This window comes from Podarcis melisellensis (assembly GCF_964234715.1).
Source record: "Podarcis melisellensis genome assembly, chromosome: 4".
NCBI lineage: Eukaryota > Metazoa > Chordata > Lepidosauria > Squamata > Lacertidae > Podarcis > Podarcis melisellensis.
Window position 1 is genome coordinate 58575658 of NC_138531.1, and position 123718 is coordinate 58699375.

The 123718-nt window shown below is 39.5% G+C and overlaps 1 protein-coding gene and 4 long non-coding RNA genes across 6 annotated transcripts; 2 read left to right on the forward strand and 3 right to left on the reverse strand.

The window, feature by feature from the left end:
* Nucleotides 1-6365: 6365 nt before the first annotated feature.
* Nucleotides 6366-9139, reverse strand: LOC309368662. The gene is made up of 2 exons (XR_014167846.1): nt 8997-9139; nt 6366-7799 (listed from the first exon to the last, which is right to left on the reverse strand). It is a non-coding gene; the product is annotated as an uncharacterized lncRNA (long non-coding RNA).
* A 1477-nt stretch (nt 9140-10616) lies between these two features.
* On the forward strand, nt 10617-82675 carry NRIP1 (nuclear receptor interacting protein 1). The gene is made up of 3 exons (XM_081908903.1): nt 10617-10800; nt 68528-68712; nt 77703-82675. Exon 3 carries the CDS (start codon nt 78055-78057, stop codon nt 81562-81564), a length of 3510 nt encoding a protein of 1169 aa, XP_081765029.1. The 5' UTR covers nt 10617-10800; nt 68528-68712; nt 77703-78054; the 3' UTR covers nt 81565-82675.
* LOC309368661 lies at nt 18718-21464 on the reverse strand. The gene is made up of 2 exons (XR_014167845.1): nt 20495-21464; nt 18718-19442 (listed from the first exon to the last, which is right to left on the reverse strand). It is a non-coding gene; the product is annotated as an uncharacterized lncRNA (long non-coding RNA).
* Nucleotides 82676-82678: 3 nt separating the features above from the next.
* LOC309368660 lies at nt 82679-86507 on the forward strand. The gene is made up of 2 exons (XR_014167844.1): nt 82679-83857; nt 83919-86507. It is a non-coding gene; the product is annotated as an uncharacterized lncRNA (long non-coding RNA).
* A 16782-nt stretch (nt 86508-103289) lies between these two features.
* LOC309367707 lies at nt 103290-119532 on the reverse strand. 2 transcript variants are annotated; one of them, XR_014167299.1, is made up of 3 exons: nt 119490-119532; nt 116008-116174; nt 103290-103735 (listed from the first exon to the last, which is right to left on the reverse strand). It is a non-coding gene; the product is annotated as an uncharacterized lncRNA (long non-coding RNA). The 2 variants fall into 2 exon arrangements; XR_014167300.1 differs by lacking the exon at nt 103290-103735 and adding an exon at nt 104405-104513.
* Between the last annotated feature and the right edge of the window lie 4186 nt (nt 119533-123718).

Below are 123718 nucleotides of genomic sequence, written 5' to 3' on the forward strand. Positions count from 1 at the left end.
ACGTGACCCGGAAGTGTCTCCGGACAGCGCTGGCCCCTGGCCTCTTAAGTGAGATGGGCGCACAACCCCAGAGTCTGTCAAGACTGGCCCGTACGGGCAGGGGTACCTTTACCTTTACCTTTAGAAATAACACCAACTATCTTCCCCATGTAGCCAGCCTATTGATGGCTCATTGCGGAGTTGGTCGTTGAATACACAAAAGTCCACTTGAACACAATGAACTTTACTTGATGCATAGGATTGCACTGCAATCCTATTACGATTAGGACTTTGCATGTCAACCTTTGGGGGCCAGCAGGAGCCTATAGATAGAATATGAGTCAGTGTCATGGATGCCAGTCACAAAATGGCTGCCATGCTGTGTGGCAATACACAAAATGGATGCTGTGAAAGTATTGGATTATGTAAAAGAGCAGAAAAAGGTACAGGATGACCACATCATGGTGGCATGCCTCCCACAAGGCACCCCATCAATAGGGGGAAAGACACCTATATCAGCCACGGCCACATTCATTCACAGAGAGAAACTCTTTGCACCTCTCCTCTGTTCAAAACAGATTAGAGGGTGGGTGCCCAATCCCAGCATCCAATAAAATGTGGACTTGTTTAAGGGTGTGTGTGTTCAATGTAGGAGAACTGCAAACAGGAACTAAGCAGGTAGAACAAATGATTTCTTGTGCATTGTGGGCTTTTTGAAGAGATATTTACTGATACCTTTCACTGGTGCCATAGAAGGTACTGGTGGGCACACTAGAGCCTTCAGGCACCCTTATTGCGGCCCCTGGGTGACACTAAGTGTTACAACAACAAAAAATTCCTTCCAGTAGCACCTTAAAGACCAACTAAGTTAGTTCTTGGTATGAGCTTTCGTGTGCATGCACACTTCTTCAGATACCAATGCACACGAAAGCTCATACCAAGAACTAACTTAGTTGGTCTTTAAGGTGCTACTGGAAGGAATTTTTTTTTGTTTTGACTATGGCAGACCAACACGGCTACCTATCTGTAACTGGAACTAAGTGTTACAGCATGTCTGTTAATAATACCCTCCCAGAAGGTAGAAGAGTTGAACTCTTGTTGCAAGATTATTAATACAGTAGCAAAGCTGGAAACAGCTTACGTTTACTTTGTGCTCTAACTGATGAAGATTAGTTATTCATTTGTGATAGAAAGCCATGTAATATCCTGTAAAACAGGGACAAATTGCATTTCTATAGACTGATGATACTGTAATTCCTGTGTAAAAGCCCAGTTCTTTGACTTCTACACAAGCAAAGAACAGCTATTAGCATTGCTCTGAAATGGTGGTCTGTGGTGTCTGTTGGCGCTACAGAAAGTTTTGTACTAGCTGCATGAGTCACCCAAGCTAGGGGACCTTTTGACTGTCACCATTTACAGGCAACATTTTGTAGACAATCACTCAAATTGTTCATTGTTTATAGCTAGATAGATAGATAGATAGATAGATAGATAGATAGATAGATAGATATAGATAGATAGATAGATAGATAGATGATAGATAGATGATAGATAGATAGATGATAGATAGATAGATAGATGATAGATAGATAGATAGATAGATAGATAGATAGATAGATAGATAGATGATAGATAGATAGATAGATGATAGATAGATAGATAGATAGATAGATAGATAGATAGATAGATAGATGATAGATAGATAGATAGATAGATAGATGATAGATAGATGATAGATAGATAGATGATAGATAGATAGATCAATCCATGGCAATATAGTTTGCAGGTATGGTACAGTATGTGCCATGATATATGTGTGCCTCTAAGATCACACATGGAGAAATGCAAAAACTTCTATTCTCTGTTTACATGATGCAATAGATGCAGAGAAGGAGTAGAAAACACATTTGTTCCCTGTTTTCTTCACATCTTTATATAACATTGAAATACACTATTATTTCCTAGTAGAGAAACATCTTTGACTACAAAGAGAGATTGGTAATCCGATCAATTGGCAATTTAACAGGCTACCTGTTGCAATCATAAAATGAGAATGGGACATGAATGACAAGAGGAAAGGCAAAGATTTCAGAATCATTTCCAGTTATTTATAAGAGATTTTGATTGGTGGACAAGAACTATATAAGAAGGAAGCAAAGTAAACCCAACTACCCACAATATAGGCTTTACAATGTGAACCTAGACTGGATTTTAAGGATGAGTCAGTTAAGAGACTGAGATGGTGAAAAGAGCCAGTTATAAACAACTCTGTTTTGTCTATTTTTAACTGCAGAAAATTTACAATCATCTGTGCTTTCATACTTCCCAGTGAGTCTATGTGGTAATAGCGCTGTTGGAAATAGCTGGTTGAAATGATAGATGGGTTGGTGAGTCAACACGTAAATGAAACCAATTTCATAGCAATGCGTAATCTTGCATAAAGGTAGCTTAGGCATGCTGAATGACAAGGCAAGCAACATGAAACCCCATGGCGATACAGATGTAAGTACATTAGTGGAAGGCTACTACTGTAGGTAGTTTTTGGATAAATATTAGAGCCAATGTAGGATTATAGTCAAGAAGAACACTGAGATCTAGTGAAATGACAGTGGAAAGAGAATGAGGTATTGCTGTTAATTGAAAGCCATTTCTCATTTATATTTCATTCAATGTTATGTGCCAACTAAACTTAAGGCATCCTATGGAATAACTGGCAAAGTTCTCATTGATTTCAGTGAGGCAGTACATCGTGTTTTCCTTGTGGGATAGGCAATGCAACCTCCAAATAATCATATAATGCAGCCAGCTATTGTGACTGAATGTCAAAATGCAAATCTTGTGACTGTGCAAAACAGCTACTTAACAATAGGGGTTTTGTTCATAGGCACTACCCAGAATGACAGTCAGTGTTAGGGATGTTGGCTGTCTAGGCAAAATATTTAAAAAGCCACCAAAGGCGAAGCAGGGGGTAAACCAGCATCCACTTCTGAATTACGAGAAATACTGCGTGCCATTAAACATATTTTATTTAGGGGCTTGAAGAGAAGTTTGAGGTGTTTCATGGGACCTGTTGCCTGGTGATGTCAGACCTCAAACCCTTACCTATTTTCCTGCTGATCTGACCAGCAGCGTAGCGTCAGTTGCTGGTGCCCGGGGCATGCGTGCTAGGCAGGAGGGCATTCAAAGAACAGGACAATATACAAATGTAACAAATAAATAATTGTACAAATGCCTATATTGATAGCACACAAACTGGGCATTCAACAGGGAGCTGCAGTTGGTCATGGTTCCTTGACAACGTACCTGTATAAATAAGGATGACAGTACCCATGATGTCACATAATAAAAAATTCAAAATAATAGTGCCTTCCATCACTAAAGACATCAGTGGCACTATTTGATCACAGCATTTTCACAGGTACAAATACTATGGTTTGTGTAGCAGAGAAATAGAATTTCACCCTACAGAAATAAAATCGATGGGAAATGTTTGAGAAGGAAATGTGCATTTGTTGCAGAAAACCACAATTATTAAGAAAGGATCAGAAAAAAAAGTTTCACTATACTTATGCCTTGCTAGTGAGGTCTATAAACTTGGCATTTGGGAAGTGATGCCTTTTTTACAGGGCAAATTTGTATTCTTTGTGAAGGGACTATCTGTACTGCAAGACCCTACGCCTTGATGAATGTTTATTGGGGGCTTTTCTTCTTCCTCAAGTGCAATACGTCTGTCTTCATTACATCTCAGAGTGAAAGCTGCAATCTATACAAAATTGAATTTGGATCCTGCTTATATCCTACAGCAGCTTCTCTTCATATGCTGTAGTCTTATCAAAGAGTTTTCAAAGAGAAATCACTTGTGCAAAGACAGCTGTTTGATAACATGGAAAGGCCGACAGAAACCATTACATACCTACTGTAGTGATAACAAACACCCTGTGATGACAGTTGTTAGTTGATGTTTGGTGAGTCAGACTGCTATACTGACCCTCCAGCCTTTAATCAGATTTATAATCGTGACAAAGCTTTATTTGCAATGCAATAACATTTTGATTTAACACAAACCCTCTGGTCAAATTGACCCAGAGAGCCACCAAACATGCTAAGCATTAGGAAAGCTTCCATTAAAGTATTCCCACCATATATCAGCATGGAAATCTTCATGACAGTGACTGACCCAGGCACTTCCTAGATTATGAGACTGTGTAAAGCAATGTAGAAAAATGTTCTCTCTCTACATGGCTTAGGCTGTGCACACATCATTTTAGTTTAAAAATGTGCATCACACTTTTTATCATGTTGATCTCAAAGAGGGTTACAACAATAACATACACGCTATACAAAATTTAAAACAAATCAAAACTCCAAAATTTAAAACCTCAAGAATTTAAAATACATTTAAAGCACATTATTTCCTTCAAAGAATTCTGGGCATTATCATTTTTAAGGGTTGCTGGAAATTGTAACTGTGAGGGGGAAGGATTCTTTGACAGAAATAATGTGTATTGAATTTGCTTCCAAGGTACAACATGTACACTGTACATCTGTCTCACTGTATGTGTGCATCATTATAAAATGCTTGCAAGCTCACATTTCTTCACCAGCTGTGCAGGGGGGAAACTATAAGATGAGGTATCACTGGTGAGAATGATACTGAATATGGCTATTATTGGCACCTGAATAATAAAAAATTAAGAACATAAGGTAAGCCTGCTGGGTCAGGCAAAGGTAAAGGACCCCTTAACTGTTAAGTCCAGCCAAAGGCAACTATGGGGTGCAGCGCCCATCTCGCTTTTCAGGCTGAGGGAGCTGGCATTTGTCTGCAGACAGCTTTCCGGGTCATGTGGCCAGCATGACTAAACTGCTTCTGGCACACGGAGGACCGTGATGAGTGCCAGAGTGCACAGAAACATTGTTTACCTTCCCACCACAGTGGTACCTATTTATTTACTTGCATAGGTATGCTAGGTTGGGAGAAGCTGGGACAGAGCAATGGGAGTTCACTCTGTCGCATAGGTTCAAACTAAGCCAAGAGGCTTAGTGGTTTAGACCACAGTGCCACCCATGATGCAAGGGATTCCCATATTGTGGAGTTAAGACTGTGAGCCTTTATGTCTCATGTGCAGACATCATTGTAACATAGAGCGGGTACTTACTTTTAAACATATTAATCTAGAGGAAGATAAGGGATTGGTCCTATTTTTTTTTTATCTTGGTCCTTTTGTCTGTGTTCCTTCCTTGTCTACAGAGAGGACAACTGACCAAAGGACCAGTTCAGAAAGGTTAGGAGGAGGCACATCTAGTGGGTCACCTTTGTAACCTGAAAAATAAACACAATAAATTTGAACTTACCCACTTTAATGCCAGTCCCATTTGTGGGTCAACTGTGATCACAATGCTCATTTGCATTCTACGGTATGCATTCCACTGCATACAGTTCTTCAAACTTTGTTGTGTTGTAACAACTATTCTGGTTTGTTTGTTCTTTATAGGCAAGCATTTTTCTTGTGTTGCTTTGGCCACTTGGAAGGGGGTGCAATTAATCTCAACTATTTCTGCACTCTTATGTAGCTGACCAAACCTGAGGAAGGCACAGAGTAATATGGAAGGGAAAGGAGAACAGACAGTGTTATGTAAACTCCAAAGACATGAACCAAGTCAGCAAGATGCTGCAAGTACAGTACTGTATATGAAACCCTCTTTGTAGCATTAAAGGGTAGCTTACAGGATCGCATAATGAAAAAACTCCAGCATTCAGATCTTTTCCTTATTGCTTATACGACTTCAGATCATGGCTGTCTGATCTATGTGTTAATAATGCAGAACTCTCTGATTCTGAATAGTGAGAAGTATATTTTTAGAACAGCTATCCAGCTAAAAGAGGACAGTGTCTTTCAGAAGCATATTAGGACATGCAGACGGGGACGGAGGGAAAGCAAATATAAGAATATGCTACATATAACCATGGTAGATTGACTTCCTTAATAATACTATTACTGCAAACATGCTTCAAACTAGAAGTTAAAGAATATGCTAATTGTTCAGAAATATTGATACCGTCAACCATTATATTTAAGCACTTAAATTGTAGAATTAGCAACAATGTACTATGGATTAGTTTGCTATTCATTCTAGCGTTGCTTTTCAATTTTCATAGCTGTGGATTGCAGCCAAAATGGGGCCACTGAGAAACACAAGGTAGATATCAGCATAGCCCAGGTTTGTAGCAGTACAACAACAAAAATGTTGTGGTGGCGGGGGGAGGCATCCACCACATAATGACTTACATGGAGCAGTAATAGTCTTCTCTTCTATTATTGAGTGCATCCAACATGGGCTTAGATATATTTACCTTAGAATCCATCCAGACCACAACACAGACAGTAAAAACAAGAACATGTATTTAATTAAGGAATATAATATCCAGAACAAGTAGTCATCAAATACAAAATACGCATAGCTCCAATATCCTATCCTAAGTAACTCTTTTCCTTAACTATGTTCACTCTTTTACAAACACTTCCATTAGCTGTCTCATCTCATTGTCCCTGTGGTAAGCAGCCCAACTGCCTTTTCCCAACCAACAGCCTCTACCTGTCACTCACTCTAACTCCACCCAGCATTCAATCTCCCTCTCCCACTGTCAATCATTTCCCCACTTACCCTTCTGTCACTTGCTTCCTCCGCCCCCCCCCCTGCGAGTTGTCAAAATGTGGTATCCCATGACAGCAAAGGACTGTGAATTGCAATTATGACATGCATTAACCCATCATAGGAAAACGATGCCCTCAATTGTGGTTGGAACAACGGCAAGAAGGTCTACTGGGTCATATTCCATTTGCAGGGATCCTTTGAACACCCCACCACCTGGGTCAAACAGAATCTTCAGACTCCATTGTCACGAGCCTAGTTGGGTTCTTCTGGGACAATCTTCTTCTTTTCCTCTTTCCAATCAGTTTGCACGAACACAGTTAGCAATTTCTCCTTGTGACTCCCAATCCTCATTCTCAGTGACTGTCTCTTTGGAAACAAGAATGAGCTCTCAACCATGTTAGATGCAGATCTCTTGGTGGCAAAGGCCTTTCTCTGCTGCACAACAGCAAGGTTTCTAAATCAAAGATGTCTGCAAACACCCAGAGGAATAAAATAAACATAGCCTCCTGGTCTGAAATGATAGCCATTTGCGTTGTTCAACTCTTTCTCCACTTGCTGATATTTTCGTTCATTTCTTTTTCCATTGCATCCTTTGATTGTTCCATCTGAGCCCAATGAGCCTATGCCTATTTGGGTGTGCTCACACTACCACCTTAGGTTTTCTTTGGTGTGTTTCACCACTCTCCCCCCCCCCCAGCGGTTTGCATTAGCGCGTCTTCCATTCTTTTCTATCTGTGTACATACTAGGGGACATTTATGGGTGGGATAGCTTTATCCTATGCAAAGTTGTTCACACCTTAGCTAGAGATGAATTAGGAACTAAGGATTCCAATATGTATGGCATGAAGCTAGTCTGAGAAACTACACATAAACAGCAGTGGAATGCAGCTGGTTAATATCCTAGCCTGACGTAACTTCTTAATAATTGTGTTAACTCTTTCATGTATGGTTTCATCATTCATCTCGCCTCACTCCCCTCTTCTCTGTCTCTTTGACAGCCACACCCTTCCACCACTCCACTGTCATTTTCTAACAGATAGTCTTTGCCTGTCACTCATTCTAACACAGCACAAAATTCCATTCCAATCATTCTTCCACTTGCTGTTCTGCCACAAAACAAAGCAATAAGAACTGAACATGCTTAGGGGTCACAGAATGCTGAGAGTCTGTTGAGAGGAAAAGCAAATAACTGTGGCAAGAGAGGAAACATGGTTCATGGAGCCACCACTTGCATCTGTCGTGGTCTGTTTAGGACCAGTTTTATATACAGTGGCGCACAGTTTCTATATGATTTACAAATGTTCGCATTTTATTACTTACCTCTCAGTACATTTATCTGAAACTCCAATGATTTCTATTTACTTTTTTTTTTTACTTCACATGCTATTCTTATTGTACTTAATGAAGATGACATCTACGATAAGTTACATTGTATATGAACTCAGTGTCAATGCATTAAGGTCACCACATCATGTTACAATACTTTATACAAAACACTTCATTCTGTTTGACAAATGAAACAGAGCTCCCTTAACTAAATCGCAACCTGCCCTTCTCGACCTCTTAAATACTGCAATAACAGTAAAACTGTAAATTAATTCTGCCATGGATGTAATTATTTTTTCTCCCCCCACCCCCTGACTTCTCTCTGGCTCCTTCCTTTGCTATCTTACAACACACAAATGAATTTATAACGTTCCACTCTAGCCACTGATTGAAATAGGTTCAGTTTTAATCTGTAGAACATACATAACAGTCTTTCTTGCCCTTTCATAAAATTATCTTGAACCTAATTCTAAATTCATTTAGGGACAATCCATATTCTTCCACATACTGTAACTTTATTTCCCATGGACTGATCCCCCTATACAGCAGTTGCGCTAAGTGAAATATCACATCTTCACTCTACAATGCTTCTAGTTTCAGGGCTTTAGAAGAGGGAGAGGAACCTTTATGAGTGTCTGAATTGGCCCTTTACCTCAAATGATCTCAAACATGTCTAGCCATCCTTACTAGTCAGACTGTGCCATCATTCTTGGGAGAGTTATTAAATCATTGTTTCAATGAATTTTATGTTTGAAACTATTTACTCCAGAGGAGTCCCACTGGCTGTTATTTACTAGCAAGGGATATCAGTATTACAGTACCGGTGTTACATTTGCCAAGGCATAATGAGTTGGTAGTAATAAGGACTCAGAGATCTTCAAGGCTGGATCCTTCACCCATCACCCTCTCTCACTGCCACAATTAATTAACCCAAATAATTGTTCCGTAAACAAAAAACAAGAACAAACTTGTGCAGCTATACATCACTCTATCACTGTCTGACCTAGGGATGTGATTGAATAAAGGTGTATACATACATAATAGAAGTTATCTGTTAGTTTACTTTCCAGAAGTTCTTGAGAAAGCTGGAGAGTGCTCAAATAGATGGAAACTATGAGGTGCACTCAGACCCAATACACATGGACCTCTGGATCTCATTTATTTCTTAAAATTTAAACATCACCTGATTGTAAAATAGAGAAACCATCAAAGAATAAAATAGTAAAAACAGTTGAAAACAACTACCGGTACTTGACACATTTAAAAAGGGATCTGGACCACATTTTTATTTCAATAGCTGAGAGCATATTTAGGTATGGTCTTTTCTTTTGAAAGTTCTAGGAAATAATGCAATTCAACCAAATCTATTTCTATTTGTTAGTAATCAGGTCTGGACAAACAGAGACCATAATTTCCTAGTTTGTTCAGCTGTAGTTGGAGGCGCTTCCAAGTTCAGTTCTTGTCCTTACTCCTCAACAGCCACACCTGCCAAACTTATGTGACATGAAGTCTTCTTCATATTCTGAGTCTCTCCCATTTATGTTTCCTCACCCATCCTGATGGACTTATGCATCCCACCAAGACCTTGGTCCAGGCTCTGTAATACTGGGGCACCCTTGACAGAAAACCTTGAAAGAATGTTTCAAAATAGGATATCAGACAACTCCATGTCCTTCTTGACCTCACGTTATTAGCTGGGGCGTGTGTTTCCCATTTGAAAGCTTAGAGGTGGACTTGAAAGGCTTCAAACAAGACATACACATAACAGATATTAAATAATGAAATTCAGCATAATTTAAAATGTGTTTAAATTTGTTGACTGGAGTCCTATTACCTTCCACACACTCATGGTTGGAGTCCGCAAATGAACATTGAACCCAACACATCAAAGGTGTGCATTAACTATTCCAGAGAAAAAAAAATCGCAATGCAAAACACCAGGACTTATTTTTGCTTATATGGTGCAATTATGCAAAGCTTTCCTCCTTTGGGGCTCTACAGTGCTCAGAACAGGATTTGAATATCCTTGATTTAAGATCTGCCTCACCCCACCCTCGCCCGCTCAGAACAGTGTACAATACTGTATTAAATATATATATATCGAATGCGTGCCCTGTAAAAATGCAAGCAAGCAACGCTGGCCTGTCTATCTATTGTCCTCACAGTCAAACATCAACTTTATTTTCAAGCCTCGTCTTTCTCCAGTTGCAGAGATGCTCCCAGGCAGACTCCTCGGCGAGCCTGCCTCGCACATCTGCTTGGCTGTGGCTGCCGGGAGAGAAAGAGGTTAAACCGGAGAAACTTGGCTCAAGCGATGAATGGCGAGGAGGGGAGAGGGAGGGAGGGAGGGGAGGGACGGGCTGACAGGGTGGAAAGGGAGGAGGGGAGGGGAGGGAGGATCTCGGGCTGCGGGTGAGGCTTTGAAAGTCAGCCTCACAGGCATTGCAGCAGAGCCCCGAACCAGCGAGGAAGAGCGGAGGCGCTGCTGCCAGCGCGGGCGCCGAGCTCTTGCTCCGGAGAGGACGGCGTCCCCGGGGAGCTTTGTGTATCTGCGTGCTGCGCGGGCGTCTGAGGCGGCGTCGCCTTCACGAGTTGCTTCTTCCCCTCCCCATTCAGGCGCCGCTCGCCGGAGCTCTCCGCGCTAGAACTCAGCGCCGGACTTCGCGCCCGCTTGTCAGGGGTGGCATTTGGAAGAGGCGGAGGCGGCAGCGGCGCGCGCTCGGAGCTCTCCCTCCGACCGACAGGAGGGCGAGAGGCGAGCCAAGGCAGACGGAGAGCAGGAGCAGCTTCCCGGGAGAAAGGCGGCTGGGAGCGGCGGTCGCCGCGCAAGGGGCCGGCGAGGTGAGTTGGCGAGGGCCACGGAGGCCGGCGCTTTTTCCGCCTCTGCCACTGGAGAGAGGGGAGGCGAGCAATGGGAAATGGCCGCGGTGGTGGCGGCGGCGGCTGGGGGCTCGATGGAGAGACGGAGGGGAGCGGAGGCGCTGCGTTGGCAACCTGACAGAACCAGCGAGCGCCCGGAGAGGGAGGGAGGGAGGGATGGGGCTCCGGCGACGAGGGAACAATACCCGGGCTTGACTTCGGGTCTCCCAGGAGCGAGAGATTATTTCCGGTGGCAGCCAGTCTCCCTCCTCGCTAAGCATTTTAGACAAATAAAGTTTGACCGGCAATTAAGGGTGGGTGGGAAGGCAGGGCAAGCGGAGGGGGTAGTTTCCGTCTGCTGACCCCCTTTTTTTTGGTTTGCATTCTTTCTGAGAGACGGACCTTTCTTTCTCCCCCCCCTCCTCCCTCCCTGAATTATTCAGGGAGCCACGAAGTCTTGTGCGCAGGAGCTGCAGTTCCAGCAGCAGCAGCAGCAGCAGCTCCTCTGCGGGATGTGGAAGGGAAGAGGAAAACCTGGCGTGTGGCTCGAGCGTCCGCCTTCTTTCCCTCTCCCTCCCTCGCTCCAAAGTCTCTTTCCATCCCTTGCTAAGCTTCCACCTCTTCTTAATTGCCTGCACAACCGCACTAGACAAGGCCATGCCTCCTTTCCGTCTGCGCTCACCTCCTGTTATTTATTCACTTGGTTATTTATTCACTTCCTCTCCATCGCCACGCACGCACGCACACATGCACACGCACACCGGCTGGGTAGGTTCCCCCCTCCACCCCCTCTTCTGTGTCACATACAAACTCCCACTCCATCCCTATCCTCCAGAAAAGGTGCTTTCTCATTATTTAGTTCCATCATGCTACGCTCCTCCATCCCTCCCCCCCCCCATATTGTCCTTTCCTTTTCGTCTGTATGGCAAGCACCAACACATTCGGTCGCACCCTATATCCTTCTGATTACTTTTCTCACCCTAGGAAGTATAAATATTATAAAGTGTTTTCTTCTTCGTTGTGATTTGAGAAATTGGAAAATGAACTTGGAAACAAGTTGGGCTGTCGTTGCAAATAGTTTGCGTATTTGAGCAGAAATTTTGTTCTGTGACGGTAAGGTCTCTAGGAGACTTTAGTTTTTTTAAAAAATTAAATGTATCCCTGTTTGACATGATTGTGAATCCTTGATACATGGGCTTCTTCTTTTAAAACCCCGTCATATTTTCAGGTGTACTCTAGTGTATGTTCTATTTGGCAAGATGAAGTTTCTGAAAATCTATTTTGTGTGTCTTAAGTCATAACTAACTGGTTCCGTGATAACTAATTGCTGAGATGCTTTATTCAATTGGCATCGAAACAGATTACTAAGTCATGGCTGCATGCAGAATTGTACGGATAAATCATATAATTCATTAGGAAAAGAGTACCAATTCAACATGCTGAATTTCAGAAATAAAAAGGTTACTTCCTGGAGGTCAATATTCTTCTTTAGCCTGTAAAATAAAGACTCTTCTAGTGGCAGATCTGAGTGGATCTGTATTTAAACTTATGTGTGACACATCACTAAGGTTCAAGGCAAAAAAAGTTTCTGATGTAAGTGTTAGAGCTCTGAATATAAAGATGTTTGAAGGGAGAATGCTGACGACTATTTTTAATGTCTGCAAATGCTTGTAAGTGGTTGACTGCTCACGTGGTACAAACAGCTAAATTCAAATGTAAAGTATAAGTTTAATAAGTTTGCTTGGCTGCCCCCTTTCTTCAGTAAAAGAAAGATCATAGTTTGTTGTTGTTTGAGTAAATTCCTCATTGCAAACTGATAATAGATTGAAATGGAAGGTGTGATTGTTGCGTGATATGCTACTGTTGCATGGAGATAAGTTGCAGTCTGCACTGTATCCTGTAATCTGTCTTCTCAGGTTGCATTTGATCTCCACTTCTGACCACTAAAGAGGTTCAAGATTTCTCACAATTGCTTTGGACAGAAGTCTTGTGCCCTCCATTATCTTGGTCATTATTCTGTTCCTCCTTATTCACCAGAAGACAATTTAAAGAAAACATCAGCAAAACATTAAACAGTGAAATGGTAGCATTTTACACATTCACCCATTCAGCTTGTTAAATTTCATCTGCTATAATTTACTTAACCAGAAGTTAAATTTGACTACAAGGTCCCTCCTTCACAAACCATATCCAAGTTGTTGAAATTCGAATGAATGCTGTTGTGCACACTATGATTATTATTGTTAAAGTGAATAAATCTCATTAAATAATATAAAATCTCAAGAGGCTTTAATTTTCAGGAGAATGAAGCATGATGGAGAAAGTGCAAAGTATTATAGACTAAACTTAAAAAAAATGCAGCAAGAGCGCTTGGCATATCCATAATTTATCCATTAGGATACTACAGTTTAATTCATGTATTAATTTTTACTGGGCATGTGCAAGTTTTATATGTTCTGAGGTCTTCTTTGTGTTTTGAGCTCTGAAAATCCCCTTGAAGGCCCATGGGATCTTTGAGAGAGTTATAAATTAAAAGATGCAAAAGTTTATTAATCTATGGTGCCTGTTACATAGAGGTTAGAAAACATTCACACTTTAGTGTGATGATTGGTCCTGGGTCTGGAAATACTACATGTGTTTTGAACCTGGGTATTTTGTATGTATTGCATTTATTCTGGGGGGAAAATGCTGGAGAAAAATTCTAACTCCTTTCCTGTATCTTGTTTTTCAAACTCAGTTTTAAGGTGAAGTATGAGAACTGTGACAGGTTACTGGTCTAAACTAGATGTGGCATTGTATTTTCATTTGTTTGAGCTGTTTGTTTGTTTGCTTCAATTAGACATCAGCTGGAGAAGATAATCATAAAAGCATGGAAGGGGAATATAATTCTTTATTCCCCTGCTGGATTTTCAAGGAAAATCTCTCCTCTGAAGCTATTTACATTGGCATTAATGGAGGATTTCCTCCCGATGAGGGACCTCCCCCCCCAGCAAACACCAGCTTTTAAAAAAAGGAAGGGAAGGGTTAAATTCTGCCTCCTTGTCTACTGTGCTCCTTCCCCTCCCCTCATGTGATGTAATGTACATATTTTTAATGAATCTTAAATGCAAATATGCATTTTACTTGGCTCTTTGTTGGTTCTTTGATTGGTTATCTTATTTACTGATTTTTATATCACTTATTAGCCACCGAAAATGGTATTCAGATCTGTGATAAAGGAAGTGCTAGGATGTGTTTTGTAAAAAAAAGTGCAAAAAATATGTCTTTTTTCAACAAATACAGATTGTTATGAAAATAAAAATGAAAGACTACTTGATGTTACATAAGCTCCTTTTGTATCCTGCCTGGTGGTCATGCCTTAGGCTTCCACTACTGTATGCTAGTGAAAATGTCAAGGCCTTATAGAGGTTTCCTATGGCATTGGTTCTGTATACCTTTTTAGTTGTAGAGCAGCAGTTATAAATTGTTTTGATGAATGATGAATTTCTTTGGAAGCTTATTAGGCTTTCCTTGCTGAGGCTCGTGAGACCTGTATAATACCAGACAGATCTTCCTAAAACATGCCAGTTATTGTTTTCTTGTGACATGCAGCCAATGGTACTTTTCAATGTTGTAGAAGGTGCTTTTAGTTCACGTGGAATAATAATGAGGCACCAAAGGCAAAACCAATGCCCTGGGACATTTGTCAGAATCTTTTTCAACAAGCAAAAGGTCTGTGGCAGATGTTCAGGGTTTCCTCTGCAGTATACAATAAGGATTCCCAGAACCAAGAAAGTTTATAAACCGTGCTATTTGAAAATCATTTCCAATTTCTCCTGTCATGAGAACAGAGAATGGTAGAAGGCAAAAGAAGACACTTCTCAGTCTTCTTTGATTCTTTTAGGGCATGGATAGGCAAACTAAGGCCTGGCCCAATCGCCTTCTAAATCTGGCCCGCGGATGGTCCGGGAATCATCATGTTTTTACATGAGTAGTTTTTACATGAGTCCTTTTATTTAAAATTCATCTCTGGGTTATTTGTTGGGCATAGGAATTCATATTTCCCCCAAAAAATATAGTATGCCCCCCCAAGGTCTGAGGGACAGTGGACCGCCCCCCTGCTGACCCCTGTTTTAGGGCAAACAATTGGCTTCTTAATACTGCCTTCACATACACTCAGTGGGACTTCTTTCTGAGTAGACATGCATAGGATTTTACTGTTAGCTTTTAGGCAAGCCACCATCTCCCCATTTCCTGCTCTATAGGATTGTTATTAGGATTATTGAAAGAACTTGTGTAAAGCACTTTGTAAATGAATGCTTGGTATTATTATTATTATTATTTTCTATTTTTATATAGTAAATGGAGGCAGATTGAGCTATGAAAACAGGAATGTCCTTTTAGTACAACATATATCTAGTCAACAAACCATCTTTTAAGGACCATTTAAAACTATTTACACACTATTTACTTGTTACATAATTTTTGTTTTAGAGACCGAGACTGGTGGAGTTTTGTGCTTTTTTGCTTCAAAAAAGGATTATGCTCATTAATAGAGATTACGTTTATCTATGGCTGATAGTCATGATATCTAAATGGAACATCCACATTCTGAGACTATATTTCTGAATATCACCCAGGAAGGCTTTCATGCCAAATTTGTGTACCTGCCTGAGGCATTTGTCTGTTTGTAACAGATTAGATAGACCCTTTGTCTTATCAAGAATCTTTTTGTGTTCTTTCTTCCAACTTGTTTCTTCTCCTAGTCATTTTTAAAGTATATGTATGTAATTTGCACTTTTGTTCATGTTTTTAATAAAATCAACACGTGTGCACACTTAATTGCATGCATGCTCAAAATACAACTTTCCTGGTCACATGTTAATATGTAAAATATTAACTAACAGTTGCAGATTACAACTACCAAATGATTTTTTTTCTTTTGAAGAATTTAAAGCAAGCTGTTTACGACAGCAGCAGTGTGTATAAAAAGGCACGTCGATATTGTATTTTATTTTCCTATTTATTTTATTTGAGCTATACTCCGCACTTTCCTCCAAAGAACTACATGGTAACATCGCCTAATTGGAAGAGGTAGATCAACCTAATATGCACATAGCATTTTAAATATCTGTGTATTTCCTCTTTATTTTGATTAAATGCATGCTTGCCTTAAATCAGTTCTGCAGAATGCATGTGCTTATCCCCCCCTTCAACGTCAGAATTTCAAAAGTGGAAAGATGGATCCTGTAGTTGCATTATGGTGTACTTAAGTCAGTGTCCGTCTTTTCTTAAAACCAGTAAATTTGCCCAACATTTATTAAAAATCTGGATTCTTTTTACCAATACCAAGATGAATTTATAAAGAAAAGAAAATTAGTTACAGATCATTATCCTGAGGGCAAGTATTGAATAAAAATCCTTTTATAGCGGAACTAAAGTGTGAACTATAAAAATTTCCCACAGTGTTATAGATTAAAGCCACCTGTACCAACATCGCAATTGAAACAAAATTGTTCTTCTTCATCTGGAAGATAGTCTGGTTCAGAATATGAAATCTCAAACTGGAAATAAGTTCATAATTTTGGAGCATCTATTTGGACGGTGGTGCTCTGGCCATGTGGCTAGCATGAACATAATCAAGCACTGGAGTTTTCTCTGTGGGGTTGTAATTCTGTAGCTACAGAAACATTAGATGAAAATAATATAAATGTGGTGGCTCATAAAACATCCAACAAATGGGGAAGTTTTCTTTTCTTCAGATGTTTTCTGTAATTTGAAAATTTATACAGATTTTTATATTGTGCCTTGAATAGTTCAGTTAGATCTGAAAACTTGATGACTTCCCAATTGAGCATTGGTTTGTGAATACTGAATAATGTGTATAAAGTTTATAAAACTGTGTGTGGTTATTGGGTTGGATTCAGACTTTGCTCACACTGATGGGGTCATCTATTGCCACTGGGGAGAGGAGAGGGAACCCTTCAGAACAGTGTGGGAAAGGGACCTTACTTAAACTCCCTGCCACCAGCGTACTGCCACGTTTAAAGTTAAGCACCTAAGTGCAGTGTTAGAAACTGGGATATGAAAGTTAGGAGCTAAATGGCACCTTAAACCTAGGTTATGGGCAGAACAACGGAATTTCTAGGCTTGCTTTTTTATAACGAGAATACAAAGGTGAAAATGAATGAACTGCTGCTAAAATATTATGCTCATTTTTCGCATGGTCTAGTCCTTCCTCTGCCCGCCCCCCTGATATTCTTAAGAGGGTCTCTTCTCCAGTCTTCAGAGAGTAGCTGGAAGTGGGGAGGCAGAAAAAGGTCCTATTTTCCTCCTACTCTGCAGTTTTAATCTGAAATCTTAGGCACAGTACTGTGCCCAGAGCTCAGACTGCTCGCATTAATGAAATTCCCTGTCACAAAATGCGCCTAGAACAATGGGAGTTTCAAACACTGCCTAGTTTTTCTTTTTTGTTGCATTTATATTCTACCTTTTTATCCAAGGAGATCAAGATGGCATACATGGTTCTTCCCTCTCTAATTTAATCCCCACAAAAACTCTGTGAAGTTGGTTAGAGAGAAAAATTCAGTGTCTGGCACAAGGTCACCATTGAGTTTCGTGACTGTGTCTGTGTGTGGGGGGGGTGTTGAACCCTGGTCTCCCAGGTCCTAGTCTGACACTCTAACCACTACACCACACTGCAGTGAAAATGATTTCAACACCCACAATTCTTCCACTAAAATCAAAATGCCTAGCTGTAGCCGTAGCATGACCACATTTAGTAGTCTCTTATTAGACTAGTACAGAGCTTTCCAGACTGTGTGTCATGACACGTTAGTGTATCGGCTGCAGTCAGTAGATGTGTTGCACAAATGCTGGAAAGGGATGTAGTTTAATCTCTGGTTTGCTAGTAAAACTGTACTGTATTACTGTGTCACGAAATGATGCATGTCTAAAAAGTGTGTCACCAACATGAAAAGTTTGGAAAGCTCTGGGCTAGTAAGAATGTGAATCTTACCTATGTTTATATACATTTTATATAAAATACAGTTTAAAGTCCCATTCATTTTGGTGGGGAAATTAAGTGCATGCTTCAGCTTTTTCCATTGGAACTTAAAATTCTTAGCTTTCCCTGGATTAAGCCATGCATTAAAAAAGGGGAACATATAGGCATACTTTTGTAGTCTGACTCTTATATATAATAAGTTCAGAATCCTTGAGGAATATATAGGTTGCATTTAGGATGGCATGAAAGGAAGACTGTAAAAAGAAGGCCTTCATACTTAAAGTAGTTCCAAGAAAAATATTTTAGTCAAATGACTACTCAACACTCTTGTTTTGTGTGAAGTCTGCATAGCAATAACCGGAATGGTTAATATGCATTGCATAAGATTGTATTTAGTACCATTTATTGTTTAGTGTTTAAATTACTTTATCTTGGTACCATGTGGGACAGAACATTTCCCATAAAAAACATTCTAAAAATACATAAAATTAGTAACATAATGATTAGGTCCAATAACAGCCAAATGATACATTTTCAAAATTATAAACTACTGTGTATCTATCTGGTTTCAATATCACAGACACACAGACAGTATAGTTATTTGTAAACAAAAGGAAGGTTTAAATTAAAACCAAAAATAAGTAAAACAAGCAAAAATCAAGTCATGAATTCATCCGAGCAGTCGTAAATAAAATCAAAGCCAAAAGTAATACTCTTTCATTTAATATACTGCAAGGGAAAGAAAAAACAAAACCAGGCTGATAAGTGTATTAATCGACACTGACGTGTGCTTTGTTGAATATTCAATCCTAGTCAAATAATTAGTTCACTTTTAGCTATTGGAAAATATTTTTTTTCTTTTAAAACTCCAATAAACGCTTTCATATTGTCATGTGGTTCAGACATCTAAAATAAACTTTTGAGTTATTTATACATCAAGTAAAATTAACATTGCATACTTTTTCTAAATATAAACCAAATAAACAGGCTGAATCAGGTCCTGGTAGATTTATGGCACTGTGAAGTTTTCTGACTCAAATGTTAGTGCAAAAAAATTGTTACATTTTTAACTTGTGAAGTTGGTCAGAGTTTGATAAAACTAATAATTTTCAGTTGTCAGATATAGTGACTCAGGACGACTATTTGTCTTCTATTTGAAAGCATTTTGAAGCCTTGATAGCAATCTCTCTCTCTCTCTCTCTCTCTCTCTCTCTCTCTCTCTCTCTCTCTCTCATTTGTTGTTGTTGTTAAGTCCTGTCCGACACTTCGTGACCCCATGGACCAGAGCACGCCAGACACTCCTATCTTCCACTGCCTCCCGTAGTTTGGTCAGACTCAAGTTGGTAGCTTTGAGAACACTGTCTAACCATCTCATCCTCTGTCGTCCCCTTCTCCTTGTGTCCTCAATCTTTCCCAACATCAGTCTTTTCCAGGGAGTCTTCTCTTCTCACGAGGTGGCCAAGGTATTGGAGCCTCAGCTTCACAATCTGTCCTTCTAGTGAGCACTCAGGGCTGAATTCCTTAAGAATGGATAGGTTTGATCTTCTTGCAGTCCATGGGACTCTCAAGCGTCTCTCTCGATTATACTACCTCCTAAATTTGCAAATGATCTCCCTGATATGGAATAAAATATATTGTCCTGTTAAGGAACAATGTAATTAGTATTGGTGAACCATAACAGGGAAATGAAAACTTTTATAACACAATAGTGCTGCTGTAATCATTTTCATTAACATATGCTGATATTATAAGGTTTGATAACTAGTGGAAGAAGGATATTAATTGTGAGGGTCTGCAACAAAATGTTGCAGTGTATCACTGCCTCTAACTGGAATAGTCCAATTCAGGTTTCTAGCTGTGTGTTGGAATTCACAGAGGACAATCTTTTTCTTTCCCACCCTTTTGAAACCTCATCTCCTTGTGCTATATAGCGCTAAAGAGCTCAGGATTTCTATGGCTTCAACATGTGTAGGTCCTGAAAGTTCATAGAACCAGTGTGTGTGTGTGTGTGTGTGTGTGTGTGTGTATCTATTAAAACGCCTTTTTCTTTTAATTTACAAATTTATCTGCTTCTGTGAACCCAGGAAGTCCCACAAGTATGAAGAAACCACTAACTTGTTTTTGGGTGGCCTCATTTCACTTCCAAATTGATAGGCAACTTGCCAGCTAAGTTCTGCAGGGCAGGGATATTGTTGAAAGAAGCATATTGAAATAGTTTTAACAACAGTACATTCTATTAAGTTGTGTAGTGTCTTTAGTTTAAGAATGCAACTCTTGCATCAGTGCCATTTCCCACTCTTCTACATTTTTTATTAGGGGGGGGGGTTGTGTATGGAGGAGACCTATCATACTTGGGTAGACAAACATAACACTTCTGTTTTCTGCAGCTTGGTTGGCATTTAATATTTTGCAGCAAATTTTTAGTTTAACATATTTGAACTTGTACTAGATAGGGTTAATAGGTTGGCACAAAAGGTCAAATTATAAGGCATTAGGCTTAATTAAGGGAGAGCAGGAGTGGCAGGAGTATGTGACAGTTAAATGGGTTTCCCACAGACTAATGTCGGTTACAGTGCAACCATGCCTCAACTTAAGTGAGTTATTTTGTGGAAAGGGCAATAGTGATTAACAGTTTGACATGCTAGACATTTCTAGCCAATCCCATCTGTTTTAGAGGTTAAGAAAGCACACCTTTATGAGCTGATGGATTGATTTGTGTGCCTGTCTGCTAAAGATTAGAAGTCCAAGGCCAGTGCCGTAAATGTCAGTTAAAGAATGTTGCACTTTCTTAGTAGTTCTTTAACTGTCAACTGTTTTGTGCTAAGGCTAACTGCGGATATGCAGGTAGAATAAGAACCACACTTCTCAACTGCCAAAGCAGGTGGTGTAAAGAGAACAGATCTGCTGTAGGTATGTTTGCTAAAATTCTAAGAACATAAGAGCCAGTGTCCCATCTAGTCCACAATCCTGTTCTCTCAGTGGCAAGATAGATATCAGCGGGAAGCCTTCTCATTTTGAACTTGTGCTGTTTTGTAGGAAATTTTTAAGGGCTTTTAATACGGAAATAAGTTTCTTAGCGTCTGCATGCATGCACATGAATATTGATTTTTCTGATCTATTAAAAATGCTCTGTTGTGAAGGTAGCACTCTAAGCTTTCCAAAAACATAAACAACCCATCCTCTTTGGATGTCTCCAAAGGAAAATGTCCTACGTTAGTATGCAAACGCTAGCTTTGAGCTGCCAGGATGAGAATGTTCCAGCTTGTAAGACTAGAGTGCATATGCTGCCTGCCCACCTACTTGCCTATCGCTGCATCCCCTTTTCAGTTCTTAAAGCATTGCCATTGAACTGAAATGGGAGAAAGTGCCTTCAAGATGCTTCATTCTGCTGCTGCAACAAGCGCTTTAGCAAATTGCCTACACGCCTAGTATCATGTGGGGCTGGGTGATATGTGCTTTACGACATCATAGTATGCCGCCAGCTAAACGTTGTGGTATGGTGGTATATCACTTGCCGGTGGTAGGTTGGGGGCTCTGTTAAACTGCTTGGCTGAGGAAAGGGCAGTGGTTCACTTTTCAGCCAAGCAGTTTAAAGAAGCGAGGGAGGAAAAAGCTGTATCAGTGCCTTGATGGTGCAGCTTGTTTCTCCCTCTGCTGCGGTATGAGGGGCTGACTGTGATGGTGATTTCACTCAGCGGTATATCGCTGGTGAAACTGCCCACGCTCCTGAGTCCCTCTGCCTCCAGCACCCGGCTCCAGCTTGTTTTTCCCTCAGTGCACTGGGCATTGGTAGCAGAGGGACTCAGGAGGTGGCGGTTCCACCTTGCGATATACCACTGAGTGAAGCCATCATTGTGGTCTGCCCCTCATACTGATCCTAGGTGATATATTGATATATTGCCCAGGTCTAGTAGCATCTTGAAAGCACTTCCTTCCTCTTAGGTGGTGATGGAAGAGGTTAACTGTGCAACAGAAGCATGTGTGGAGAAATATCAAAAGGAGTGGGGAGGCTGAGAAATGGGGAAACTGGTGTTAGGGCTAGAATAAATAGGAAAGGGGAATGTGAATTCAGAGACGGTCAGAGGGATTGGAAGACAGTGGTCTGGCATTAATGCTAAGCAGAGCTATGGCTTAGTGTGAATAAGCTAGCATGCAGATCTACAGTTGAAAAAATCATGGCTTCCTTGCTCCTAAGCTGCTCCTGCTGCTACCAGGACCTAAACCATGCTTTGGCTTAGGCTCATGGTTTTTCATTCCAGACAAATCATGAGGCTTGCTCTTGGCTCATGGTTTGTTTGTGATTGGCAAACTAGGAGCCAGGGTTCAAACATAATACCAAGCTACAAACCTGGTAGTGGCTTCTGGTAGTGCAGCAGGAGCAGCGGAGCAAACTATTTTCTAATAGTGCACCAGCATGCTAGCTCATTCACACTGAAATTGACTTACCATTATGTGCAAAAGGCCACAGAGAGATAGGGATCCAGAGAATGGATAAAAAAGAGCTCACCTGGGTATACAGATCAAACAAAGAATCTGTTCTATACACACTATCAGGTTTCTGTCTCTTTGTGTGTGCATACATGTGAGTGGACATGATTGGATGTGCACTGGTATGAAAGTGTGCATGGAAAGCAGTGTGCGCGCGTATGTGTACATGTTGTGTGCACACTCAAAGTTTCATCCCTTCTGCTTTCCTCTATACGTTAACACTGCTGTTTGCTAGTTCTTCTCTGTTTTATATATTTTCCAATGGGTTGATTGATCTAGGGCCACATTTTTCAGGTCCATATATAGACTAGGTGGAGATTTAAATCTTCCAACACATTACACATACTATTTTTTGTAATTTTAGCTTAGTGAATGACTCATGGTGCCATCTTTATTATTTATAAAGGGTGGGTGGATATTTGTAAAAGGTTGTATGCTGTCTGAATTTATCTTTAATTCAATCCTATTTATTATGTTACCATCTTCAGTCACATCATACTAAACTATGGGTCAGGAACCTTTTTCAGCCGTGGGCCGGTCCACCGTCCCTCAGACCATGTGGTGGGCCAGACTATGAACGAATTCCTATGCCCCACAAATAACCCAGAGATGCATTTTAAATAAAAGAGCACATTCTACTCATGTAAAAACACGCTGATTCCTGGACCTTCTGTGGGCCGGATTGAGAAGGTGATTGGGCTGCATCCGGCTCGCGGACCTTAGGTTGCCTACCCCTGTACTAAACAGTCTACTTGCCACAAGAATTGTGAAGTGACAGAAGGTAGATACTGATAGAAATGAGGGTGCAACAAAAAGCTACCAAAGAGCAAGATACTCTGTGATCTTGGTGTACCAGCTGCTTAACTACTGTGTCAGATGGATTCTTATGAGCTTAAAATAAAATAAGCAGTGCAACAAGTCACTGCATACCTTATCACTTATATGACTTGTAGACTTGAAAAAATAACATCTCTTCTACTGCAAGACTATTAATACACTACTGGGGTAATAAAAGTGATTTTTTATAATGTTCAAGGATTCTGCACAGTTAAGGGTGTTCATCCTAATTAAAATCAACCAAAGGTCAAATTATGCAATATTCTCTGGCTGCATTTGTGTGTTGTTGTTCCAGAGCTTCAAAGATAGCAACAAACAGATATTATAAACAGATATCCATTTTAAGGTAGTCCTGTAAATATTGATTCCTGATGTCAGTGTCACACTAGTTCTTTAAAATGGAAAAAGTATGTTGTAAAAATATTTATGTATTTCAGCTAGGCCTGTAACTTTTATTTGATCAGCTGGTTGATATGAGTTTTCTAAGTTTTTAAAAGTTTTGATTCCTTCCAATGAATTTGCCTTGCTAATCTGCCACCATCTTGAAGCACCAAGGATAGAATACAAAAGAGGCTTCTGGGATGGATCCATTTGCTCTCAATGCTAGGGGTAGCAGCTAAGACCTCAAACTGGCATTACGGAGCACCAGCCTATGTCATCAAAAAGAAGCAGGAGAAGGGTAGAATTGAAGAGGTGAGTTTGAGTGTGTGTAGCTACAAGAAGCTGCACTCATGAGAGCTATTAATTGGTGCTGTTCATCCTTTGACCAATTAGCAACTTAGGGCAAGCCTTACTCCAGGACAAGTTTTGGAGAAAAAAGTGCAGCTGTGGCAAGGTTGCTGAGAAGGAAGAGAACATGTGAAGCCCAGTGTTTTTCAAGTCCTCAGTGTGAACGCAACAGGTAGCTGGAGCACAGTTCCTCTAGTTGTCCACTCAGGGGAGAGAGTTATAAAGTGACTTCCTCCAGTGTTGAGTGAAACTAGATGGGAATAGTCATGCTGAATCAGACCAAAACTTCATCTAGTCCATCATTTTGCTCTTCATTCAGAGTGACCTAGGAGATACACTTCTAGGAACCATAAGCAGGACATAAAGGCAATAGCCCTCTGTCTTTCTTGTTTCGAGGCAAATGATACTCAGTGGCATATCACCTCTGAATCTGGAGCTTACATCATGACTCATAGCCATTAATAGACCTTTCCTTAATGAATCTGCAAGCCATCTCAGCCAGTGACCATCTTGTGACATCTTATGGCAGTGAATTCTATAAATGGAGTATGTATTATTTGAAAAGGCACTTCTTTGTGTGTGTACCCTAAATCTACTGCACATCAATTTTACTGCATGACCCTGAATGTTGGTGTTAGTTGTTTTTGCCCCTAAACTTAAGAGCCCTGGGCATTGTAGTGTTTCCTTGTAATCAAAGTGTCCCAGTCCTCGGATTATTCATATTTCAATTTTTTTGTGTCTTTTCTAGCTCAAACATATCTTTTTGAGATTGAAGGACCAGAACAGGACACAGTATTCCAAGTGTACATGAACCATCTATTTTTTTATAAGGGCACCATGACACTAGAAATTTTAGTTTCACTCCTTCCTTAAAGATCCCTATCACAGAATTTGCTGTTTTCACAGCTGCTGCACACTGATGACATTTTCATTGAGCTATCCTTCATGACCTCAATTTATTTCCTCTTTAGTTTCTAACAGTTCAGACCCCACCTGTGTACATATGAAGTTAGTATTGTTTTATCCCAGCATGCATCATGTTTGTTTACATTGAACCAAATTTGCCATATTTTGTTTGCACATTTATCCAGTTTAGAGTGAGATTTTTTTATCTTTTTTAGTTCCTGAAAAGAGAATTCCAGCTCTCAGGTACCATAGTGTTCACTGATGGTGATTTTTCTCTGTTCACACAGGGTTCTGCTATAGAGCCAGTACACCTGTCACTTTTTCTTTTCCTGTCCCTTAAAATATGTATATGTATTTAAGGTGCAATAGAGGATACCACAAAGTATGCAGTTGCTTTGGTGTACAATCCTAGTTTAGCATTCTTGTGGTTGCATGCACAGCTGTATCACTGTGACAGCAGGATGTCTGGCCGCCTTGAGGTAATTTTTATTTGCTAAAGGGGAGCCAGATGAGTGGCTAATTAGAAGCCTAGATTAGGAAGAGGGAGGTAAATCAGCTTTTCAAACTGCAGGAGCCCTGTCAGAGAACAGTGGGAGTTTTATCACACACACCTTTTTCAACCATTGTAACAGTGGTGGAATTAACTCCCACACACAACTTTTAAAAGTGCAACCCAAGTGATGAAACAGTGGTGACTTGGCTACCTTTCTAGATGCCTTGGTAGTGTTCAGATTTATAAATTTTTAACTGATTTGCAGGTAGCAGTAACCATACTGTGCCTTATTTGAACATTCTGGAAAACTATGGTGTACTAAAGAGAAGCCAATAAGATGAATCCCATTTTTGATTAATTGAAAATATTGGAATGGATTAATTTTGATTGCTGTTTTTATTTTCAATTATATGTTTTATAAATGGAAATTAATAAAATATAATGATATACATATATAAGGGAATTATTAACCAAAGAAGAATTAAACCCATATTGAACCGAAAGGGAAAAGCTGAAATGCCTAATTGAAAGCAGGACTATCTACATACTGTATACTTCTACATGGGAACAATGATGACATTGTTGATACAGTAATTCGTTGATACAGTAATTCGTCTGTGGTGTTGAATTTTACTGGACACCAATCAGTAAAACAGGATGCAAGTATACGGTAGTTAAAAGAGTCATTAACGAAAGGACCTGTGTGACCATATTGGATGTGAAAGAACTAGTAAATAGTGAGATGGCTTGTGCAGAATTAGGTATTTTGGTGCAGTAAAGGCCACCTGATACCCATATTTCAAAAGTTCTGAGGACTGTCTCACATATATATAAAAAAAGAAAGGCTGGCAGTAGTGTTTTTATGCCTAAGACTTTACACAGTTTTATGGGAAAATAATGATTGTAAAATGGTACAAAAGGCATGGAGGCAATAGGATGCTTTACAGAACTCAGAGATTACTGGAACTACAAGTGGTGTATATTCCAGGCAAATTGCTTGAAAATACTTATGGCATTTGATGGAATGAAGAATAGGAATTCTGGGAATGTTGATTTTGCTGCTATAAACTACTTTGTATTTTATTTATCTAATTTAGAACTGAAGCTGAATTCATTTTGTGTAATAGATTATAATAGTTTGGCATTTATTTATTTATTTTAAAAAAGATGTTAATGGTGGTTGGACAGAAAACCAGAAACTCCAGAAGAATGACATAAGGGCAATGCCCAATTAACAGAGTTCAATAATTTTAATCAATTAATTCCCCCAATTAATTGATGGATATGACAGTCTTAATTTCAATATTTGCTGCTTCCGCAACTCTGCTTTATGCATCAAATCCATATTTGTGTGCAGAAGCAGCAAGCAATACTTCCTTTAAAAATGGGACGGGGAAGATAAGTGATAGTAGGCAGAATAGGAGGATAGCAGAAGCGTTTCATGCATCACGTGAGTAGGTGCATGGAAGAAAGGGATAATTCTGGGATAATTGTAACCTAGCGGAGTTGCATGGTGCTGAGTAAACTTTATTCCATACTTAGTGTTTCCAATGGTGTTAGTGCAGCAGCAAATATTAGAGATGCTGTGAACTGGAAAGTGGAAGAGGTAGCTGAGAATGAAGGAAGAAGCATACAAACCTGCAATATCCTCCCAACATGCAAGCCACGATTTGGCCATGAAATTTGAATTAGGCATATCAGTGTGAACCTGCTTCAGCCTTCTTTGATAATCTGGAGGGAAATTTATTTGGTTTTATAGCTAATGCTTGAAGATAAATACTTGTAAGAGACGCTTACATGATAGTCTAATGAGTTGCCCGTTAGCAGATGCAGTAGGTTATGATATTTTGTAGCAGATATCCCTTAAGTACCGTACGTTACAGTACTCAGTAGTAGCATGTTAATGTTCTGCTGAGGAATTCATAAGTATCAACAGAACTAAAGAGCTGAGTCACATGAATATTGTGGTTTTTTTCAGAAATGTGCATTGATCAGATAAAGAACAAGGTGATCCCTTACTTTAACATCCTTGTCTCAAAGCACTGTGACAGAATGCTCTGGTACAGTTATTCCCACAATTAGACATGGTGTCCACAAAATAACTCTTTCCCCATTTTGGAGTTTATCTTATATGGCAAGCTTGGGGGAAAATGTTAGAAATTTTGAAGACCTACTGTCTGCAGCATTTTTAAAAAACCTGAATCTCCAAATCTCTTAAGCAATTTGGAGGAATCCCACCTTGACTCAAACAGGTCCTGAATTTGTCTGAAGTGGCCTGCTTAGCTTTGTGATTTAGCACACTCCTAGTTTTTCTTACTCAGTATACTAAACTAATATACTAATGAACTTCATTGTGCACTGTGTGTTCAGCAGATCTGACGTCCAGTAACCTTGTTTTTAAAGCATGCCTTCTAGCCTGCACTATTATCATATTCGCATAAAATATTCACACTGCTGCATTGTTCGTTGGGTATTAAAAATTCTAATTTCTAGCACTTCTCATTTCAAGAAAGGAAAATCTATTATATAATTTTGCTATTAACATGTTTATTTTCCATCTAAGATGAAAAATGTAGACCTTTTTTTATTTGTTCATAATAATTTTGAAGAAGACACTTCCACAGCTGTATTGTATAAATTGCCCCTAATTATCTTTCTGTGTCTCCCTTACTTCTCCATAAGCTATGACCTTGTAGGCATTGACTTCAGTCTGGAACAATTTCAAAGTCATGTAAATGAATGTAATTAAGGTATTGCTTATTATCTTGCAGAGTTCAGAGGGAAGCACACTGGCTAGAAAGGTTTGTTTACTTAATACAGAAGGTCAGCTACAGTTAAATTTTACTGCCTAAAATGGTTTGGTAATGCTTTTATTTAGACAGAAATGTTTGGTAGTGCACATAATACATTTTTTTCACCTCAGAGTGCTGTGACTTTTTTTTATTTATTAAAGAAATGTATTTGTATTCTTTAACATTCTTGTAGAGCACTGAATCTATTTTCATGCTAAAACAACAAGAACCCAAGATACAATTTTTAACTATTTATCCACTAAATGAATGCCTTTTGATGCAGTAAATAAGGAGGTTTTTTCCTTTTTTCTATCATAGTTCCTGGGCAAACTTGTATGGTACCTCATAACAGTCTGAATATGTTGGCTACCAAAGATGAACTTTTTAAATTAATTAATTAAGAGCATTTTTTACCCTGCTCTTCAACCAGAAAGGTTCCCAGAGTAGTTTACATGCAGTCAATAAAAATAAGACAGTCCCTTCCTGCAGGGTTGCAGTCTAATCAGTCAAAGTCAGGTACCAATTCTTGCACAGTTGTTCTGATAATGACCAACTGGCATAGATCAGGGGTAGGAGGTGCCTGATACAGGTGATCTTTTGATAAAGCATATGCTTCTGATGGAATGGCTGCCTCCAGGTAACAGTTGAGGGACAGGAACCCTGGGTTCCAACCAGGGAATGATTTACCAGCGGTCTGTTTCTTACTTTCCATCAGATCTTTTAGTAAGGGACATGGAAGGGAAAAATCAGAACCTGATCTTTGTCTGGCAGCAGCAGGAGGATTCAAGGCCTCTGATTCCAAGACTGGTTAGAGAACCAGGACTAACTCAGGATGGTTCCTGTCCACACCCTAAATCAAGCTCTCGCCTGCTTTCCCCCTCTCTGGGATTTTTAGGTTAGCACAGGATAGCAGATAAACCAAGGTTTGGCTTAGTATGTTGTCCAAACCTGGGATTGTGAGCTGTAACCCTAATAAGAAGATATACCTTTATCACAAACCTGCATTTGAACAACATGCTAAGCCAAGCTGGGCTGGGCTGACCTAAAAGGCAGCTATCATCTCTTCCTTGGAAGCCAGCACATTTACTCTAAGCCATGGTTTGGCTTCTCATGACATGACATGCAAATGCAACTGTAGTTATGAAGGGGAAGACACAGTGAAATCTTTGGCAATTACATAAACATAATTATATACACAGGATTGCCATCCTAATTTATAAATGCCACTGTGTCAGACAGCACAACTGCTCTTGTATGAATTTACAAAGTGGTAGAAGACTATAATCAGGGAATGAGAAGGGGTGTGTATTGCAGTTGATGGGACTAGTATGTTGAGCCACTGATTACCTTTTCCTTCTATTCATTGTAGATGGATTAATTTTTCAATTCTTAGAGTGCTATCATACTATTCCAGGGATGAGATTCAAGCATGTGGCTTTTTTCTTCAGTAATCCTGATAGACTCTGTACTTAAATCTGCTATCAAATTACCATATGCATTCTTATTAAGAGGAATTAGGCCACACAGATACCTTCTGCCATAACTGAAACTACAAATGTGATGAAAAAGCTGACTTTGCAAAAGGAAGAAAGAAGGAGAAAAACCACCCCCATACTTTCCTCATAAAGAGGAAACATTTACTATTCTCAGTTGTTTTATTGTATTCTTTTTTATATATATAAATATTTATTAAAGTTTTTTTAAAAAATACAAATGCATAAATAATAAACATCTTTACTTATATAACATAATTTCATCACTTCTTTGGACTCCCTCACGTCTCCCGCTCCCACTTACATCGTTAAAAAGTTTTTTCAAGCAAATTATCATCTTGTTTACAATCTTATATCCACTCATTTAAATACATCTAGCATTTCTCCAAAAGGTTTATATTTTCCTTAATCTCACTTATCGTCAAATTCAGATCTAATTTAGTGGTGGACAATTATTTATGATCTAGCATCCTTCTTAACATTCAACCAAATTACAGTATTTTTGTAAATAAGTCTTAAATTTCTTCCAGTCTTCTTCAACCCTCTCTTCTCCCAGGTCTCGGATTCTGCCGGTCATCTCGGCCAGTTGCATATAGTCCATCAGCTGCATCTGCCACTCTTCCAGTGTGGGTAGATCTTGAGTTTTCCAGTTCTTAGCGATGAGTATCCTTGCTGCCGTTGTTGCATACAGAAAAAATGTTCGGTCCCTCTTTAGCACCTTCTGGCCGACAATACCCAGAAGGAAGGCCTCTGGTTTCTTGGTGAAGGTATACTTAAATACCTTTTTCAGCTCATTATATATCATTTCCCAGAAGGCCTTCACTTTAGGGCAAGTCCACCAGAGGTGAAAGAATGTTCCTTCACTTTCTTTACATTTCCAACATTTATTATCAGACAAATGGTATATTTTGGCAAGTTTAACTGGGGTCATGTACCATGTTTTATTGTATTCTTTTCCCTGGGGTCAGCAAATAGTTTTTCTTAAGTTGTCCCATATTTACGACTTTTTTGAATGGAAGATGATTGCGGTTGGTAAGCAGAACGTCTTACTGGGGTTTTGTTCTGCATAATTGCATATCTATGCTAAGTAGCTTTATAGTAACATATATGTATGTGAGTGTCCATTGTCAACTTTGTTGATTTGCCACCTGTTTTAGTATATTGACCCTAGACAGGGGCCTACGTTAGGAACTGACCATTTATATAAATTAGACAAGACAAGCAGAAGAAAGTGAAACAGGGCTAAGAAAAGCAGAGGCCAAGGGTAATGAAGATACACTAAATATATTCATTTGACACAACTTCTCTTGCTAAAATAGAAGTCAAGACAACAAAACCATGCTAATAATAAAAACTACAGACTATTAATCAAACATTAGGTGAAGACAAGGTTTTCTGCACCTAATAGCAGGGCTAGAGGTCCAACGATAATAAGTAGGAACAAATGATGTTTTTAGATAAAATTTATCTGTCTTGGAATTTACTAGGCTGTAGGTTCAATACCTTTACAACTAATACTTGAAGTAATGGGAGTAACGGCTCCTGTTTCTGAGCACGTATGTATAATTAAGTGACAATTTTAATAATTGCTCGTCTATTGTTGGTGAAGCTTTTGGACCCTTTTACCAGTTGTGTCCTATTTTTGCTTTCCGGGGTTTTTTCTTCTTCAGTGAAGGCTGTCTTTGATGTTGATCAAAAGGGCAAGTCATCATCAGCATTATGTTTGCATTTTCCTACCCAAAAAAAAGCATCCAAGAAGGTTCAGCTTTCTGCATCTCCTCTTACTTTTGTCACTTTTATTTCTGGCAGCACCTTTTTGTGACACTTTTGTTCCCATATCACCTGCCTTGCCTTTGTTTTCTCTTCTCACCTTCTCTCCGCTTCCCTTCTGCCTTCTTTCTTGAATATTCCTACTCCTTTATCTGTTGCCACTCTGTCCTCTTTCACAATCCTCTGTCACCAGCTGTCTTTTCCTTTCCCCCAACTTCTATCTTCTCTTTTCACATGTTTCAATCTTTTATTTCTGTCACGTTCTACTTTCTTTCACCTGCTATTGTTGACTACCCAGAAGATATTCCTGGCTACTCTGTACATGTTCAGAACACAAACCGCTACAATTCCTTCTCCACCCTTCTCCATGCCTCCCAAATCTACTCTACCACACATAGAGTTCATTCAGCACAGCTTTCCCCCCTTGTAGCTCACCAGAACACAAGCTGAAAAGTGCCATTGTTTGGCTTGATGAAGTGGGCATGCAGCCTGAAGAGAGGTCCTAAAATGGGAGGTGGGTGTATGTAAAGCAGAGAGGGGGGAAATGGAAGCAGAGACACTTGAAGCATTATGAATTTTGCAACTGGAGAATCATGATCAATCTCCCTCCTCCTGAACTTTCTCCCTGACCCAGCCCTATTTCACTTGCCAGGAGCAGGGTCAGGTTGATGTGGCACCCCTGCTCCCTCCAACTCTCATCTCCTGCAGCCACCAGATTCTTGACATCATTTCTCTCTCTCTCATCTCTGCAATGGGAGGCTCTGAGATAACCAAAGAGAGAAGCAGCACAAATTGTGCCTTCTCTGAAAGGAAGATGTGGCATGCCATGTGATGGCAACCGCTATGAGTAGTGTCCATATAGATAACCCACACTACAGGCATAGCTATGGGAACATGGCACATGTGATTCACTAGAACTATGTATCTTATTGAAAAAGGTTCATCCCTTTCTCCTGCCACATGTATAAAACAAGTATATATTCAGAGGGATGTGTCTTAGACTAGAACACTGCATGTACTACTCCTTTGGTCTGGTCAGGATTAGCTGGAACGCAACATGGTAGCAACAGCTTAGCTACGACTTATCTGATGTGGTCTCACATTCTACCTGTGGATCCCAACCCAGTGGTTGAAGTCGTATATACTACTGTAGAAGTTACAATGCCTTAACAGCTGATTGCTTGTTGTAGAATGCCCTTCTATGGGAAATCTTCCTGACCTGCCCTCTTAACACTTCTGGGAAAACAGTTGCAAGTTTGTTTGCTTTTATTCTGTCAAACTTTTAAAGCGTGTTAGTCCCTAATTTTCGCATATGTTGTAGTGGCTCATGCTTGTTTGTGTTTTCTTAATAAATTTATTGTTTTGATCTATTGTATGTCATTCTGAAAACCAAGAGTTTGAAAAGTAGCACAGTAATATGAATAAATGAATAAGTTTAACCAGCATTATTCTCAGGGTTTGAAGGTAGTTGATTAGTTAACCTTAGTTATAGAATCTAGGAAGCTTTAAATGTGTTTAATGTTGTTACATAAATACCATTCAGTCATTGTTTAGGATACAGGAAAATGATAGATTCAGGGCAGGAAGTGTTGGTAGTCCAGTGCGCTACTCCTTGTCTCTTAAGCATCTTATGTCTCCCCTGCTTTATAATTCCAGCTCAGCCCTTGTATGACCACTTCCCTGACCACTGAAACATGCTGTGACAGTAATCTTGGAATGTTAAGGCTCAACTAGTTCAAGTATTTTTATGTAAATGATAGGGTTTCAAGGATTTCCATTCATTAGCTGGAAAAAGAGATGGAATAAGAGGAGAGAAATAAAATTTGTATAGTTTAATATCTGTAGAAAATAATTCAGCAGAAATAGCAACCTTATATACTGATCTGGGGGAAAGCCCTATTAAACAGGGAGCAAAGGAAGTACTAAGAGGTCCCCCTCTACTTATCTCTGTACCAGGGAGGGTCTATAGGGAAGAAGGCAGGCTTGGTTTTTTTAGATATTTGGGTACATATATCTTCTGAGTAAGCAGGATTGACCTGTAAACTTCAAAAGTGACTTCACAACAAAAATATGTAGCAAGATTTGAAAATTGCACTGGTAGATAAAGGCAAGTCGATTTATTTGTATCTTATCCATACTCAAGAATGGTTTATGACAAAAAGGCATGACAAAATAGCTGAATTCATCAGTAACACTTGTTTTCAGTAGGTCTCCCTATAACAGACACCTCAAAAAAGTTAACATATTCCCTCCACCATTTACAAGTTTTTCACCACACAAAACCATGAAGAAAGCAAAGCTAATAGAATAATGGCATTTTGCAAAAAAAACCTGCACAGTGGTACCTCGGGTTACAAACACTTCGGGTTACAAACTCCACTAACCCGGAAGTAGTACCTCAGGTTACAAACTTTGCCCCAGGATGAGAATGGAAATTGTGCGGCGGCGGAAGGCCCCATTAGCGAAAGCGCGCCTCAGGTTAAGAATAGTTTCGGGGGTTTTTTTAAAGAATGGTTTCGGGTTAAGAACGGACCTCTGGAACAAATTAAGTTCATAACCCGAGGTACCACTGTATGTCACTTTGAAAACTAATAGAAATAAGATGCATCTAATAAAGTGGACTCCAGCTCACAAAAGCTTGTGCTACATTAATCTGATTTTTAAGATTTTTTGTTTTTACTTCAACCTCTCTGTATCCTAGGATCTTGCAAGAAACTCAAGTCTTTCTGTTCACCCCTGCAATTAAACTTAACATTTGCAGAAAACTACAATGAAGAAATAGATATGCTTTGTACCAGTTAGATATAAACGACCGGACCAGAAACAATTCAGAAGAGTTACTGAACTGAAAATTATTAGCGTTAAAGCAGGACCGGTATGGTAATTCGCTGCACAGAGATGGAGGGTGTTGAAATGCTGCAGTTCAGTTGTGATTGATAAATTGGATGTTTTGAAGACCCTAATAGTTCAAGACATAAGAGGTCAAGTGAGATGTGCAGCCTTCACATGCACAGTTATATCTGTCACAGTATGCCAGTTAATACATGGCTGGTTTAAACTTCAAAACTCCAAAACTTTGGAAAAAACCCCATAAATGTTTGGCATTTAATTTTAAAATACTATGAAACTACTTTAAGTGTAGTCTTTAAGAATATTTATTTTAGCAATGTGTTTAAATTCTTAATGCATTCCCTCAAAAGGCACAGATATACTTCATAAGATGGCATGTTTACATTGCCATATAAGTAAGCAGTGACAAAAGTGGAGTAATCAGCAATTTTTAAAGTAATGCATTAAAATGACTTGGACGTCAGCTAAAATTCTTTACAGGGACTTGTTTAATCTGCCTTGAAACAGCAGTTCCAAACTCTTTGACAAGCTGTTTGAAAGGCTGTCTAATTTTCAGTGTGTAGCTTAAAAGAACTTGCATTATTTTTTCTGCTGAAGCGTTACTTTGCAACTACAGCAATACATAAAACAAGATTCTTTTGTGTGTGTATTGCTGTCGTTGCAAACTAGCAACAGTATACGTCACAGGCCTGGAGTAGCCAACATGTTGTAGTCCAGCAAATCTAGAGAACACCCATCCCTGAACTTGGGCCATGCTGGCTGGGGCTGATGGGAGCTGGAGTCCAGCAACATCTGGGGGGCACCACTTCAGCCATCTCTATGGTAAATTATTTCATTTGTTCCATTCCCTACTTAATGGCATTCAGAATGGCAGTTAATGCAACCTAAGTGCGTATACTGTACATAAAAAGAATGTAGAATTGTGATGGCAGATTCAGCCCCCACAATTTATGTGCTTTCAGTAAGCTCTGTGAACAGACAACAATGTTCACAAGCATGACGCGCATGGCTTTTTTATGAATAATAAAGATACATACAAGAAATAATTTTTCCAGCAGATTGTAATTAAGATTGCCTCCCTAAAAGTTCTTAGTTGGGAAGGAGACTTTGCCTACATAGTAATTTAGGCAGAGGCTACAAAATAAAGGAAATGCCGTGCACATATCGTGCCACTGCAAGTGATTTCCCTATGCACCACAGCACTGACATGCAATATTGTGTGTTTCTTTCTCTGGACCTGAACTCAGAATATACATGTTGACATATACTATGATTGTGTCATCTTTTCTTTATTTTTCTGATAATAGAGTAATAACCTTCACTGAATTAAAAGGGGTTGTGGTGGAATTACATATGGAGTTAATAGCTCAGTTGGTAGAGCATGAGACTCGTAATCTCAGGATCATGGGTTGGAGCCCCCCATGGGTTGGCCAAAAGGTTCCTGCATTGGAGGGGGGCGGACTGGATGACCCTTGTGGTCCCTTCAAACTCTGTGAGTCTGTGGTCTAAGACATGTTCAGAAATAGTCCCAAATTTGTAAAAGTATCATAGTTTTTATGCCTGTAGAAATGCTGTTTAAATCACTGAGAGCACCTATTGTTGGAAAGCTATTGGGAATTAGATATCAGATCACCAACTGATATTTTACTACAATCAATATGAAATTGACCTGTGGAAACCACACACACACACACATACACACACACACACACACACACACACACACACACACACACTTACACTTGATCTCCACTTTCCCTGAAAACAGACTGACATGATCTCATTATTTGAAACATCAAAAGGTGTCCCAGGGTTGTTGTCTCACACTTGCTATTGCTTCAACTGTTCAAGTGTCATGCTCATGTGTAAATCACATTCTTGACTTAGCTTTGTTTTCCTGGTTAGATAGTACAGTATCACCAGCACAATTTGGGAGCGTAGGGTGTGTTATTTCACTGCTGTCTATAAAAATTATATCACTCTGGTAAGGAGGCCATTTGCTCTGATACTGGATTTGAAGATTTTGGATCCAAGAGACATAATAGGGATGCTGCTGATGTCTTGCTTGCCCCACTGCCTGACAGCTTACCTGGCAGAGTTTGTCTTGAAGAGTCCACACATGGTGGTCATGGTGACTCCCTGTTTGTGGAATGCACTCCCCAAGGAGGCTCACCTGGGCGTTTGGCTGATTAACATTTTATGGCCTTTAAAATGTTTCTGTGGGAAGGGGATTATTGGTTTATTTTGCTTTTGTTTATGTTTTATTATGTATTTTGTGTTTCATTTTGTACTTTTATGTTGTGAACTGCTCTGTGATCTTCGAATGTTAGTGAATACAAATTCGCTAATTAACTAACTAACTAACTAACTAACTAGACTCCAGCATCCACATCAAGGCTATCACTATAGATCCATCTCAGAACTTCATAGCCTCCTTGACAGCCATGGGGTTGTCTTAGTTCGTTAAAATACAAATGCACATGGCAGGACACACAAACTCAAACTGGTATTTGCTATAGATAGGCAAGCTGTAGATCTGTTGGTAAGTTCATTTCCATGGATTGTCTGGCAAGGAAAAAGCCTTAAAGGACTTGGGTCACTAATTTGAAGGAACTCTTCCTTTCATACAATCCTGGCCATGCCTTAAGATCTGCAGGGGAGGCTTCACTTGTGGTCCACTGCTAGGAGAAGTTCAGGGAGTGGTGATATGTGAAAGGACCTTTGCAGCAGAGCTCCACCTATGGAATAGCCTTCCTTTGGAGGTGCAGATGATGATGATGTTGATGATGATTTTTATTATTTATACCACACCCATCTGGTTTCCCCAGCCACTCTAGCAGCAACTGTAATGAGCCACTTTAAAACGATCCTTTTACTATCACATAGCTTTTTGTAATAATGAAACCGATTTCTGAAAAACTAAGGTGAAATATTGAATATGCTTGAGAAAATTCCTTTCTTTCTTGAATACTGTTATAAAATTTAATATTTTTAATACTTAATAATTGATGTAATCTCTCTCTCTTTTTAAGACCTTTGCTTTGTGTCAGTGTAGGTACCAAATATTCAGACTTCCCAATAGTTTCCAACTGTTAGAAGTTATATCAATAGTACATGTTCTGCATCATTTTTCCAGGCAAACTGCACACCATGTAGCTCGCTTGTCTGTAAATTGCAGGAGTATATCCAGCTGTAAACAACAAATGTGATAATTTAATTCATTTTTAAGGGGTCAATGCTTTCTGATTCTAGTTATTCTGTTCACTTAAATGGGGAATATTTTTCATATTCTTTATTTGGGAAACCAACTGTAATTTATGTGTGAGCCTTTTTAGGACACCAATGACATTATGTAATATAATTAAAAAAAAATCCACCAAGCTCCACCACAATATGTCCCTCCAAACCTCCTTTCTCAAACTCCCAACTCTCCACAGGCCTCTAAGGTCATTCAAAGGCTTGTGGGATCACAGTTGCAATGGCTCCTGGAATTTCTAGCCATTTCCCCGTTCTTTTGGTGCCATTTTTGCAGTTTTCCCACTCTTTGAGCTGTTTTTGCCCTTGTTGCGGTTAAAATTGATTTATTTAATTATTTCCCAGCGCTGCACATATATGCAGTCATGTCCAAATTGAACACACGTAAAATGCCTGTACTAGAAAAAGAAGTGGAATAGAGCAAAAAGTTCAATGTGAATGATCCAGTTTGGATGTAATATTAAATTATAGTATAGAATTGTGTGGAAGAGCTGCAGTTATTAGTTTGATCAAACCATAGATTTGGCTTGTTTCAACAACCACAGCATGGCCACAATCCTATCCACACTTACCTAGGAGTAAATTCCATTGTGTTAAGTAGGACTTATTTTTTATTGTGCTTTCAAAGGATAAAAAAATATTTTATGCATTCCAAATCTTTTAAATATACAATAGTACCTCTGGATGCGAACAGGATCTGTTCTGGAGCCCTGTTCGCACCCTGAAGCGAACGTAACACATGACTGCGCATGCACGGATCGCATTTTGTCACTTCCTCGCATGCGCACGACGTCATTTTGAGATTCTGTGCATGCGCGAGCGGCGAAACCCAGAAGTAACGCGTTCCATTACTTCCGGGTCGCTGCGGAGCGCAACCCGAAAATGCTTAACCTGAAGCATATTCATCCCGAGGTATGACTGTATATCCATACAGCTCAATATATTGGTAACCCATGGTTTAACATTACAAGGGCAAGCTTCAGCGTGATTACCAACAGAATGGCCTTGCATTCCCTTCTCCCCCAATCCTTCTCAAGTGTGACTATGAGAATGTTGGAAGCATATTCTTCCATTTTGGATTAACCATAGTTTATCATTACATCTAGATGTTTAAATTTATTTACAGCCCCATAACGCCATAACCCCATGGCAGCCATATAGTGAGTGGTTCCCATGACACTTTCTCAAAATTCCAAATGTGCTCATTGGCTTGCAGGCATTGGTGACCCCTGTTTTAAAGCGTACATCACAATCCTACACATATTTGCTGTTAAATAACTCCCAGTGGGTTCAGGGGCATGTAAATGGCAAAGGAGTGCAACCTTAGTGTATTTGATTTTTTGTTAATACATAAACAACGAAAAACTAATTCGAACTAAATCAATTCATTAGATCACAGGAATAATATTGTAGTAATTATTCTCATAGAGGAATTCTCAGACTGCAGAATCAAATAACTAGTTCTCTCAGTATGCGGTGAGATGCACATGAAGTTAGATGACCTTTTGAAACTCTTCCCTGTAACAGAAGTAGCTTGTCATGGAGCTGCTTGGGAAACATTAGTTCAAAACCAGCCTGAAATAGCAAAATAAATGGTTGGGTCCTAGTTACAAGAATTTTGCAGTTCCCTGTCTGTTTAAATTTTCTTTCATTCTGATTTGTTTCTTAGAATCTGCCCTAGTGTTGCATGAAAATCATTTGCTTCTTTTTTGTTAATTAGTTTTTAACATTGGAACAGTTAGCATAGAATACACTGCTCGTTTAGTGACTTAGATTAGCCCTAGGGAACACATCCTTTTAGTTTGAGGCTGCTTTACTTAACTCCCACAGGGCTGCCTAGGCTGCGGATGTGTTCATGAAGCCTGGAGCGAAAGCCTGCATTCGCCCCATAGGACGCACCCAGATTTCCCCTTCATTTTTGGAGGGGGAAAAGTGCATCCTATAGGGTGAAAAATACGGTATGTGTAAAAAAGAAAGGAGAGAAGCAGCAGGTATAGAGCTAAGAATCAAAACTAAACACTATATCAGAATATTGGTCTACCTAATGCTACACTTAATCCAAATTAACATTGCAAAAATTACTCTCAACCTTTGGTGCTGGCATCTTTTGGTATCAGATGCTGATGGGCTAAAGAGGGTCAAATGCAGCCTCACAACAGTCATTTACAAGAAAGTATCGGATCCAAGTAGGTTTTGGTTTACAAGTGGTTAGTTTGGAACTTTTGGGGAGGCTCGGGGAAATGGTAGACACCTTCTGGGAGCCAAGAACAATGGTTATTGCTGGTGCATTTCTCTTTTTGTTAAACAGGATTTAATTAGGAACTCTGTGTTTTAGAAGGGACATGCCTTATTCCCAAGTCATGATGGAGGGCAGGAGCCTAGAGGGCCACAAGATAGAGGTGCCAGAAAATGGGTGCCCTCCCCAATGGAGACCCATTTCTAGAACACTTTGTTTGCCTGACACTTAGTCATATCCTTTTCGCAACAGGTACTAAACAGTTTGTCTTGATTGGAGAACCAAGTCCTTGTAGAGCTTTTGACCACTCTTTGAACATCAAAACTAGTGCGCTTGTGGAATGGTGTACTTGTGGGAGTTTGTAGCCAGAACTGTTAGCTATGTACTGTCTGGAATGCAGCACTTCCTCTCAGCACTAAAAAAGATAGGGAACGGTTGTCAAGCAGGGATTTCAGGCTACATGCTTTTATAGTACAGAATGGCTGTCTTCCAAAGATTGCTCTGTTCTCAGAAGCAGAGTGACAAGCTAAGTATATTGGAAATGCAGACTGCAGATTTGACCTACAGCTTTTATGATAGGATGGGGGGGGGAGTCATTCTTATGGCTCCCTAGGCTTCTTTGGGAGGAAAGGCAGGATATAATTTTTAAAAAAATAATAATGGGGGGGGGTCACTTTTAGATTTAAGATTCAGGTTGGTCTGATGCATTCGAAATAAATAGCAATTATTATTTTTTAAAAAAATGTCCAGTAGCACCTTAGAGACCAACTAAGTTTGTTCTGGGTATAAGCTTCCATGTCATGCACACTTCTTCAGATACACTGAAACAGAAGTCACCAGACCCTTATATGTAGTGGGAGGGTGGGGTGGGGTTTTTCTCAGAAGGGTAGTAGGAGATGGGTGACTCAATGAGTATGGTAAATCTGTTGATGACTGTTAACGACTGCAATTAGTCCTACAGGAAAAAGCTTTCTCCTACTACCCTTCTGGGAAAACCCCACCCCACCCTCCCACTATATATAAGGGTCTGGTGACTTCTGTTTCAGTGTATCTGAAGAAGTGTGCATACACACAAAAGCTTATACCCACAAGAAACTTTGTTGGTCTCTAAGATGCTACTGGACAATTTTTAAATTTTTCCATTTTTAAAGATTTTTTAAGTTACTAAAGTCTAGTTTTCATATAAGTTCCTATGTCTTTCTTCAGCAATCTTATTGGCTTCATTTCAGTTTAATTGCTCTCCTTTCCTGATGCATTGTTCATGAAGGTATGGCTATGAAGAAAGAAAGCCTGTTTAGAGCTTATGAGTCCACTTTTAACTTAGAAACTAATCTAAGCACCTGTCTTGATCTCATTTAAACTTTCTCCTTCATTCACTTTCTCTGGTACCTTATTTGTGGTTTTTATTGCCATTGCATGCCACAGTTCTGCTTGATTTAACTATTTACTTGTGATTTCAGGCAATGCCTGTGTATAATTTTGTGAAACCTATTCAAAGTCACCTTTATGTTTTCTTGTTTATAGTAGCTTGAATCTGCTTATACACAAATGTATCCTGGATGAACTTTATCTAGCTGTCTTTACTTACTTTCAAATTAATCAAAAGCTATAGTAAGTGGCTTTTTCAGGACACACACACACACACACAACTAGCAATTCACAGACCACTTTTTACTGGTACAAATGTTCAATGATTTCAAATGTGATACTTCTTGGAATATTTTGGATTCAACATCTGGCTAATTGCAGTTTCAGTTTATATTATTGAGGCTCCAGAAATGAAAATGCTACAATGGTTGTGTTACATATACATACTTCCACTATTTATTTCTTGGAACCTCCTTTTATTACACCCTTTCCTTTCTAAACTAGGTACAGGTCTAGAACTGTGGCCTTACCTATTACATTCCCACAGGACTATCCCCACAACAAAGGCAAAGATGGGTGCACCTTCACAACTCCTGGAGGGAATTAGGGTGCCCAATTTAGGTGGTAGTATTTTCTGACAATCTATTCATTTAAACTTAACACACAAATATTTTTAAATTTAGGATTCCATTTTTATTATTGTTGTTTACAGAGAATAGTCTAAGCAATCTTGACAAGATGGGACTATCTGTCATCCGTACTGCTACACTAATTCAGAACCATAGTGCTCTCATTGTGTAACACAGTTCCACAGGTTGTCCTTAAGCTCCCAGCACTGCCCCCACACCTTCTAGATTTTCAGGAAGTGGGAATCGGCAACCCTCCCCAGCAGTATATCCGAGCAAAGTGGAACTTGGGAAAATCTAGATGCAACCCTGAGAAACTTAGTTATTGAAAGTTCTTGAAAGTTCTTCATGTAGAACTGAGCTAGAATGTTGAGGCCTTTGATCTTTGGATGAATGGTGATGTACAAATTTATTGGGGGGCGGGGACCATGAATTCACTCTTTTATTCATCTATCAGTTCTGCCAAAATAATGTGCAAGACTTTCATTATACCTTTAAAAAGAATCATTTGCAGAAAAATCCAGGGCAAGTTGCCTTGGTATTTAAGACTTAGAGAGAGAAAAAGCTTCAAATAAAATATTTAAGAACTATTATAGGTGTCTTAGTCAAGTGATGATTTTCACAAATATGAGTATGCCTTGACTAGTGCTTAGCTAATTCATTGAATGTGAATTCCTTCATTAACCTGAGAAAATAGGAACTGTGTCAATATTTGGATTGAATAAGTTGGTTGTCACATTAGCCATTGTTTTCGTAGAATTGTGTATAATGGCATTTTATTTCTTGTATATTCCTTTTAAACAAGGATTTCTGGACGTTATAATATTTTTGTTTGTTTTGCTCTCTGGCCAACTTGCTTCTTGAAAGCCGCACATCTCAGAGCAAAAACCCATTATCTTATTTTGAATTTACATGCCCACTTCACTAGAATTGGTTTGACTCCTTTACACTGTGTCCTCCAAATAATTTCGGCTACCTACAGTTCTCTTAATATCAAATTTTGTAGGATTCCCATAGTGTCAGACACCTCACTATGCAAATCCTGGCTTTAAGAAATGTCTTTTTTAAAAGCCTGCCTGAGGCTAGTGTGACTTAACAGTTAAATGGATTATTTGCTTTTCTGTTTTCTGGCATCTACTTTTGGCATCATGAAATCTGGCAGCTCTTCATGTCTGGCTAAATCTGTCCTATATTTTCTTTAATTCAACCTGTTCTACCTGGGTTGTGCAACATGTTGGTGTTGGGAACATCTACTTCAGGGGTGGCCAACTCCCAAGAGACTACAATCTACTCACAGAGTTAAAAACTGGCAGTGATCTACCCCCCTTTTTTGGAGTTCAGGTCAAAGTTCTTGAGCTTTTTTAGGGAGGAGGAAAGCCCCATTTTGGGGGGGTGCAGGACTTTTTTTTAGGAGAGCCAAGTGATCTACCACAGATTTCCTTTGATTTACCAGTAGATCGCAATCTATGTGTTGGACGTGCCTGAACTTGAATACACAGAGGTGGGTGGTCTATATGAGTTGGATATATTTCCACCTCTGTTATGTAGTATGCAGGAGAAGGCATTATATTGAATATTTATATGTAAGATAAAAGGCATTGCGGTATAGTAGGTATGTGTTTATTGTAGTGAGCCTTTGACTTTTAAGAAGAAACAATATTTATTAAAATGCTACTAGTTCCATACAATGAGCCGATACATGAGAGAATTAGAATTTCAATAGGTTGATGGTATTGTTGTATTGCTAGGAACGCTTTACATTTGTTTGGCATTAAACCCATTTTTGGTCAAAGCGTGCCTATCGCTGAGGGTAGAACCATATGTTATATGGTAAATGTGCAGTTCTCAGTTCTTTTCAGTACAGTAGTACCTCGGGTTAAGAACTTAATTCGTTCTGGAGGTCTGTTCTTAACCTGAAACTGTTCTTAACCTGAGGTACCACTTTAGCTAATGGGGCCTCCCACTGCCGCTGCACCGCCGCCACGCAATTTCTGTTCTCATCCTGAAGCAAAGTTCTTAACCCGAGGTACTATTTCTGGGTTAGCGGAATCTATAACCTGAAGTGTCTGTAACCTGAAGCGTCTGTAACCCGAGGTACCACTGCATTGCTTTTTCAGGGAGGGAGGAAATTGGCGGTGTAAGCAATATGCTTTTGCCTTTTAACAGCTAGTGGGGTTAATTTGAACTATATCTAAAACAAGGCTGAATACCTCCCCTACCTATTTCACAGAGTGATTTGTGTTCTTTGAGATTCATTTTTGGCAACTTTAAGGGCAGATAGACCATAATTGTTCATTTTTGTCAGCATGTGTGCCTGTTGTTGTATAAAACAAGGTGGTTTCCCCCCCCCTTTATTTCTTATATGAGGTGGGAAAGCATTGGCCTTCCCCGCGGAGTGTTGGAGCTACTGTCAAAGCAGAATGGTTCTTGAGGTGACAGTTAAGAAAGTGAGGAAAGGGGAGAGAGAGAGAGAGAGAGAGAGAGAGAGAGAGAGAGAGAGAGAGAGAAACCAGCTTGATGAAAATCAAGGAACATCAGGCAACTCTTGCAATAACCTTCTAGGGCTGTTTTTGCCCCACAACTTGAAACTGACAGCCTGGGGCTAGGCTGAATATTTTGGCCCAGCTTTAAACCAGACTTTTGGCACATAGTATCAAAAAGTTTGTAAAGCTGACTGGAGCTTAGGAGCATCTGGTTCAGGGTGACTCATTCCTCTTAAGTGTTCTGTGTCCTTAAAGTGCAGAGAGGATGGGTTTTGACAATGAGAACAGTTAAACTAGACAGGAACGCAGAGAAGTGGCTGCCAATTACCACACTATGACAATTAAATTCCTGGTAGCAAAAGTGAAGATCAATGGAATACAGTTATCTCTGACTATAATGAAGAACAACAGCACAAGTCAGGATGAAAGTTGGTAGCAAAATCCATTTCATCGGGAAGATTTACTTTGTATCTTAGAGTCTATGGGATTTATCCAAACATTGTATTTATTTAGTTACATTAACGGCTTTTCTAGCGTGCTTTATAGTAGTAACCAAACAACAAACAACAAATTCTGGTTACAGTTTGTGTTTTGTTCGGGAAAAACGAATAATGAGCCCAGATTTTAAAACTTTTCATGTAGCTACTAGATTCCATGTCAGAGTGGTATTGCCCAGATCTGATAAGCATGAGAGACAGGCAGATCATTTAGGGCATTATCCAGTTATATCGCAGGGAAAGAGCAATGTAAAAATCAGTTATCTGGTGGTGGTAATCAAGAAATACAAAGACAAAATCAGGAAGGCAGTCAAAGCAGGGGCAGGGAGAGATAATTCCAACTAAACTGAAGCTGACTAGCTAGCTAACTTTTGGTTATGACAAAGACAGAATTTCTGTCTCCCAAAATACTTGTACCTTGGAACAATTAGCAATGGCACCAACAAGATGAGAGAGGGCTAAATACTGCCTAGGACATGGCATTAAGTTATAAGCATTGTTTTATCTGATTGGAAACAATGAATACAAAGCAATCAGAAGTGAATGTACCCAGAAAATCTTACAGTTATATTTAACTTCAAAAGAGGAAACTCTAGAATGGAAGGACCATATAAAAGAAAGCTGAAAGATATAGTTTGGAGAGTCTAATCCATTTGAACTATTTCAGTAGAGGCTAAGTTGCAATGTTTACCAGTCACCAAACTTCAAGAAGCAATAAAGGAGTTGAGTCAAAAATTCTATAAATGGCAGTGTCTTAATTTAAGATTTTGGATTCTTTCCCAAAACAATGTGTACAGTCTCTGGAAAACCAAATGTAAATGTATGTTCAATTCAAAGAAGTAATGTGAAGAGTACATCGTGAAATATATGAAAATGAATACTAAAAAATTATTAAAATATGTTACAACTAGGAAATTAGCCAGAGAAGTAGGTGGATCACAAAAATGAATGGTACTGTAAAATATGTCATAAAGTTCCTCATACTTTATGAATCATTGCTTTCAGGCAATGCACCCAAATAACTATTTCAAATACAGGTTATAAAGATGGTATTTGTAAAGAATTACAGACCTGCTGCGAAGACATTTCTGGAAGCTTTTGGTTTCATTGTTAACTAATCACAGCTTGCTGCTTTATCTAAACCTGGACAAACAGTGGTTAATCGTAATTATAGTTCATGGAAACAAGCCAATTTCAAGCCCTCCTTATGAAGCTGGCTAGTTTTCACATAGTTAAAATTAACTACAGTTTAAGATTTGGTAATCTAAAATGGGGGTACAAACTACCCTTTCAACTGTGCTGTAGGAGTAGGACGAGTATGCAAGCTGTGGGATAGGTATGGGGCTTTCTTACACTTCTGAATTACATTTCATATGAAGCCCAAGTAGCAAGATGGTTGACCTTTTATCTTAAATATGTAATTTATTGTGAAAATGAACTTTCTTTCCTGGAGGATTAGAAGATACCTAATGCAACACATTGTATTAAAAAAATCCCATGGTAGATGGGAGGGGTGGGCTACAATAAGTTTCCAGCCTGTTAGCCAAACATCTAGAGAGTTACAGCAGCATTTTTGTGAAACATTATTAAGGCTAAAATTATGAAACTTATAAAAAATACAAGTTGTTCTTAAGGAACTATATCATAGCTTCCTCAAAGGAAAGGCTTGCTTGATAGCACCGGCTTTTCAGAATACTTTCTTGTCAACAAGTGCGCTGATGGGTGTGATCCTGAAGATTTGCAATCAAGCACAGTGTTAAACAATGAATTTACTTGAGAAAGTCCCATATCAAAGGTTTCTGTAGTTATGGCCAAACTACCTGTGGTGTGACTTATTTGTGATGAGAATGTTGGTGCTTTTTTAAAAACAAAAACTAATCACCCCAAGGTGACTGGGAGAGGGTTTTTAAATCCTTTTGTCTCATGCTCTTTTGATAATGTAAATTGCTCCTCAAATCTGCCATTAAGGCAGATTCAGATTCAGAAAGAAATTCAGGTACATTGATGAGTTGTAAGAAATCATGTTCTTAGCAGAAAGCTACCAGTAATTGAAAATGTAAACTCAGTATTTTGTGGTAAAGAAGGCAAAGTCACTGTTAGGAAAGGATGAAAAACAAAATAACAAGTATTTTGTCAAGTATGTTGTCATATAATACTGTGCAAAAGATCTGATCTGGTTGCCTAATCTCAAAAAGGACAATATGGTGTTAAAAAATATGGTGAGTGGGTGCCCCCCCAGTGTGCTTAGTGATACTATATTATGATTTACTATTGTTGTTGTCCTTTTAAAGTCTTAATAATAAAATGTATCTTTTTTAAAAAAGTATTCAAAATTTACAGGAAATGAAAACTGCTGGGGGGCGGAAATCATATGAAGAAAGCTAAAGTATTTCTGATTTTCAGTTTATAAAACAAGTGAGGGGGAGACACAAGGAGGTCTATGCACCATGAATACTACCCAGTTAAGCAGACTTTGAGCTGTAACACTTAATCAAAATGCACAATCAGTTTATTTGTGGTATTCACTGCAGAAGTACAGATGTTGAGAACCAGATTAGCTCATTTTCAATAGGATGATGTTGTAAACAAAAACTGCTCCCCTTGCCTTACAGGGTACACAAGAACCCTTACAGAGTCCTTTGTAGGTTCTCCATTGGTAGGAGAAAATAACAACCAGAGAATATTGAGAAGCAAAGCAGCTAGTAAGCCTGATCTTTATTAAAGCTGTTGCAACAGGGTGCTCCCCTACACGGAGGAGGAGGAACCATGCACGCAAGGCCTTATATAGACTTTTGAACTGCCCACCCTGGAGCCCAAGACCACCCCTCTATACATCTTACATATATCACAGAAGGGGTGTAGCCCAAGACCAACCCCCAGTACATCAGACAAGGGGCGGTCTACAACAGAAATCTGAGTATGTTCTTTTTATCCCATCTGCCAGTTTACCTGATTGGATTATCTGGGCATCCTGGCCACTCTTTTGTTATGATAACTACTCAGTTCCTGAATCCAGGTCACAGGTTCACCCTAATCATATCTTAAATGTGCCTTTGAGACAGGATTTGTGAGCAAAGAGACAATGGGGAGGCTCCCCATTTCCTTCGACCTTGCAGAGAAATATTTGAGGTCAATTTGGAAGAGACAAATGGTTTTAGGACTTTTTCTGTGGGTCTTAGACAAGTGGTCTATACATTTATGTATATGAGATATATATATATATATATATATATATATATATATATATATATATATCCTTAAAATTCTTATAACAATGAGATAAATTCATGTATGTTAAGTCAATAATTAAAGAGAGTCCATGTTCCAGGTAGTACATTACCTCTGAAAACCAGATTAAGATTTTAAGCCACTTGTTTGGACTATCATCATCATGTCTTGCTTATGGAACTCATCGAAGATATCTAGCTGGCCACTACTGAAAACATATAACTAGACTAGATGAGTGTCAACCTGGCTTTGCAAGGGATTTCTTGGGGGAAAGAGATGCCCCGTGTCTTGAGATTTATTTTATTAGACATACTTGTTATATTAGTTTTCACTACCCATTCTTAATGGACTATATAGTATAGATAACATTCTATAGGTCTTTCTTTTTGTTCCCATCTGGTTTATTTCTTTATAAAGGCAAAATATGCTTGTCTTTAAGCATAATCAGTCAAATATAATTATTACAAAGCCTGAAGTTAGGAATGTATGTAAGGATGGCTTCTTGCTATTTCTGATCCCTGCATTACTTATAGACCTGATCATGCTTTCATTCAGTTCAATCAGTCTTGTAAGTGCTTTAATGTATGCTCAAAGGGTTGATTTGACAACCAAGGATTGCTGCAGTGCAGTGGCATTTCAGCTGTGACCTCTTTTACTGGCTGTATCCCAATATACACTTGGTACAGTAACCTGCCAGGCTATTCTGTCTATCCCAGCAAGCCTTTATTTTGTGTTTGTTGTATAGGTAGCAGCTATGTGCTAAGGTTGTACAGTAAATGTAATGGCAACAAGGCACTTAAGGGATCATATGTTATTTTTATTAGCATTTTGAGTTTCAAACACTGACAAGACAACTGGGGACCCCACCTTGTGATTTTTATGCAGAAATTAAAAGGGGGTGAAAAGAATCCAGTAAATAAAAAAGAACAGATAAACTGATCTGAAATGTTTAGAAATGTGTGCGTGTGTGTCCTTTATAAGAGAGGTTCTAAGGAGCTTTTGCTGATTCCTTATATCACAGAATCTTTAACTGGAGATATTCAGACGCATAACAAACTAATCTTATTTCAATAGTAAAAGTATGTTAGAAGTATTGATATACAATTGTTATATATCAGTGTTTAAAAGCAATAAACCAAAATAGCTTTTATTTCTAAACTGCAAATGATTACCTTAGCAACCCATGTATAGTAGTAGCCTAACAGTGTAACCATATATAAATGTCTACTAAGAAGAAAGTCTCATGTTCTGTGGAGTGTACTCCCAGGTAGGTTTGCAGCCTAATTTTAGATCGTTGCAGAGGGAGACAGAGACCCTGCAGCATCATTATGGAAGTCTTTCCGTGAAAGATTTGGTGAGCCTGCAGATGGGTGTGAAAAAGCATTGTACTGATTTTTTTTAAAATATGGTCAGATGAGTTGGAAGTGACACTGAGGGTCATCTAGTCCAACCTCCTGCAATGCAGGAATCTCGACTAAAGCATCCACGGTGGATGGCCATCCAATCTCTGCTTAAAAACCTCCAAATAAGGAGAGTCCACCATCTTTCAAGGGAGTCTGTTCCATTGTCAAACAACTCTTACCATCAGAATGTTATTCCTGATGTTTAGTCGGAATCTCCTTTATTGTAACTTGAATCAGTTGGTTTGGGTCCTACCCTCCGGATGCCCTTCTTCATATCTCAGCTCATCTGTAAGCAACATGCAACCACACTTGTTTCTTTATATGCCTCCCACTTTTCTTGTTGGAATTGCCTGTTTTTGTGCCTTCATTATTTCACCCATAAGACACTCCCATGCATCTTGGCCTCAATAGTTCCTTAAGCTTTTTGAAATCAGCCTTCTTAAAGTTCAGAGTGCTTGTCCGACTACACTCAGCTTTCCTTTTCCACTGTTTAATGAAATGCAAGAGGATATGATCACTTTCAAGGTTCCCAGTACTTTCATTTCATTTCATTGACCAGTTCCTCCCTGTTGGTGAGGACCAAGTCTAAGATAGACGATCCCCTTGCTGCTGCTTCTACCTTCTGGGAAATGAAATTGTCAGTGAGGCAATTGAGGAGGTTGTACCTTACATTTCCAACAAATATTGTGGTAGTTGACGTCTCCCATGACTACTATATCTTTCCTTTTTGAATGTTTAGTAATCGGCTATAGGAAGGTATCATCCAAGTCTTCAGTCTAGCTTGGAGGTCTAGAGCAGACACTCACAGTAAGGTCACTCTCCCCTACAATTTTTACTTATATACTCTCAATCTGTCTTCCATGGTCCAGGTCATAGATCTCTTCATAAGTGTACCCTTCTCCCTTCCTGTTTGGTCTATTCATTTTGAACAGGTTATCCCCCTCAATTTATACTCTCCAGTCATGAATCTCATTCTACTAGGTTTCAGTAATGCCTATTAGGCTATCATGTATTAAGAGCTCACTTCATCTTGCTTATTTCCCATACTCTGTGCATTTGTATAGAGACAACTTAGACCTCATATCATTCTCTCCAGCTGCTTCCTTGTAGTTTCCTGCCCTTTAGCAGGTTTCTGTAGCACCAGCTCAGTTTCCTATGTATCAAAGAAGCTATTATCCCTGGTACCAGGTGTTCTGCTGCCATCTGTAATATTCCCTCCCTCCCTCCCTCCCTCCCTCCCTCCCTCCCTCAGGATTTAGTTTAAAGTACTCCTGATAAGGTTCATGAGACCCTTAGCAAACACATTCCTGCCAACCACTGTGAAGTGCGGAGACCATGGTCCAAGAAGCCAAACTTTTCCTTACAACACCACCTAGAGGACCTTCTCCCGGCCTGTACCTTTACAGCTTCCTCATCTTGGCTCATTCACACTTCCATTTGTCCCACCGTTTTCTTCTGGTGAAAACCCATGGTTTGGCACTGAATCAGAGCAAATTCGGCTGATAGTTCCTATTTATCTCTTAAAGAGTTGGTTTTCCAGGGGAAAGCAGCAGGGCAAAGGCAAATTGCTCATATCTGTACCCAGGAAGCACAGCACAAGTGGAAAACCTCTTGGACCCATGCTTTCTAGGTGCAGGACAAGCAGAAGTGTGGATCAGCCCCTTGTTCCCCCTTCAGAGGTATGACAGGAACAAGAACTGATGCCAAGAGTCAATCAAGTTATAATCTAGGCTTTTAAATATAACTAACACTAAACAAGGGGACGCAGGTGGCGCTGTGGGTTAAAGCCTCAGCGCCTAGGACTTGCCGATCGAAAGGTCGGCGGTTCGAATCCCTGCGGCGGGGTGCGCTCCCGCTGCTCGGTCCCAGCGCCTGCCAACCTAGCAGTTCGAAAGCACCTCCGGGTGCAAGTAGATAAATAGGGACCGCTTACCAGCGGGAAGGTAAATGGCGTTTCCGTGTGCGGCTCTGGCTCGCCAGAGCAGCGATGTCATGCTGGCCACGTGACCCGGAAGTGTCTCTGGACAGCGCTGGCCCCTGGCCTCTTGAGTGAGATGGGCGCACAACCCCAGAGTCTGTCAAGACTGGCCCGTACGGGCAGGGGTACCTTTACCTTTACCTTTTAACACTAAACAAAAATGGGGAGATGCAGACACCACCATTGTGATGCAGCAGCTCCTTATAACAAGAGATAAAGGTACCTTGCTACTCCTGAGTACTGAGATGTCTCTGGACCTCAGTGGGCAAAGTGTAGTTTTGAGCTTTAAAAAGGCCTTGTTATGATTTCATTGTCCATTGTGACGTGAAACTTCTGTAATGCTGTTTTCTGCCCGTTGTGTGCTGGCCCAGAATAAGCTGTCTGGCTTATTCTGAGCCAGCACACCACCGCTGAAACAATCTTAAGGATATATGTGATGCTTCTCTTGGGAATATTGTTTCTTTGTATCAAGAAGCCAGCTCATTTCTGTTCTTTAGGCATAGGATTATGGCATGTCTGCTTGTAGTTTTGAATCAGACTTTGTTCCTAATACACGTAAATCAGTGGGGTCTCTGATGGAAGAGGGTGTGATAAACTGTACTTATCAGTGGGTTCTCTTTGTCTACTGCTCACAAAGCATACAAAATAAACCATATTATATGCCTTTGTGTTTCATACATATTCCCATCTCCTTTGATAGCTGTCACATATTTTTCATGATGAAGTTCTGATTGCCCTACATGCTCACATAAGGCCTAATCCCATTAGACAAGGGGTCCTGTGCACTTTTCTTTAAGATGTGTAGGATCAGGCCTATTCTAATAAAGCACAGTGTCGTAAATGTCCCAGTCACTCCTAGCACTCTTGAAAAGGGAAGTGGGTATGCATTAAATATATAATTATGTCCTGAATATGTTCACCAACTTTTATTCTGATAGCTGAATCTTCAAGTGAGACATTACACAAACACCCCTTAAAAATGGGTATCATGTTTCTCCGTGACACAGAGCATTGTTCTGAGCCTTCATACAGACTTTATTTGCATTATTGCAAGTGTTCAGGGAGATGTCAGCAGGGATCCCTAAATTTGGTTACAGGGCACCAGTGGCGACCATGTCTTTTAATTCTGGCAATAGGGAAAGTAATATACACTACCATAGGAATAATATATTTGCAAAGGCATTAGGAGTGCTGGGAGAGTCTGCTTTTCTTCAAGCTGTGCATTGTGATTCCAAGCTGTGACTTGGGTTGGGTTGGATGGGAGGGTGTGCTAAACACACACACACACACACACACACACACACCTCACTCTCTGCTCTTCTGCTGTAAAACTGTTAACTGGACAGCAAGTGTCAAAGGGAGAGATCTGTTTTTCTTCTGGAATCAAGAAGGCAAGACTCACTAGATATTAGAAAGAAAGAGGAATTATTACCTATGAAGCCTAGCTACACTTTGTCAACCTTTGAATTGCTTTGTCGATGTCATCGTGCCTCCCCCCAATCCTCCTTGAAAATGGAGCTAGTGTTCAGACTTCATGACCTGGACTTGTACAGCAAGTTTCATTCTGATATCTCAAATGTTCAACAGAGTCATGGCATTTCAGACAAACTGACTAACAAATTTACAAGGAATATGCTGAACTGTCAGTTCCTCTGACCAATAACCTAAGTCTGCCATTGTAGCATTCCGTGGAAAGAAACCCAGAGGAATAATGACACAATTTGTGTTTTAAGAAAGGAAACTAAATGTTGTGCAATGAAGCTTCTGCATATTCAGTATTAATAGAAGTGCCAGCCTTTTGTTAAAAGGTTGCTTATATAATCTTTTATGAAAGAATGCTGCTTTTGTATGTCAAATGTGTGCTTCTCTATTGCTTATTAAACTGTATTTTTGGAATCCCCAAGACATGCTGCCTTCTGCATGAGAAGGGTTAAAAGGAGACAACATCCTGTCAAAGACCTTGTTTTTAATTTTGCCTCTCAGCCTGGCACAAATCCGGCTAAGAGCAGCCTAGATTAGTTCAGAAAACCTTTGAAGAGATTTAAGATGTCCTTCAGCCAGTTTGAAGGTTTTTGTCTTGCAAATCCAGTACAAGGGCGCCTGCAGGCATCTCGACCCTTGCTGTGCCGCTGATGCAGCTCAAGGTCACACTAACCCGCCCTGTGACATTCTACAACAACAACAGGGGGGGGAGGTGTGATGCAGTGAAACTGCTTCAGCATTCAGCCAACCAACAACTTCCTCGGTTCCTTACTAAAAGAGATACAGGGTGCGATTCCCTCCCTCCCTTTTATTTCTTTCCTTTTTTTCCCTTCCTAGATTTTGCTGTAGGAAATAATCCAGGATTTCTGGTGTGTGTGATGTCAAGGTCATTTCTTAATTAGAACACATGTAAAGAACAAAGCTAAATGGCTTCAAAACAGCTTTGTAGTTGATGGAGAGGATTTAAATTATTTAAAGAGATAGTTACCGAAGTATGATGGGGAAAGAATTCTAAAGACATTAACCCCTTCATTCTAAGTTTACATACGGTTCTTCCAAAGATGTGTCAAACCTTGATTAACTGTGTTTAGAGCCATAGTGGATATGTTGCTCATATTTACAGCAAAGTCTCCAGTTGTCATGGCCCATTACATCTGAACTGTGAAAATTCAAAAGAATTTTCCAAGGGATGGTTATTAGAATCTTATAGAACAAGGAAAATACTGTACTGCTTATGAGATAAAGGTAAAGGTAAAGGTACCCCTGCCCGTACGGGCCAGTCTTGCCAGACTCTGGGGTTGTGCGCCCATCTCACTCAAGAGGCCAGGGGCCAGCGCTGTCCGAAGACACTTCCGGGTCACGTGGCCAACGTGACATCGCTGCTCTGGCGAGCCAGAGCTGCACACGGAAACGCCGCTTACCTTCCCGCTAGAAAGCGGTCCCTATTTATCTACTTGCACCCGAGGGTGCTTTCGAACTGCTAGGTTGGCAGGCGCTGGGACTGAGCAACGGGAGCGCACCCCGCCGCGGGGATTCGAACCGCCGACCTTTCGATCGGCAAGCCCTAGGCGCTGAGGCTTTTACCCACAGCGCCACCTGTGTCCCTTGCTTATGAGATAGTTGTGATTTACTTTATTGCTGTTTGAAGTCCAGCTATTTCATATATGAGAAGATTGTTGCTTGAAGAAATTTCAGTCAATATTTTGTGTACTGAGAAAATCGCAATGGAAGAGTCATGTAGAAATCAAGGTAGGGGATAGAAGGTGCTTAAAGAAGAAGAGAACTGTAGTTTGCATCTCTTAACTTTTAAGTGCACAACATCCATGGCAGATGGGTAAGAAGAAACAAAGTGTAATAGAAAGTGTAATAAAGCTGAATGTATATGATGGTCCATTATGGGCCCAGTATACAATTCTCAGCCGTTTTATCTGTTATACCATATTGCATTATTTTTCTTTTCTTTTGATTTATTTCTTCCTTACCACCACATCTTCTTCCTTTTAAAATACATTTGGCTAGGAAACTATATATATTCATTTTCTTGGAAATAGGTATCACTGGATGGGTTAGCATAACACTTTATGACTGATGTAAAATTAATAGGGAAATGTTGTCAGAGTTGTAACGGTTAGATTTCATGCTTGGGTTGCATATTGTAGTGCTTTATTTAGAGTGATATACTAGAGACTTTAAGGCAGAGAAGCTCTCCTAGAAGTGAATATTAGAAGAGAATTGAGTTGTAAGGAAGACTATGAAAACAGCTTGTTAAATGAAGATGTATGCTATTGTAGGAGATGATGGTTGTGGCATGGCAGCTGGTGAGATGGCTCACTAGTTGAAATCACCATGCATGGCAATATTGGAGAGAGGGGAGTTCTTGCTGTGAGTAATGCCACACTCAGTGCTGTGTAAATGCACATTTATAGAGTGATTTGTGATTTGTCTGGTCTGGGCAAGGCAAGCTTGCTGACACCAGCAGGGACAACTATCCACTCTGCAACCGGACACTTCCATGATGTTGGTTGTAGTATTCTGCATCACTACCACCTCCTCCTGGTACCTAAAGGTAAGAATGAGAAATCCTCTCACATCTGCATCGCCATGCAGTTCCAGCAGTGCTTTTGTCTAGCAAATCACTAAAATAGTTTACTGCTGGGAGAGGTGATTGGGTATCTACTTTTATGTATCTGTATAATTGTTTAACTGTAGGCTTAAAGATGTTCCTAAGGTTTTAGTTGCTTTTTATTCATTCACAATAATATTTTTTCCCCAGCCGTGACTGAGGGCCTGCAGGCTTTTCTATACTTGGAATATGAAACAAAACAGAGTTAACAGTACACTCTAATTTAAAAGACAACTAACTTAAGTGCTAGTTAACTTGAGAAATTTTAATAGGTTGGTGGAAATGATCAGCTTTCAAAGGGTTTGGTACCAAGAGATGGTTGACTTTATTCATTGAATAGCAGGTCTCAGGCCTTACTGCTAACTGCTATTGAAAGTTCCTTTAATTTTTTAAAGGTGTTTATTATTTATTTCTTAAATACACTTCTGCTCTGCCCCTTGGCAAGAAAGAAAGAAGGTTCTCAGCAGCTTCCAGAAAACTATACTAAAATGGTGCCTGCACTCAGGCTCACAATTTAAAAAGACATGACACACGAGGGGGGAAAAATGGGAGTGAGGAGGAAAAAGCAAGCTCAAGCAAACAAGTTCTTATAACACAGTTATATAGGTTGTGAATGCCTTGCCCTTGATTGATAAAGAGCAGTGCCTCCCTGGAAGCAGTCTGTCCAGGAGCAGGTGATGATGTTTACGTCAGGAGGACAGGACAGCTCCTGACACACAGTCGTCCCCTGAGATGGTGGACTTGATGGCAGTTAGAATCCACACAAGAGAGGACTTGAGGGAATTACCCTCCTTTCTCATTGATGCCAGTGGCAGTTTAGTTGTCAGTCTGCCAAGAGACATTGCTTCTGTTCCAGAAGCAAAAGCCCAAAGTTCCTTGGATCCCAACCCATAGTACACTGAACATTTTTTGACCTGTATCATAGTTTGTTTTTGTGGTACAATGCAGTAATAGATAATTTGCGTTTTGGTGAATAGGACCTCTGTATGTGAATTGAAACTAAGTATTTGATAGTCCAAGCTCTCTTATCCTCCCTCCCCTCCCCACTTTCTGCTTCCTTCCTAGCAGCAGGCACATTTGAAGAAAATGATGGAGTTTCAGAGCAAGAAAATGTATAAAATGATAACAGATAGGCAGTGTGAAATCTGTACCTTCTTGCCCTTGCCTGAGGTGTAGAATGCCCTTAATAGTATGTGAGACCTAGGCTCACCTGCTAATAATTTATAATTTACTGTCCTAATTCATCGATTTGTTACCACTAATTGTACTTCATTTACTTCTGTGTAGTTTCCAGTACCTAAAGGGTTGAAAGGTTGCTGTAATTGGCACCCGCAGCTGCTCTATCTTTTGACAGGGGATAATTTTGCAGCCTATGCTTTGTGTGACAGCTGCCTAATTGGGCATTCTCCCCTTGTAGCGAGCCTGCCTCCTCCAGCCTCCCTGCTGACAAATGGTGGTGGATTATAGATGAGGACATGCTGACCCATTCGACCTTGCTGAGACAGCGGGGAGGGGCCTCCTGCTACTTCAGGGAAGCTTTGGGTCATTTAAAGGACAAGGTCATGAGCCAGGTGGGGGAAATGACATGATATCACATGACAATAGCCTGATGACACGGTCATTATGTCAAGGACAAACTGATCAGTATTGATTTTGCTTCTGCCTTTATGATTTGTCACCAAAAGCACTGATACTTCAAAAGTATTTTGCCACTTTACAGGAGATGAAATGCCAAATGATATGAGGGTTTGCCCCCCCTTTTTTCTGCATGCAGATCACACATGTAATAAAGCTCTGTTGATAATGAGTCAGATTCTCAATCTTACTGCCTAGGAAATACTACAGTTTCTGATAAGAGCTTTTGACAAATTCCAGGTATCCAGTTGCTGCTGAATATTTTAACATGTTAAATTCCAGTTTACAAATGTATAGCCAGCATTACACATATCTAGTGGTTTATTATAACTTTATGGATAACAGAAAAGAGGCTACATATATGTGATTTGGTGAATGTACATAATGTGTAAATATTCAAGTGATATCAACTGTTGTGAAGAATCAAAGCACACTATCCCAACTTTGGCAGGCCATAAGAAAAACAAAGAAGCAAAACCCAGCTTCTAATTATTTACAGTAAACATGCTTGTTAAGGTGATGATTTTACAAGTGTTTTAAACTTTGTTCCATGCTGATAAACACCAGGCTGAATGACAGAACGTTTGACATTTCTAATTTTAGACAATATTAAATATTTATAATATTTATAACAATTGGCAATTGACAGTTGGCGTGTTTTGTTCTGGTTTTGCTTCCTTCAGAAATTTTCTTCTGAAATCTGTTAACGTCAGTTCTAATGTTAGGAGCATACTTTCATTTAATTTATGCTTTTCTGGAATTACTAATAATTTTTAGGTTCAAAACTGTCAACCATTCTGCACAGAAAACACACTTCGTCGCCTGTCATTTTGGTGAAAAGAGAATTAGTGTTGGCTGCTCCTGTGCCCAAATCCTCACATCTCGCTAGGAAGTAATTTTAATTCCCCGAGGTAAAAAGCCATCAATAGTAAAGTATGATGAATTAGTTCACTCAAGTAGGTGTGTGTTTTCTGACCTTGCTGTGCATGTGTTTAGCTACTCTCAGTGGCTGAGTCAAGCTTGGTGGGGGCTTAATCCTGTGCCCTTGTACACGTATACTTGATTAGTAGTTGTGGTTATCTCAGCAGAAGACATTCCGCCCTCCTCCTGGTATTGGTTGGGACCCAGGCATTGGGGAGTAAAGTCGAAGGAGAAAGAAAAGAGATTTTGCATTAGTATTCTATGAAAGCCTTACTGTCTGCAGAACAAATTGATTGCTACAGTGTACCTGTGCTTGGCACCACTGCTGTGAAAGAAAGGTATGGTTGTAATCTGTTTTATTGTATTACCTATTGTCACACTCCAGGAATGTTTAGCATTAAGCTCTTTCTTTGGCACATGGCTATATGGTAAAGGAATGAAATAAAGGAATGGGAAAGTATGAGAGGGTGTATCTTTGTTCACTACAGTAAACTATGTAGCCAGTTGTAATGAGGCACGTTTTTTCCTGTATATTCCAGTAGTAGCATAAATGGAATGCTAACAAAAATGTATGTCAGTGTTTTGCAACATGCAGAGATGGATGGAATGACAAGTAATTTTGTAAGTTCTGAACAAGCAGAGGGATAAGAGAAATATTTGGTTGTGGACATGGTTTTGTTATCAAGTTAACATTTCACTGCACTGCTACTGCACACTGTGCTGCTCAGAGAATGAAATTAAGGGAAAGATGCTCACAAATGGTAGATGCTGCATGCTTTAATATGCTAAAGAGTTTTTCCCCATTAAAATATGCTCTCTCTAGGTAGATATAAAATGTAGATGATGAAAATTAAAATTTGTTTTAACTTTAATTTGTCATAATTTCCTGTAATTCTATAAAGAAAATGCTGTAGTGCCCATTCTTCCAACGAGTCAGCTATAAATCTCATCAGTTAATACATTTGTATTTTTTTTTCCTGAGTCCTGTGCTGATCTCAGTTATCTGTGTGACAGGAAGTGCACAGCACTCTATTAATAAAGATTCAGACTGTTTCATAGTGATCTCTGTAGAGTACTCCATTGTTGACATTGCTGAAGTTGTGTTTGTAATTATTTGGATATTTGCTTTTGGCTCCGTTAAAACATTTAAATTATTTCAAACCTGATAATACAGAAAATCACAAGCAGTTAAGATGAGGGACAGGTGGCAAGCTTTGTAATGCATTTCAATCTGATAGAGAACACAAGCAATAGCTTCACAAGGAAATGCAATCCCATCTCTAAAGATCTGCAGAAGCATTTAAGATATTTGGAGTAAATGGCAAAACTGACATGGATATTAAGAAGTTTAGCTTTAATACAATGTATGAAAATGAAGTATTGATTACTGAAAGCTATAGGCAAAGATCTGTTATGATGTGCCATATGGCCTTTTGCATTCAAGCTAATGTTTTATGGATGTACAGAGTGATTATTGTAATAAGGGCATATTTGAGTTTTGTAATATTGTAATAAGGGCATATTTAAGGGCAAATCTGAGAATCAGATTTGATTTGTAATTGTGTGAATAGTTAAAAATTACTCAGTATAAAAACCCATTAACAATGTAAGTATCAGAAGTGTGGACAAGCCATTATAATGTGTTTTCTTACACATAAATAACAAATAAATTAGGCTCAACTTCAAAGTAATGTAATTTGTTGTTTAAATCTCTGTTTCTGTGGTGCACAAGTTGTCAGCTGAAAGCAATACATGCAATAGAAATAAATGAGTAGTTACTTGAAAAATGACAAAGCTATCAAAAATAAAACCAACAGCATGATTCTATCCATGTTCACTTGGAAGAAAACCTTGCTGAGTTTAATGGGATTTGCTTTCAAATAAGTGTGCATAGGACTTCCAGGTAAATGCAGCAAAACTTGTAAGTTAGAAGATAGTTGCCATGCCAATATTTATTATCTGCCAGAAAGAATTAACATTTATGCTACTTTTACTGTTTCAAATTGCATTTTTAATATTGTATTTCATTATTTTAATTTTCTGTGAGCTACCCAGTACCCATATAAATATAAGTAAATGAATTAATAACTTTTTGTTGGACATTATAAGTGTTGCATTGTTTTGAACCAATTATTGGGTGTTTGTGTTTTTTTGGGATTTATTTATTGCCCAAACATACAAATAAAATTGTACTGGACTGAGCTTAACTTTCTTTTAAATACAATTTAATCTGCTAGGGAAAAAAGCAAAAGGAGCAAAAGTCATTAAATCCACTTCAAAACTCTAAGAATATTCTGACTTGTGTTTCAGTTGTTGGCAACTACCTCCTATAATATTTTATAGGGAATCATTATTTATTTGTGGAACATACCTTAATTTCTATCAGACCATAGGAATACTGGGAGTATCACAGATTTTGAACATTTTGATTAGAGATAATCTTGTGTCAGTCAGATATATTTATATCTGTATTTCTTCTTGTCATAATTTTAAAATACAATTTGGGGCATTAATTTCTTTTTATTAGGAATCATATCCAAAACAGTGATTTGGAAGAGGCCATTTACTGTGGGTTGGTAGTACATAATGTTATACAATCTTAAGAATGCAACAGGAAGTATACCTCTTAATTTTACTTCCAAATACTTTCCACTTCCTAGTTCCTTCCATTTATTTTGCTTTTCACCCATCAAACACACCTCCCAATGGATCTTGTAGCCTCCAGGAATTTTTCAAATAAGTATTCTTCCATCAGTATGCAGTTTTTTTTGTAGTTAATTTTGGATAAGTGCTTCATTGCACTCTTAACACATATACACAACTTTTTTTTTTAAAAAAAGAATAAAATAAAGAGCCATATTAAGGTACTCAAAAAATCTGGTGTGTGTGTGTGTAGGAGTCATGGCTGTATGCACATGCTTATGCTGCAAGCTCTACTTTTGACCTGTCCATTGCACTTGGATCTCTACTGCAATCTGTCAGATCCCTAACACCCCTTGTCTGTCCTCAAGTGTACAGACTAACTTTCCGTGCCTCAGTCTGGATATTTTTCATTCTATAGAACTTATCAAGCTAAGCTGTTGGTTCATAAAGGGTAGGATTTATCAAGCCTTTGTAAAAATAAATGCCTGCATATACAAAGTATTTATTTATTTTGTAATAAAATTTAAAGCTTTGTACTGCATCTACAGTATAATATTGTTTTGTCCTTGCAATTAGTACGCAAGTCAATGTGTCTATTACTGTGCCAGAACTCTAAGTTCTTGAAAAACACATCTCTCTTGAGGACACACATAGAATTGCATTTAAACTGTAATTGCTCCTTGCTCCTTATGGCTTATTAAATCTGGTAGGATTGGGCCAGGGAGATGATGAACCTAACCGAAGTAGGCATAGGGGTGTGTGGGCCTCCTAAATAAGCCACTCCTAAAAAAAGAGCATCCCATGAACCCAGAAGAACTGAATAAATATTGACCTCTTCCTGGGCAAGATTCTTGGGTGGGCGGTCACAAAAGAGACCCAAGCATTTTTGGGATCCATTTTATACAGACCTGGTTATGGCCCTGAGACTGTGTTGATTCTCCTTGATCTCTCAGCAGCTTTTGATATTGTCTGTGGCATGCTTCTGGAGCAGTTGTCAAAACTGGGAGTGCAGATGATGTTCTGAACCAGTGTCTAGCTGTGATAATGGGCTGAATGAGCCCAATAAATTGAAGCTCAATCCAGACAAGATAGAGACAGTAAGTGCCTTGGTTCAGATAAGTAGTGTGCAGCCTGTTCTATATGGGGTGGCACTCGTGAAGGTTCAGGTATGCAGCTTTGATTCATCTTTGACATTGGAACACAAGTGGCCTCCATATTACAGATATGCCTTCTACCGGTTTTGGTTGGTTGACCAGCTTTGGCTCTATCTGGATGCAGGTGAACTGGCCTCAGTTGTCTATGTCGTGCTAAACATGTGGCAGGAATACTGTAGTGAGTTATGCATGTGACTTCCTTTACAGTTCATAATTTAGGTTAGGTTAGAATTTAGTTTATAAACAAGGACCACATGGTCAGAATATACCAAACCAATTCTGATACAACTGCCAATTGATTTCTGAGTCTTAGACAATAAAGTTTTACATGTCTGGGGATATGATGCCTTATGGAATGCTTTCCCCATAGTAGCCTGCCTGGACCCTAAGCTCAACATTGGTGGCAACCTCTCTGTGTGCCCCTCCAGCAGCAGTTTGTATGGTGGCAACAGGAGGACGTGCCTTTTCACTAGTGGCCCCCTTTTTATGGAATGCCCTCCTCAGGGAGGTTCATTGGACACCAACTGTGACATGTTTTGGGCACCAGACAAAGATGTCTGCATTCTCCCAGGTATCTTAGTTTTATTTGCAGCAGTTTGTGGTATTTTAGTTTGTTTTGGGGGAGATTGTTCTTTGGTGGTCAGACTGCTGTGTTGTTGTTTTGGAAGGGGATAGAGGAACTGTTTTATGCTTTAATTACTTTAATATTGTGTTTTGTTTTAAATATTCCATTCTGTATATTTTGATATTTTGCAAGTCACTTCGAGATATTTGTATAATACAAATGAGTTGTGATTCCTGCACTGCAGGGGGTTGCACTAGATGATCCTTGTGGTACCCTCCACCTCTACAACTTACGATACAATGAAATTATATATGATTGTCATAATGAAAACATGTGATTAAAGGTTCGTGTTAACAGGACTGGCATGTGTATTCTCTGCACACTTTACCCTCCTTAAATTTTCCTTTACTGTGTGAATAGGACTAAGTATTGCACAGGAGGTTTATTAAGTGCCTTATAGGCCAGAGATCCACTACAGCTGTGTAAGGGTAGATCTAATATGTATAAGAAGGCAGACAATTGTATTCAGTAGAAGAGAGTGCTTATGTGCTTGGGTTCAGTTTCCCACAGACATCTGGTTGGCCACTGTGAGAACAGGATGCTGGGCTAGATGAACCGTTGGCCTGATCCAGCAAGCTCTTCATAGAATCACAGAACTGTAAAACTGGAAGGGACCCTGAAGGTCATCTAGTCCAACTCCCTGCAATGCAGGAGTCTCAACTGAAGCATCCATGACAGATAGACGCCTAAGGAACGAGCAGTCTGGGCCACACACAGATGCCACTGGTGGAACTATGAGAGTTTAGGAGAACTTTTAAACTGTACAACTGTTTTTGAGGTTAGGGGCAAGATAATGGAAACTGTAATCATACCCATTTTTTAAAAATGGAAATTTGAATCTAGTATCTCTCGCATCATTTTTCATGATTAGGACTTAAGGAATGGGTAACATTTGTGCTTTCCTGGCAAGTCAGAAGTTAAGCTAGAACAGAATGAGAGTCCCATTAACATGATTAGTGTTAATATATTGAACTATTTATTTATCTCATTTATAAATAGCTTCCTATGAAGCATCTCAAAGCAATTTTGCAATACAGTAAAAAAAAATATTATTAAAAATTGAATGTATAAAAACAATTAAAAACAATTTCAAACCCAATACAGACATTGACTGGCTGACAAAGATGGAGATGATATTAGTTAGAGAAATTCCTAGCATAGAGAGTATTTGCTTGCTTGTAACAGGACGGTATCCTGAACTGAAGAGATAAGCAGCTTGGAGGAGCTTTCAAGAATGTTAGTGCTATTGCTCAGAGTCACTTTTTTCCATATGTACTTGGTTCATAGGCTGGCACCTCTTATGGATAGATTACCTGTCACTACAGTGATCCATGCTCAAGTGCTAAACTTCTCTGTTAAAGTACATTCTACATGAGACTGGTCTTGAGAACCTTGAAGTTTCAACTGGTCCGGAATGCTGCTGTGCACCTGTACCAGTTACACTAGTCACTATTTCAGGTTCAATTCAATATGCTGGAGTTACCATAACTTTTAAAGGCTTGCTTGGCCTGGGATTAATACCTGGTAGCCTATCTTCAGTTGATGCCTCTCCTGTTAACATTGCTAACTGCTATATCCTTCTATTGAGTATAGATATCAACAGCTAGGAAGAAAGCATTTGCCTGAGGAAATATTGAAGTTTACATACAAGTTAGAATTTCAGAGGGGGGACGAAACTTCTATATTGACAAACTCTGGGTAGATTTGTTTTGTTACTGGCCTGTTTTGTTAATTGTTATTGTACTGATTCTGTGGATGTTTTTGAGCTTCTGGAAAAGCAATGTTAAGCAGTTAAAATGAACAAGCCCTCTACCCTTCTGTGCTTTAAACCACATTTTCCACCTATCTGCTCAGGTTTTCAAAACCCATTGGCACTACCCTGCCCTCTTTCTTTAGCTACCACATTTCTGGTGCTGTTGTTATTCCCCCTTTCCCCAAAGCTGCTCAGCTTGCTTCTTGACCAGTCTATGTGAGATTACACTAACCAGATTGTCCTTCTTCTGTTGTCATAGAATTTGCACTATTTGTTGATATCTACTGAATTTTTTCCTCAGAAAAATTAATATAGTGATGATAAATTAGAATGTAATTTGAAAGTTCTCATTTGTTATACCATGGGTTGAGATTATGTTAGATTGGTCAATGGTTTTTGACACAGCTTTCACAGCTTTTTCACTTACTCTTTTCTTAATGCTCGGTACAGATGTAATTAAGCACTGCTAAGTAAAAGTGGGTTCTGGGATTCATGTTATTTTCCTCTTGCTCCTCCCTACTATCTAGCATGAATTCTTATCCTTACCACTAGCCTAGACAATGGTAAAGGGTTGCATTAGAGCCTAGCCCATGGGTAGGCAAACTAAGGCCCAGGGGCCAGATCCGGCCCAATCACCTTCTAAATCTGGCCTGCAGACGGGCCGGGAATCAGCATGCTTTTACATGAGTAGAATGTGTGCTTTTATTTAAAATGCATCTTTGGCTTATTTGTGGAGCCTGCCTTGTGTTTTTACAGGAGTAGAATGTGTGCTTTTATTTAAAATGCATCTCTGGGATATTTGTGGGGCATAGGAATTCATTCCCCCCAAAAAACAAATATAGTCCGCCCCCCCCCAAGGTCTGAGGGACAGTGGACCGGCCCCCTGCTGAAATAGTTTGCTGACCGCTAGCCTAGCCCATGGTTTTTACAAGCCAAAGTTCTCTCTCATCTTTGACCATATTAAAAACATCACAGTTTGCTCTAGGTCTTAGGGCTGAAACAGATGTAAGACAGCAAATTTGTGATTTCTCCCATTCCCCATTTGAAAGCAATCACAGGGGCTCTAATTTTGTTCATAAAAGAAAAGGAGTGATTCCCCCCCCTCCTTCCCAACTCCCACATGATTTTGCTTATCAAAATCAACTCTCTCTTCCTGAAGCTGCTATTAGCTCACCAGTGGAGAAAATGTAGGCACAGTACAGATACATGTATTTTCCCCCACTACTGGTTTAATAACAGATTTGGGGGTAGTAATTTAGAGAGAAAAATATGGAGGTGAAGGATATTTCCCCCTTCCTTAGTGCCACTGATTGAGTGAAAATTGGAGCCCCCACAGCTTCTTTAAAAGTTAGGGGAAAGAACATCAGGAAATCTGATACTGGATTTGCTACATAACACATTTTTAGCCCTTAGTTGTGGAGTTGGAAAAGTTGCTGAAGGAATTCCATTATTTATACTACTAATTTATAGTACTTTGTTCTGGTTGTGACATTAGTATTGCAGTATTTGGTGTGTTTTAAATCTTTTTAATGTCTTATGGTGGTAACTTTCCTTTGGTTAAAATGTGGAACAAAAATGAAAAATAAACAAAATCAAGGGTTTCATTCATTGATACCTCTTACAGTGATGGAAAGGCCTTAGATTCTGATGAGGCTTCCATCAGCAGAGTGGTCAGGAAGGTAATATTAGCTGATGCACTCTTTAAGATCTCAAATCTTCTCTGGATTCAGCCTCCTGCTTACTTCCAAAGTCTACTACAAGAAGCGTTGATGGACTCTTCAGAACAGCACACTAGGTTGTCTCCAGGAGGAAGGGGGAATAAACATCTCTTCTCTTCTTGTTCAGGTTACAGAGCCCAGCTTGGGCTTTCCTTCAGTGCAAGTGACACCACTGGATACAACCTTAAGGTTAAATTGTATGTAAACTACAAAAGAAATATGATGTTTCGGCCCCAGCTTTTTCCATTGCTATATTCGGACTCCAGACTTCTATAATCAAGTCAATTTTCACTTGAGAGTCAAAGGTCCAGAGTGTTTGCAGAGTTCACACAATTTTATTATTTATACCCTGCTCTTCTGAAGTAGACCTGTTCAAATTAATGGGCCTAACCTAGCCATGTTCATTAATTTCAGTGAGTCTACTCTGACCAAAAGTTGGTTGAATATTACCTTAGAATTCACCAAAAATAAACCTTAAGCACCTGTCTCTTGTTAAAGAACAAAGTTTAAACCAGTGAAAACAAGCTGGTGTTTCAGAAGAAAAAAGATAAGATAATCCTCTGGTAAGGGACCTGGGTTACAAAGTGTATAGTCATGATGACATTGAAGGAAGCACAGTAAAATAGAGAACATTTATCTTCGTTGGACTGCTTAAGCTGAGTACTGAGTATTCTGACCTTGATTCTTTTAGGAGATGGATCATTTCAAAGCCTAAATATAGGGGGAAGTGGTCTCTCAGATAAAGTTACAGACACTTGATTTAGCACTGGGTAAAGTTCTCCTTCTTACTAAATTTAAAGGGATGTCCTCCAATAGGGTGAAAATGAAGGATTTCCTTCAACTTCAACTACTTTTACTGTAATTTATATCTTTCTCTAAATTATTTAGACAAGGTGTAGGTTGATTCTTTCTAAATTCTGTTTTGAATTTAGATGGAAAAACACAATATTTTACATCATTAATGAACTGTTCTTCCAGATAGTGGTTAGGAACTTTAGACTTCTCACGTTTTTGTCTCGGGGATTGATCTTTGTCACATTTATAAACTATGGCTCACATAATAGTTCTTCTCCATCCCTATTTAATCTTTGACCTGGCTTTCCTGAGAAAGCAAACTAGGTTGTCAATTAGTGCTAATTAGTATCTATCATTTGGGGAATAGAGACAGCATGCCAGCCATGAGTAGGGTTGGCTGCTTTCTTTTAAAAAAATAACTGCTTAAAAAATTCTGGAAATACTTGGGGTGATTGACTTATCATTCTCAGAGTAGACCCAGGGAAATCAGTGTAATTAAGTCCATTTATTTCAGAGGGTCTACTCCACGAATATTGCCACATATATGCCAATTCTGTATATTCAACTAGTCGTAGATTACTTTAAGAAAATGAAAATATATTCTGAATGAGAATTGTTTCTGTGTCCAGTGCTCTTTGTTGGTTTAATATTTCTGTTTTGCCAGTGTTGCATGTCTGTAAGTTCAAGTAATCTCAAACTGCACACATTCCATTCAATGCTCCAATAAACATCCCAGCTGAAGATACCTTGATACAGAAAGTGCCAATTAGAACCTTCTTTGTACCTCTGCAATACCTCCTACATAACATGGGATAATGAAGAAATTTCTTTGTAACTGTATGCAATTGCTTTTAAAGAAGAGCACATAATTATATATGTAATTAATATAAGAATGTGGTTTATCTTAACTTGCATGCCAAGCAAAACTTAAAAGATTCCACTAATATCTTCAAGCAGCCAACCCTACCCTAAAAATTAAGGAATTTTTAAGATGAGGCCTTGATTCATGTCAGCTTTGCAGGAATAAAAAGTAGGGAAAGAAAGCAATTGCCAGGCATTACCAGTACACCAGTACAAGAGGCTACAAAACATACCACAGCCCAGCTGGAGCATACATCTCAGAAACAGAGCTCCTTTGGGGAGGTAGAGATTATTTCAGGTCATGGTCGACTCCACTCCAGACCACTGCTAGAGCGGATTATTGGCTGTCTACCAAAGCCCTGCTGGTGAACCTAGGTTTATTTTGGAATCCCACAATATTTGGAGGCACACACTGTATTTAGACTTGCACTGCATGCTATACCCTATTCCCTGAGCCCTACAGTCCATTCTTTTTTGGACTGCAGATACTTCACAGTCTCACCTATCCATATCCATCTAGTGGTCCTCTGCTGGTGGGAAATAGACATGCAATGAAAGAAAATATCAAATAAAGAAACATTCTAAGATTTTTAAAAACCATCCATTTAAAACAAGGGTTATTACTCTTTACAAATTCACTGATGCACCAAAAATCAGAACGTTATCATTTAGGCTCATGCCTTAACTTCCACATTATATAAGCAGTATCAAAGTTATATCCTCTCTCATTTTGTGTTTGCTTACAATTTATATTCCATTAATCTATGATTTGTCTTTGTGCACCAGTCCTCTTCCTCTGAGGTTCAGGGTGAGAGTGAAGTTGGTATCAGTATATCATTGCTTAATAGGAGGCACCACTTTAGCTAATGGGGCCTCCTGCTGCCGCCGCGCCGCCGGAGTACGATTTCTGTTCTAATCCTGAAGCAAAGTTCTTAACCTGAGGTACTATTTCTGGGTTAGCGGGGTTTGTAACCTGAAGCGTCTATAACCTGAAGCGCCTGTAACCCGAGGTACCACTGTAAACGCTTAAAATTCTAAACTGCATAATTTACAACATCTTTTTTTTCTTTCTTCTCTTACAGATTACTGAGGTATTTGAGGGCATATGTACATCTACTAAAACAGTGCATGAACACATCAGTAGCCTCCAAGAAGGAAAAAGACATAAACTGAAAAGTGGCAGATTGTCCATGCTCAGCTGTCTGAACCAAATCCAGAAAAAGAAACAAAAGGAGGATCATCAGATGAACTCTGCAAACAAAATCAGGTAATCCAGACTCCACAATCTTGACATAAACTTGAGTGGGGTGGATTTTTTTTATTTTTGGTAAGCTTCCCTTATGTCAGCAGCTCATGCCAAGGCACAAGTGAAGTATGTTGATATTGCCTGCTGTCACCCCACAACTGTAACATCTCACTACTGCTGTGTCCATAAGGAGAGCTGCATGCTATTCTCCCATGAAGTCCTTTTGTTAGCTCTGCAGCAGAAGTAGAATCCTATTTATTACAACTGGCATGATTCAAAAGCTCTCTGGTCATCAGCAATGATGTTTTTGTTTTTTTCATTTGTCATGGATCTCCAAATCTAATTCAACCACTGGAAATTGAAGGTGTTCTCAGGACCATTAGGGTGGACTATTAATTAAATTTCTGTAGTTACATGCACACAGTTAAGTGCAATTTATGCACACAACTTGTGTATGCTTTTTGTCATTTAAAAATACATGTAGGTGGGAACCCAAACTAGGTAATGCTGTTGATTTAACACCGTATCAAATTCAAATTTGTATGTCTTGACTGGTGACTTGGTGGTTTTTTTGGCCCATTTAAGTATGTCTTTTACTGCTACTTAGATTGCATAGGGTAAATAGCGGCAGTGGCAGATGATGGAGCATGGAGTGGCAGTGGGGTAAGGTTGGTGGAGCTCTAAGTTGGCAGCAGTGCCACCTGGAGCTCCCGTGACTTCATCACTGCTTTACATATCCTGGGGAGTGCAGCACCATCACTGGAAATGTGTTGCTGCCACTCCAGCCCTGCTCACTTTTCCCTGCTGGCAAATGGCATATTTTTCTTTTCTGCTAATGATTAATCCTGTGCTCTGTCAGTTTTTCATGTAGAAATACAGTTAAAAGATTCATGGCAAATTGGGAGTATTTATAGTATTTACATCTTGCCATATCGTACTTACGAACGAGGACTGCATAAAGTGGTGGCTCAATTTTCTGGTCAATAGTAGTGCTTTTCAAGGAGGGGGAAATAAATATTTCCTGGGGGGAAACCTTAATTGCAAAAGCTTTAAGCGTGTTTGTTTGTTTTGTTCCTGTGTGCTGCTATTGTTTGAGCTGGCTCAAATGCAGCCACCTGTCTTGATGAGGGCAATGCAATTTTGGATATTTTTAAGGTGCTTCTTTTAGCTAATGGCTTGGCTGGAATTGTGTTTTATATTGTAGGAGCGTTAGAATTTTAGTATTGCTGTTTTATTGATGTTATGGGCGATTTGTAGAAATTGCATTTGTATTTCTTATTCCATCGTTTTATTGTGGAAGCTGTAATTTTAAATTGTTATTACATTAAGCTTTCTTGATAGTTTGACTCAGAAAAAGTGGCCTATAAATATTTTAAAATAAATGATACCTATCCCAGTGTAGTTGGAAAAAACAGTTGTGCTGTTTTTTCCAGCTACACTGGGATAGTCTTGCGGACACTCGCCCAAAGCACAGGGAGCCCTCCAGAGGGCTCCCCGGGCTTCAGGCGACAGGCTGCCGCCCCAAGCCTCGCGCACTCGGCGGGACCTCCCGCCCTGCACGCAAGGCTTGCGGACACTCGTCGGGGCTGCAGGTTTCTGCCCGCAAGCCTTGTGAGCCCATGGGAACTCCCGCCGGGCTTGCAAGGCTTGCGGATAGCTTCCTGAAGCCTGGAGAGCGAGAGGGGTCGGTGCGCACCGATGCCTCTCGCTCTCCAGGCTTCAGCGAAAGCCTGCATTTGCGCCATAGACGCACACACATTTCCCTTCATTTTTGGAGGGGAAAAAGTGCGTCCTATGGGGCGAAAAATACGGTAATATGGATACACAATGGGTGGCCTATAGGGAATGGTTGGGCCTTACAGGGAGGGAACCCAGACTGAACCCAATGGAAGACTTAAGGAGCCAAGTTACTGCTTGGTTACAGTATCATCAGTTACATGATATGTTTAAGTTAGTTTTTAAAAAAAAAAAATGGATTCCCCAAACCAGAGCTCACAATTTGAAAGACAATTATTACAGAATAATTGGTGAGTGTGACCCTTGGACTGGAACAGGATAGACACTTGTAGTCTAGTGCTATGTGATTGGGTCAGAGCAAAGCATTGGTCTAATGTGGATCTAGACTTTGGCAAAGCTTAGCTTCACTTTTACAGTATCCAAGTTACATTGTGTTGTGATGAGCAATCTTGGTTTACAACAACCTCCTGGTTAGGTTTGAAGTTGACTTGTATCCAGCATATATCTGCTTGTAGCATTTGTGCCTAAGATACTTTGATTCCCCATCCTTTCGCTTATTTTTTTGTCCATTAAGCAAATATAGGGCTGTATCCAACATATTGTGAATGGAAAATGGCTCTCACAGTGACCATTCCCATCTTCCTTACTGTAACCTTCTATCTCCCCAAAAGCGCCCAAAGCCTCTGATTATTTTTATTGTCCCTGGTTGAGAGAACAATAACACAGGATATTTGTACAAATAGATAATGCTACATGGCATGAGAATTATCATATAACAGCAGTGCAGATAAATTGTATTAAAATTTTATATATATTTCTCCTGAAACTTGTTCCAAAACATAATAGGGCCACTAATATTTTTAGCCTTGACAAAACACACAAGATGGAATTCAGCCTTGTGCCAAGGCAATTGTTATATAATAATAATAATAATAATAATAATAATAATAATAATAATAATTTATTATTTATACTCCGTCCATCTGTCAGAGCAAGAATTTCTTCTTGCCAGATGGAACAGTCTGCCCTCTCCTGCCCTGCACCCTGCTCTGGGCTTTCTTCTGACCCTCCAGAACAAATTTGGGGAGGGGTGTAGAGGTTGCATAAGGAGATGGGGAGGAATCCATTCCTCTAGCGCAGCGGTTCTCAACCTGTGGGTCCCCAAATGTAGTTGGACTACAACTTCCATCATCCCTGACCACTGGTCATGCTGGCTAGGAATTATGGGAGCTGTGGTCCAACAACATCTGGGGACCCACAGGTTGAGAAACACTGCGTCTAGTGAGACTTGTTGATTTTAGCCCAAAGATCTGAAAGAAGAAATTGGAAACAATGTCACTCTTCAAACCTCCTTTTTTGGGGGAAGTGGGGGAGAATATAACCACCCCATCATCATGGGGTAGTTGGTGCAAAAACTCAGAGGCTTCATAGGCACCAGGGGAAGATCTCAATGATACCATTGGACCCATACAAACCATGTCAAAGATCTTTGTTTTAAAAGGTGTGGGGAACCTATTCAACACTGAGCTGTGTCATAATAGGCATGTAGCATCCTGTGGTCACACAAAACTGCTTTGCACTTATGCACAGGCTGCTTTGGATTAACAATAGAACTGTAGGTTGGTTGGAAGGAATCAATAGATTACCTACCTTATTCAGACAATAGCTTGTGACAGAAAATAACACTTCTTTCATTAACATAGACTAGTTTTCTCTGGGTTTGATGTTGTGTTTTGAATGCTGTGCTACAGAAAATAAATACATGGATTTGTTTATAATACCTTAAAAACTACACTTTATAAGGAAATGCAGTGTATTTTCTGGTAAGTGTATTAAAATCCCTGAAGCTTTGATCAGAAGCCAGCTGTTACATCAGTCCTATTTGTAATCTTATTTCCTGATCAGTGACCTTGAACTTGTACCATGCATATGTCAAATCTATTTTAGCAGTAAACAAACCATAGGATTTTACTGCAACTTTAATAATTGTTCAATAGGATTTAAAAGTTCAAAACAGTTATTAATTTTGTTCTTTTTCCAGTAATCATAAAATATTTTAAAGAAAAGTACAATTATTTATAGTGATTTAGAATATTTTCCAAAATGTGCATTATTTGTCAATAATGGGTGTGTGTGTGCACGCATATACTTTGTGATCAAGTCTTCTCCAGCTCTCAAATTCATTTTTATAACTGAGTTTGATACATTTATTTATGTATTCTTATCTACATTTTTACTCTTCTATTAATAATTTAGTACTGAAGTTAAATGATCATGTAATTAACTTTGTTCAAGCATCGACTGAGATTTTGGAATGTACTGAAACACAATAATGTCAAAATACATTTCCTAATTTTAAAAAAATATTAATTTTGATTCATATATAATTTAAAGTGGTCCATTTTAATAACTAGATGTTTTCCATCAATATTTCAAAACAGATTTCTATGGTGTCATGAATTGTGTATGTTTTAGTAAAGCTTCACTTTTCAAACCAGCTAAAATGTCCCCCCAAACACAAAAGATGTTAACAACCAAATACCTAGAAAAACAGAAAAAGCTTTGTCTGTTGCTGAAAAGATGTTAATGTCAGCGCCAGGCAGGCCTCCCATTCCATAGGCAAGGGATCAACTTCTAAGAAGGCCTCATATGCAACACATTATAATGCAATTATAATTAAATAATTAAGAATAGAGATGACTTAAAGTTGAAAGTTGAATGTTATACTGATACTAACGTTAAATCATAATCTTAATCTTATAGTCACATTTTCCTAATATGAAGAGCAGGCTGCTAATTTCTCAATAATTCACACAGTGTTTTTCTCCCTCATATGTACACATATAAACTCTCTGTAATGTGTTCCTCACATCATTCCCTGTGACACTTAACACTTGGCTACTATTCTCGCCCCCACCAGTTGCTTCCATTGAAGTGCAAAATATGGGAACCATAACAGCCTTGAACAGCAGAAAGCAGTTGTTACGGCAAGTTAAATTAGCCTAAATCCACATACCATGTTTTGAATGTTGGTTTTGGCTAGAATGTGCAGTCCTAAGCTACGTCTGATTTAAGCATGTTATGAAAGGAAATACGGTTAAAAACAATTTCCCATTTTATTCCTAGTGTTACAGGCCACCCCAATCTCTGCTGAGCGGTAACAAGATTCCAGGGGTCTTGGGCCCCTAACAAGGATTTGTGTTCCTTGGGAATGAGGTGCAGCAGAAACTGCCCTGTCTTTATGAAATGTGGTTTACTTTGCACACACATTTATAACCTGAGTTTTGGTGGAGGAAGTGCAGAACAACACACTGCAAGAGGGTCTCTCGTTGCTTCTCTCATAGCTTTGGCATGTTTGGGTCCAAAGCAGAAGGGGACCAGGCTCTCCAGGCTCTGCGTGCAGCTTCCTCCAACCAGTGCCTCTCATTCTTCTTCCCCAAAACACCTGCTGCAAAACCTGTTTTAAAAGGATACCTTTTTTCCTGTGGTGACATCATACCCCGTTACCACTGGAAATCTCCCTCTCTCAGTTCTTCTGTTGCTGTCCACTTCTTTGTTGGCAGGGAGGACAGCATCTGCATGGTCAGTTCTTCTTAATGGCCCAGTACTTGGGTCTCTTAAGGGCATCGCTAGCAACCATTTTCTGAACAGGACGACTGGTTCAGCCTGTATTTTTCCCTGGCCTAGCATCTTCCCTCCATATTCCAAATACTGGCTAAAATCTGCCTTTTACTAAAGTCAGGATTATGGGGAGTCTGCACCCTCCCCAATTAATAACACTATTATTAGTCATGTAAGCTGCAAATTAATTGGTTGTGAAGTTCTCATACTGAGTACAATGTTTATTCTTGGGAGAATGATTTGAATGGGAAACCTGATATTTGCAGATGTGTCAGTATTGATTTCCACTACTTAGGTAGTAAGATTCATTTCAAAAACTATCATTAATAGAACAAGTAGCAAAGATAAATAGCCCTTTCTTGCTATTTTGCAATTACTTTCTTTCCGTAGCATTCATGAAGACATATATTAAACATTCTACTAAGAGCTATGGCCACAACTTTCTGATTATCTATCATGTCTTTTGCTCAAAATTGCTGACATTTTATCAACATAAATTTGATAAATTACTTAAGAGTGTGTGTCCTTGGAGTGAATGTTTAAGCTAAATAACCTTTTTCTTCCTGTACTGCATTACTGCCCCCAATACAGAGATACGTGAGAAAAATAGTGCTTATGCAACCTAGTCCTCTCCCAATTAAAAAAGAGGGCAGAAGGGTTTATCTGCCCTAGGTTCAGCCCGCTCTTCTAACCCAGAGGATGAGATCTCAAGATCACTTGATCGAGAACCAGATATGCATCAAGGATACCTATATTGTGGTGGCAAAGGGGTGTGTGAAAATACTGTGGAAGTTATTTACTGTTCCAAGGACAGTAGTGTTACCACAGTTGTATATTCTAGGACCATATCATCTCAGCACTTTCAAATTTCCAAATATTAGTTGTTGACTGGTAATTATGCTGTTCTAATGGCATAATACATAAGAGAGATATAAATAAAACTTGTAAGATTGTGATGTTTATCAAAACATACTAATGAAAAATCCTCCACACGAGGTCAGAGAAACTGCTGCAAGACTACCATGAATTCTTGATGTCCTGAATTCAGATCTCCATCACTGATCCCCCCCTTTTTTTGACATGTTAGCAAACATAAAATAGTAGACCGCACATACAAATCACTAACTCGTATGGCAATTTTTGTAGTGGATTTAGTATAATATTGGTAAGGTTTTCACTGTTTAGTAGAACTCTTAACTCATAAAAGAATTCTGTAGAAACATGTCCTTATAATTTCCTTCGTTTTGAAACAGCTTGACTATGTGCAGAAGCTGTTCCGCTCACACATCGTACCTTCACTTGCCTAGCAGACCTTCTTGCTCTCTTTTCCCCTACAGCCCCTTCTGTACCCTTCAAAGTCTGCTCCAATGCATTGGAGACCTCCCTGGAACAGATTTGGGGAGAGGAAAGATATAACTCCTTGTTTCCACAAGCCAGTATTTGAAGTGTAACTTCTAAAAAGCTGACATACTCACTTTCTCTGCTCATGGAAGTTCCCACCATGTCTTTCATGAGTCACCTCCTTTATGAATACGCATCACGCAAGCAAATCATTTGTGTGAACAGTTACGCACACATACCAGCCTCACTTCATAACACATGAATCACTTTCGGAGTACTTAGAGACATTCAGTGACAAATTTATTTTGTAGAACAATGACATTTCTCCATATTAAAATCTAGTAACTCTACAAAAGTAGGTTTAATGAGTTTTTGTTACTAATTTTTTAAAAATAGGACTTGGAACTAGCCACCTCATTTCTGAAAGCTAAAGAACATATTTTTAAGCTTTATTCTATTCTTACTAAATGTGAGGGGAAAGCAGCACATGAACACAGGGCTTGTTCCAAATCATGCTTTGGTATCACATCTGGACTGACCCGCCATCTGTTTGAGGCAGAGGGAGCAGCTGGTGTTGACTATGGTGGGGACTACAGAAGGCAGAAATCAAAATGGGCCCTGAGAAGGAGAATTGGGGCAGGTGAAGGTAGGAGAGCCTTAAACAGAGTAACTAGAAGTTGACATAAAAGTGGCAGATAATGCAAAGAGTCAAAGATCAAAGGCAGTTTGATGATACATTGCTACACATTTGTTTATACTCAAATAGCTGGATTCTAATTATTTCATAAATATTTCATTCATATCTTTGTATCCAGAGTTTAGTTGCCCTGGAGGCGGTATTTTTTGTTATCAGAGTTTGTATATTATTTATTATTAACACCCACCCTTCACCAGCTGGTTTCAGTTCACAGTACAACAATGTTATAATAATAATAATAATAATAATAATAATAATAATAATAATAATAATAATTTATTATTTGTTCCCCAGCCACTCTGGGCGGCTTCCAACAAAGATGAAAAACGTTAAAATTATAAATAATAAAAGCATTATTATTATTATTATTATTATTATTATTATTAAAAGCGGTTAAATAATTCAGTGTCACAGGTATAGGGTGGGTCTTGTATAACTGACACTAATTTTGATGTTTATTTTCTTTGATTTTTAGCTGATTCTCATGCTCTTTAGATTAATGCTTCATTCATTAGGCACTGGCTCTTATGCCTGAGATTTGTTAATAGACTTGTTTTAAACTTTATAAAAAATGGAAAAGATATTACATCATTTTTAAGTTAGGAAATAAATATTTATCTTGATTTTTTTAATGCTTACCATTTCCCTTTTAAAAAAACTTTATTTGCACATAAAAGTCCAGAGGAACAAAGTTAGCAGTCAGTTTTGGTTTTTTTTATGTGCCCACTCACTTGGCTGGAGAGGCAGCCCACCTTTCCATATAAATCTAGCCAATTGATTGGCTGTACAAAAAAGGTTATTAAAACCTGCACATAGTCATAGGTGGAAAGTAGCCTTTCTAGACTGTGGCCCAAATCCTTTGCTGTTCTATCATGCCGATATATCTTTAGCCTGTTATTCTGGAAGACTGGGTACATTTAGCAGTTTGCTGACTCCATAAAAGCCTCAGTTTTCTTCTCTTTCATGATCATTTTCAAATGGTGACACACAATACAATGTACAGTAGTGAATACCAAAGAGAGGGGGGTGTCCCTCTTTCTGAGATGATGATGATGAGCAGTATCACAGTAAACTATCTGAATCACGTATTTGTTAAGGAAGGCAGACCCCAACATCAAGTGCTTGCTTTCCAGTTTCTGCCGTCATTCCATGGCTTCAGGTTTGGGCAGGGGACAGGACAGCCAAGGTGCTTCAGTTTGTCCCTAACTCTGTGCAGCCCATTGTGCCCTCCCCCATTCTTTTCAGTGCTTGTATTGGGACATTCTATTAACTGTAATCCAATCATAGGCAGACTTGGCCCTCCAGATGTTTTGGAGCTACAACTCCCATCATCCATAGCTAACAGGACCAGTGGTCAGGGAGGATGGGAATTGTAGTCTCAAAACATCTGGAGGGCCGAGTTTGCCTATGCCTGCTGTAATCTATCATTTGTGTGAGGAGGGGCTTTCAAGCAACACTTTATAGGGAAACGAAAGTGCAAGGTGCTGGTTTGTTCAGGAAGAATTACCTAATCAAAAGACTGCACAGCTGTGTGATGCGCTTCTGTTTTGCTTGAATACAATTTCGGTACCTTCAAAATGCTTTTGCTGATTTTTTCTTCTTTTTTTCTTTATAGGAATTAAGCATGTACAATATGATGAGCAAAGACTGAAAAAAGAAAACCTCAGCTACAGAAATCTACTAGAAGAATATGAATATGTTTCCTCTGGAACCATGTTTTAAATAAGCTAATCTGGATCACCTTCATAAATGCATGTGCATACCGCAGCAGAGATGCATAAAAATGGAACTTTTAGTTTTCCACAAAAACTTAATGAGAGAATCAATCAAGGACTACTGCACCTGTTCTGCATCACATTTTGTAGGCAACAGTAGACTTGCTTATTAATCTGAATCTCAGTTCACCAATAACAAGTTAGTCCTTAAAGTGAATAAAAAGGAAGCCTTTGTGGATACTTGTATTGAACATGACTCATGGAGAAGAGCTTGTCTCTGAGATGCACCAGGATTCCGTTGTTCTAACTTACCTAGAGGGATTACTAATGCATCAAGCAGCAGGAGGTTCGGGTTCTGCGGTTGACAAAAAGCCTGTTGGGCCTGGTGCAGAAGATCAGAACTTCAGGGTTTCTGGAAATACATCTCCCAGCTGTCAGAGAGATGGTTCAGTTGCTAACACACACACATATCAAGGTTCTGGCATGCTGCATCACAAAAAGGCAAGGCTATTGCAGTCTTCTGAAGACTGGAATGCGGCAAAGAGAAGACGCTTGTCTGATTCTATTGTGGATTTAAATGGGAAAAAAGAAGCTTTGTTAGCTGGCATGGTTGAAAATGTGCCTAAAGGCAAACAGGATAGCACATTACTGGCCTCTTTGCTTCAGTCATTCAGCTCTAGGCTGCAGAGCGTTGCTTTGTCACAACAGATTAGGCAGAGCCTCAAGGAGCAAGGGTATTCCCTTAGCCACGATTCTCTACAAGTTGAGAAAGACTTAAGGTGCTATGGTGTTGCATCCAGTCACTTGAAGACTCTCCTGAAGAAGAGCAAAGCAAAAGATGAAAAGCTGGAGACTGGTCTGCCTGAGCTAACAGCTAATCTGGTTAAAGATCGGTTTATAGAATCTTCGCATACAGGACAAAGTGGTTCCAAGGTGATGAGTGAGTCGTTGTCTTGTGCTGCAAGATTACAAGCTGTTGCAAGCATGGTGGAAAAAAGGTCTAGTCCTGCTACGTCTCCTAAACCCAGTGTGGCTTGTAGTCAGCTAGCCTTGCTTCTTTCAAGTGAAGCGCACTTGCAGCAGTACTCCAGAGAACATGCTCTAAAAGCACAAAATGCAAGTCAAATTGCAAGTGAGAGACTTGCTGCTATGGCAAGATTAAAAGAAAGTGTTCCAAAAGATGTTGGCCATTTCAAACTGTCAAAAGGAATTGAAAGCCATCCTAATGGTCAGGTAAGATCTTCAACCAAATCAATAACCAACAAAAGCAATATGACACATTTTCAGAGTCCTATGGGGGTAATTCATTCATCTCCTAAAAGCATAGGCTACAAAACAACAATGGAAAAAAATCATATGAAACCACCTACCAACAGTAGTTTACTTTTACATCTCCTTAAAAATCACAGTGCTACTAAGCAGACTAAAGGATATGAACAGAATGAAAGGTCCAGTATTTTTGAGGAGAGTAGTACACCAACTACGGTTGATGAGTATTCTGACAACAATCCAAGTTTTACAGAAGATGACAGCAGTGATGATGAAAGTTCTCATTCTAATTGTCTTCCCATAGACTTATCTTTCAAACAGAAAACAAATAAACCAGATTCTGCGCAGCCAGCTTCTCTAGACAATTTAACCCAATCCATACTTCACAACTGGGATTCAAAAGTTCCTTGTCTAGAAAATGTAGAAGAGAAAAGCCCCTCTAAAAATGCAAAACTCAATCCACATCAGAAAGTAACTTTGCTTCAGTTATTACTTGGCCATAAAAATGAAGACAATGTTGAGAAAATCACAGAAACTGAGAGTGCATTAGTTTCAGCTGATGTGACAAAATTTAATTTAGCAATGGGTAACAGAACTCCTATGACAGATTGCTCTAGTACAAATCAAATTACTCCAATAAACACTCCTCCTCTGCTAAATTCTACACAAGCGGATTCCCCCATCAACCTTTCACACCATTCTCCTTTATTGGTCAAACATAATTCACCACCATACACTTGCATCATACAGCCTGAAAGACTAATTAATCCAGCTTCTAAACACTTGATAGATCTTACAGTACACAAAGAAATTCAAGGAACTAAACAGAGCAGAAATGAAACTGTACAAACAAATCCATCTTTTAGTGCAAGTAAACTTTTGCAAAACTTAGCTCAATGTGGGATGCAGTCTTCCATGTCAATAGATGAGCAAAGGCAGACAGGCAAACAAAGGATGACTCTAAACCCAGAGAAACCAGTTGGATTGATAGATGGATTAAATAGCTCCCTGATTACTAATGCATCAGGTGCACTTGAAGAAAACAAAATTGTCAGTAGTCAGCCTCTACCAGCTGAACAAAGATTTCCCAGTTCAGAAATCCAGAATCTACTTGAAAGACGCACTGTCCTCCAACTGCTTCTGGGAACCTCCAACAAAGGTATGACTGAAACAAAGGAGAGGATGCATTCAAAAGAAGAGAGTTTACAAGACCCGACAGAAAAGGCTTTGAATGAACAAATATTGACTGTAAAAATAAAAGCTGAACCTTCTGAGGAATCAAATGCCCTTCAGAATCCAAATGCACAGCAAGTAAGGGAAAGTGTTAGCAAGAAATATCATGGAATAACTCATTCATTAGAGAGACATTCAGCTACTTCTCCAGCATCAGAGGAATTTAAACCCAACCCTCTCTCACCTCAAGGTTTTTCTTTTTCAAAGAATGGCCTACTAAGTCGATTGCTGAGGCAGAGTCAAGATAGCTATTCTGCAGATGAACTGGACAGGAGCCACAGAAATGCGGAACAGACTTTTGTGGAATCAAAAAGCCCCAGCACAGTCCCAAAGAAGAGGAAGCTGCATCCTGAACCTTCAGAAGGTCATTTGAAATTGCTAAAAGGTAACAAAGGTAACATATCTGATGCTGCAAACAATCATAAGTCTTCTGCAGATGCCTTGTATGGTCCTGGACTCAGCCAGAAAGAATTGAAATTTAGCAGAACTGATGTTGAATTAAAATACCCTTCAGGTCACTGTTCAAATAATGAAAGTGAAAATAGGAGTTGGTCTAGAGAAAGCAAAGGATTTAACGTGTTGAAACAACTGCTTCTGTCAGAAAATTGTGAAAAAGACGTGCCTCAGCATAGGAATAATTCAGCAGTAACTGATGGCAAAAAGAAAGGAACAAAAAATAACCTCACAAATAACAGCAAAACTGACTTCAGTGTCCCTTCAGTACATACGCTAATGGGGAATCCTGGACAGCAAACCAATTGTTTGGATCACCGAACATTTCAGTATTCAGTTGCAATGAGGAGTCCTGCCAGTTCTCCCTTCACTGAACATTTGGGAGGCACGGTTTCATCAAAACCTGAATGTGACCAGTTTAGTGTTTGCCATGTACCTAGAGAAAGGGGGCCTATAAAATGGGTCATCACAGATACGGACAAAAATGAACATGAGCGAGATTCCCCAAGACTGACCAAAACTAATCCTATATTATATTACATGTTACAGAAAGGTGGGAATTCCATTAATATTCAGGAAGCACATGGCAAAGATGTTTGGAGTGATACGTCATTTACAGAACATTCATCTGTTGTCACATTTAAGAAAGAGTTATCGCCTGTTGCAGAATGTAAAATGCCATTTCATAATGTAAGAAATACTTACAGTAGTCATTCAAGTAATAAAGTGTCCCTTCAACACAATGTGAATGGAAATGTATACGGACTCTTAGACAAAGTATTAACAATTAAAAAAGAACCAGAGTAAATTATAATCATATTAGAAGTGTTTACAGTCAGGTTTAAATCTTTGCTTTTTTTAAAAAAAAAAAGTGTTGTATAAATCTAGCATGATTTGAGAAAAGCATGGTATAACTGAAACATGGTTTTGTTTGATGAATTTTTCTGCTGATATTTAAAATACATGTAGCAATTTTTTATTTTTATTTTTGCTTTACAGGAAATTTGTCACCAGGCACCTATCATCACAAGTTGTTAGTTACATCAAAATTCATAAGAAAACTGACTGCTGGTGTTTGTGCAAAGGTTTAAAACCATGGGGTTCAGCTTCCTGATATGTTTCCAAATCATACAAATGATGGCAGATGATCTTCCTGTGGACCTTGGATGTCATGATTTATTCTTATTTTTAAAAATTATTATTACTTTTTATTATTATTTCTTGAATTTGGTCTGTCGCTTTATCTTGCCTAGGGCAACCCAAAGCAACTTACAAACTAAAAGACATCCCAATTCCAAAAGGCCACCGATAGCTAAAGGCCTGGTTATATATAAAAGTTTTTGCTTGGCGCCTCAGGATTTATTCCCTTCCCTTCACCAGCAGGTCCCAGTTAAAAACATGGCAGAAAGCTGAACCACATGGGTGGAATTATTTACAAATATCTGAGCCAGTGTAGGGGGAAAATACAGAGGTAGCAGCAATTATTCTGGGTTATGTATTACAAAAAGGTACTTATTTGGAACTACTAGTACTACACATGCAATGCATAAAGCTGACACTGCTGGCAGAGTGTTTTGCAGCATTTCATCCTGTCGCATGATATATTTTCCTTTTTGAAACTCTTAAGCACTGGGGCAGTAAAACTTTGTGTTTTCATACATGTATGAAATGTGAAGAACCCCTTTTTTTGTATAAATGGAACACCAAGACCAAGGCATTAGTCTACTCTAGCATATTAGTAATCATCCTCAAGTGTTAACTGGAGAAATGTATAGAAATTAAACCTTTGGGTGCTTCCTAATGGCTTTTGATTGCATTTTAATATCTGGGAGAACCACAAGAAATATCTTATGTATTTTCTCTAGTTGCATTTGGAGAATGCCTTCCCTAGACACTCAGCTGAAATAAATATAAAACCCACTTTCATTTTCTCCCCATTTATGCTTGGTGAAGGAACACATTAGTGAACTTTGGATTTTCCAGAATCAATGTTGCATTTTGTTTAAGACAGAAAAAAGAATAGGTAACGCATCACGTTGGAATCATTTTCCATCAGCTCAGTCTTGCTTTACAGTATGAGCACTACTGAAGTATTGAAAATGCTGACATGTTTTGAAGGCTTTTTGGTAAGAAGGTGGCATATGTATTGATATTAGCGGTCAGTGAAAAGATTGTTTGTGGTAAATTAATTAATATTTAATAAACCAGAATTAAGGGAGATGAAGTATTGTAAATTGAAAGAATGGAATGGCAGTTTTTAAAAGTTCTGTTTATCGCTCTCCAACTTCTTAGACAAAATTTACCTAAGTAGGATATTTTGAGTTTGTACTGAATTTTAGTTTCAGTAAAACCTGTGTCTACTGCAGTGCTTTGAAACATGTAGCAGTATAACTCAGAAGATCAGTTAAGCTGTGATCCTATACACTAGGATTGTAGAACAGGATTACCCCACCCATGAGCCATGTTGATGAGTGGGTATGGCTGCAAAGCCTAATTTGGCTAATGGGCCCAAGCCCCTGCCCCCCAAAAACCCTTATACACACATGGGAATAAGTCCCCTTGATTTCTGTGGTACCTACTTCTAAGTGGCATGTATAGAATTGCACTGTTTGTTAAGTTGGGTTTTGATTACTTCACTTTTCTGTATAATTTACTATATGTTTTTAAAAATTACATTCTTCTGAGCTAAAAAGTTTATTGCAGCACAGTTCAAATGTGTTGAAGTCTTCCATTGATTTTGAGGGGATTTTTTTTATCAATGTCCTAGGGGGAAAAAATCAGATGAGTTCAGCGCATCTCAACTCAATGAGTGATTTTAACTATGGTGAAAGCATATATATTACTGCTGGCTGGATAAAGCTTTTACATACAAGAAGATAAATATTTTCAACCAGATCTTGTTTTACCTTCCATCATAAGCTCAGCATCAGTTGTAAAGCTATATAATTCAAACTTCTTTATTTTGTCGCTGAACACCTTTTCTCTTTGCCCTGGTAGAGAAATGCATTAGAAATATTTGTTCCAGCTGTTAGTCTACAGAGTATCACAGCTTTATTATTATTATTTACATTATATAATTAATACTAATATTTTAAAAATTGTGTGTGTGTGTGTGTGTGTGTGTGTGTGAGAGAGAGAGAGAGAGAGAGAGAGAGAGAGAGAGAGAGAGAGAGATTGTGAATGACAGACCAAGTAGATTCATAGCCCTGGAGGAAATACAAATTTATAGGAAAATTCCAGTGCAAATTGGCATGAAAAAATTGGCTGAAGCTCTGTTGTATCCCATCATTTAGTCATTCTGTTCTTGTTGCCAATGGCGCCTTCAGGTGTACTTTAATTTCATGACAAACAACTGTTAGCTTATATCAGGGACTGACAACCTGTGGCCCTCCAGGAGTTATTGGACTACAGATCCTGTCGCCCCTGACTATTCGCCATGCTGTTGGGACAACATCTGGTGGGCCATAAGTTGCCTTTGTCTTATACTATCTTAGGATAATCATAGACACTGCATTTCTATATTCTGAATTAGGAAAATACTCTAGTGGATGGTGGGCTTTTCATCACAGATGCTAGAGATGACAATTCTGATAGTTAACAGTTTACATATTCCTCTTGGGAGTTATTTGCACAAATATTTTAAGAGCTCAGCTTACCTGTATTTATAGACAAATACACATTGCAGATTAATTTTCCCCACAGTGAACCTTATAATGACAGCAGTTCAGTTGGTACATTTCATCTCAGTAATGTATTTCATTGACACCACAAATCTCAATAACGGGGTAGAACACATTATTTCAAAAAGATTTTAGATATGTAATTACCTGCCTTAACCAGTAAAATGTAATTTAGGAAACAAGGTGGGGCAAGACCATGCTTTGCTTGTAACCATGTTACATAGTTCTGAATACAAAGCACACACCTGCCAGGTATACATCAGTGTAATATGTGACACAGGATCAATTTATACACTATGATGCATAGCTATGTGCTTAAACCTGAGACTTTGATCTGCCCCAATTGTGGGTAAAATAGGGGATTGATGGCAACATGCAGGTACACCTACACTTAGTCCCTTGCTGTTCTCCAAAGGCTTCTTTCAGCAGGACTTTAATCCATCAGTCTACCTGGAAGAGGAAGAAGAGGAAAAACTAAAGGGACCGGGGGGGGGGGAGTTCTGGGTTTCTCAACCACTAACCCCTTTTTCGTTCAAAGTGGAGGCCCAGCTCCCATTTTACATGAGTGGAGGCAGATTTAAATTCATGGACCTGCAACTTTGTAGTTGCAACTAGAGACCTGTATTGGTACAGTTGAAAGGATGAATGAAATTAAGAGTTTCATCATAAGGACAGAAGAAAAAATAATTCGCTGTCTTCCCACATAGTATGAAAGAGGAAAAATATGGACCTGTGTCGGAACATTTCTCTCGTTTCATTCTGTAAAGGCAAACACAAATTAGAACTTCAGAAAAACATGGGCACTATATTTTACTAGAGAAAATGACTTAAAGCAGCAATCCTTTCCTCACTTAGAAGTAAACCCAATTGAGCACAGTGGGTCTTGCATCTAAATAGACATGGGTAGGATTGGGTGGCACATTTGGAATCCTATGCCTGCTTACCTGAAAAATCTGATGGAATTCAGTAAAACCTCTGAGCATGTTTAGGATTACCTTGAAAACCCATTTCTGTAAGAGCAGTTCATCTCTGAAGATAGAACACAACAGTTTGAAAGGGAAATCAGCCATGTATTTACTTCTTAAGCTATATATTTTTAAAAAATAGATTATAAAGTGCTTAATTTACATTTTTTTGAAATGAATGATTTAAGTTTCCCCCAGCAAAACATCAGTGAAATGTGATAGAGCAGTCATTAATGACAACAAAATGTTGCCAGTTTATCTCTGCTGCATTTTAGTTGAGTAAACTGGTAAGTTATATTTTATATATATGTATATGTATACATATGTAAATATATAGACTTGTTACACATACATGTTGAAATTGATTTTTAAAAAAGTGATGTAAATAGTGGTTTCTTTAATGAAAAAATACATATTTTGTATTCTATCTAATGCAAAGGAAAAAACATTTTAATCTTTTTGTTATGTATATTCCATATATTAAATGTAAATATGATCACATAGGTTTAAAATTTTTTGCATGTATGTATACAGTTGCAAGTCTGGAAGAATGTATAGAAAATGTTTTATTTAATATTGTAATTACCTGCTGCATGAAAAATGCATGGGAGACCCTATGCATCTCTGCAATGGCAAATATGTCTTAAGTCAAACCAGATGTTTATCAAACACAATTGTATTCTGTTTCTGGACATGACTTCTGCTGTGGTATTTTAGCTTTGTGAAAGAATGTGCTTCAAATGAAAGGGTCTGGGGGGAAAGTCAATCTTTTTTTCCTTTTCATTTTTTTAAAACGTAAAGAGCACCTCCCCACCCCCAACAGCAAACATTAACGTTTTGTTATTCCATTTCAAACCACTGCAATTCTATTCTGGTATTGCTAGATGTGCAATACTGGTTTCGTTACCACACACAAGAATTCTGGGGTTTATGCAATCTTTTCGTTGTGGAATTTCACTAATTTAACTGTTCTCATTTTTATTAGGAAATGATTTATTCATGTGATGTCACAAAACTGTACATACTGCAGTGTGAGGTTTTTTTTTTAATTCTTTCAGTGTTTACTTCCTACAGAAAATTTGAATAAATGACAAAAATGCATTGACTTTGAAGTTCTAATCTATCTATTGTCCAGGCAGTAAGTAGGCTAACAATGCTTGCTCAAAAGTTCCCCTGATGGTGTGTGTTTGCTTGAAGATCAGCGATTTCTATTCAGTTACAGCTGTGCATATTTGTGGTAGCCACATGCATAAGTCCCAGGTATAGGCTATACATACAATCCATACCGCATCCCATTCCTCCTAGATCAGGAACTCACAAGCAGTCTAATTTATTCCATGTAATCCCATGGAGTCCACCCAGAGTAAGAGCTTGGCCTGTGTTCTTTTAGTCCTATGATTATTCAATCAACCAGCTAATCTACCTTCATCTTACTAGTCTGTGCTTCTGAGTGCAGTTGTATTAGTATGAGCAAGATGAATTGTGCCACCATTTGCAACAAATTCAGCTCCTGCCCTCTAATCAAGCATGATTCCCCTTCAAAGTACTTGGAGTGGACCTCTTATCTGCTGCTGCTTCATAGCCACCAAAAGTAGATGTCAGAGGTGTCATTTGTTCTTCAGGTGACCATTGCTATGCATATGGTCAAGTCTTTGTGATCATCATATGGGGCTAGAAGATGATGCTTTCCTTCTGTTTTGCAGCATTCTACTTTTGCAGTTATTCTGTAAAACCACCAAATGCAAAAAAAAAGAGAGAAGTGATCACTGAAATAAAATGGTTTGACTGAGCTAGATTCTAGGCACCCCAATTTTGAGAAGCAGAGCTGTACAAAACAGTTTCTGGGCTCAGGAGGCTTTATCCGAATGAAAATAAAACTGAGTAAAGTTGTGTGTCTCTGAATGCAGAGACACACAGTGTATCCATTTACAGTGCAGTTCTTTCTTTAAGGTATGCACCACCATTGATAATTCTGTAGATTACCAGAGTGGGGTCAAGATGCATGGCTCAAGTTCAGCTATTCGCTTGTACAGCAGCTCTCAGAAAAAATTGTACCAGCATATAAAGATACAGTTTGCCACAAATTTTGCATATAGGCAACTCCCCATTAACCCAGGGTTTATGTTCTGAGGCACTGCATTTAAGCGAAATGTGTATATTGGGAACACCATTGAAACCGCTTTTTCTGCATAGACCTCACAGGTTGGTGCAAGGCCTCCTGGGATTGAATTTGCAAAGGCTTGTGGGATTGCTAGGTCCTGTCAACACACCATTTTTGCCTTTTCTGCACTCGTTACTTCTGGATTGTGCACATACTGAACACACACAAAATGGTCATTGCCTATACTTAAAAACACCAGTGATTTTAATTCAGTCAGATTTGGAAATCAATGGGGTTTAATCATGGTTTATTCTAGACTGAATTGTGGCTAATCTATATACTGATACGAAACGCTCAAGGGTGTTTTCTTCCCACCTAAATATTTTAATTGCATTTTAATAACAACCAGGTTTCTGAAATTAAAAGTTAAAGAAAAATAAATTCAAGCAAAATAAAAACAGATACATTGTCACAAGTTGTGACAACTCTTATATTGATCCTTACGTAGCCAAAACAGCATGACCCACACAATAGAATGAGGCATCAGCAGACTCGGGGAAACCTTGAGGTCTGCACAAGAACCAAAAAAAGAAGAAAGGAATCAAGGAAAAAACCCTTTTTGGCTGGGGAAAAAACCCAAAACAGTCCGATGAGAACAGAGTATGCTCAGTGGCCTTGAAATACTGGCTCACTGCTAGAAGTGGGCAAGAATGGAAAACTGGAAGAGGGTGAATGGAATGCAGAATTCTGGGGAAACACTCCCGCTGAAGCCCTGAATAGGAGCACTGCACATCATATTACTGAAATCTTGAATTGGAACGTGTTTCTGCCTGCAAGTGAGCAATTTTCTTCCCCTTCCCCTCCTAAGCAGACACCTCGCTGGAGCACATAGTTCCAGGGGCAATATGAGGTGAACAGCCTTTAGTTTTAAGTGACCATGTGGTCCATTTATATGGTGATCTGTTTATATGATGATCCAGCATGCACACTCTGTTCTTGGCGCATCACATTGGTTGGGTAGCTATGTAAAATACTGAACAGGAGAAGAAATGTGTGGCTAGGGAAGCAGATATACATGAATATTACTTCACAGGCCACTCAAGACAGCATTTCTGAAATGATGCAACAACAATATTTTTAAATAAGTGTATCTACAAAGTTCCTCCTAGTTTATCTCCTATGGGATATGATTTAAACACCAACGGAGGAAAACATAGCTGCTTTGATTCGCCTTGACAATCAATAAGGAGCTTAGGGAATTTCACACAGATTTGGAAATGCACCTTGGAAAAAGCGCATAAATGAACTTGTACCCCTGTCATATTAAAGGAGTTTATTGCTCTTCAGGGAAGTCTTAATACTCTGTTAATTGAGAAGGCGGAAGATCATTTGCACTTGACTGCACAGTATTACTACGAATGTTATAATAAATGGAGTAAACTTTAGCTCTCATGCTAGCTAGAGTAACATTTCACAAGGAAAGCTTAATAAAATAGCCAAAGGCAGTGTTTGTTTTTGATTAGCTGATACCAACTTCAGTGTTTTGAACGGTAAAGAGTTCTGTTACAATTCATTGGTATATATTGTAACACAACAGAGTAGATTTGGTTTAACCACTGAAGTGAAAGGCACCCAGCCACAACTATTCCCCTCCCAGCCCCCAAAAAACAGAAATCTTGAGTTGTGGAGTGAGGTGATAATGTCTCAAATGTAAAGTGTAACCATTTCTGTAAGCATGCTGGTATTTTAGCTGGAGATAATTGGTCTAGTTTCATTCAAATTTGCACCCCAGAGATTAAAGCAGAAAGACCATAGACTAAATATATAACTGAAATGAATTAAATAGTTTATTGATAAATAATATAGAAACCGTAGATAATAAAAATTAGTGGCCCAAATGACTCCAGAAGTACAGAAAAGAAATTCAATCCAAGCACTCCAATGCAAGCCAAACACTAAGAGTAAACTATAAAGGAATCAAGTGTTGATATGCATAAAGAATGAGAACTATAATAAAGCAATGTGGTGGTGATTTATTTCATTCCTATACCACTTTATATTTTTAAGAAAAATATCTCAAAGGGCTTTACAACACATTTAAATATCCAATGAAACAATCCAGAATAAAGCATTACTGGAGAAAGTTAACTATAAAGTATGCATTCAAAGCAGCATAATTAACAGGAAACTAAACTATTATCTTAAAGATTTCAAAATAAAACATTACAAAGGAGGTCAACTACAGAATCCACATCTAACACAGCCAAGTTAACAGCAAAAATTATCTTAAATGTTTCAAAAGAAAACATTACTCAATGATGTCAGATATAAAATGTAAAACAGCATAATTAAGAAGAGAATAACATATCATCATAAGCACAGAACATACCTGCTGCTGTTGCTGCCCAACCTGCCAATGGAGGTTCATGGTGGGCAGTGGCTGTGGAAGTTCAGGCTTGATGACCTGGGTCTGCACTAAGAGACAACCAAGATGGTCTCTGGCCTCTTCAACAGGTGCAGGTTTTGTAGCTGGAGTCAGTCAGAGCCCTGCCACCCCAAGCCAGGTGGGAAAAGGCCTGCAAGGCAGGGGGCAAGTCCTTCAGGACTCACAGCTAAGATGGTCAGTTGATTGACTGCCTGGTTGGTTGGTTGATTGCCATGTCTTACATTACCTCCTCCTGATATTTCCTCCAGCCCATCTAGTTTAAAAGCATCCTTAGTGTTTTAGCATTAAGTCTGAAAAAGAGAAAAACATACCTACGAATCCAATACTGTATAGCAGATCAACAAGTTCAGAAATCTCTGCTTCTGGCAAAGCAGGAATAGAAAAACCAAAGAAAGATGAAGGGATGAGAAAAGGGAAGGAAATAACAATAGCCTAGCACATGGGTCACCAATGTGGTGCCTGGAGACACAAAAGCTTTTCCCTGGGGCCTGCAGGGAAAATTAGGCTGAAAAGAAGGCCTAATTGGCATCACAAGGGTGATTTCAGGGTGCTACAGCTGTGGAGGGGATGAGTTAAGTCTCCCCTCCTCCCTGTAAACCTCCCCCCATTAAAAACCCCTCCCTCCACATTTAGATCTCTAAATCTGCAATCATCACCAGATCCTGAAGCCACGAGTCCTTCACTAGTAATTAAGCTTGCCTAATCTCAGAAGAAACTGAGTTCCATAGTTGTGGGGCTACTACGGAAAAACCCCTGCCACAAGTGCCTGCCTGCTATGCAGGCTACAAGATACTGTGAGTCCAATTCTATGTACATTCTGCAGTGAATAGTGACTCCCAGCATGGGATTTGTTCCTGTTTCCTTGGAAGAAGTAATGAAGCCATGTGAATAGAATATCCACATCTAAATGAATGGAGCACACATTAAGCAACTGAATAGCTCCAAAATAACAACGTTCTGATGAATGTGAAAGTGCTTTGGATCATTCATGATCTAGTTGATTCCTGCTTTGCAGCAGGTTGGTCTAAATGACCCTTGAGGTCCCTTCGAACCCTACAATTCTATGATTCTATGTCAGCATCACATCCTGGTTCATATCAAATGAAGTGATTTGGCTTATTATTTTTCTAGATTAGTTTCTCCATGTGCAATTCTCCAGGGAAATATATTTATAAATTTTGCTTTCAGTCTTCATTAATACTGTTTTTCGTATAATTAGATGTGTATGCTTAAAATATCTACTGACCTTGTCATTTTCGTTTATCCAGTTCCCAGTAGAATAGACCAGAGCCTTGAAATGTTGATTTATTTGGAGGAAGTGAAGCTAAAGTCTCAAAAAAGCTCTACTGTAATCCCTGTACCAGGGATTCCAAAACAATCACATATGGTCTGGCAGTCATCCGTAAACATATTAAACATAACTGGATACTTTTTCTTGAAAAGTGTCACCTAAATATAGGTAGAGCTTGCATGCCCTTAGAAGCAGGATTTCGTGGACATACCTCTACTGAGATTGGAAATTGTGCAGACAATTGTGAAACCCCATTTAATTATTTATAAACTACAATATGGTTGAAGAGTAATAAAAATGGTTTTTGCATGCTATTATATAACTATGCGGGACACAGGTGGCGCTGTGGGTTAAAGCCTCAGCACCTAGGACTTGCTGATCGAAAGGTCGGCGGTTCGAATCCCTGCTGCGGGGTGCGCTCCCGCTGCTCGGTCCCAGCGCCTGCCAACCTAGCAGTTCGAAAGCACCTCCGGGTGCAAGTAGATAAATAGGGACCGCTTACCAGCGGGAAGGTAAACGGCGTTTCCGTGTGCAGCTCTGGCTCGCCAGAGCAGCGATGTCACACTGGCCATGTGACCCGGAAGTGTCTCCGGACAGCGCTGGCCCCTGGCCTCTTAAGTGAGATGGGCGCACAACCCCAGAGTCTGTCAAGACTGGCCCGTACGGGCAGGGGTACCTTTACCTTTACCTTTACCTTATATAACTATGCAGAGTAAGAATGGTTAATAAGACATCGTACCAGCAAATCCACCCACATATTGTTTAGCTACTGTTGCAGTTAAACAGTATTAAACAGCCTTAAACAGTAAGGCTTCCACCAAAGAATTCTGGGAGTTGTAGTTTTTTAAGGGTGCTGAGGAGAGCCCTATTCCCTAATATAACAACAACAACAACATATTTATATGCTACCCATCTGACTGGGCTGCCCCAGCTACTCTGGGCAGCTCCCAACAAAAAATTGTAAAAACACAACACGTCACACACTACAAACTTCCTTGAATAGGGCTGCCTTCAGATGTCTATGGAAGGTCATATAATTATTTATTTCTTTGATATCTGATGGGAAGGTGTTCCACAGAGTGGGTGCAACTATAGAGAAGGCCCTCTGCCTGGTTGCCTGTAGCTTCATTTCTCTCAGTGAGGGAACCACCAGAATGCCCTTGGAGCTGGATCTTAGTGTCTGGGCTGTACGATGTACAGGGCCGAAGCCATTTAGGGCTTTAAAGGCTAGCATCAACGGTTTGAATTGTGCTCAGAAATGGGAGCCAATGTCATTCTTTTAGAACCACTGTTATATGGTCCCTTCACTGAGCCACAATTCTCAGAGTGCTTTAACAATCAATACCTCTTCACAGGAAACTGGCAATTGTAGCGCTGTGAGGGTGGTGTCTTAACAACTCTCAGCATCCTTAATACAATGCAGCTCCCAGGATTCTTTGTCCATGACAGCTTGAAGTGGTCTCATAGTGCTTTAAACGTATGGTGTGAATGTGGCCCTAATTTCTGTTCAGCCATGACTATTTTTAACTTTTTCCTGCAAGCACCAGTAGCAGTCAATGATCCGAAGCTTCATTGCCAGAGAACTACACAACTCAATGGAGTCATACTACATATTATGAAGGGGCGAACTTGCCATTGGAGTTCTTTCAGTGGCAAACCTCAGTTTCTTATCATATGTAACCTTTACAATACATTTTTCCTGCGGAAATATCGTGAACCAATTTTAAACAGCATTAGTGGGTTTTATGTTTAAAAAAAGTGAAAGAGCACATTGGCAACATTTTGAAGCTTCTTTTAAAATGGCACATAATAAGACTTTGTCCTAACTGGAAACATTAGGGAAAAAACATATATTATATTATTAATGCCCAACAAAGCCATTAATGTTATATTTCATTTCCCTTTTCCACCCTAGGAATTTGTGCAGTGTAATAAATTCAGGGTTCAGCATTCAATCTAATAAAGGATTTGATGTATCAGCTCTTCTTTAGAATTTGGCTCTAGCTGTATTTTAATTGGAATATATTATCTGCTACCTTAGGCAAGTAATTCCTTACTGTGCTGATAGCATGCTTCACACAAGGATTTGCCTGTGCAAATATAACTGGATGCTGCCAAATTGAATTATGAAAATGGAATAGTTTTGAGAAAAACAAACGGATGCAAAGGAGGAGGGGACCCTGGACCTATCATATATTTCTAACCCATTAATTCCTAACAACAAATCTGTAAGATAGTTTCAATTGAGTGATGCTGTTTTTGCTCATGACCACACAACCCCATGAGATTCATGAGCCAGCATAAATTTAAACCCAGGTATCCCAATCTCATATCATTATGCTAGTTAAAACCAAGATTTTCTCTTGCACTGGACTGCAAATGTTGATGGTGCACTGGAAAGACTAGTAGTCTAGGAGAAAAGTTAAACCTTCTGAAGTCCTTCGATTCTTTCAGCTCCTCAGTTCAGAAGTAACAGCAGCCAATAATGGGGATGAGATCCTAGAGAACTTCCATTATTTTAATAACTTCTTGGAATGGTTCCAGTCATTTTTGTATTTTATCATTTGGAAACATCCACTTTGTGAAGCAGCTAGAGCTGTTGAAATGACCATGATGGACAGAACGAGACACACGTTTTAAAGATTGTGCAGCCCTTCATAATCTCCTTGTAATATGATCGCAGCCACCTGCATTACATGGGAAGACGCCAGAGGGGAGTGGTGGCAGCATCATGAAGCCATGCACCGACAACAAACAAAAATTAACCCTGCACATGTTGAAAAAAGCAATAAATCCTATTCCAAATTCAAAATGGGATCAACACTATACTAAAAGAGTGGGACTGGAAACAGAAAAAAAGTCATATTTTGAAAGCAGATTTGGCAAATGGTGCCTTACACCCAACGATCAGCAATATGCTGATGACACACAGTTCTACCTTTCCTTTACATCTGCAGGTAAGGCAGTGGATGTGCTGGACCAATGTCTTGCTTCAGTAATGGGCTGGATAAGAGTCAATAAACTGAAGCTCAGTGCAGATAAGACTAAGCAACTGTTAGTAGTGGTTCCCAAAACCAGATGGATAAGAGGAGGCCTGCTCTGAAGGAGGGAGCTTGGAGGTACTTCTGGACCCATTACTGTTGCTTGAGGCTCAGTGGGGCTCAGTGGTGTGGAGTGCCTTCCATCAGCTGCAGCTGGTGTGGCGGCTCAGCTGTGTTCCTATCTAGACAGTGAAAGCCTAACTTCTGTTGTCTATGCTCTGGTAACCTCTAGGTTAAATCATGACAACATGTTCTGTGTGGGGCTGCCTCTGAATACAGCTTGGAAACTTCAGCTAGTGCAGAATTCAGCGGCCATGTTGCTTGCCAGGAAGACGGTTTGAGTATATTACACCAATCCTGACCCAACTGCGCTGGCTGCAAACTAGTTTCCGGACCCAATTAAAAGTGCTGTTTTTGACCTATAAAGCTTTAAATGGCTCAGGACCACACACCTCAAGGACCATCCCTCCCCATATGAACTGACCCTGCTGAGACCCATTTTTGTATACCTCCTCTGTGAGAGGTCTGGAGGGCGGCAACATGAAAATGGGCCTTCTCTGTGGTGGCTCCCCACTTGTGGAATCCTGTCTCCAGGGAGACTCACCTGGTGCCTTCATTACATAGCTTTAGGTGCCAGGCAATCCATCCATCCATCCATCCATCCATCCATCCATCATCTATCCTCTTCTCTCAGGTCTTTGCCAATTAATCAATCTATGGTCATTTAACTGGGGGAGGGGTATGGGTTTTTTGTTACTGTGCTTTGTATTTGTGTGTGTGTTTTTAAAAAACAACACTATGGGATTTGGGTTGGTGTACTGAACCAGATCTTTGACAGTGAAAGAAAGGCATAATAGTTATTTTTGCATAGAGAGCTAACAGTTACAGGAAAAATTCATGCAAAATGGGACATTCAAGTAACCATTTTCAAAACCTTAATCGGCTTAATCACCAACTCAGGGGAGATACTGCCAGCCAAGGAACTTTCAGAGTAACAATGCTGTAGGCATAAAATAAGACTTAAAAAAATAAAATGAAAATATATTTACCATAACACCACCTTTTGTAATAAAATATTTTCCATTATCTAAGTTGTTAATTAATAGAATGTATGACTTTTTTGATTGTGTCTATTTGTATAATATACCTATTTTAATGTTTTTTTATATTTTCTTTTCATGACAATATTTCAATGCATACAGGGATTAGGAAAAATAAAGAAACCATTTAATAATGCAAGGTTGAGACTGCAAGGTTAATCAGATTTATTGGAAGTGAATGCAAAATTTGTAATCTAATCATTTCAGTCTCACTGGAAAAATAAGGTACCAAACATATGGCCCTACAGCCTCACTGTATCCATGTTCTTCTTTTGCTGAGCATTGTCTGAATAGGACTGTTGTTCTATGGGGAAAATGTATATATGGCTAAAGCAGAATCTGTATCATGGGTTAAGCAGGCAGTTTACAGTGGGCACATGTAACCCAAAGAGGAGTGAGCCAAGACTTCTGCTGATGCACATGAACAAGCACTGGCTGCTTTCAATTGCTCTCTGCTCCCACCCCCTAACCCCAGTAATCTGTTTGTGTATACTTGTGTTCAGTGAAAACTGGAGGAAGTAGGATTGGGTAGTGATGCTGATAATCTCCAAATGGAAGTTTGCAGCAGTCCGCATTGTGAGAGCTACATAATCACTTATTTATGTACATTGGCTCTTACTTTGTGTACAGTCTATCCTGCTACATCCAGCCAAATGGGCTCTTTAGAAATTCACACATATTTTCCAGTTCTTGTAATATGTGAACTCAGTGGCGGAGCAACATGCTGCAGCCCCTGGAGTGGACAACAGGCGGGGAGTGACGTGTCACCCACAGGGGCCTGGCGTGTGTCCCGGGGGTGTGGTGCATCAGTTTGGCACGTTGCCTGTGGGGGCATGGCGCATGTCCCAGGGTTGCATGTCCCAGGGGCACAGCCACAATGGCACCTTTTCCCCAAATGGTACCCAATGTGGCGCGCTCCCCCGCCCCCTTCATACGCCAGTGTATAAATACCCTCTTCCCACTGTACATGCATCTGGACAAGAAACTTAGTTTTCTTAAGAATGCTTTAAAGAATCAAAAGTAATAAGTCTAGGACATAGGGATGTAGGAAGCTGCTTTTTGATGAATCAGACTTTTGATTGGTCCATCTGGCTAAATGTTGCCTATAATTACCAGTAGCTGCTCTGCAGTATAGCTGCTCTGCAGTATTTAAGACAGAAGATTCTCCTAGCTCTACTTGGAGATGCCAAGGATTGAACCTAGAATTTAACACCGGTCCTAAAGGATCTTTATTAGCTCCCAGTGCATTTCCAAGCATAATTCAAAGTGTCGGAGCTGACCTTTAAAGCCCTCTAAACAGCCACGGCCCAGTATACTTGAAGGAGTGTCTCCACTCCCATCGCTCAGCCCGGACACTGAGGTCCTCCTCCGAGGGCCTTCTGGTGATTTCCTCACTGTGAGAAGTGAAGTTACAGGGAACCAGACAGAGGACCTTCTCAGTAGTGTCACCCTCCCTGTGGAACATCCTCCCTTCAGATGTCAAAGAAATAAACAACTATCTGATGTTTAGAAGACATCTGAGGGCAGCCCTGTTTAGGGAAGTTTTTAACATTTGATGTTTTGTCGTGTTTTTACTATTCTGCTGGAAACCACCCGGTGTGGCTGGAGAAACACAGCCAGATAGACAGGGTATTAATAATAGTAATCATCATCACCATCAGTTTGCACAGCGCATAGCTTCACCGTTTACTGAAATTGAAGGGTGTGAGAACGAAGCTTTGGCTTCTGCACTTGCCTTTGTTGCATGCCAAGATCCAGAAATTTGGCTTCAAAACACGAGTGGGACTTTCCCATATGGGACCACATTCTCGAAAAAGGTTGTGCACAGGGTAGCCAAGAGTTATGAGTCTGAGTTCTGACATACAAATAGTCAGTCTTTTAATTTTTGGTAAAAATGAGATACTGGGTCTGATGGGTGCCAGCAGAAAATGGCTGCCATGGGCAGCAAAATAAGAGGTACCAGGGCTCCATACCACTGAGTACAAGCACAAACCAAGCCTTGTGAATAACCACTCACCTAGTTATGTGTGGGCTTCAATGCTCATACTTATTTTTCTTTTACATCTACTTATTCTAAGCAAGGATGGTCCATATATCTCAGGGGTAACAAAAATCATGCCCACCAGATAATGTTGGACTACAACTCCCATCATCCATTGGACATGCAAGGTGGGCTGATAAGAATTGGGTTCCAACAACATCTGGAGGGTACCAAATTGGCTATCCACAATATAATGCAATATTCCATTTCCGAGAGCAGCTTAGCAAGTTGCTTTGAAAGTGTACCAAACTCCCCAGTGCCTATTTATCTTGGTTGGGATGGGGAGGTAACAGACAAGCCTGGAATGCTTGAGACCAGTAATCTTGAATGAGTATCCACCCCCATTTAGTCTCTGTGGTGCACACAATACGTTTCAGGGGCTAAGAAAAAGGAGGCAACCCCATTAATTCACATCAACTTCATGGGATACTACAAACCCAGGTAGTGTGTTTCAGGAGTGAAATATTCTGGAGCTTGGACTATTTGGAGAAGGTAAACAGCGGCCGCAGCCTTTTATGTGCAGTTAGGAATTCAAGGAGACAATATATTGCCACAGGACAATTCAACCCAAACACCGCATTCCCTTTTCAGTCTGTAATAAGGACTGAGTCGTGCAGAAAAATCTAGCCATAATATAAGCTCAGGAAGAGAACGTAGCCTTTCATATAGGACACACCCCATAAGATGCAGCCTTTCTCCATGTCTTTCAAAAAGCAGGGAGTAGGTTTGCCAAATCCTGAAACCACTCCAATTACATTAATAAAAATAGATTTAATATTTGCTGTCGCCAGTCAAAAGCTGCCGTCTGCCTAGTTATTGGTGCTGACGCTGCCTGGAAAGGCAAGCTTTCCCCTGCATTTTCCAGGAGCAAAATGTCACATAAAAGGGACCCATCCGCTGCATTATGCATCTAAGAAGAAAAGTAGCCTAGTTTACTACACATTTTAAGCTCCAACCAAGGAGATCTGCCAGGCGAAGCCAGAACACCACGTAACCAACCTGAGCCCTTAATCTTTCCTGATAGCATAAGAAAGCCAGCACGGTCTTTCATAGTGAATGACTCCAGTTGGTATTTAAATTTATGTGAAAAGAAATCAGCCTAAAAATATAACTTAAGTCTGATGTCTTTTTCTAGGTTAGCTCTGCCTTATTTAGTCAGCTTCATTACATGCCCAGTGACATAAAACCAGGTGGCAGTTGACACACTAAACCACTCTAAGCAGGTCACCGTCTACTCCAATGTCAATCATTTGCCCGGGGTCAGGAAATAGAACTAGGCCATGATTTCATTTCCGGAAAAAAATAAGACTTGCCTTTGTTTCTTGTTAGTCTGATTCGCTTTGCACATTATTGGGCCATGTACAATATCAGTTCTAGCTGGAAAATGGGCAAGAAGAATTGTCTGGGGAAGAGAAAAGGAAACCCTTTTCAAAGGCAAGTGGTTTGTAGGTGATCTTGGTTAAAAACATTTCCCTGCCTGTTTGTTGATAAGGCTACTGAGTGGGGCAAGTTAACAGTCATTTAGGACTGTTTATTAATTAGCATTGCCTCTCCCTGCCTCCAGCAAAAATCACTTCAAATTTCACACTGGAGTTCCTGTGATAAAATGAACGGATGTTGAAGGACTAGGTAGCCAAATATATATTCTGCCTCAGATTTTCAGTTGTTGTTGTTGTTTTTTAAATGACTTCGTTTGGTCGTCATTAGCACAGGATCTATTTTTGTTTGTTTAAAATATACATATGCCACCCTTTCACCATGTTCTCAGGGTGGTTTACAGGAAAGGGGAAAAACACATTTGAACACACAATTAGATCAGTAAAACATATGAAAGCAGCATAAAAAAACAAAGGTGTTTAAATCAGGAATGAATTTAAAGGCCTGAGAAAATAAGGAGGTCTTCCCATGGTGCTGAAATGGCATAATTTGTGGAATTCCCTCACAGAGGCATATCTGCTATCTTCACTATATAGCTTTCATAGCTTTCAGCAAATGCTGAAGGCACACTACTTTACCTTGCCCTTTGGCACCCAAGATGTATGGTTTTAGGACCCACCCAATTACTGTGACTGTAATGTAACTGCTGGTGAAAGGTGGCAATACAATGAAGAAGAAGAAGAAGAAGAAGAAGAAGAAGAAGAAGAAGAAGAAGAAGAAGAAGAAGAAGAAGAAGAAGAAGAAGAACCACCGAAAATCTGGACACAAAAGTTGTTGAGCTTTCTGAGCAAAGTTGTGAGCTGGGTTGCCGACATGGGTTGCCATACAACCAGATTTCCCCAGACATTTTGCTGATTTCCGCTCAGACACTGCTTCCAACGTATGGCGACCCTATTAGGTGCTGAAAGCAACCTTCACTATCCAGCCATTGGGACTCTCTCCAGACCACACCTCTTACCTGGCCTGTTCCAAGTTCTCCTTGAGTCCCTCTATCTGGATGGAATGTATCATTGAACTATGATAATACATCTCATCTACACAGGGCATTGCAAAACTGAGGTGCTACCACTGAAAAGGCCCCAACTATGCTAACATACTCACCTAATAGTTGTCACTTAAGATTCATGCCTCCCACTTACTGTATATTTAACTGCTAAACTAAAATGATTCACTACTTTAAAAGGTCATGTGCTGCTAAGCACTCCTGTGCTGAAGGAATTGTACTGGCTGCCAATTTGCTATCAAGCCAAGTTTAAGCTTACAAAATGCTAAACAGCTCAGGACTAGGCTGTCTGAGAGAATGCCCCATATTGATGAGCCCAACCATTTCAAACATCACAGGATGCCCTCCTTACCACACAGTATGCCATTTCTTACAGAAATACATCTCATGACGATATGGAGAAGGGCTTTCTCAGTGGTGACATCCATTTTGTGGAATACTCTCTCCTCACAGATCCATCAGGCTTCCATGTTCATAATTTGTTGATTACAAAAAATACTTACTGCTTTGTGGATGTTACACGTACAGTATGTATTTTTATGATTGACTTTTTCAATCATGTTGTGAACCACCTTACAATTATTGCCATGCCACCAGGCGGGAGGAGAAATCTTACTTCTCATCTGGCAGCAAAACTGGGTGGTGGAACACCTCCCTTCTTACTGACTTGGAAGGAGAGGGGATGTTCTGCAGGGCTTTGCCACTGGTCCCTCTCTGGCCCTAGAGGCCAGGGAGACTGGCAATGAAGCAGGACAGTGGAATGGGGCTACTGCCTCTTGTGTGGTGTGTGTGTGTGTGTGTGTGTGCGCGCGCGCGCTTCAGACATTACTCCTGTGAAGTGAGATTAACCCACATGGAAGCAAGTGTTTGTTTGTTTGTTTAGTTGGTTGGTTGGTTGTTGTTTGTTTTTTAGCAGTTACTGTACTGTATCAGTAGCATATGAACTGAACCCATGCCTCCAATAAATACACTGCACAGGTGTTGTGGAAAAGAAAACAGTTTTGTGTGGCTGAGAAAGAACATCAAAGAATATCACTGAATAAATCCAATGAACAGAATCATGGATAAGGAGGACAGCAAGCAGCATCCTAGTCCTAGAAACATACTTCTTGTTGCTATCTGTTGTTGCTACAGCTACACTCTGTCTTACATGACAAATCCACCCTTCTGTGCTGTGTGTCAATAGCATTCATACTCCAATGACTTACTAACTATTAGTAGAAGTTCACCAGTATAGTTGGCTCATGAATGGCTTAAGTAGCCACTAATTAAAGTAACTATAGCCTTTTCTTGTGCTCTGAGCTAGGCTCTTGTCACTGTACCACCCTTGCTCTTGGTCAAAGAGTTGGGCTTGCATAATGTGTAAGTGAGTGAGATATGTGAGTGAGATGATTTGATTGACATCCTATGCCATTTTAAAATGTGTTGGGGGGACATTGGGTTGTTGTTTTTATTTTGATTATGTACTTTGTGGCTTTATATTCTGGTTTTACCCTGTGCACCATCCTGAGACCTGTGGGTACAGGGTGGTATATAAATTCAATAAATAATATGAAACCATGACATCTCAAACCATACACCAGCCACAAACCCACTACTACTATGCGGTATTAAGCAAACCATTATCTGCTATCAGCCTCCCACAATCAGCAACATGGTGATCATAATTCTAGTCTGCTTCCCACTGCTGTTGTAAGAATTGCTGAGTTGATCTATATGTGAACAGTTTTGAACACTGGAAGCAAACCTTTTAATTGGTAAATATCAGTATTCCCACTCTAGTTGAATGACAGTGGCTAAAACTCTATATAAACCACCTGCTTGCTGTCTTAGACTGTCACTCTAACCCCTTTTCTGTGTTACAGAACCTGTAGAACTTGAGGCACATGTATTCATGCTTGTCAGATAAGAGGTTCACACAAGTAGCCACACCAGCCTGGATAGCCCTTTCTTCCAATAGCCCAGTGGGTCCCTCACAAAAGCTTCTAAAGAAGGCTTGCTCGCTTATCTGAGCAAGAAAGATACCTGCTCTTGTACGCAGTAAGCCTTTGGTTTGTTGAATGTACAGACATTTGATCTGAAAATAACAGACATGCTTTGTGTATCATCCCTGCGTATTTTTCCATGGCTGTCACGGTAACACCTATTTTTCTGGCTGAACCATTTCAGTTCACAATATTGGCACAGCAGAATGGGCTGCTCTCTTGTGCTGTCTCAACATTAGCTGTGCTGCAGTCATGACGACTGGTGCGGCAGTTCACAGAACTGGGCTAAGAGACTGAGGGAATGTCTTGGCGGTCATGCCGCTGGACAACCTAAATTGGAATATTTATTTATCCGTAGCTTTCCATTTCTAGTTCCCATTTCTCAGTGGCTCAGGGCAGGTCTGAAAGAAGAAACTTTCAACTGAAATCAGATTAAAATGGTTCCAAGCCTGACTGTCATGACCATGTGTCAAATGTAATTGCCTCTCAAGAGCTCTTTATGACGAGTCTTCCCCCCAACAGAAGGCCTTGGCTGAAAATGTTTGTAGGCATGTTTTAAAGGCCCATGTCTAGCTGAAAGCAAACTCTTTGACTCTGGCAAAAGTCTTTTCTAATTCCTCAGCATGGAATATGTTATTGAGACTGATGCTAGAGAAATTATTCAGCTTTAACTTGTTCAGAATCAGGTGTATGAATAGATTCTGATTTGGCAACTTTTCTCAGAGATAATGTTCTTTGCTGATCTATGATCACTTTTAAATCAGTGTGAATTTTTTTCCTTTTATGTTTCTGAGACAAACAGTGTTGATGAGAGTTATCAGCAGGAGTTGTGCATTAAAATACAAATCATCATTCCAAAGTCACTGCTGATGAATTTCCATTGGAGAAACACTTCTCTACTGTGCAAGGTTATATACTTCAGGATCACAGAGTAATTGTACCCCCAGAGCATATCAGTTCAAATTATATGCAGGGCATTGTGGCATATGTCATATGAATTCCCTGGTCAAATGCTATCTAATGATGACCTGAGCTGGCTCAGGTTTCCATTCTGCAAAAATTGCAAACTGTGATCTTCATTATAATTTATAATTAATGGGCAGCAATGACTTTACATTTGCAGTCATAGACATAATCATATTTTTACAGCAAGATCATGGAGCTTTCACCAGCTTCACTGTGATAGTTGTGCCACTTCAATTAGCTTTCGGACAGTCCTCCTATGTCACATTTACTAAGACCCATATAAATGAATGCTGCTACACTTCCTGAAGGTTCAGAGCCGTCACTTACAATCTGCAATTTACTGCTGCAAACCCAGATACTATCGTTTGTCACTGTGGTACTCCATAGTCACTGGGAATTCAAGGAAAGTTACAATGCAAGTAGTTTATACCATTTTACAGTGCAGCAGACAGTGTGGGAAAAACACAAAAGTGATTATCTTTGTCCAAAAATTCTACCATTCCTCTCAAACATTGTGATGTTGTTAGAAAGTAAAGGAAGTTGGGTTTTTTGGAATAAGGAACAAAACGACAACAGCACAAGAAATCACTTCCACGTTCAAGTCTGGAAAGAAGTGACCACAGGCTATTGTTTCTACATAGGCAAAGATTCTAGATGTTCATGCACAGGGGGTACTGCAAACAAGCTCTCACCAAGGCCATTCTTCCCTTTCCTCTGCCATCTCTCATGGCGCCACTATGCTAGATACAAAACAGTGCTTCTAGGTACAGTTGATAACATGAAAATCTTCTCCTGCTTCTCATATACTTCTGTCCATCAGCCTCCTTCGGGGCTCAAGCTTACAGGCTGTATTTCCTCACTTCCTATTGGTTACTGATATGCAGTTCCCTTTATCGACACGATTTCTGCTTCCTCTGAAAAACTGATGCATAATTTGTATGTCAAATTCATATCATTTCCCCAGTTCCAGCAGTGTGAATGAACAAGGACTATCTGATAGGAAAAGATAACACCTGTCTACCTCTAAAGGGGAAAAGTAGCATTAATCTTGTTTCAGAGCATTGCTGATGAAAGTCGTTACACAGACATCAATCAACTTGAAGTAAGTTTTTTTTCTTTTCTTCAATTCAACAATTCCATTTCTCAGGCAACACAGAGAGACAGACACTTATGAATTAGTGTTTGGTCTATTATCTCCAGCAAGTTTATTTTACCCCAGGGATGGGGAACCTGTTGCCCTCCAAGAGCATATGGACTCCACTGTGTCCGGATAGAGGTGTGACATTTCTGGTCATTGGCCCTACTGTCTGACTGAAGTAGGAGCCCAGAAACATTGAGAGTGCCACAAGTTCCCCTTTAGTGTACCTGGCTTCTTTTGGTACCAGTTCAACACATAAACACTACTGTTTAACTTTGGTGGGACATCCACATTTCCACCACCGTCACCACAGTTATGAATATGAATACTGAGCAGAGAAATAGCCATGCTTTCTGAAGTAGAAAAAGTGGGAGTGTGTATTTATTTGACAAATGGAAAATAGAATTGAATGGTGTCTATTCAGTTGAATTTCCATTTGATCCAAAACAAACCCAGAGGGAAACTAATAGGCACAAACAGAAGTCAAATCATGCCCATCTGTTGCATTCTGCTGTTTTGTTGGTGTTTAGGATCCTGTCCAACCTGGACCTTGGGCGGATGTCTGCAGGTGACAAAAAGTGGAACAAAAAATAAACAGGAAACAAAAGTATCAAGACATGAAGGAAATGGGATTTTAACAAAAACAAATGAGAAGAAATCAAATTTTAACAAATAAAACACAAAATGTATGAGGCGTTTGGCAACAAATGGGAACAGAATCCTGAAATGACAGAAATGTTCTTTCACACATTTAACTCACACATCATTGAATTTTTACCACTTTACTTATTTCTGGATTTATTAGATTGCTGCTAAGAACCAATCTTTCTTCTCCCATTTTGCATATCAATGGATGGGGAAAGTTTGACTCCTGTTATATTGTTGCCTGCTCTTATATCCCTGCCTGCAACCTGTCTTCTGAAAATTTTTTCATGATTACTTGTGTTGACCAGAGCCTCTTTTGGCAATTACCTCAACACGTGTTCCCTGTTATCTGTTTTTGCTTAACACATGAATGTCCATTCCCCACAGGCAAGGTGTGAACATGGTTATGAACATGAAAGAAAATTATATATATTTTCATTGCAGTTGCTCCATTTTTACTATAGTGATCAGACACTGTTACATGTTTGAATGTTGTATTATTTCCCATGTAGCCCTATGTCAATATAGTGCTTGGGATGGTCACAGATTTTTGCTAAGCCTGCAATCATTCCAAACCAGAAAAAGTGATCTTTCTGAGAGCTAACAGAATTCTATTGGAAAATCACCTCCCTTGATCAAATTTTGCACAGACTAAAGAATTCGGCATTGGAAAGCGGGGATGGGGACAGAATCCTGTATTCAGAACTCTAGGCATTGTTGAACAGATGGTTGACACTTGGAAAGGGCTGACCAGCTGTTTGGAGAGTCAGGGTGTGGCAAGTTCCTGGTTTGTTGGCATCCATCTGTCTCGGGAGACAACCTGCTCCTTAAACCCAAACAAGTCATCAGTGCTGTGAATTCAGCAGGTGAAAGGTCTTCATGCAGAAACATGCACTTTGGTGAAGCACCTAGATAATCATTCAGCACAGGCAAAATGTGACAACACTTATACATATAAATATTGACAAGAGAACTAACCATGTTTACTGAAGGAGAAAAATAGCAAAGTTCTATGGTTTTGGGACTCTGTGTTTTACTTAATCAGGAGTCCAGTGTCTTATGGACACAGCCCATAATAGCAGATTCTGCTGATGGGCTTCCCATGGACAACTGGTTGGCCACTGTGAGAACAGAGTGCTGGACTAGAAGGACATCAGAAAAGAGGTGATAATGACAAAACAATGACAAAGATAGCTGGACAATGCTGAAAACCAGGTAGAAATGATAGCTCCATTTCTTTAAGGAGCATAGCTAAACACTATGTAGACTAACACAATTTCAGCTTATGTAGCTTACGATGTAGCCATAAAGACTACATCAGCAGTTTGCAGTGTTCAATATGGCATTAAGAGAGCCAACAATTTGCTTAAATATGCCTGACACAGATGATATAGTGCTTAAAGGCCAATAGAGCGGCTTTATATTCAGTGAAAGCTTTGAAATGTAAATCAAGCTGCATTTTGTTATCATCCACTTTAGCTGCAGTGGCAGACCTGAAATTCCAAATTGCAAAATCTTGGAGAGCCTTTTTGCCTTGAAAGGGGACATGGAAGTCCATAACTTCATAATAGCTACATTGTTGAACAACCTAATTTAATAATAGATGGAATGAGAAATGAAAGTGGATAACGGATCATAATGAGATGGCACAATTGCTATAGAAAGATATCTTTAGACGTATTATTATGCCCAGTGAAGATGAATTCTATTTCTTGGCTGCTACCTGCCAAATCTTCAAATGGTATAAATCTGGATGCAGCTTCTCTACCTTAAAGTGCTAACACTGCAGAAGTTGAAGTACTGATCTGGTGTCTAACAATTTTGTATTTCTTCTGACTAACTTGAAATGTTCTCCCAGGAGTCATTTCCAAGATTGTCAGGTGCAACTGATGCATAGCATCTGGTCCTGTTTATTGTCAGTATGTCCAAACATTTATTTTCCCATATACTGAAGCGCTGTCCGTTGCCATTGTTTTTAAACAAATGCTCTTGCTCTGGGTTTCTGGGAGGCATGGAGAAAGTAAGTTCTTGGTTTTGTTGTTTAGGCAAATCCATTTTCTGTGATCCTGCATTTGTCAGCGTTATTTAGGTTTCAATCCAGTATTCTTCTAGTTGCTCAGGCCACAACCCTGATCCTTTGGCGCTTGGAGGATGAGTGCAGTTTCATCCCACCTTTAAACTCAATTACCAGCCTGGGTCAACTGACATACTGAGCACTAGTCTTTTTTGCAATGTGCTGATACAAATGAGGCCAGTATCCATGCATAGTTTTTCCTTGCTGGTTACAGGAGATAGATCATGGAACATCTGAATTATTTATGGCAGGCTTCCTCAACCTCAGCCCTCCAGATGTTTTGAGACTACAGTTCCCAGCATCTCTGACCACTGGTCCTGCTATCTAGGGATCATGGGAGTTGTAGGCCAAAAACATCTGGAGGGCTGAGGTTGAGGAAGCCTGATTTATGGGATAGCATGATCTGAGGGCTGGGAACTGAGAAGATTTCTACTTCATATGGATCGATGAGTTTCCTCCAGGTGAAGTACACACCACTAAGGTTTAGGCTCTCTGTCCTCACCAAGTCTTTGTTACTTCAAGGGAGTTAACATCATTGACAAGGTAGGATTCAGCTTGCCTTACCCTGACCAAGCCAGAGCAGCCTGGAAAGCTTCTCTGTCCTGTGACCAGGGTCAGCCTCCCTGGCTAACACAGTTTGTTTGCCTCCAGTTTCCTTTTCTTTCTTGAGGTGGAAGGGTTCTCCTGCCCTCCTTGAAAAGGGCTCTTCTGAGGATGCCACAGCAGGCTTGGCTCATCCACTCCTGTGCTTCAGCTGTCCATCCATCAATGCCCTCCTTGAATAGGCTCCTGACAGTCAGCACACCAGGGTGATATCATCACTGGCCATGGCAAATTAGAAGGGTGCCCTGTCTGAACTGAGCAGAATGGCAGAAGTAGGACAGTAGTGCCCCTTGTCACAGTGAGTAATGATGATCATAATTATAGAAAATTAGAATAAAAGGCCATAGGAAAGTATGTCATGCTGAAGAAGCACATCACTCTGGGGTCTAGGAAATGAAATTATGGGCTTTTAGACAGAGGGAAATTTGTGTAATCCATCAAGGACAAGGGAGATGGTTTTGGCTATAGTATGGCACCATATTAAAAAATTTCTTTATTTCTTTCCAGAGCACTGTGTATTATGTTGCATTACCAAATGTCAACAAACATGTTTTTGCTTGCTGTTTCCTGATGGCCCACACCCCTTTTTGGTATGATCTCCCATCTGCTTGAATCATTGCCTACTTCCATTTCCTCTTATGCTTATATCCAAGTTTTGGAAAGTATAAATATATTTCTGTTACTCATTTTAGTAACCTTTCTGTGCTCATAAATAAGGAAGACATGTCTTACATGTAATAAACAAAGCTACACATTCTAAGTAGTAACAAAGCATGTTGAATATTGTTGTGATATGTGCAGTTTAACTGGTAGGGTCAGACAGGAACAAACTGAGGCAAGGGAAAAGAGGTTCATAGCATTATGAAGCAGACATATGTGAAGCACTTTGGATTCTCTAAAGCACTACATAAATGCTAAGAGTTATTAGGATATTTTCAAAACTAAGAACCAAGGAATGTCAAACTTGAGAAATTCTGCTTCAATGGCCAATAAAGTTGTCCTTTCTTTTTTTTATTTTTTTTTAATATAATTTTTATTAAGTTTATAATATACAAAATTCAAATTCCAAATACATGTTTCCATAAATCTAGTGGACTCCCCCCCTCTTCCGGACTCTGCATTCTCTGTAAAACCAAAACCTCAGCAATTTGTTGACTTATTTTAAACATAATATATATCTTCCATTTTATCGTGTTATCTGGTCTCTAGACATTTCAATCCGAACCCATTAATTTTTAGTTTCAACACAATAAAATTATTTCTTTACACCACTTCTGTCTTGTTGTGCCTTATTTACCAATTCAAAGATTTACCGATACTGAAGCTATAATTTCCTAGAGAGAAGCATTTTTTAGCATTCATACAATTTATAATGTTTTTTCAAATAGTCCTTAAATTTTTCCCAAACTTCCTCCGTTTCTTCTTCTCCCGAGTCTCGAATTCTGCCAGTCATTTCAGCCAGTTCCATATAATCCATCAGCTGCGTCTGCCATTCTTCCAATGTGGGTAGATTTTGTGTCTTCCAGTGCTTTGCCATCAAGATCCTTGCTGCTGTAGTAGCGTACATAAAAAAAGTTCTATCTTTCTTGGCCACCCTCTGGTCTACCATGCCCAGGAGGAAGGCCTCCGGTTTCTTGGGTAAGGTAAGTCTAAGCACCTTTTTAGTTCATTATGTATCATCTCCCAGAAGGCCTTCACCTTCGGGCAGGTCCACCAGAGGTGTAGAAATGTCCCTTCCTCCTCTTTACATTTCCAACATTTATTATCAGACAGGTGATATATCTTTGCAAGCTTGACTGGGGTCATGTACCACCGGTATGTCATTTTCATAATATTTTCCTTCAAGGCACTACATGCCGTGAATTTCATTCCGGTGTTCCATAACCTTTCCCAGTCTTCAAACAAAATGTTGTGCCCCAAGTCCTGCGCCCACTTTATCATGGAGGATTTAACAATCTCATCCTGTGTATTCCATTTAAGCAGCAAGTTGTACATTCTCGAAATTAACTTAGATTTTGGCTCAAGCAACTCTGTCTCTAGTTTCGATTTTTCCTCCTGGAAACCCACTTTTTTGTCCGCTTTAAAAACTTCCTGGATTTGAGCATAATGCAACCAATCTCGCACCTTGTTTTTTAACTTTTCCATACTCTGCAACCTCCATTTATCTCCAATTTTTTCAATTATTTCCCAATATTTAGGCCAGTGGGCCTCCATATTGAGTCTTTTACGTGCTTTGGCCTCCATCGGTGAGAGCCACCTCGGAGTTTTACTCTCCAATAAGTCTTTATATTTTGACCAGACCATAAAAATTGCCCTTCTGACGATATGGTTTTTAAACGATTTATGAACTTTAACCTTGTCGTACCACAAATATGCATGCCACCCAAAAGCATTATCAAATCCCTCCAGGTCGAGGACATCGGTGTTCTCCAACAAAATCCAATCCTTCAACCAGCAGAGGGCTGCAGATTCATAATATAACTTCAAGTCCGGCAGGGCAAACCCCCCTCTTTCTTTCGCATCTGTTAGTATTTTAAACTTTATTCGGGGCTTTTTGCCCTGCCAGACAAATTTAGACATATCCCTCTGCCATTTTCCAAAACATTCCACCTTATCCACGATCTGGAGGGCCTGAAACAAAAATAGCATTTTCGGCAATACATTCATCTTTATAGCAGCTATTCTACCCAACAAGGAAAGTTTCAGTCTTGACCATGTTTCCAAGTCTCTTTTGGTCTCTGACCAACATTTCTCATAATTGTCCTTAAACAAATTCAAATTTTTGGAGGTCAGGTACACCCCTAAGTACTTTACTTTTTTAACCACATTTAGTTCTGTTTCTTTTCTGAACTCCTCTATTTCAGTAGTTGTCAAGTTTTTTGCTAAAACTTTAGTTTTTTGTTTATTCAACTTGAATCCCGCCACCCGACCAAAGTCAGAAATTAATTCTAACGCTCTTTTAGTACTAGAGGCTGGCTCCTGTAATGTTAATACCAAGTCATCTGCAAATGCTTTCAGTTTATATTGTTTCTCTCCGACCACAATTCCCTGTGCCAACCGGTCATTTCTAATCATATTCAATAGCACCTCCAGGACTGAAATAAACAACAGAGGAGATAGAGGGCACCCCTGTCGTGTCCCTTTTTCAATTTTGAACTCCTCTGTCACCACGTTGTTTACTATCAATTTAGCTTTTTGTTCTGAATAAATTGCTTCTATTCCGTTTTCAAACCCCCGCCCTACTCCCATCCTTTCCAAATTTTTCTTCATAAACATCCAAGAAATGTTGTCAAAGGCTTTCTCCGCATCAATAAAGATCAACACCGCTCTTGTATTTGAGTTAATCTGTAAAAATTCCAAAATGTCAATGATGTTTCTTGTGTTATCAAATAAATGTCTGCCAGGGAGAAAGCCTGCTTGGTCCTTATGAATCACTTCATTTAATACTTTCTTAAACCTACTTGCCAAAATGTCAGCAAAAATTTTGTAATCCACATTTAGGAGTGAGATAGGACGGTAGTTTTTAAGTTGAGTTTTTTCAGTTTCTGATTTTAATACCAACGTGATGAAAGCTTCTTTCCACGTTTCCGGTGCTTTCCTCCCCTCCATAATCTGGTTACAAACTTCCAACAATGGTTGTATCAATGAATCCTTCAATGCCTTGTAATATTTGGAAGTAAGTCCATCAGGTCCCGGAGACTTGCCCAGTTGGAGGTTCTGAATGGCGCATTCAATTTCTTGGATTGTAATATTACAGTTCAGGGTTGCTCTCATTTCCTGGGGTATTTTTTGTAATCCATTAGTTATGACAAATTGGTCCACCTCCGAGCCTTTTTGTGGCCTTTGTGAATAAAGTTCTTTGAAATATCTCTGGAAACACTTTCTAATTTCCTCGGGTTTCTGAACCATTCTCCCTTCAATCTCTAGATTTGTAACTGTGTTAAGCTTTTGTCTCTTTTTCAACTGCCAAGCCAACAACTTCCCGCACTTGTTAGCAGATTCAAAGGTTCTTTGTTTCATTTGTTTAATTTTCCATTCCACCTCTTGATTTATCAGTTTCGAATATTGTGCCTGGAAAAACTTCACTTCTCTCAATACTTCCTTTGATTTAGGCCTGGATCTCAGTTTTTTCTCTCCTTCTCTTATTTTCTCCAAGATCTTCTCCTTCTTTTCATTCCAGAGCCTTTTTTTAATCGTGTTCTGCTGTATTAGAAACCCTCTCATAACTGCTTTACTTGCGTCCCAGATTGTTCTTTTTTCCACGTTTGTCTTTAAGTTTATTTCAAAATAATCCTTTAAAACTTTTTGGGCCTTCTTAACAATCTCCTGATCTCTTAACAAAGCGTCATTCATTCTCCATCTGAAAGATCCGGTTGTATTTAATCTCAATTCCATTCTCAAAGCGTTGTGGTCGGAGCAGGTTTTTGGGCAGATTTCCGCTTTTCTAGTCTTAGGTGCCAGCCCTCTAGTTATCCATATTTGGTCGATTCGCGTCCATGTCATGTGGGCCTCAGAAAAGAAAGTTCCTTCTTTCCCTAGAGGGTTCTTGATCCTCCATATGTCAATCAAATCCAAATTGTCAGTCATTTCGAAAAAGGTTTTTGGTAGTCTGCCGTCTTTCGTTATATTAGCACTTTGCGACTTATCCATATTCACTGAGGCGACGCCGTTCATATCTCCCAACATGATAATGTTGTTGTAATCCAAATAGTCCAGCATAGTCTCATGCAGCTTCTTAAAAAATTCCGATTTTCCATCATTTGGGGCGTATATTCCTAGAATTAAAAACTTTTCTCCTTGTGTCTGAATTTCAATTGCCAAAATTCTACCCTGTTCATCTTTGAATACAAATTTTGGTGACAAGTTCTCCTTTGCATATATCACCACTCCTCTTTTCTTAACTTTGTCCGATGAGATAAATTCTTGGCCTAGCCTTTTGTTAATTAACACTTTTCTGTGGAGTCTTGTCACATGTGTTTCTTGCAGGCAAATAATGTCCAATTGTTCTTTTTTCAAAATATGAAATACTTTTCTCCGTTTTTCTGGAGAATTCCCGCCATTTATGTTCCAACTAAGAAGCTGTAGAGACATCCCGGTCTACTTCTTGAATATCACAGTTGGGTATCCAATTTGTCCTCCGTTCCCGAAGGCTGTGGTGCCGGTCCGCCTCCAGATGGTACGGGTCTTGGTGGTGATCCCGGTGGTGGGGGCCAGGAATCTACAGCTCTCTTTTGGAGGTCCTCCTCGTTGTCGTGTAGGAACTTCTGGTGGTCCTCTGGTGTTTTAATTCTTACCTTCTTTCCTTTATAAGTGAATGATAAACCTTGAGGAAATTCCCACCTGTAAGGGATTGCGTTGTACCTTAACAATTTAGCCAAGTCTGTATATGAGGCTCTAAGGTCCAGCAGATATTTAGGAATATCTCTATAAATTTCTGCCCTTTTGCCTTCAACTTCCAGAGATTTTTTAAAATGTTGGCCTAATATCTTGTCTCTTTCCTCTCTTGTTCTCAAACAAACCAAACAGTCTCTGGACTTGTCTTTCTTAACCGATCTTCCCAATCTGAAGGCCGTCACAATTTTGAAGTCTTTATCTTCCTCAACCCCCCAAAATTTAGAAAACAACTGCGTCAAAAATTCCTCTAGGTTGCCCTGCTCCAGCTCTGGGACGGCCCTCAGCCTAAGATTACATTCCTTACTTTTCAGTTCCACCATTGACAGGTAGGCTTGCTGTTCTCCTACCTGTCTTTTCAGAGGTCTTACTTCCCCTTTGATCTCCTCCACCTTTTTGCACGCTTGCTCAGCTTTGTGATTGGCTTCCGCAGCTAATTTGTAGTTCTCCGCCGTAGCTCCTTGCAATTTCTCAATAGCCTGAGTATGCTGGGAAACCTGATCTGTTAACTTGCTGATAGTAGATGTAGCTCTGTCAATTTTAGATGACTGATCGTCCACCTTCTTATTCAAAAGTGCCAGTTGTTCCAAAATTTGTTTCAAGACTGGATCAGTTCCTCCAGTTGCCATATCTTCTGTTGCAAGCGTTTCAACTTCTTCCTCCTGCGCCGTCAGCACAGTTGGTACCGAAGATCTGCGTTGATGAGTCAACGTTGTTTGAACAAGCTGCCCAGCTCTCTTATCTTTTTTCTTTTCTTTAGCTTCCTCAGCTAAAGCTTCCTTAGCTTTAGATGCTCTTGTTTTCCCTGGGCCACTCATTCCCCAGCTGCCTCTGTTCAAGGTCAAATAGTCTTTCAATCCATGAGAAAGGCAAGTCCAGAATGTAAACAATTGAACCACAAAAAATCCCAATAAGGTACAGTTCCCAGACCTCTATATCTCCGCAAATCCACTAGGGGGGGTTTTCATAAGAAAGAAAGTTTCTTTTCCACCATCAAAGTTCCTATTTCAATAAGTTGTCCTTTCTAAAAAGATTGCTACCTGCTTAAGAAATGTACCGTTAATAATGAAATAGGAACAGCTTCACTGCAACACTAATCCTATGTGAGGTAAATTAAGTTTTTGAAACTAACCATCATGTTTCTCACTAACATCTAGTTTGGAGCTAGAGTTAGAATCCTCAAGAATTTGCACAATTTTTTCCTGGCTCTTAACCATTAGTTAATATACCATATTAATATACCATCTCTTAATATACCATCTGCCTGCAAAGCTGGTGGAAAGCTAGCATGTCAAATCATTTGTTCCCTGATGTCACAGCTTTCTATATACAGGAAGTAATACAGGAGTAATTTTAAGCAAGGCACACACACACCTTCCCCCAGTAGAGGCTTGTGGCCATGCACAATGTATCTGCCAGCTCATTCAATGCCACAAAGCTGCGAGAGATCTAGAGGCATAAAAATCAAACACTGGGGGATCCAAAATGCAAGGAACTAAAATACTGTACTTAAAATCAACAATGGCAATTCATTGTTTGTAGACACTTTTCAAAGGTATCCTCTTAGTTAACAATGTATGCTAATAACTTGGTTATTACGGGGCCCAATTTCTTGCTCCTACTGCACATACCTGTAAATCTCCACTGAGGGTTAAACTAAAAGAGATTTTGTCCAGAATCTCTGCTCTCTTGGAAAAAAATGGCTGATGATGAAATAACTTGAAAAGTGCACAAGCAGAGTGAAGAAAAATTAAGTTACACAACAAATTGCTATTTTCAAGAAGAGTACTAGCTGGATGGCTAAAGAGTGTTCTTAGTAGCTTGAGCCACACACCCTAAATGCTTTGTCCATTTATTTATGTATTTATCAGGTTATTTATTTAGTTTTTAAAAATCCAGAGTATCACATGTCTCGTATCTATAAATCAGTGAGTTGTAGGTTGTCAGTTCATTCCATTATGAATTACACATGTACATAGGACAGCTGCTGTCATATAGGAAAGCAATCAATGTATTTTTGCTTTTCATCTTTTTTAGAAATGCCTTGATGGTTGAGGATGTCCTCTGTTTCCTGACTGCTTATAGCTACAGAAGACAATCTCCAGTGGTGTTTTCCTCATGTTAAGTGACTCTAAACACACACTTGCTCAGGAGAAGGTCCCATTTAACACAGTGGGACTTCCCTCTGAGTAAAAATGCATAGAATAGCCCTGCACTTCACCAAAGGCCAAAAGCAGTTTTATAGCCCAAACTTGATCTCATCCTCGTCTTAATCGGCCTGCGATCCTATCCTCACTTACCTAGAAGGAAGTGCTATTGAACTGAGTGGGACACACTTCTGAGTATAATAAGTGGTCCCAGCCATTAACATGAAGAGGCTTGATGCACAACATATACTGTGGAGCTTTCTTTCTTTGAAGCAGTGCCAAAACAATATTAAAACATTGTCAGGGATTCATTGTGAAATAACTGAAACACAACTCTGGACTTAGGAAAAGCCTTTGAGTTTAGCAAGGATACCTTACATATTTGTTCTATACCTTTTATGCACATTAGGGATTAATACTCCATACTTTTAACAAGTTCCAGGCCAGTTTACAAAAAGTTAAGATTACTCTAAAGCAAATGAAAACAAAGACATCAGAACATCTCACTATAAGAGAGCAGTCTAAAAGCTGCTACAAGAATCACTTGTCTGCCTTTCATGCGGCCTCTTTTGACCCTTCCTGCTTTGACAAAGTCTTCTGTGTCCAAATCCCCAGCTTGGGACCTTATGTGGATATACACGTATAACTCTTTATGTTTTCATTTTCAGAGTGCCCTGTCCAAAAGGCTTAGGACAGACCACAGCTTTCAACAGAGATACAAAAAAAAAAACTTAATCTAAAATAATCCCATGCATGCTTAATCCACAAATACAACTTTTAGACCAAGGCTTCCAATTCTGCTTTATCTCAACAGAAACTGTTTTCTTTGAGACACTTTCCCTTTCCTTTTCACATTTCCTCTGGACAAATCAAGGTAAATTCACTGCAGGTAGACCCTGATTAGCCACAAGGCTTTCCACATGTCCCAGCCTTTGTGGCTCTGGGGCTGATCTCTTTCCTCCTGTGACTTGTGCTGCATAACCTCCTTTCTCCCTTACGTCATGTGCAAAGCAATCCTTTTTCTTCTGTGTTAACATGCCCAGTAATCTGCCTGGAAAGGCACCAGCTTGCCCTAACAGAATGATCCCCATCACCTTCACCTCAGACATAGGATCACGTGGTGGGAGATTACATGATTAAGATGTATTTTCAGTCTTGTTATTGCTGGTTGTAAACCATTCAAGCTTCACGCCCACCTGCCTTTTGTAGCATGTCAGCCGCCTCAATAAACCTCATAGATAGTCAGCTCTCCTTCATTTTCTCCAGCAGTTACTTTTTAAGTAAGCATCTGATGGTCAAATGCCATCAATTTGCCAGTGTATTTCCAGGAGCCGGCGATAATGCTTCTGTATCATATTTACCACTGCCAAAAGCAAAAGAAAACATTTTTTAGGGAATAAAATATGTCAGAGACAGCTCCTGCCATCATTGCTGGAGAAAGTGGTAAACCCACACCACTTTCATTTCTGCCTACTTGTAGCATTTATTTTTGGACCAATAAAATAAATGCCTGTGCGTTTAACTCTCTCTTGGTGGACATCACCAAGGAGACTGGCATAAACTGGCCTGGAGTTTATTATACTTGAAGATGATAGTTACTTAGAATCCCAGTGCTTGTTTCTTCCCTGTTTCCCCACACTCTGAGATAAGAGCCCAAAAGTTCCTCTGGATTAGACCCAAGGCCTGTCTGGTTCGTAATCCTCACAGTGGCTAACCAGATATCTGTGGGAAGCCCCCTCCAGCAGCTGGTCAAAAACAAGAGCTGGACTCAAAATTATATGTTTTGTCTACTAGAAGCAGTTCTATACCATAGATTCAGGGAGTTCCTGCACTTAAATGAATGTACAATCTCATGATGCAATCATTACTGTCTTCTTGTGGGCAGAAGCAGGGAAAAGAGGTAGAAAGGAGAAGCAGTAAAAGCACTGACACAGGATAGTTTAAGGGTTGAAAACCACCAAAGGGATATGAGACAACTCAATTTTATTTGACATTGCAATAATGACAAGTACGATCTAGTACACCTAATGACAAGTACGACCCAGTACACTCAGAAGGCTCCACTACAATAAACTTGTCCATGTCACCTCAACTACAATAAATCTGTTCACAAGGCTCTAGCCACAAGAGGAGATAATTATCAAATGATGATGACTCACTGCTTGCTCTTGACACCTACAATAAAGTGGGATAATCTGTCCCTCTGATCATCATTTACAGGTGAGCCATAGACCTTTTCCTGTTAGTCCAGGGTAAGTCTTCACCAACAGAACAGGCAGACTGTCCTGGAATAACTTACCAGGACGTCCCTTTTGAAAGCCTATGTATCACCTTGTTTTAAATTTAAAACAACTGGAACGGGTTGGTGTTCCTTTTTTAACTGTTCCTTTTATAATACTTTCTGCAAAGCAGTAAACAGATTCCCAAGCCACTCTCTGTTCTAACCTGTGATACTATTGCCATCCACACAAATATATCGATGTCAGCAAACTAATCCAGTACTGTCAGCAAACCAATATGGTAAATTCAGCAGAATAATGGATGAATCCTAATCACTGCATTCACAAAAGTTCAGCAACATGTTCTCCAACTACTATTACATTTAGACCTTAAGCCACATCTTAAGCCAATTCTATCCTTTAGTAATATCTCCTTCCACTTCTTCATGGATAATGTAATTCAAGCAATCTCTTCATGCTCATGTCTTTGGGCCCCCATTAATTTCACCAGCAGCTAAGTTCTAGAAGAGTCTTACCATACTGGCTGCTTCAGCAAGCCATAATCTCCTGGTTGCTTTTGCTAGGCAGTACACCCCCTTATAACCAGAACTTTGGCAATTCACCTTCTATGGGTGTTCTTCATTAGGGTATGAAGAGGCTCCCTGAGATACAAAGGGTGGAGGGTGTAGATCCCTGACATGTCCCAAATCTGAACTTTTAGTATATATGCAATTTCCCCAAGGACTTTCTGTTGTGTCGACATTTAAATAAAATTAAAATGTGAAATTCTTGTTGAAACAGGAGCCGCACAAGATAACCATACCCTCGGCATTTGCACCAGCAATTAAAAATGTAAAAAAGAAGAAGTAACTGCCAAGGTGGATTTTGTACTAGAAGTCTAATTTTTAAATCAAAATTGGCAGGAACAGTAAATTAATTAATCTGGAATTACAATGGAACTGCTAGGAAAGTACCTATGACATTCAAATTAATACCAAAAGTGCATCAAATGATTAATGTTACTACGATGAACATCAGAGAAATTAATAAAGATTAGGCCAATTATTACAAAGTGTCACACACTAGAGATAGTTCATTGCAAATATGATGTACACCATGGAAATGGGCAATTGCTTTCCCCCAGAAAAGTCATGTTAATAGAACGATAAAGATCTGGTGGAAAATTGGAGCACCTAGAAAGTCCTTCCAAAAAGCTTCTCCTACAATGCATGCATCCACATTTCCATTGTTCTGCCTGATCTTTATGGCTTAACAGACACATATTTGATATGCAGCGTTGTGCATGGCCAGCCTTTGGTTGGTGGAAGACACAAGGACATTTGGTTGCTTAGTTACATACTGGGAAACAAGTTCTTTGATATAGTGTGAATGTTAAAGAAACTTGCAGCTTAGTTCTGGTTGCAATTAGGAAGCAGAATCATTTCAGAAGTGGTCTGTGTACAAGTTCTATTGATATTTATGCAATACCAGTAGTGCTCTGTTAATCTATCAAGCCAAATATTTCCCCCCAGAACTTAAAACCTGCTCATGTATAGTTGATACGGGAGTTGGGCATTACTGAAATGTGTATAGTACTTCAGTGACTAAACATTATGACAAATCTAACAAACAACACATAGATTTTCCTTTATATTTTGTCATCTGTAGGGTGATATCACACAATCCTGAAAGATTCATACTCAAATGGAAATATTCTTAAAACAACTACAAACATCAAGGAGCAGCGGCATTAGAGGAACACAGAATGGAACTTAACTGCTGGTTCTGCACAGCAAGAAGTTGATAGAACTCTTTTTAAAATGATCTCTGGGGGAAAGCCAACAGAAGCGGGAGTAGTATTCACTTCAGGATTTATCATTCCTAAGGGATGGGGATGAAAATGTTTTCTCCCTACCCCCCAGGGGAACCATGTGGAAAGAGGCCAAGAACCTACAGCAGAACATGACAGCCAGTCAAAGAGGCCAAATGGTGACAGGAAAAACATGCACATGATGGAAAGAAAGGGACACCATGTGCCGATGTTTCTATGCTAATGCTAGAAGCCCCAAAGTTAAGATGGGCAAGCTGGAATGCTTGGCTATAAAGGAGAACACAGATCTAGTGAGCATAACAGAAACGGAATGGAAAGAACCAGTAGAATACAGTCATACCTCAAGACAATCTCAGTGGGAAAGAGAGCTACACTTGCTAACAGGAAGAAATGTTCAGAATGGAACAGACTGCCCTGGGAGGTGGTTGGGTCTTCTTCTCTTGAGGAACTTAAACAGAGTGCATCCAGCATTGCTGGTCCTGCCTGCAGTGGTAGATTGGATTAGATGCTTTCCAAGTTCCCTTCCAACCCAATGATCCTATGATTCTACCCAACATCCCTGTGTACAATGGCACTTTAAAATAATCAAGAGGCATTGAAGAGCTTTCCATCTTATGCATCCACTGACCTTTTGTGGAGACTGTTCTTCCTGAGTGTTTGAGACAGAGAACACACAGCATGTTGTATTCCATGTCATGTCAGTCATTATTCTCTTTTTGACATCACTTGTGTTCTTAAGTCAATGCATTCTTAATTAATGAGGCATTTGTACTCAATCAAGAAACCATTTAAAATACACTTTTAATTTTAATGAGTTTCCTGTGATTAATTATTTCCACATGACTTATTCATATTTTAGGACATTTCATAATTTACACCCTCTTCCCCCTGCACATGCAGCATAAAACTTGAAATTTGAGAGTAGCTTTGACCCAGTACTTTACCAAAGTGAACATTTCTACATAAGATTGTGTATTTTCTTGCAGAACCTGCCTTTATAGGTTTACAGGAACAGAAGTTGCTAATATGTAGCATGTGTACAGTACTAGGCACTGAAATGTGCATGTGTGACTACCGTTATAAGAAATATGTGGTTATATGTTCAAGAATATATAGCCATTTTGTTACTCCACCATACTGTCAATTTTGCATAATATTTCTATCATGAAATGTCTTGTTCTCAACAAACATACAAGCTATTCTACAGGAATAGCGACTCTAAAGATTCAGTATAAAAAATTCTCGTGGCAGCTTCTTCATTTGTTCTGACACTTAGTTCACTCCTTAGTTTTGCCTCAAATCTCTTGCCATCTTTTCTAATAAACAGTAAGGGCCTATATTTCCATTTCACTAGGAGTAGGAGACTTGTGGCCAAGCAGAAATTGTTGGTCTCCAACTCCCATGTCCAATGGTTAGGGGTTGTAGTCCAGCAATGTCTGGCAGGCTACAGGTTCCCCTCCTCTGCTCTACAGAATGCAGAGCTAGTAGGCATGACAAGGACTAGGACAAGTCAAGTTAATACATATATTCCCCTCATCATGCTTGCTCCTTGAGGACATGGTGTTACACAAGCTTCCTTTCTAATATGATAGCATGGCTCGAATTAAAGAGGGGGGCTTTTGTGTTGCTCTGCCCCTTTGCTTCAGTCTTTAGACAGGGTGTGTGGTTTGGCTAAAATTTGGAGGAACCAGAGGATGGAGCTTGTGGACTGACCTCCTACCCATTGTTTCATAATTGCAGCCCTGCATAATAGCAAAATGAAATTTCCCTTAGGGGCACAGAAGTTTGGGATATTGATCTGGAGATGATAAGCTTTTCCTGGGTACCTAACTGTGAGGGACAGAACATGAGCAACTACCAAAGAAGGACTCTGCTAGCACCCGGATAGTGGATTTTAATCCTCAAAAAAGAGTGGATTCAAGGCAACACAATACAAAACAATGTTTAAAACAGCATGCCAAGGAAAATTGAGAATGCAACCTTCATGCTGCTTCCCAATTATCTAAGCAACATACGTATTTGAAATAATTCACAGCATATGTCCATTTAGAGCCTCTGCTTATAATTTCAATTACATTTTTTAAATAAATAAATAAATCCAAACCACCTCTTTTTCAGTTGTAAGATCTACGAGGCCAAATGAACAAATTTGGCTTCTGTCCATTGACACTTACTGCACTGAAACTGGAAGAGCCTCAAACACGAGCACTTCCCATTTGCTAACTAGATGAAAGAAATGAATTTATGTCACTTTAAGAAGAGTGCCTTAATGAGAACAAATACACTTCCTAGTTTTTATATAAAGAAAAATGATCTGAATCCAACTTTTGAAGCAACGTAGCGTACAGCTTTTACATTGGGATTAGAAACAGAGATGGTTTGGTTAGAGATGCACAGAAAAGTCTGAAAATTAAGGACACTGAGGCAAAATTAATGGATCTCTTAGCAAAAATACTAGAGAAGGAAAGCTTTGGATCCAGGATGTAGGGTAATGTCATAGCTAAGAGTGTGACATATGAGCTAATCAGCTACTGGCTCAAATTCTCACTTTACTCACAAATGAACTACGTGGGTTCAAGCAAGCCACTATTTTTCAGTTTCATTCCTTCCTCACTCCTAACCACAATATGGGCATAGTGACATTTATTTTTAAATTTATTTTATCAATAGAAATTTATTTAAAAATTCATCTTATCTATCCCACTGTTCATCCTAGAAGATTTCAGGGTGGGTAACAACAGTTTAAGATACGATTAAACAACACTTTATTCATATAATAAACAAATTCACTGATCTCAGGGTAGCTAGCAACAATTTAAGTCCTTGACTGAGCTTAAAGAGCTGAGATAATGGGTGTGAAGCACTTTGCCTGAACACTATATAAATGTGATGCATGTTGCACACTTGACCCTCCCAACATAAGTCAAGTGTTTTCAGTACACAACATGGCAACAACTGACCTGAACAGGGTTAGAGTCTACTGTGGGTGGAACTCTGTGGTGTGCTTCACTCATAAACACCAAGGTATCCCTAGCTCAGTTTTTCAAAGGTTTAGCATTGAGGGCTCTGATCTATATTTACAGGGTTGTGCATTGTTCTTTCAAATACCACTTTCTTATAGATGGCAAGTAGTTATTTATTTAAAAAATCTGCTTCTTTCATGCACATTGGTGGTACCTCAGGTTACAGACACTTCAGGTTACAGATGCTTCAGGTTACAGACTCCGCTAACCCAGAAATAGTACCTTGGGTTAAGAACTTTGCTTCAGGATGAGAACAGAAATTGCGCGGTGGCGGTGCAGCAGCAGCAGGAGGCTCCATAAGCTAAAGTGGTACCTCAGGTTAAGAACAGTTTCAGGTTAAGAATGGACCTCCAGAACGAATTAAGTTCTTAACCTGAGGTACCACTGTAGTTTGCTAAGCTGAACCATGGCTTAATGCATATGCATGAACATGCAGGTTCCCAGACAGGAGATCACAGCTGCTTTGCTCCTCCCTGGCCCTTTAGCTCAGTAGTGATTCAGGATGGCCTGTTCTCCAAACCCGGGCTCATGGTTAAGCTTTCTCCTTCTTAGCCATGACTTATAGCCAGGGTTTATTTAGTTCAGTGCTCTGCTGAGCTAAAGGGACCAAGGAAGAACATAGGAGGTGTGAGCTCTTCCCTAGGAACCTGCATGTTTATACATGTGCACTAAGCCACGGTTCAGTTTAGCGTAATATACCAATGTGTGAAAGAAGTATATTTTTATGAATCACTACTTGCCATCTATAAGAAAGCGGTATCAGCAACACAAGGCATACAGGAATGAACTTAATGTGTAAGTGGTAAACATAAATTGCATTTATTTGAAAAATATAAAGAATTCTTCAGTGCTGTGTGTTGACGTTAAACCTATAAAGTTGGCTTACAGGAGACATTGCTTTTCCAAAGTTCAAAACACAAAGACAATAAAATGTGAAGGTCATTCCGATGTGACAACAGATTAAAGAGTATTCCTTTGTCACAAGGTTTTCATTCTTGTGGAATAGAATCACACTGGACTTTGCCTTTTATTTGAAATCTTACCTTTTAATAAGTGAACTTTTGAAATTACCTCAGCGAACAAAGGTTCCTCTTTTACAGTTAAACTTTTAACCCTTGAGGTTGAACTAGTGTAGGCCAAAGGAGAAAACCATCGTGTTTTCACTGAACTTTTTACCCTTTCAAAAAAAAAAAAAATGCAGACAAGTTTAAAGTTCATACAGTGAGCAAGAGGTCTCTAGTGGGTATTTCTAGTATTATTAACTTCCTGACCTCAGATAATTAAAAGAGAACAGTGAAGGCAGTATAGACTCAGGCTCAACTTTGAACTTTTAACCTCTTTTGCAAAACTATTTTGTGTACAAGTAGCATATACACTCAACCCATTTATTATTAACTATCCTCCAAACTTGCATGCAAAGTGCAACCTATTTTCAGTATCCATCCAAAATGCTTTGTATTCTTGAATTCCTTAAGGGTTGGGTTTTATCCGAAAAAGAAAAAAATTCTCCAATCAAAATAGTACAGTAGGGAGTTGTTGTTTTTAAATCTGGGGTTAGGAAGTACTGCTGGGAAAATAAAAAGGTACTGATCCAGAGCCAAACTAGATACACAGCTGCTTCCAGACTGCCACTATTTTGAGGGGGCCTTCAATCATACATTGTCAAATTTAGCTTGCACAACTGAAGTGGGTTTAGTGGTCTTGTGCAAAAATCCACTTGGGCCCCAAACCCAGACTTTTGCAGTAAGGAAAGCAATGGGGAACCATTGGGAAGTGTGGGAAAGCAATGGTTTGACATGATATCTTGTAACCTCCATGGAAAGAAACAATTAAA

Bases quoted from the DNA above. Each gene is read 5' to 3' on its own strand.
- NRIP1 (XM_081908903.1), top strand. From the start codon at position 78,055: ATGACTCATGGAGAAGAGCTTGTCTCTGAGATGCACCAGGATTCCGTT.